The sequence below is a fragment of the Ammodytes marinus genome, assembly GCF_949987685.1.
Source record: "Ammodytes marinus genome assembly, chromosome: 8".
NCBI lineage: Eukaryota > Metazoa > Chordata > Actinopteri > Uranoscopiformes > Ammodytidae > Ammodytes > Ammodytes marinus.
In genome coordinates this window covers 28,983,908-29,128,086 of record NC_137212.1, presented here as the reverse complement: position 1 = coordinate 29,128,086, position 144,179 = coordinate 28,983,908, and the positions used below count along the sequence as shown (strand labels likewise).

The window sequence follows — 144,179 nt, the reverse complement described above, 5'->3', positions numbered from 1 at the left end:
CCACAGTGCTGTTCAGTGCAAAGAGTAAAATAATAGACACATATTCATCATGAAATATCATGTAAAAAGTCACATTAAAAGCCAAGATATCATAAAGGAATAATAAAGTACTAGTAGAAACTGCTGGGATACAACATTATCATCTAGAGATGAAGGCCAAAGAGAATATAGTGTAAGGCAGCTTCTGATTGGTTCATGTAGTTGTCAATCTAGCCTCATGAGACTAGCCATACCTCACAAGCTTATTCGTCGATCCATGTTGACGTCAAGGACTACATGAACCAATCAGGGGCTGCCTTCCACTAACGGATAGATATTGGGGAGGGCCCGGTCTGAGTGGAGGATAGATTGATGACTACATGAACCAATCAGGGGGCTGCCTTCCACTAAGGGACGGGGCTAGGACCGTCCCCATGGAGATTTGAGAAAGCCCAGAAGCTGGTCAGATCAGGCTGGTCTCAGTAGGCTACAGGAAACCTTCCAGGGACTGTGTACATTTGAACTCTTGTTTGTTGTATTGGCAGGTGGCAGACACAACGAGGAGTGGTAACAATCCCCAAGAGTGTGACACAGTCCCGTATCAAAGAGAACATTCAGGTGTGGTAAAATGTTGAGCATGTAATGACTTTGAAACAATGACTAAAAGCTACGCTGAAACGGCTTTTGTGTCACATCTCCCGTTAAAAGTCAGTTGTGTTGGCTGTCAGGTGGTTGATCTAATCTTGTCTGTTGTCAAGGTGTTTGACTTTACACTTGAAGCAGAGGAAATGAAAAGTGTGACGGGGCTGAACAAAGGCTGGCGCTACATAGTGCCCACCATCACAGTGAGTAGGCTTCATACCGTTTCTCTCATGGTTGGGATTGATGGTGTTTTATGTTCATTTTCCAGTCACCAGGGGCCTCATTTATAAAGCTTGCGGCGCACAAAAACCTTGCGTAGACGGGAAGAAATTTGCGGGAAAATGTGCGGTGGCAAACGTTGGTATTTATAAAGACATTATTTGCGGAGAAGTGTGCGTATTCCTACGCCAACCTTCGACCATGCGTAGAGCTACCGCAAGGTTTTCCTGACTCGGGGAATCAGCGACACTCAATGGCAACACCACGAAATAAAGCTCAGTCATCAGAAAAACACAGACAAATTATGCTTGGCACCCAATATATTTAGTCAATAAAATATATAAGCTTACCTATAGTTGCGAATATATGGCTACTGTAGTCTATGGCATGCAGTTGTGATGTAGGTTGAATTACTTATCAAGTAGCCTAGGTCTACATGCTTTGGTTATATTTTATAAGTTGAATCTTATAGCACTACTTTATAATAATATCCTATACGTCGGGAGGTGTTTCCGTGAGTGGCCAGCGGGAGAGCAAATTTTAAGAGGTTTGTAAAAAGTAGTTTTGTACAAAGTTAAGCCCAACAGATATTAATTAAAACTGTAATTTCGTTAGATAAAATCATGTTATGAATTTAGCAAATCATTACACACATCTCTTTCCCATAACAATTCACCCTGGAAGATATAACTGTAATCTGACGTTGTTGGAAATGTGTGGATCTCACGGGAGATAAACAATTCTCTCGAATTGACTATAGGCATTATTTCACTTGTCACACCATATTTTATATAGGCCTACATATAGGACTACAGGTATAGGCCTACGCTAATACGTGATATTTCATACAGTACAAAGTTGGGCGAAACTGCTTTACAAAGACTACAACGACTGTGCCAATCATGATATGTGATAAGCGCGCGGGTGTGTATGTGTGTGCCAGTTTCTGCAGCACATGCACGACGTCACAGGCTTTCTTCCTTCACAGTCGCTTTCTTTGCGGCCGCGTTGCCTCCCTTTTTTCCTCATGTCAGTCAAAATTCCGTGCTTATTAAGTGCGTCATCATATTCAGGAGCTATTTAGCATTCGCCATGTATGGTAGATTGTGGGATGAAACTGGGAGGTGAAGTGGGAGGACACGGGGTGGAGATCGTCTGCGCACAATTCACAGCAGGTGGGTATTTATAAAGGGAAGATTGCGTGCAACTGTGCGCCGCACAGTTTCATAAATCTGATTTTTTTTTGCGCAGCACATTTTTGGCTTTCTGCGGACGCAATGTTTTAGGATGGTTTCTACGCACACCGTTATAAATGAGGCCCCTGATGGGTGAATAGCAAACAGATTTGAAAAGCTGCCATGTTGAACAACGGTCCTTATAAGGCCCGGGCCACACATCACACGTCTACTGCTATTGTTATTGATATGTATCATAAAATGACATGATACATCTTCATATTAATGGGAATTATCAAAGGAAAACTGAGAAGTTGTGCATGTGTGGCCGACCACAGACGCAGAAGCACTCCAGAGGTAGACGCAGGATGTGTGTCCCGGGCTAAGGTGGGACATGTATTGACTGTGCTTTGGATGTTGCAGGTGGGTGGCAAACCTGTTCCCAGGGATGCAGGACATCCTCTCTACCCCTTCAATGAGCCCTACTGACCCACTCACACTCTACAACTGCAATTTTTGTGCCTTCTTCAAAAAACCCACATCACCCTTCCACATTTCTAATCAATGTGCCCTGGATCACGGCGGTGGAACTTGTCGTTAGATTAGGTCAAATCATTAGAACATCTCAAGTTATTGTTGGTGATGATGCCTGGAAAAATCTGCTATGACTGTAATGTATACATACTGTATGTGTTATTTTTTAAATAAACCTTTTGTTACTTCACTCTCAGATTTCTTTATTTAGCCCATTTGATTATACTGTATAAAGGTGCGCAGCATTGCCAAGGATTGTTTTCACCCACACAACAGACTGATAACCCTCCTCCCTTCCGCGGGGCACTACCATGGACATACTACAGGTCTAATTAGCTTCACTAGCTTAAGATAACGGTTTATAGCATGGACATTTAAAGAAGGTTTGTAGTAAGCAGTTAAAGCTGGGGTATATGATTTCTGATTGATCAAAGTTAACATGAGCTGACACTTTGACAAATCAGAGCGAGGCTCTGATTCCCTGTTCTTATTGACTGTTGGGACTGTCCATTCACTTTGGTGTAGAGCGTGTCAGGGAGGGACCATAAGAATAAAAAACTAAATACGTTTAAAATTAAGATTATTATTATGTTTTTATTTTAAATTTGATCACAAATACTATATCTGAAGTATTAATAGTTTGCGCGCACACACACGCACGTGCACACACACACACAATACACTTGGTAAAGACAAATGTAATACAAATAAAAAAGCACTTTAATTTCTCTTTAATTAATCTCTATGAAAAAATGAAGAAGGAAAAATTAAAGATTATATTTATAAATTATATTTATATATATTTGCCGGATGTTTAAGAACTGTTTATTGTCTATTTTCAGTGAGAGGAACTTGTTTCAATAAGACATACATCTCTTTATAATGACGCCTCTTTACTGCCCTCATGTGGCCACAATGAGGTACTACACCCACTGACATTTATGGAGTCAGTCAAATTGTTCTCAATTGGCGGGTAGAGATCCACTGTTTTTTCAGTTTCTGTCCGATTCTGATATCTGAATATCGTTACTGTCTGATATTGTAATTATTCAACTTTTTTCTTCTCTTTTTTGGTGGTGATATTAGTGTGTTACCTAGCTCAGTAGGTAACACCACTGACCTTAGCACTGGGAAAAACAAGGATTTGGATGATTCCTGGTCAGGGCGGAGCAAGTAAAATGAGGGTCCTTAGGAAAGACCCTTAATTCTAACTGCCTACTACCTGCTAAATGACATGTACTGTTATAAAGGCTTGAAGGCTAACCAACAGAAGAGCCCAAACTATACAACATTGCAAAAAGGTTGAACCCATTTATTTCAGGTTCTTTAAATGGTTTTAAAATACAACTGTATATCAGTAGCCTACTCCAAGTACTTTATTGTGCTTAATCGTGCTGCAATGGTCTTGAAATTTAATTTTTATTTCATAGTGAGAATAATGACATAAAAAACAAGAGTATGGAATTTGGATTGGTGGTGTCAGTCCGATATCCAATGAGTGGATTGCAGCTATATATATTGGACACTATACCAATTTAATTGGATGGGATCCTGTGGTGGTAGGTCACTATTGAAATGATGGCAGTGAGGCAGGGGGAACGGCTCACTCTGCCTAGAGGTGGGTAGAAGTTTGGAGACTGTCCAGGAAAGAGACAATGTGTGAGGCCACATGTACTATCTGGTCAACTGTGAGTGTCCTATTGGATTTACAGAAGCCACTATCAGCTGTTTTGTTCGGCTAGATTAAACACAATCTTTCCACCGGTTGTTAGAAAGGCTGTTACTGGGTTGCTGACAGACAAATTCCCCCTCCATCTCTTCCCTCCCTTGTCTTTCTGCTGAGTCACTCTGTGTCCAGCCCCAGGAGGCGCGTGTGACGATCATGACTAAACTCTGCTGACTCCAGAGTGTCTGGCCCCTGTCCGGAACCTCTGTGACCCCCCACCCCCCCAAGGTCCTAGAGTTGATCAGTAGATTGAACGCTGTTTTATTTTCCATGACTGTCGAGAGAGCCCGCTTATGATTTGTATCCCTCACACACACACACACACACACACACACACAGGAGACCCCCTCATAGCCAGCGCATGTTTCCCCCCCCTCTAACCAGCGGCCCCCTAAGCCCACCTCTGGAGGGGCCTTGTCGAGGGGGGCCACAGCAAGGCATGTCGGGGCTGCAGCTGGAGGAAATTAGAAGTAGTGCTGGGGTGTGTGTGTGTGTGTGTGTGTGTGTCTGTGTGTGGGGCGGGGGGGGGGGGCATATTTTTAGCTCTGGGAATGTTTTGAGTGTCTGGTTACAGCCCTGGATCTGAAGTGTGGACTGATGGGATTGGAGGTGACTGTTGGAAATGCCGTTCCGTTTCCTTTGAAACACGCTGCAAATTGTCTGACTTTAAGGCGAGACACAGCAGGCAAAGAACATACTTCTTTTAATGCACTGGTTAATATTGAGATCATAACGTGTCTTCTTTCATACTAGTGTACATATAAAAAGGTCCCAACATGTACATTGAGGTGTTTCTTTAACTAAACCTTGTCTGTTTGCATCTGTATATTTCTCCCTAATACAACCATCTTTAACAGCCGTTTTCTCAACATTCATTTTTTCTCTGAACCACAAAAATCTCAACTTCTAAAGCACTCACATCAACCAAACTTTCCATGATCATTCTGAGCACTAATTCCAAAGGTTATTATACAAAAGGATTTGTTCATATGTTGTTAGCTGTCTGATCTATGATACATTTTGTTCTTAAAAATGGCTTTTGTTCCCTCAAAGGCTCTGTCCCAATCTCTTCTCGTAATGAACTAATAATGCATACGCTTGCATCTCTTTAAAAACCAAAAGATCTAGATGTTGGGTAAACGGATGTGTATTCTTTGCGAGAATGGTCAGTCCACTGTGGACTGATGGTGTGTTTGTTGGCGTCCTCTTATTGTTTTAGGAAGAGCCCGCCAGTCTATGAAAACATCTGACGCTGTCTCTGAAGAGTTTATTTTTTTTATTAATTTTTCATAACCTAAAATAATATCAGGAGAACAATCCATATACAGGCATTGATTGGCATAGAAATGTGCAAACACCAGTAACCGTAAGCCGATGCAAGCTCCAAAACAGACACAAGAGAAAGATGTCCGCTTTGTATAGTATTACAGAAGGTGACCAAAAATAATGGTTATAAATATACCTTGCCTTTTAACTTTTTCCACCAACTGAGAAAGTGTTGTCTTCTTTGCCCCCTGACGAATACTGAAAAGAAGTTGTGTTTTTATTTTACATCCTGAAAAAAAAAAATAAAGTCGTTTGGCACTGTGTACAAGTGTCCAAAAAAATAACATGCAAAAAAAAAAAAAAAAATTGTTTATGTTTAGGCCTAGACGTGATTTTAAGGCAGTAAATACATTTATAAAACTTCATGATACAGAAAAGATTGTTTCATCAGTCAACAAGAAGAAAAAAAAGTCTGCAGATAGAATTTATGTCGAGCTGGTTGGTAAAAGGTAAAGTCTTTTTCTTTTTCATACAAAAATAAAATGGGACAATCTGTGACATTGTGTGTGACATAATATGCCAAAACTCCCTTCCACACAGCACCCTCTCTCTCTCTCTCTCTCTCTCTCTCTGGAGTGAGAACACTTGTAAAATAAACCATCATTCAAGAGAAAGAAATCACCACCACCACCACCAAAGTTTTTTTTACATCCGCGCCGCTGCCACACTCACTCACATCCCTCTGTCAAGTGTTAACTTACCACTTTAATGTCCATCCGTCGCAAACACAACCTGCTTTTTAGTCTGTCTCTTTCCCCTTCCTGTGTCTGTTAGCTTCAACCTTCAGTTCTGCTGCTGCAACCACAATCAGACAAAACCCATCCACTTGTGAGCCTTTCCTCTGTCCTAAACCTCACTTAAAAAACGAAATAAAAACTAAAACATATTTTTGGAAGGCCCGGCCTTTAACAATATCTGTAAGCTAAATCAATGACCTGACAACACTGAGACTGTATTAAAGTCCGACTACTACAATCACATGCTGTATATATATAGATATCAGCACTGTGCCGCTACACAAAGCCCCCAGGTCATAAAAAGTGTGTGATCTCCTTCGTCAGAGCTACCGTGCATTGAAAGTCTTACCTCTCCAAACTTCTACGCTAAAAGTCAGTGAAGTGCTACGTATGGGCTGCAGTATTAGCCTGTGTATTCTTTTTTCAAATGGCACCGCTTGAACATGCACAGCTAAGTAGCAAAATCCTATTTTTCGTTTCATTTCATCAAACTTTTTTCAAAATCTTTACAGACATGAGGACTACTTCATAAAGAGAGAGTCGGCCGTGCGCTTCATGAAACTTGACAGAGGCCTATCAATGAACAGTCTTTTCCTCCACTTCAATAGGTTTGTTTTCCAGGTCCAGTTGATACAAATGAAGTTCGGGTAGGAGGGAGGGAGGGAGGGAGGGAGGAGGGTACAACTTGATGAATTCTGTTACATAATGTGTTGGCATACAAAAAAAAAAGAAAAAGAAAACAACATATGAAAATCAGGGGGCTGCACCAGCTCATCCTGCCCACCACCAAACCATCAACCCTTTAGTTCTGTATGTGCAGTTCATTGATAAAGAGTGCCTCAGGTGGGACAAGGTTTGAGACTGAGAGGGGGGGGCAGCTTTCATGGGTTTATTTCACAATCCTGGTTGTCTGGTTCTCTAGAGGTCATCACTCTCCACCAGGCCTCCAGGCTGCAGGGGGCTGGAGTCGGGGAAGAAGGCGGCCTTCACGTCCAGGCCTCTCTGTGTCAGTGCGGCGTAGCGGCTGGTAGACGGGCGCACCGTCTTGGGCCGGGGAAGGTTGGGCTGCTGCCACTGAGCTGGGTTGCGGAGGTAGAGAGAAAGGGGGCGTGGTTAATATTTAAGGGTGAGACATTGTCTTTTCAAGCACATGTCAATTTTGAGATTTCTGTCTGTTTTTGCTTCCATAACATGTTTTCTTTCATACTGGTGTAAACAAAAAGGTCCAACATGTACATTCAGGTGTTTATTTGACTACATTTTGTCTGTTTGTGTCTGCAACAGCCATTCTCTCCACATGAGTTTTTTTTAAATAGTCTGAACCAAAAATCTCAACTTCTAGCAGTCACATCAACTAAACTTGGCACTCAGCACTGTTCGAGTTATTACAGAATTTGTTCATATGTTAATTGTCAGATTGTTGATACATTGTAATCTTAAAAACATGCAGAAAATGCACTTTTAGGACCTGTGCATAGTGTTTTATTGAATGTATACATTTGAAAAAAAGGCTGTATCCAAAATACGTTCTGTTTAAACTTTGAACAATAATATGTTAGTAAAAATGAAAGAGATGCAAATGTACACATAATGAGTCAGATTATTCGCCTAATTGGCATATTTCTTCAAACTTTTGCAAGACAAATAATTATTGTCTTAATGTAAGTGATCCACTGGTAAAGCTTCATGATGAGATCTGTCATTTTAAAATGGTTCACAATTCACCCGCAGCGTCTTGCCTTTATAACATATCAAGAGAAATAAAGAAAACTTTTGCTTCACACTCACTGTTGACATCGAGGCGTGCGGTGCTGGACACGATGCCGGCGTCGTTCTTGGCCGACACAGTGTACCAGCCGGCGTCTTCCTTCATGGCGGGCTGGATGATCATACACAGGTAGCCACAGTTGTCCTGGTGCATGCTGGGAAAAAGAAAAAAAAATGACAAAAAAAATTTAATGGACGTGATTACAGAGAGTGGGGTGAGTTGTGCCAGTGGGGAAGTTGTGCCACCCCTTGTTTCTAGAAAACCATAGAAGAAATTGGAAATGTGACCACAGGTAAAATAACAATAAGAAAAATAAAAGACATGCAGAGGTAAGATATTTAATGGGGAGGAAAAACCAGGGTGTACAGATGGGTTTTGAGCCTTGATTTAAAGGGAGAAATGGAAGGGGAATCGCATATGCCACGTGGCAGTTGGTTCTACAAGGGCGGAGCAGCTAGTGCAAAGTAAATTTCTGAGAGTTGTGCCAGTGGCATGGCTGTATACGCTGGTCACCAAAAGAAAGTGATTGTCTCAGAAGAGACTGACATCTCCATTCTACTTAACAACAGCACTGATGAGAGTTCAGATGGCCAGAAAGATGATGATGGTGACTTTGTCATTGTGAGCTTTGCAGGTAAAACCATTAGATCTGCATATCCTTGTTTAAGAAAATTGTCCTTCAATCTTTGTAAAATATTTACTTATTTACTTTCAATAAACCTTAAATAAGTGATTGTCTAATGGATTTGTCTTGCATTACAGTTTATGAGATATATATCAATGGCACAATTTACCCCATGGTATTCTCTCCAAAGGCACAACTTACACCACACCGGGGGCAAGTTGTGCCACAAGACAAATTTTTTTCCGAAAGCTATATTTCTCAAACAGTTTATTTCAGATCCAAAGTTATTGTTGCCGGGGATGCACAACACCCTGAAATATACATACATATATTAGTTGGAGACATTACTGTCAAGGCCTCGCTCACTTTAAAGTCACTGAGTAAAAAGTTGCACATCTCACCCCACTCTCCCCTGTGTTCAAAACTGTGGATTTATTTGCGTATCATTCCTGTATCACTCTGCCTTTTATCTTATAGAATTAGAAAAATTATAAAAGCACATATCTCTCTTCTCAATGGTGTTCATGGTACATTTCATATTTTTAATAGAAACATTATTGGACTTGCCTTAATGTGTATAGTATGTTTAATACCCCTACATGCCGGCGATAGCAGAAGGCAGGTGGCATTATGCTATGGTTGTTACACCATCAGACCACGGCAAATACTTTTGTGAACGTACCCGGCCATAAACCTTTTTCTGATACTGATTTACATATTCTGTTTTTTTTTTTGGGGGGGGGGGGGGGAAGGCCCATCATCTGGTTTTCAAAGTTCATTTAGTCAGTTATATTACCCACCTGATTCTGTCAGTGTTGTGAGTGAAGGACTCGTTCTCCCGTTTCCAGAAGATCTGTGGGAAGGGGACGCCTAGGACGCGACACTCCAGACGCACGGGATGACCCTCAGCCACACTGGTGTTCTGAAGCTTCTCCACAAACGAAGGGGCCTTGTGCATCTCTTTGGCTGTGGAGAGAGAGAGAGAGAGAGAGAGAGAAAGAGAGAGAGAGAGAGAGAGAGAGAAGAGAGAGAAAGAGGGAGAGAGAGAGAGTTCTAAGTTAATTCTTATTTATAAAGGGTTAGTTAATGCTTGGTTGGGAATTAAGGACGCTTAGATAACTAATGCTTAGTTAACTAATGCTTAGTTAAGCATTAACTGATAATGGTTAGTTAATGTTTAGTTAATGCTCATTAAGCACTAACAAAGTGGTTATTAACAGTAAGTTAATGTTTATTTAGCATTAACTAAGCATTAACCAACAGTTCATTAATGTACCCTACGGATCTTTCTGTTTACCTGCGACGATGAGTTCCAGGTTGAAGGAGTTCTGTCCGGCCCTGTTGCTGGCGATGCAGGTGTAGATGCCTGCGTCGCGGCTGGTCACCGGCTCAATGACCAATGAGTGCACTCCGTTCTCCCTCACCAGCATCTTATGGGCCGAGTCAGGGCGGATGGTCTGTCCGTTCAGCTGCCACACCAGGTCAGGAGTGGGCAGGCCGCTCACCTAGAAGAACACACGCAATGTCACAATCCACTGGATGTATGGGCAAACTTATCATGAGGCAAAGCTACCACGGGGCTCCATTAAATGCCTCTATTTCTCATGGTGAAGATGGTTTGAAAAAAAACGTCAGCCTCAGTCCCCACTACATTGGACCTCTCCTTGATTTGAATGTGAATCTGCAGAAATAATTCAGCAGGAGCCAGTGGAAAACAAACGGTTCAACATGAGGAAAACAAAACATTAAAAAAAAAAAATCAAAACTACCAAAGGTAACAACCTTACTAAAGGGCAGCAGACATTTCGTCCTTGGGTTTCTTAAAAGGCGATATACTGTATATATTATATTCATATATATTTATCTTAATGTAATAAATGGGAATGTATGAATTTGAATCCAATCTTAACTTGTTTAACCTTAATGTTTATATTACTGATTATTATTGTAAACTGTCCATGGGACAAATTGTATTTTGATGCTTTAGTAACAGTTTTTGAGACGTTCCTGCCAGTTTAGACAATTGAATTTGAAGAAGACAAGTTAAGAGCCTTAGGCCCCCAAATGACTAAATTCGCCCCTGGCTGAATGTGTGAATGCTTGTCAGTTAGTAGTACTAGTGGAGTGTGCGCTTGTTAGTGCTGGAGAAAATGAGTCCATTTGCTGCATATGTTCCACGGGGGCAGTGCGTGTGTGTGTGCTTGTTTGTGTGTGCATGTGTTTGCATGTGCTTGTGTGTGTATTTGCATGTGCATGCGTGCATGTGTGTGTGTTGGCTGTGTGAAAACAGCAGTGTTTGGTTAATCCGTCTGTGTTGTGTTTTGTCTGAAGGAGCCTGGTCGCCTGCGCACCACTTTGTCATGGGAATTAAAACGTACACTAAAAGAAACAAGAAAAAAGCCAACACCTACTGCGCCCTGCCCACTACTGTGTGCCCACTCTCAATGGACCATGTGTTTGCTATTACATGGTACAAATGAACAACAAAGCATTCACAGATAACCCACAACAAGGGGGGAAAGTAGGTTCAAGCAGCAACAGCAGTGATAAGCATTTCTGGAAGAGGCCCCAGTATACCCTTTTAGAAGCCGGGGACATTTTTTTAAGCATGGAAAGTTCTGAAAGCCACAAATAAATACATGCTATAAATATCCTTGACATTAAGACTCCCGACGGAATGGAGACTCTCAGTTTAAATTCTGTTGGGTGGGAGAAAAAAAGGCAAGTCTTTTTATAGTGGGGTAATCGTGGGTCCGTTTGATTTCATTACATGTACATGTTTCTAAATGTTTTCGGGGGCTGGAGGGGAAGGCAAAGTGGTGATGGTGAGGAAGTAAATATAGAGAGAGAGAAAATGAACCCAAAGTGGTTTATTAAGGGGAAATCATTTTAGCAAAGCCTATTTGATCCCCCCCCAAAAGAACGACACATTTGCCTTCTCCCTGTCTGCTTTGAGAGCCGCTCATTGAGCAAAGAACTGCTGAAACATCTCCTCTCTGCTGGTTTTTTTTTCATTCCCTAAAAGAAACTGGAATGTGCGGACGGGTGAAATGTGTCTTTGGCAGGGCAGACACATGGAGCCTGCCTGAAAGCAATACGCACACTGAATTAAAGGGCGCATCTGAAATGGCTTTCTCTAATACTATGATTAAGATATTCTCCTTGGTGCAGGGGCATTTCTTCCCCCCCCCTCGGATACCGTGTACCGTGAAGTGCTTCACGGCGCTGGAAGCATAACTTGTCTACAACGGAAGGCCTTGAAACTGCTGTCTTATAAAGGTCTTCTATACATTGAAGTTAATATAGCTTGACATGACATTTATACCAGACTAAAACAGCTGGGTATACTTTCTCTTTTCTTCTTTTAAGTTTGTCCTTTCCGGTACGTAACAATAATATATTTAGCTGAGCATGTTTTGTGGGAGCAGACCAAACATTAACAACTACTCAGTCCGAATCAATAAATAAGTGTATTTAATATATACATATTGAACTCTGAGATCCCATGTAGTTATAAATGTGCAAACATTTTAGAAATCGGTTCATCCTAGCCTGAGAAAAGGCAGAAGGAGTGTTTTATGGTCTCACTCTGTCTAACCCTACATTTTCTCATGCGTGACATCACACATGGTAAAATGTAAGGTTAGGATTAACAGGACAGCTGGGCCAAGGGAAGACTGAGGAAATACTGAGGGAAGAAAAACCTCATTCATTATATTATAATAGAGATTTTATATAGATAGAACGCCGGTTCCATATGGGTGAAGTATTCCTTTAATATGGAAACAATTGGACATGTGGACCTTACTTTCCCCGTGTTGGCACAGGCTTTATTTACCATAGACTCTATAGTGTTTTTTACCTTGCAGTCCATCCGGCACAGTCTGCCCTCCTGGACGATGAGGTCGCCGGGCGCCTGCAGGAAGTGTGGGCGGAAGTGACGCTCCTGGATGTTATCGTTCTCATCTCCACTGTCTCTGGACCTGGAGCGAGGCCTATGGCACAGACAAGGAAAACATACAGCTATTTGAAATAATAAATAAATGAAAAATTCTGGATTTTTTCTTATGTTTTGAAGCTTTTTTTTGTTGTTGCCACATTTTAATTCATTTATATTTAAAAAGAGGTGGCATTTTAACATAAATGTTTCTTAATTTTTGTCAAATAAGACACATTTTGTTGGTGAATATCGACTAGTTCCAGCCTGTATACATATTTATTTGCACAATAACTTTTCATTAAACCGCTGTAATTAATAAAGTGGCCGGTGAGTGTATTTCCACATTCATGCTTGTCGTTGGTGAATTATTCAGCCCCCCTCTTCATAGACATAATATGAACTTTTGCTCTTATTTCCTGCTCTTGCATTCCTTCCACTTGCTCTTTCTTAAATGTATGGGAGGCTCCCTCTCAGCCCCGTATAGGTTTCCCCTGTGACTCTGTTAACAACGACATCATCGCTTTGCCTGCACGTCAACCAGGGAGGGAGAATGTGAGACACTGATGGTTATCTGTGTGTCTCTCCAGGGAGTGTTCATCTTGATAACACATTACAGGTGTTGTTTTTAAACGCGCTGCGAGGGAGCCGCCTGTGATCTCCTGTGCGTTTTTCACCCTGATATATCTGGGCACGGATAAATGCCCACACACCGTATTTACAAGGTCATTAGAGCAATGAAAAAACAGAGTCCGGGCAAACAGGTGTTCCCTCTCATTAACATTGGCCTTTTCTTTCCCCAACGGACAGCTCAACAAAGGGGAGAACTGTGATTCAGCTCACAGCAAACATTTGTGTAAATAGCTAGATTCTCGGAAAACACTTAACGTCAGATTAACGTCTTTCTAAATCGGGGCTGAAGTGTGGGCGAGCCGAGCGAAGGAAGCCGGGCGGATGTTGCACGGGGCCCACTGCACATGTGCCAGACAGCAGAGGTGTTCACTCAATGTTTCATTTACTCAATCACTGTTTGTAAGTTTGAGGCACCTGTACTTTACCTGAGTGTTGGCTTTGTCATGCCACTTCATACTTCTACTCCACTACAATTTAGAGGTTAATACTCTACTATTTACTCCACTACATGATAACTTAAGTTACTAAAATCATTTTTGGACTCAGAACATATGAATGGTTTATAGAACATTGAAGGCTATAATGCTAACACTGAAAAAAAACTAATTGGCTGTTGACTATTTTGATGATGATCATTTTTGTAATGCAAATCTGCCAAATAATTTCATTTGATACGTTAAGTACATTTTCCTGATTGTACTTACACACTTCTACCTAAATGCAGGACTTTACTTGTACCAGAGTCTGTTTACCGTAATACTTCATCTCCCACTACCTAGTAGTAATCCCATACCAGTCAAACACTCTCGATACTATTAGAATCAGATACTTTTGTACTTTTACTCAAGTGGTATAGTAATAGATGACTTCTAACTAGTAAGGGAGTCATTTTTCTGGTAAGGTATCTCTACTCTTCCTCGTATATGGTTTTCAGGTACTCTTTACACGACTGCCAGCCAGTAGCATGGAGGGCTTTGGATGAAAAAACACACCGAGATATGCTGCGTCCCTGTCTTTAGTGAGCAAAATGCCTCACCTGCGCATGTGTCCGGGTGCAGAGCGCTGGCTACGGCCTCGCTGGTTCACAGCCTGGACCATCATCCGGCCCGTGCAGCTCACTCTGGCCTGGTTTGAGAGGGAAGAGAGAGAGAGAGAGAGGGAGAGAGAGAGAGAGAGATGGAGAGAGAGAGCCAGAGAGAGAGAGAGATGGAGAGAGAGAGAGAGAGAGAGAGAGGGGGAGAGCCAGAGAGAGAGATGGAGAGAGAGAGCCAGAGAGAGAGAGAGAGAGAGAGAGATGGAGAGAGAGAAAGGGAGCTTGTGAGGTGTTGACACTTTACCACACTGCACCGCATGCAGCCATGTCAGACTGGGAAAGAGGAAATAAAATGTGAGTGTTGGGAGCTGGGTAAAAAGGCTGTTAGAAAAAGCCCAGTCGCAAGTGAACTTTTGACACTCATAAAAAGTGCTTTGGTGATTTCCTGTCTCATTCAACGCCCTCTTCCTCTTCGAAAGGGCCGGAGACATTATCTGGATATCCATTATATTCAAAATTTTAGGGTGCTGACATCTCTCTGCACTGAATTTTCATGGCTATTTTATGTGCCCTGCGTTCCAAATCACATGCTTTTTCTTTTTACTACACTACATACTAAAATACAGAAGAGTTGTAGGGCCACAGGAGAGAAAAAAAATCAGATAAGGAAGATTTTTTTTCATTATGTCGAGAAATGTCAAGAATAGAGACAAATACTCCAAAATGCTATTGGAGTTAGTGGGGCATATATGTATTTTCAGCACACCACAAATGACGTGGGACATCCTAAATCTTTTTCTGGCATACTAAATAGTAGGGAAGTATTGGGATTGGAACGCAGGGTTTGTGTTTTTCTTCCCCCCGCCCCCCCCCCAGCACTGTGTATATGCCCTCTCACCTCGGGGTTGCCTGCCATGATGGTGTAGTTGCCGTCATCGTCCAGAGAGGCGGCGGCGGTGTGCAGAGAGCAGGTTCCATCTGCGTCGCGGCTGATCCTGTAGTGCTCGCTCCTCTTGGAGATCTGCTTGCCGTCTTTAAACCAGTACACCTGTGAGATCGAGATCAGTAAGAAGAAATCTAAGTTATGACTTCACACACATAAATAGATGAAATAAATGGATAACTGTTAAAGGTTCAGTTAGCGGGATGGTCAGTTTAGCTAACTTCCAGTCACTGACTGCAGTTAGCAGTCCCCTCCCTCGTCCCCACGTCACCACAGTGCACTGCGGTCTTCAAACAACGAGTTATCTAGCATCATCTCAAATAAGTAAGTGTGATAAAACATGATAAAAACCATCAAAACAGACATTGGGAAGGATTTTTACCTGCTACGCCATTGTAGGCACATAAACATTCACCCCTCTGTCGCTCTGCGCATGCACCGGCAGTGAGACGGGTGCCGGTTTGTAGCGTTCTCTATTGTGATTGGATACCAGTTTCGGGATCCCCGAAAAGTTTATTTGCCGATTACATGCAGAGCGGGTGACTGAGTGATCGGCTTTATGAAACGCTTACACTATGTAAGTGATCACTGTGTGAATAAAGAGCGATTTAACACTTATATTAACATAAATAAATCGCTTACTTCACCTTTAACTACTTTTGTGTGACGACCCACCCCATTTTAGGTGAATATAAATTCATAAAAATACACACATACCTAAAAATGCAACTTGTGTTTAAACTCCAGATTGATTGGATTATTTTGACTTCTAAACACTAAAATGAAACATATTGTGCTAATTAAAAGTTTAACAAGGAGGATATTTTTTTTTTCACATTTTCAATCAGTGGCTCAAACTAAACATCTGTTGTCCTGGTCAGCGTGAACACATCGTATAGCAGTTGGCGTGACTGTGTGTGCACATGTACACACACAGTGACATTCAGTCTATGCAAAAAACAAAGGGAAAGATTGGTCTTCCTGGTCCAAAGCGATCTGATTTCATGGACTTGGGCCCAAAACCCCACGTGAAAACTTTAGCACTAACACAAAAATGAATTTCTCAACACAACAGTGCTAAACATAAAATGTATCCTCATCTGTTTATATCGCTTCAATCCAGCTCTCACTCCCTCTTTCATCTCTATCTCCCTTTGCTTCTCTGTTTTTTTCATCACTTCATTCCGTAGTCTGTCATCACCACGTCATTAAGGTGGACAAAGCCAGGCAGGCAGCACAGGGGGCCTCCCCTTATCACAACACCCAGCACATGTACAGTATCTACCCCCTCCATCATCAACATCACACATCAGCAGCTCCCATGAGGCCCCCGGGCCGTCACCAAGGCTTTAGACATGGACCAAATATTTACCTAATAATGAAAAACAAAAAGGCCCACGACATCGTCATCACCAAACAATGTTTAATCACCGGGAGGGGGGAGGGGGAAGGGGGAAGGGGGGGGGACATTCTAGACATTCTCCCATTAACGGTGCAGGTTCCCACCTTCGGTTTGGGGTCTCCGTTGACCTTGCAGGAGAAGGTGACGGGCATGCCTTCAAAGACTTTGTAGTGTTTGAGTTTCTGGTCGAAGGACGGAGCCACGCCGCGGCCCGCAGAGTCCTCGTCGTGCTGCACGTCCTCGTCCGATTCCTCCACCGGAGAACGCTCCAGACGGAACTCTATCTCACTGATCAGACGCTGCTCAAAGCTGGACACTTTGTACTCCTACAGAGAGAGAGAGAGAGACAGAGAGAGACAGAGAGAGAGAGAGACAGAGAGAGAGAGAGAGACAGAGAGACAGAGAGAGAGAGAGAGAGAGAGAGAGAGAGAGAGACAGAGAGAGACAGAGAGAGAGAGAGAGAGACAGAGAGAGACAGAGAGAGACAGAGAGAGAGAGAGAGACAGAGAGAGACAGAGAGAGAGAGAGAGTAAAAGAGAGAAGATTTAGGGAAAGACGACCAAGATAGGAAGGCACTGGGTTTGTATGATCGCGTGGCAAAGGCAAAAGCACATTTAAAGGTGGAGTCAGCAGCACACTATTGTTACCTTACACAATAGTCAAATCACTTTCGTGTCACCTGAAACTGAGATAATTGTTCCCATGAGTCATTTAAAAAAAAAATCTATCTTCCATTCTCTCTCTCCTCCAGCTGTCTTAAAAGGTGGAGTCAGTGCTTCTTGAGAACGCTTGTTGTCAAAATCACTTTGTGTCCAAATCAGTGAATGTCTCCTCACGATCGAAAGGCTCTGTAAATGGGCATGTTTGTAAGCTAGGGTGGATGGGCCCCCTTTGTTTACATACCCTTTGTGTACATACCAGTGTACAGAGCCGAGGCTTTGTATTAACACCAGTTTATTTTTTACCAGGGGCATACAGTAGTACGGACATGTAGTGGATCACAAGGAGATATTCACAGATATTGGTCTCCAAAAATCGCTGCTTGCACCTTTAAGAGCAGACAGAAACCTATCGATAAAAAAATGCCCAGTCTGCTCTATTCCAAGTGTTTCAACGCACTCATTATCCTGTCTTCATCGTCACCCAAAATACCAACTTTCTCCCAATTTTCTAATTGACTGTGCCCTGATGGAGAACACTCCTCCCTTCCTACCACCACCACCTCCATCAATCTCTCATCACTGTGGCTGTGCTGCCGAGGCACATTGGGGGGGGAACATCTGCCCAGCTGCGTGGTCTGATGACACATCACACACATAATGACAGGCTTTGGAGCACAGCTGCACAACCAGCAATTTATCCTCCTGCACTCACTCACTCTGTGTCCGCTCAACAGCAATCACACAAGTGGTCCATCCTGATCATCCTGAGGTATTATCCCCCGTAATAGTAACTGTACCCAGGCAGCTGCTGGGGCATGTTGGTCCTCCTCCAAAACCCATACAAAGTAATGTTCAATATTTCTTTCTTCAAAAGAGATAACTTTAATCGCTGCTTAAAAATCTCAAATGCAGTAGTTAACGTTGCATGATGGTGACAAAAGCACAATCTGGGTAAAAGCAAACATGCTGTGGTGATCAAGCTCCAACATGCTTCAGTTTGTGAATCAATTTCAAAGGGACAACAACAGAGTGTCAAAAGGTGAAGGGATCAACCGTTTTTTTTTTCACATGCTCAATCAGTGACGCTCTATTAGTTTGCCAGACACACCTGCCTGTGAATGGAGCGCACAGTAAATATTGCTGCCTTTTGTTCCCTTATCAGCTTATTCCCAGGCCTGATCCTGCCCTGGTCAACGTGAACACATCCTAGAGCTTGGCGTGACTTTGTGTGCACGTGAAGCGTACACACACACACACACACACACACACACACACACACACAGTGGCATTCAGTGAATGGGAAAAAAAGAGAAATATAAACATAAGGTGCCAGAAAGAAACAAGGTTCCAAAAACCTTTTGAGGGAAAAATTCGCTATCTGATGATTTGTCCTCCTGTTGAGAGAAAAAAGTTGTTGTTTTTGTTCACTGTGCATCACACAGTTACTCTGTGTGTGTGTGTGTGTGTGTGTGTGTGTGCATGTTTAATCTTACCTGCCCTTTAAACAGAACATTTAAATGACATGTAAAACACACCATCATTTTGCAATGTATTCATGACAAATTGGCACTGACGGAGTCATTCTCAGAGCCATGCAGTGCTGCAGTGACACAACCAATCAGATCGCTCCCTGTACCAACGGGCTCCATACAGTGGGATGGCACAGTGCTAACTTGATTTCATGTCTTAAGTGGGGTGGAGACAACTTTGTCTACATTGTGACTTCAGCTAACAAATGAATGTGTTGGTGGAGGATAGTGTGTCAATCAGAGACAGCTTCACCTTTTGAGCAGATGCAGTATGAGCAGTGATTGGACCTTTTCACAATTACAAAATGTGACTTGAAAGCACTTTACGTGATAAAACTGAAAATGAGAAGGCTTCATCTTGACTACTGTGGGGGCTGATGTTGTCCCATTTTAAATTGTTGACAAATGGTTACCTTCATTAGAAGGAAAAGAGCTCTGATAAATCATGCACTAAATGGAAATCGCTTTGGATAAAAGCGTCAGCTAAATAAAATGTAATGTAATGTAATGTAATGTAATGTAATGTAATGTAATTAATAGATGCTGCATCCGTGAATGAACAACAGATGAGGTGTGGACGTGCTGCACTTCCACGGAACATTTGGCGTGACTCACTGTGGTACAAACAGCTACACAGGCCTTCAAACAGTGTTCCTCCCCCAGCATGTTTGCAACAACACTGGTTTGTACCAGTTTGCATAAACAGAGCTTTTTATGGAGGGGCTCTGGAGGACTTTACGGTGTTTATATACCCCTGCTTTCATAACTCGCTCTTCAACAGTGTTTACAGGAGACTGGGGTGTGTGTGTGTGTGTGTGTGTGGGTGGGGGTGCTGTGCTCTGATTTGAACAGTATATAAAGGAAAGCCAGTAACTCATGACACCAGCAATGCATCCAGTGGACAAAACAGAGACAAGCAAAAAAAAAGTGGTGCTTGTGTCGTGTACATGCAACAGTGCGACTCTCCTGTGCCCGTATGCTTTCAGGTGAGTGTGCATGAGACTGCTCTTCCACTCCAGGTGTTTGTGGATCCTATCAAAGGGCCATCGTACCTGTGTGACGGGCTCCTCCTCTGTCTCCTGTGTGTTTAAGACTGTGGCAGCATTGTCAGCACCCAGCAGTCTGCGAGCCATCTTCTCCTCATAGGTTAACCTCTGGAAGCAGGGATTATTGGGGGTCAGCCGAGGGTTAGTGTGTGAGTTGCATAAACACACACTTATACACACACACACACACACCATTTTCTAGCTACTGTATCAAAGAATTGTGTTAATGAGGGGATGAAATGATGAAGGGTGAATCATGATGAATGTATGTGAAGGGGGCATGGCACAAAATGCTTGTTTAAAGACACTTTTATGGGAGGTAAAAGTAAAACTGTTGGCCTACACAAGTTCACTGCAAAAATAAAAAAGTTAGGAAAACTCTAAATGCCAACTGTCCTCGCTAGGGTTTTGAGTTAAACAGGGAAACTGCATTTGAGCCAACTTAGTATGTTTGGTTAAGATAACTTTTCATTCATATGTAATGAAGATGTATCTGTCATTATGTATGAAAACTCTCGGTTCTACATATCAAGAATGTCAAACAATAACAGCTGTGCCAAATAATTCTCTGTCATACACAGATAACCAACAACACCAAGTCAAAAGGTGGATTCAACATTTCTGAACAAAAAAATTATAAGTTGGCACAACTTTTGGAAGCCATAGTAGAACTCAGAAACTTTAGGCTTCATTGAACGATAAATTATCTCAACAAACAATACTGAGTCAGTTCAAATGTAGACAGTTTCCCTTAAAACCTAAGAATGTATAGTCGAAGCCTGAAAACTCAAAATTCTAGTGAAGACAGTTGCCTTGAACATTTCCCAAAAGTTCCCCCAACTTTTTACATTTTTTATAGTGTTGTAAAACTTGTTGGGACGCTTGTTAATCTGTGTTACTAAAACACTCATTCTCGTATGGAAACACACAGTTTTCAGCAGTGTACAATAACACACAAACACAAACACACACACAAAAACACACCTGTTGACCATTGCTTATGCGCTCCTCTTTAAAGCGCAGTTTTCTCTCTAAGTCCTGGATGACGGCGTCCTTGGAGCCTTGGATGTCTGAGTCGGAGGTCAGGCGAGGTGTCCTGGTGACAGAGGACTTCCTGGGGAACGCTTTGCTGAAAAACACAAACATTTGTCAACTTTCCATTCGCCCCCCCCGACAAAAACACGCTTTATCTCGACACGTGGCAACTCCTCTTCCCCTCTCTCTAAGCTCCTTTGCCCTCTCTCCGGCCCCCCTCGCTTCCACCCTTATCTGGAAGTGTCCAGCTATAGCATTCCACCATGTGTCTTCTTATCTCCCACAACTGCAGCAGGAATGCCAAGGGGGCGAGAGGAGGGAGGAGGGGGAGTACAGGAGAGAGTGAGTGAGTGAGTGAGTGAGTGAGTGAGTGAGTGAGTGAGTGAGTGAGGGGCTGGTGAAAAATGACTGGCAGAGAGTTGAAGGTGGAATGTCCTTGATGGAGGGCGAAACATAACAAGATTTCTTCCCCTGGGGACGGCCCATCAGAAGAGGATTGTCTACACAAGAGATTGCTATCAGCTGAGCCAATATGCAGAGACCAACATCTTAAATCCAGTAACCCTACACTCTATGTGAACTGGACAGAATGCTCTGTGAAGTGATAGATCTTTGACAGACAACAACTTTTTTCGTGACACTGAAAAGTGTTTATTTAAATTTCGACGCACTTTTCACTCTGAGGTCTCCGTGTATATTTTTGTTCCATATGGAGGGTAGAGCTCTTGCACCTTGAAAACACTTTTGTGTCTATGTGTGTGTGTGTGTGTGTGTGTGTGTTTCTTTTTTTTTAGGGCTCTGTAAGTTAGCGTTTCCCTGTAAACATGCTATATAAAAATGTAAACATGTCATCTTCCATCTAGCAGATGTCCTGCTCACAGTTGCCAGCAGGTTTATCTAGAGAGGAGGAACTCAACTCTCCTGAGATGCACTTTGTAAAGAACATCGGAAACGTATGCACTAACTAGACATGCCCTGCCCTTTTTTGTTTGGAGTGCCTAAGTCCCCTTTTAAAATCTATTTTCAAACTAACCTGTTGACTAATTGTCTTCACCACTTTCCCTAAGGTCAAACAAGGGGCTCTGGTGTGACCTTAGTGCAAAAACTATGCCCATTTTATTAGATTTTTTAAAGATTTGTTATGGCACTTTATAGGACAGTTTTGGAGAGACAGATGAAATGGGGCAGAGAGGGGAATGACTTGGGGGGGGGGGGGGGCGCTCGTATGGTAGTGTAGTGGTTAGAGTGTCCCCCACCGATGCTCAAACTATGCCTATTTTCAACCATAGGGGCACCAAGGTAGAACATGATCGACTGACTTTTTTTTCATCTGAAGGGGCACCCTGATGCAACACTTTTGGCACATGGGTATGTGTGTGTCACCTAATTCAGTCAAAAGCAAAACTGGGGGGCTGTCAGTACCCAAATTTTTTGTCCCCCACTGTAGACTAGACAGAAAGCTCTGTGTGTTAACGTGCATGATGTGATGGGTACTCACACAGTGCCGTTGCCTCTGGGGAGGCCCAGGGCGTTGACAGTGGGACTGCCAGGTGAGGAGGGCGTGGAGGGCAGCACAGAGGACAGGAAGCTGGAGGCAGGGGACGGGGGGACGGAGGAGAACGGGGAGGACATGTCGGAGCCAGCCGGGGACATGGTGACGGGCAGGGGGGGAGGAGGGGGAGGCAGGGGGAAGTCCTGGCCCGGCCCCGTGGGAGAAGACAGGTTACTGGAGCTGAGGAAGGGAGGGGGAGGGGGTGGGAAGGAGGGAGAGCCGGGAGACTCCAAGCTGCCGGCCTTGGTGAAGGGGGGCACCGTGACCCTGCCGAAGGGCTTGTGCGAGGCGGGAGGAGACAGGGGAGAGGACACACTGGAGCCCGAGGAGCCAGAGGTCTGGGTGACGTAGCCTGGCCCGCCGCCAGGGCTCTGAGCCACTGCCGCAGCAGCGATGAACTGCTTGGGCCGCGCGTAGTTGAAGGTGCTGGCCTGCATGGTGCTGACGCTGCCCAGCTCCAACTCCTGGAAGGAGGGGGGAGGAGGGAGAGGAGGAGACGGGGGACAAGGTGGAGGAGGGGCTTCCTGGCTGTACTGCTGCTGCTGCTGCTGCTGCTGCTGCTGCTCCAACAGAATCTGCTCCTGCAGCTGCTTCAGCTGGGATGCGTTCCTAAGGAGAAGAAGAAGCATGGTGGTCAGTGACAGTTAGCACTAACTAATATCATCTAGTGTTTTTTGTAACAGAAGTTCATTCTCAATAGCAGCGCCAGTGGCCTTAAAGTGAGCTGCATCACACAGCCCATGATGCATACTCTCACACATCAAACAGTGATACACTATGGTGTGATTGACCATATAATGATGAATGAGGTAAGTTGTGTTGCACCATTTAGTTTATTTTAGTTAGATAGATAAGATAACTACTCTTAACTACTGTGGCGTGAGCTTCTTCTTCACCTGTTTATATGTGGAACACGTTCCAGAAATGTAACATACTTTGGAATTTAGCAGAATTTTTTAAAATAAGTGTTCTAAATGTTTAAGGCATTGGAGAATGTCTCGGAAAGTCACATTGTTCAAGTCAAATTGCTACCTATTCATCTCAATGCAATATATTACACAGTGGACGGTTAAGGAATTCTCATATTTATGGGGGGGAGGGATCTCTGTAACAAAGCAATAGACCCCGTAAATATGTAACAAAATCATGCAGCTGTTTTCAGTTCAGGCATTACACCATCACCAGCTCTCTATCCAACTGTAGTCAGAACACAACTGGCCGATATGTTAAAGATGCCAGATGTGAGTATGATCAATGGAGAGTTAAAATGCTAATCACTGTGTTGGGAAGGCAGCGGGCCCAGTGAGGCAGAAACACAGCAGACTGTGAACATGATGATGACTAGAGACATAAAACATTCTGAGGAGGACACCAGCACGTGCTCACCAGTCCCACACAATCCAACAGGAGTTAAAGTTGCTGCTCTGAACCTGATAGCTTGTCAGGCTTGCATAAGGTCCAGGCAAAGCTGTGTTATGCAGAAAAATTGTGTGTGTGTGTGTGTGTGTGTGTGTGTGTGTGTGTGTGTGTGTGTGTGTGTGTGTGTGTGTGTGTGTGTGCATGTGTGTGTAGGAGTGTGTGCGTGCGTTTGTGTGTGTATGTGTTAGCGTGTGTTCTTCTGGGAAGGAAACCACTACACCAGCAGTATGGGCTGATAGGTTATCAGCCTCTTCACTTTACATAGTTAAAAGCCCCAGCTTGTTGACAATACATCAAGTTTGGTAAAGGAATCTGAAGGAGATAAGTGTGGTAAGCCAGAAAAACAGTTTAACCCAATGGACTGCTCAGAGAGAGGAGCTTTTTCTATCTGAACCGTACGGTAGGTGTGGCTGCGAATGGCATGGCGAAGCAAGACAAACAACATGCATGACGTTGAGGTGTCATTTGGCCAGGGATGGGTCGGCCATGCTGATGTATTGTGTTATTTCACAGAGGTGTGGTTGTCCAGTCTCTCTCCCCAGCTCTCTTGATTCACCGTATTGTCACGTCATCGTGGGAGCAGGGAGGTTTCTGTAAAGTCATCCTCTCCCAATCTAAAGCGTGTATTCTTTTCTCTTAGCGCCACTGAAACGACCTCTATACACGCACCAGCAGCAGGGCTTTACAAGAGGACACACTTTGAAAACCACAAGACAGAAGTGAACTCTTAGATGCTCCCCTTGAGGAATCGGGAGGAGGACATTGGGTCTTTGGGAAAAGGGCTGAAGTTATAAACCTTCAGGGTATACAGCTATGTGTGTGTGTGTGTGTGTGTGTGTGTGTGTGTGTGTGTGTATGTGTGTGTGTGTGTGTGCGTGTGTGTGTGTGTGTTCGACTGATGGGTTCCTCACAGGCAGCCTGTTTAGAATATACTGTACATCCCAGTGGCGCGCGTGTTGTCAGCGGTCCACCAGGACCAAGTTCACGTGTCCAAATCTTTTCCAGATGTCCAACAATCAGCGGAGTCTTTTGGGCCATTTTTCATCTGGGAGAATGCAGAGACCCCCCTCCCCCCTTTAGCCTCCCCCCTCTTAGATTTTGAAAACAACACCGGGGAATATTTCACCAAACTGACAGTTGTAGCACAGTGTAACAAACCCAACCACCACGGTCCAACAGCAACATGACTGATTGCTCTGTCCTGGCCGGTTATTTTGGTCATATGCTCCCCTCCCCATCCAGAGGAGACTTCACATGCCCAAATAAATAGTCATTAATTCAAAAACAAAAAAAAAGTCCAATGCAATCATTCCGGCTCTCCGCAAAACACAGGCTTCAGTGGCTGTAAGAGCACACCAGCCATTCAATATGTCCTCTCCTCTCTCTCTCTCTCCCTCTCTCTCTCTCTGTCTCTCTCTCCTGCTCTCTCTTTTCTGTCTCTCTCTCTCTCTCCCTCTCTCTCTCTCTGTCTCTCTCTCTCTCTCTCTCTCCTGCTCTCTCTGTCTCTGTCTCTCTCTCTCTGTCTCTCTCTCTCCCTCTCCCTCTCTCTCTCCATCTCTCTCCCTCTCTCTCCCTCTCTCTCTCTCTGTGCACACTTCTTTTTCTTTCACCTTGTCCAGCGGTCTCGTGTTCAGAACCAAAAGAGTGCTTTCACAGGAATAGTTTGGCAGCAGCTCCGCGGGGCTCACAGCAGTTTCTTTCCTTTTTTGGCGGTGTTCTCTGACAGGGAGAGAAGCTCCCCTGCCCGTCTGCTCCGGCAGAGAGGAAACACACTTCATTTCCTCACGGCCCTTCGTCCCTCCCAAACCCGACACACACACACACACACACACGCACACACGCACACACACACACACACACACACACGCACACACACACACACACACACACACACACACACACACACACACACACACACACACACACACAGCTGTACTGCCTCCGCGCCAAGAAGACCTACACGGTATATAGTTTACCTATTTACGTTTTTGACAGATTAGATTAGTTGAGTATGGTTAGGAAAAAAGCGGCTCTGTTGAACAGTTTTAGACGTGGATGAATTTATGGAAATGAGCAGGAGTGAAGGCAGAGTGGTGGATGTTCTCCAGATGTAAACTGACATCACTGCCTTAAAAGGTGCTATTTACTTTCTACATAAAGCCACAAGCACACTTTTCTTTGCTGGTTACAAAGCAGAACCGCTGTGCAGCCCACGTACTCTCTCTCTCTCTCTCTGTCTCTGCATGGTCCATAAAACCCTCTTGTCAGGGTTGTGTGCACGATAGATACACAATCAAGTCACTCATCCACATTAAACCCAGTGGCATCTTGACACAGTTGGAGAGAATTATGATATCATCAGATCAGATTAGATTAGCTTCTTGTTGTTTGACCTTTGGGAATGCTTCGTATTAAACCGTGCGTGCAAAAGGTCAGCTTGTATCATTTGCAGCTGCGTGAATGGTTGTATTGGATTTACATCAAGCAAAAGGACAAGGACTCATCCAGTAACTGTGACCCCGCACCCCCCGCCTCCTCCCCCCTGCAACCACTAGCTCTGACCGCTTTGACCACACCACCAAGCCACTGTCCCAGCTGTACTAAGCTGTAAAAAAAAAAACCTGACCTGAGTAAAACCTTGACTAAACCAATTCAAGGCATCTTCAAATGGCTTGAGAAACTGAACAGACCTCCATCCCTCTCTCTCTCTCTCTCTCTCTCTCTCTTCTTTATTCTTTGTCTCCGTGGCTGAATTAGAAGGGAGGTGTTCCTCTGTCGCCATGCCAACGGCCCTGTGTTTTGCTGTTCTGGTCGGAGCCAACTGGCCTACAGCGCGCTCTGGCCGGGCTCTCTCTCCCTCCTGTCTATCATTCTGTAACACAGCATTACTCTTGTGTCTCTCTGCGGCGGCAATACATCTTTTTCATTTTCTTTTTCTTTTTTCTGACCTGACTTTTAGTGGTATAAATAGACAGAGCAGTTATAGCTCCTCTTGTTTTCCTTGGGCCGGAGCTTGTCTGTAAATACTTTCATAGAGAGAAGTCTGCTTTTGAAGTAGCTCGTCTCTCCAGTTTATTTTTACATAGAAAAGCTCAATGCTTAAAGCTATAGTGCATGAATTTTTTTTCATATAAATGAATGTCTGCTAAATTAGGACCATCGCCAAACGTGTTGACACAAAGTTGATTCAGGCCTATCAGCTCCACAAAACTCTCTCTGTATTTCTCAGTATGGCAGCATTTACAAACTGGTGTCGCCCCCCCCCCCCCCCCCTTGACACTGGCACAGGAGCTCATAAAAATCCCAAGAAGTGTCCAAGAAAAACCTGGAAGTACAGCATATGACAGAAGTTACGCACTACAGCTTTAAGCTCTCCATTTGGTTTTTTTTAGATAGAAAAGCTCTTAAAAGCAACTCACTAATGGAGTGTTTTACAGCCCAGTGATGTATCAGTCGGCTGAACAAGAGGACTTGCCAGACACAGTGGGTCTCTAACCACAGCATCTTGCTTTAATAGGCTAAATGAAGACCTCAACATTTTTTAAACGGCCATGTTTAACCACTAGATGCCACTTTTTGTTTGTGCTTCCTGAACAACAAAGACTTGGGGGTGCGTGAGAAAAAAACCCATCCACTCTATCCACTAATACCTATCGGAGCAGGCTGGGAGCCATCCGCAGGTTAATGCGCCGCCCGTTTGATCAGCTCCGCAGCTGCATTTAAAAAAGACGGAGCGGCTTTTTAATAGACTGGGCCACAGCTGATGACAGGAAGCGTGCAAAGAGGCAGAGCAGGAAGTAGTTGAGTGTACGAGGGCCAGTAACGAGGGCTTTCCTTCTGTAAACAACAACAATACGAGGGAGGGGGAGAGGGGGGGGGGATCAAGGACGCGCCTGTTCGCTTTCAAGTCACCTAGGTCTTCGTAAACAACAGCAAAAAAATGAAGATGAGAAGTTTGTAAACGAGGTATCTTCTACTAGGCTGTGCAGTGCAACAAGTGGAACAAGGCAAAGTCTTTGGGTGGGTGTTCTGTCTTCTCTCATACTACTGTATATCGGCCCATTGTGTGTTTGCATTACACCTCGGTATATATTTGCTTCTACAAACACCCCGTGGCTTAGCAACAGCACAAACTCGCTGTTTGTAAATGATTAATATCCGATTAGTAAAAAAAAAGAAAAAAAAAAAAAATGGAGCTCTGGTCTACAATGCAAACACAGCCGGAGCTCAAACCACTACTAGCCGCAGATACACACTGTGCTTGAGCTTACAGTGTGGGCCAGTGGAAATGCATGCATTGATTTTTCTAGTCCCACAGAAATGAGGTGCATCCTGTCTAGTTGTACGCCTACACACAGACACACACACACACACAGACAGACAGACAGACACACAGACACACACACACCTGGTTCATGGTTTAATCGCTTGTATTCACCAGAGAGAGCATTGCACCATCACTCGTAATGTGTCTGATGCCCCCGGGCCATAACAGGCCAATCCATCTGACATAGTGACTGTCTCAATGGCTTCCACACCCGGACAGACTATGAGTAAGACTATGGCTGTCTGTGTTTGAACTGCTGGGAACTTAAAGGTGATGGCCTATTGATTGATTGAGAAAATGTGTTTTTCTGACGTGAAATGTGTCACTTAAATGACTACATTGCAATGTGAGGTCTCACGTGGGAATCATCCAAGTTGTACAATGTAGGAGTTCAAAGTATGAAAAAATCCTCTTGCACTTTTGTTTTTCACTCACTCTCTCTCTCTCTCTCTCTCACACACACACACACACACACACACACACACACACACACACACACACACACACACACACACACACACACACACACACACACACATACATCTTACTCCTCCCTCCTCCAACTTTCCCTATCTGCCTCCCTCTCTTCTCTCACAAGAGAAAGCAAAAGAGACACTCAGAAGTTTCCAGGAATATTTCAACATACTCTCAAAGTCTGAAAGAAAAAACAAACCATAATACTGCTGCTGGAGCCGGGCACACCCAATATTCAATAATATCACACATGCGGAAAAAAAAGTTCTGTTCATTCATCCTCCTATTCCCTGTCAGCTGACATGATCTCTCTCTCTCTCTTTCTCTCTCTCTCTCTCTCTCTCTCTCTCTCTCTCTCTCTCTCTCTCTCAGAGCCTTTGTTCTCCTTGTGTCCTTAACTTATTTCTAACCTCTCCTGGTACACCCCTATACCTCCTTACCCCCTCCCTTTCCCCCCATTCCCTATGGCTCTAATTGCACACACACCACATAAAACAGAACCAGACTGTTTTCCTTCCCCCCCCCCCTTCTTTTAAACGTAGCACAGAGGGTTTTTCTTATTCCAGCCACACCAACAGCTCCGTTCGCCCACCGTCTCCATGCCCTACTTTCTTTCATTCTTTCTCTATTACCCCCCCCCCCCCCCACCCATTGCCCGCTATTCAGGGGGCTCGTATTTCATATCCAAGTGTATAGGTGAAGACGGCTCTCTCTCTCCTCAATCAGGCAGGCCTCCCTTTCTCTATATATACCTCCATCCACCCATCCCTCCTTTTTGCTCCGTCTGTCCAAATGAGACAGGGAAGTTTTTTTTTTCTTCTTTTTTTTTCCTTCTCTAAAGCAAAGAATGCTGAAGACATTCTTGCCTGGATTGGAGTGGAAAGGACATTGCCATCAAATGGGATTAGCAGCAGGCAGGAGAGGAGGAAGAGCCAAGGGGAGAGAGAGAGAGGGGGAGTGAGAGAGAGAGAGACAGAGAGAGAGAGAGGGGGTATGAGAGAGAGGAGGAGTGAGAGAGAGACAGAGAGAGAGAGAGAGGGGGAGTGAGAGAGAGAGACAGAGAGAGAGAGAGGGGGAGAGGGGGAGTGAGAGAGAGAGACAGAGAGAGAGAGAGAGACAGAGAGAGAGAGAGGGGGAGTGAGAGAGAGACAGAGAGTGAGAGAGAAAGACAGAGAGACGGAGAGACGGGGGCAGAACGTGAAGAGAACCTCAGTTGGAATCAGTCAGTGAAATAGTTAGACACAAGCTTTCCAACCTATAACAGCCTCTATTGTGTTAACTAATCTGTGTGACTCCAGCGAGGAGAGCTCTGCAAACAAACGGAGCTGGCCACATCGCATAAACACATTGGGTCTGAGTTAACAGTCACAATACTAGAAAGAGAAAAAAACAAGACAGACTTGGAGGGTTCGCTCATGCTGATGCCGCTATTCTCCTCTTTTTCCTTCTCTTTCTCTCCTCAACCTGAACTCACTCACTCACTCACTCACTCACTCACTCACTCACTCACTATACCCCTCCAAAAGCATCTAGCAAAATGAATGGGTATCACACACTCAGCCTCTCTGTGCTCCCAGCAACAACAACAAAAACACACACACACACACACACACACACACACACACACACACACACACACACACACACACACACACACACACACACACACACACACACACACACACAGCCGGTCTGAAAGCATATGATTTAAACATTAACATGCCAATGCGGGTGAAACCAAGAAAAAACACAAGTAGTCCTTATTCTACCTCAATCATTTGTCTTTTTCTCTCTTTTCCCTCTATTGTAGATTTGAATGGCAAAGTGTTTCGACTCCAGTGCCTTTCCAATGAGAACAATATAAAAACATAAATACATTATCCCCAAAATCTCTTCAGGCAATAACACTTTCAGAAAAAGAAAAAGTCTCAAAACAAGTTTTAAAAGTTTAAGGGAAGCATCCATACGTGTGTTGAACTGAAATGAGTTGTCAGTCCATATGAGAGATGAAGGAGAAGTTGTTACCTTCAGAGCTGTGGTCTGTGGCGTCAAGCAGCAGCTCTGTTATTCCCTGCAGGAGAGTAAAGTACGTCGCACTGTTGCTCTGCCAGGTATGAGGAGCATATATAGAGGGCTGAGCAACCAGACAGTGACAGACACACTCCCCCTCTCTCTCTCTGTCTCTCTCTCTCTCTCTTTCTGCCTCTCTCTGTCTCTCTCTCTCTTTCTCTCTCTCTGTGCACGAGTCAGTCCGTCTGTGAGCTCCTCCTCTTTACAATAAGAGCACCCAGCAGCCCGCTCTAAGACCAACCCCTTTCAGACTTAATGCTCAGCCATACTGTATACTAGTGTGACCGGCTGACTGAGGAAACTTCCCTTTGAGAGTCAAGTCAGGGAACAAAAGTAAACACAGCTTTTGGAGCTAAAGAATACATCCATAAGACGATCCCAGTGAGAGACACACACCAACTGTATATGTCAATGCTTTTACTCAGCCTTTTGAGACCAAATATATATTTAACTTAAAGGTGGAGTCAGTGATTCTGGAGAACACTTGGGTTGCGTTCCGAATCGCATACTCTTTTTTTTCTATTCTACATACTACATCCGACAAAAATATTCTAGTTAGGATGCAGTAGGCATATTATTGGGACATACTTTACTCTCTTATTTCATCATAACATTGCGCCTTGATCTTGCCTCTTGCTTTTATATCCGTCGCATCCCCGTTTGTTTTCATATGGAGGCTTCGTCGATGTGACGTCACTTCACGTGCGCACTGGATTGTGGGTCAGAATCGCCCAAATAGGATGCAGTTTTCAACACTAACAATCTTGGCCGCATGAAGTAGGACATCCGGGTACTTCTAACCATCCTAAATCTGGCCACAAGAATCGGGACATCCTAAATCTTTTTTCTACATACTATATAGTAGAAAGTATGCGATTCGGAACGCAACCTTGATGTCAAAACACTTTTTGTCAACAAGTGTGCACGCTGAAAAAAACACAGCCTAGTCTTTGTAAATGTGCATGTAAACAACAACAAGAAAGGGAGCCGACCGTAGCTAGCAACATGCCCGTTTACAGAGCCCATAGGCTGTGTGTTCACACTGGATTTTTTTTCCGGTGATTTCGACGAAAGTGGAATTGACCACAAGCATTCTCCAGCTCCACCTTGAAGTCGACAAAGACAGAAGGAGGAGACAGAATGGAATGGAAGATGGATTTATTTTAAATTACTCACAGGAACAATTATCTCAGTTTCAGGTGAAACGAAAGTAATTAGTCCACTGTTAGGTAACATTTGAAACAACGCCCTATCCCAAAATAAATCCACATATTGTGTAGGCCTACCGGTTAATGGCTGTGCAGAGACAGTATGTACCCATTCACATGTAGACAGAGCACAGTGACTTCTATCTGCGCGCCAGGTTTTATGTAACACGTACTGTTTCAGACCTTTGGAACAATACGAGTATTGGAGACAAAGTCCCTTGCAGCGCCGATTTGTGTACAAACATTCCCAACACACACACACACACACACACACACACACACACACACACACACACACACACACACACACACACACACACACACACACACACACACACACACACACACACACACACAACACAGCCACACGGATCTGCTTTTCATTCACCGAATTTAGTCCACAGTTACTCAATTAACTAATGTTCTCCTTCATATTTGCGGGATGAAACCTTTTTGGAGGAATTGTATCTAATATGTCTATTTTTGGGCGGAATGTGTCTATTCTTAGGGTGGCGGTGCCTTTTCCAGGCTGCCGGTGAGTCACAGTGTGTGATGAGGGAAGGGAGGGAGGCTCAGGCCAGTGATAGGGGCCAGTGGGGTTTGTGTTGTAAGCTGTGTATGTCATTGCTTTTGTGTATCGGGGAAAGGTCAGAGAGCAATAGGGTCTTACTCCCTCTTAAGTGCGACTCATTCCCTGTGTGTTGGTGTTGACTCACTCATAGGCATTGGAGGCGCGTCAGAGTGAAGCGCCCTGTTCTCGGTGACAGCAGCAGGGTCGCGGGTCTAGAGCGTGTGTGTCTGTCTGTATACACGTTCTCACACCCTCTAATTAACATCCACAAGTGGAAGTGGTGTGTCTTGGTCTGTCTGGGGAGTGTGTCTAAAGTGAGATCAAGTCTATACCACACATGCAGCTGCACGCACGCACGCACACACACACACACACACACACACACACACACACACACACACACACACACACACACACACACACACGCACGTATGCACAAATGCACGCACACACACACACACACACACACACACACACATTGCTCGCACAGAGGTCGAGATCTAATCAAGGGATGATAGACCTCATCCGGAAACAATGTGATTCCCTTAGTGTCTATGTGTGTGTGTGTGTGTGTGTGTGTGTAGGGGAACGTGTATGTATCCATGTGTTTCTCAGTGTTTAACATACCAGGGGGCTTCTTTGCTGGGAAACACACAGTGGGCTTTTCTATGAGGGGAGCACTGAGGCCTGTTAGTTTCCATGCTGTCAACTCTAGAGCGCATACACCCTGTTCTCTCGCTCCCCTCATCCCTCTGTTTAGCGTGTGTCTCTCCCTTTCCCCTCTTTCCTACCCAGTCCCCCTGTCTGCGCGGTGGAGGTCAGCTCTCTCTCTCTCTCTCTCTCTTCCATATTTGGAAAGTTTCTCCATTCCACACAGGTCACTCTAGCCCCATTGACCAATCCGGCGGTTTGTTGGTCTGGCGTCTCTGTCGATTCCAGTGCCTCCCATGTCCTTTTAAGGAACTGCCCAGCCATCTCTGCATGTGGAAGGTTGATGTGAAATGATCAGTTTTTCTTCCCCCTGTTCTCTTGTGTCACTGGTGGTGACTTCATTTTAGACTTTTTGATTCTGTTGCACAACTTTCTTTTTCTCCCCCTCGATGATGACAACTCAATTTTCTCATTCTGCCTTAATTTTCTTCCATTCGCTCATGACCAAAAAAAAAACCCTCTTTGGCCTGCATTCACTAAAGCAAAGCAAAAGGTATCCTCTAGGAACTGATCCCCAGTCAGTGTTTTTACTGCCGTTTTTTTTTTTTTTTTCTAATTAGACATTTGATGATGAAGAACCGCAAAGCAGGCGTTCTCAGCGTGTAGCCAGTACCATATGTGGTTCTTTAGCACGCATGTTTTCTCGCTTTTCCATAAAACCGCAAGCAACACCTCGACAAGAAAGTGATTGTTAATACTTCATTAGAGAGTTCATGACTTGCACCTCGTAAACACAAACACACTGCTGAGAGGAAGCCATGAGTCACCCTGCTGGCATGCCACAAATCCTGGCAAGTCAGATCTGCTGTGCTTATAGCCGCGCAATACAGGAAAGAGTACAATCCATAGATCCTGCTCTGAATGTAATACAACATGAAAATCATATTAGGAGTTCGAAATGAGTCAGCGTGAAGTTGTGTGTGTGTGTGGGTGTGTGTGTGTGTGTGTGTGTGTGTGTGTGTGTGTGTGTGTGTGTGTGTGTGTGTGTGTGTGTGTGTGTGTGTGTGACAGTGGGAGAGGCGGATCGCCGGCTGTTTGGCGAGGCTCAGTAGTTTGTTGCTTTCAGTTTGCATGCTGTTCCCCCTGACAACAACCTCACTGGGGTTAAAGAGGTTTTGGAGCTACTGCACAAACTCATTTAATCTCCAGCGGTGTGGCAATCGTGTCCGCGGACGGCGGGGGATTGAAAGGTATAAGGTCAATACTAGACACATTAAAGTGGATGAGGCCATTCCTCATCTTTATCACTGCAGTGTGCAACTATGCGTGGCCTGGAAAACTTTTAAAGATGCTACAGTAAGTGATTCACATGGTGTCACTCACACACTGGTGCTCCAAGCTCCTGTTTGTTTGGAACGCTGCTTTAGTTCCCAGTAAGGGCAATAAATTCAATATTACGGCATACTGACTTTTGATGATCCTATCCTGTTTCAGAATTCTCTTGTCCAAATGAATGAATACAAGCCACTTGTACCCAGAACTGGATTTTGTATCATAATAGTGATTAAAGTAACGACTCCAAAGCCTCAGTGTGTGTGTGTGTGTGTGTGTGTGTGTGTGTGTGTGTGTGTGTGTGTGACGTAGATTGACGCCCCTTTTGTTATAGCAGCACTTCAAATCTAAATTCTAAATTCTTTATAATCAAGTGCAGGCTCTACATACTCTACAGTGTTTCTTTGGTTGGGTTTAAATCCACATAAGGCACTTCCATCTCTCTCTCTCTTTTTACCGTCTGCAAACAGGTATCATTACAGCGTCTCCTTAACACAACTTTTGGCCCAAAAAAAAAAATGTAACCAGTGTAGTAAGAAAAGTGCTATACACAGAGGTCCTGTTACTGTTGGTTAGCGATATGTGCATGTTTTTCATCATCAGTTTGTAAGAAAATGAATACTGTTCTGTGGAGCTGCATACACATACACGCTTTGCTAGAGAGTTCCACTGACACATTAACAGCCCGTTTCCGTGCAAGAGAACAATTTGGTCTGTCAAAGTTGATTCCGGGCTCTTTATGAAAGAGAGATTAAGCTGTGGAATGGGTTTGAGGGATAATTACTGCTTCTGCTACTTGTGTTTGGTGTGTGACGACGCCCACCCAGAAATCATGTTCCCAACCTGTAATATAACGCTTTACCCCTTATTATCACTGCCAATACCGTGGTGATCACACACACCTTCAATGTGTTATGCGCTATAGCTTTGACAATACAGCCTGTCTCCTCCTTTTGTCTCAGTCTAGTTGTTTTGCAGGAAAGGAGTTTCTTAAGCTGGTTTACCTTTTAATGTTGCACTTTACTAAAACCTGAAGGCAATGCACAACAGCACACACGCTAAATAATGCGACAGCCTCCATGAAAACATCTAGGTATTAAACATATGAAAACAAACAATAACCACATGAAGGTGTCTCCCTCCTTATTCTCAGAAGGATTTGTCGTCACGTTTAAATGAATGCACGATAAACACAGCGTAAGATGTCACAGTACTAGGCCAACATGTGCTTTTATCAATATCGGAAAAAGCCGTCACCAGCGGCACTGCCACCTCATCCATCAACACACAACTCACAAACATGTACGTGCATGTGAATGAGCGAGCACGCACACACACACACACACACACACACACACACACACACACACACACACACACACACACACACACACACACACACACACACACACACACAGAGAAACACAGATTTAAGAGCCCCATGTGTTATCAGTCTAGCATGGTGTGGATTGACATACAGGCATGTGTGTGTGTGTGTGTGTGTGTGTGTGTGTGTGTGTGTGTGTGTGTGTGTGTGTGTGTGTGTGTGTGTGTGTGTGTGTGTGTGTGTGTGTGTGTGTGTGTGTGTGTGTGTGTGTGTGTGTGTGTGTGTGTGTGTCTGACCTCGCAATGAGCTGATGTTGAGATGAAAAATATCAGCCAGTTGAATTATGGCTTGGCCTCCTAGTATCTTAAACAGCAGACCTAAAAAAACCTTTAAGGTTTGCACAAGACACAAGTTTAATCTTCCAGACCATTTCACAGAATCCAATCCCAAGATATCTTTAAGTGGCCTTACATGGGAGGTCATGTTAGAAAAAGATTTCTTTGTTTTGTATGCTTAAAATCCTCAGAGCAGTTTATGAGAGGGCAAACCACAACACTGGCTCTGGTTAATTTTAACCCTGCTTACAGTAGTTTTGGAAAACATAACACATCAACGACACTTGTCAACTAAAGCAAATAAACAACCATTATTTGTTTCCACGTGAAGCATTGATTTTCAACATGCTGCGAGAAAAAAAGCGAAAGAAGCTAAATTCCAACAGAACATACAATGAGACATAGCGCTGCCAATTTGCAATCAATCTATTCTCCACCATCATGTGGTAAAAAAAAATCTGCTTTCACTCCAAAACCTGCAGAGGGCTGGTTGGGATCCATCTGGCCAATCAGGGCTTCTCTCTCCCTCGCTCCCATGAGAACTTCCTTTGATTCTTATCCTGACGTCTGACATCAACGCCGGGCATCGAAAACCCAAATACCCAAACCAAACAACCAAACAACCAACCTCTCTCTCTCTCTCTCTCTCTCTCTCTCTCTCCCTATCTCTCTCTCTGTCTCCCTCTGTCTCCCTCCCTCTCTCTCCCTCTCTCTCTCCATCTCTTCCTTCAGTGCAGAAAACACAGCAGCAGGTCTGTTTTTACAGCTCGGGTCTCTTGCCGTCCAGCCCGCCTGCCAAGTCACACACAACCACTTCCTCCATCTCATCAACTCGTTGTTATTCAAGCAAAAAGATCATCCCTTACACACAGGCTCCCAGCATGTTTTTCCTATGATTTAGAAAACCATTTATTCTAGATTTGTGAACATGATCGCGACTCTCCAAAAGCTATAAACACTGGTGTGACTGTCAGATTATGAAGTCATTTTTTTTTAATAATGAATCGGTGCTGTGAAGTGGATATCCACTTATCGTGAGTAAGACATACAGAGAACTTCTCAAGACTATAGAAACGTAAGTCTTAAGCTAAGTAAACTGCTTCACACAGATAATAAAACTTACCCCATACGGCCTTACTCCCCACCTCGCCTTTTATGTAAACGCAGTAAAACCATTAGGCTATTTAGTGATATTGCCGTACTCTAAAAATAGATGACATCCACTCTGTCTATTGAATTTATAGCTCTTCAATGAAGTGGTTTGTTAGAAAGTCTCGGTGCTTAATGAAAATAAAATCCTGTAAAATGTAAAAAGAGAAGAAAAAAAAGATGCCAATTAAAGTAACAAACTCAGGTTTTTTAAAAGGGCTTGCAGGCTTGACAGTGCTCTGTTTAATAGCAGCTAGTGGCTCAGAGACAATGTATCAGTGCGTACAAGATGGGCCACGCGACAAACAGGATGCGACGCACTCACTGATAAGCCCTGGGGTTTGAGGTGGAGAGGTGCAGTGTGGCAGCAACATGACCTTTGGTTAATGGCAGGGCTGCTGCTGCTGCTGCTTGCACTGTGTGATGACAGAATGTAAAGGGGAGAGGGCAGGAGAGGGATGGCTGCAGCTTTTTTAATTGACTGTGGAGATTTTTTTTAGCAGGGTATTTCCTGTTGTTATTGGGGATAAACGGCAACTTCACTGGCTTACTTATTTCGGCACAGAAGTCTGTTACAAGACGTCAGTTTATTCATCGCTTATATTGATGTAATATGAAACTTTTATTTTGAAATTTGCAATCAAAGAGAACCATAGCAAAAACGAACAGCTCCAGGGCTACTATGGCTGTGTGTATATACAGTAGCACCACAGTTCCTATGGTGAAGCCAGATGTGTTCATCCAGGCTATGACAACTCAGCACTAACAAACACGCATGGTTCATTCACAGCATATCAACTGTAAATCATTTGAAATGATCAGCTGATTAGTTCTTGTCTATCCGCTGCTCTGATTTATAACCCTACAACAGTGTAAGAATGTAAAGTCATTCACATTAAATGAATCAGAAATGGCATGCGCCTTGACATCATGTCTAATGTGGTGTCTGTGTTTGCCTCCACGACGAGCCTGATTAATGAGGCTACACTCAAATCGCATCCAGAGCATCACCCTTCAAAGACCCAATATTTACCTGTCATTTTCTGTCTCCGTCTCTCTATTCTCAGCTCTGGAAGCACAGAATTAACAAGTCATGATTTATTAGCAACAGATAGACAATACCTTAGCAACCAGCAGCGGAAAAATCAAATGCAGAACACATGCAGAGGAAACAGAGCAATGCAAGAAGAACCAAGCTTTATTACTGGAACCAGACTCAAATCAAAATGCAGCCTGTCAAATCATAGCCCACAGCAACACTGTAAACCATCTGCTTTGATGGGTTATACCACTTACATTATTTATTACTATGACAGTCAAACCTCTGCAAAAAAATCCCCTCAACACAAAACAGGTCTGTGAGGCTGCAAAGTGGTGCTTTAAAGGTAAACGCTAAAATCAGCAATGGTAGCAGGCCTATTTTAGCAGGTATAATGTATGCCATTTGCCATTTTTTACTAGCTTAACATGCTAACATTTGCTCATAAGCACAACAAGACCCAAAGAAAAGCTGAGGTTGAAAGAATTGTCATGAGTTTTGGGAGGTATTCAGTCATAAAGCAAAGTATTGGCTAAGCAGAAATCATATTAACCTGGTGAAAGCGAGGGATGAAACGGTCAGGGGATCAATGTTTTTTTTTATAATACATCCTCAGGCGACCAGGAAACCTTGCAACAGATATTAAAGTGGTCCATTTACTGCTAAATGAAACATCGGACATGGAAATCCATCCAATAGTTTTTGTGATATTTTACTCGTAACCACTAGAGTAGACGTCATGGTTTTTGGAAATCATGATGTTCTGTACAAAATGATAATGAGCATCCCTCTAATAAGATATTTCAAGCCCTGGACCAAAGTGTTGAAACACACCGACCGACCGAACAATCTCAAAACACAGGGACCCATTCAAAATCAAGCCATTCAATGCCCAACACCCTTCTAATAACAATGACATCCTACCTGATCCCTATAGAGCTTGTAGAAAAGGGGGCTCACAGGAAAGACACACAATGGGCTCTGTCCTGGGCCGGGCATGCAGTCCGAGGTCAGATAGACAAAAAAACAATAGGAGCCATCCAGCAAAAAAAAGCACACACAGATCTGTTTACAGCCACCACAGACACAGACAGTAGCTGGCAGACTCGCCCTGGCAAACACGATGCCACATACACACCAACATAAAGGCGGTGGGGAATGCTTTTGTTGTATTACATTTTTTTTTGAAAAAAAGGTCTGGGATTCCCCTGTTAACCCTTTCACAAAGTTGTATCATTATCCTTTTCCACCAGACCTCACCACCAAGTCCGTCCCCCTTCCCCTTCATTGCAAACTAGCCTGCCCCCGGGGCGCAGACACACGGGAACAGGTATATATACTCACAGCTTAGGTTTAGGCTTTGTAGGCACAGGAGGACCGTCCCTCCCTGGGGATGGAGACAGCTTGCCTGGGGACTGAGGAGAGTCTGGTGCCACCCGGGCTGGACTCTGGGCCATGACTGCTCTGAGGTCAGGCTGTGGTGGAGGTGGGGGTGGGGGTGGAGGTGGGGGTGGTGTGCTGACTTTAGGCGGGCTTGGCAGTGCTGTTTGAATCTGGGGTTGGCCATTCTGTATGAAGCCATCTCCGTTCTCCTGGTTATCCTCCATCTCTAAGGCCATGTGTATCTGAGGCAGGGTGGACACACTGGGCCATATCTCCAGCTCCCTGACATGCAGAGCTTCGGTGGCGTGCTGAGGCTGCTGCAGCATCTTGGGTGGCAGCTCTAGGAGGCTGATTTCTGTGGCTGGAGGGGGAGGAGGAGGAGGGGGGAAGGCGGCCGCATCCTCAAACCCTGTGCTATCACCAGACATGCCGTTACTGCTGGATAAGTCCTCGGATGCTGAAAGTAAATGTAAAAGTGTAAAAAAATGTTGGACTGTAATGTTTAGGTTTTTCTCTTCTGGCCACCACAACTAATGGATGGCGATTACACACATAAACAAGTGTATCACCATCACAACTGATCTGTTTTCTAAAGAAAGCAGCTGGGTCCAGTCAGGCTGACGCAATTCCTGTTTATTCAGCCTTTCCTTTAACTGTGAGTGTGTGGTGAGTCCTGTACTGTACACACACACACACACACACACACAAAGGCGTGCGCACACACGCAGGCGCGCGCGCACACACACACACACACAAAGGCGTGCGCACACACACACACACACACACACACACACACACACACACACACATACACACTGTACTCTTTGTAAGTGCATCGTCCTGCTGGACTCACAAAGAGCTGCTCATCAACTGACACATCTCACCTCCCATACAGATGACACAATAACAAACATGAAAAAAATATTTGATTTTTTTTACAATGAAAAAAAACCACAAGACCTTCAGGGTCTATCAGGGGTTAGCTTAACTAAGCCCCGATTTATTAGTCAGATTTCCTTTGTTAGATAAATAGATCACACACCAACTCATATTGAAAACGTGTTCTTGTCTTTGGTAAGGGTTCAACAGAGATATATTGAAAAGCTAATCATCCAAGAGAGGTTACCAACTAGTGGCTATTGGTAACGAATGGAGCCTGGTGTACAGTGACGGAGGGCTGGATAGGTAAGCGGGCCATGGCATGCTGGCTGGCTGCTTATAACAGATATGCCTGGTAGCAACATGCTAACCATCTCTTTCTATCTATGTTAACGCACCTGCAGTGACGGTGAGTTTGGCTGTGCTGTTCACAGAGCCATACGGGTTGGAAGCGGTGCAGCTGAACAGACCTCCATCCTCTGGAAAGGCCTCTGCTATCACCAGGGTGCAGATCTCCTCTAAACATAAGGAAGAAAGGACAGAGAACAGCCATCAATACACTTTGAATGATCAAATCATTAAAGGTGGAGTCAGCAACTTCTTGCCTATGGCACTATAAACTGGTATGTTATCCAAGGGTATGTAAACAAAGGGGGCCCACCGTATCTAGCAACATGCCAATTTACAGAGCCTAGGCTGTGTTTCAACACTGGATTTTTCTTTCAGCGCACACACAGTAGTGGATCGTGAGGAGATATTCACAGATCTTGACAACAACAAAACATCATGACAACAAGCATGCTTCAGAATCACTGACTGCACCTTTAACCCCAAAATACTATTTAGAATTACATAATAAAAATACTTGATTGGCGAGCCCTAAACTGCACAGGTGCGGAGTGTATAGTGACAACATGTTGACACTTGATTTGTTTGTAATGAGATGTAATAGAGATGACATGGACAGGAAGACAAGTTATGTAGGCCTACAGACTGATGACAGACATGAGCCGGTGAGTCACTATTGGTAGTCAGACACACTGAGAGAGAGCAGCGGGGGACCAGACTTACAAGCACGCATGTAGAACAAACGGACAGACACACACATTAACACTGAAGACACTGAGTCACTCACAGCCCCAACATAACACCTGAAAGGACCTCTGGGTTATGCAGTTAGCAGACTAGACAGGGCTGGCATTATACAACGTGTGTGTCACTGATTCTACATTTTCTCAGACTTTCCCAGGGACTCCCTCTGACTGAAGTAGGCCCCAGATGTGATATTGAGTGTCTTTAGATGAGACACAGACTGATTAACTTTATGATTTGCTGTAGTCATAAACCAGTGAAAGTCTGATAACTGATAATGGAAGCAATCAAACTTCATTTGAGTCTTTCCAGACACGGTTAATTATCCGTTACTAATTTTTTCAAACCACTGACTGCGGTTATAGGGAACATGAAAGCAGTATCATAAGTCATCATTAAATAGAGCCGCATGGAGGAATAAAAGGGGGACGTACCTGGCTCGGCTGCAGATCGAGGCTCTGATTCAAGTTCATGTTATTGGCAGAAAGAGAGGACAAACACATAATATATTGGTTATTATTAGCTCATAATCTGCACATTTTTAAATGTGGACTCTATGACCACTTTAAAAGTACTGTACGTCTCACTTTTTTGGAGGATACGGAAATCGGGGGAGTCCAGAATATCCTCTCCCTGTCGGCGCCACCTGACCTGCAGAGGAGGTCCTCCACGCACCCTGCACTCTAGAACCACAACCTGGCCCTCAGAGGCCTGGGCATCCTGCAACAGCTAGGGGACAACCGAGAGAGAGCCATGGTGAGGAAAGGCAAAGTCACCCTGCGTTCCAATTCACATACTCTTTCTTTTTACTACACTACATACTAAAGTACAGAATAGTTTTAGGTCCACAGGAGAGAAAAAAAAATCTGATAAGGAAGATTTTTTTTCTCATTATGTCGAGAAATGTCAAGAATAAAGACGAATACTCCAAAAAGCTATTGGAGTTAGTGGGGCATTTATGTATTTTAAGCATACTACAATTGATGTGCATGTATTGGGACATCCTAATACTTTTTCTGGCATACTAAATAGTATGGAAGTATGGGGATTGCAAAGCAGGGATAATTATCAATGCGGAAATGAGAATAAAGACACTGGTAATGTAAAAATAGATCAATCTGCTTCTCAGTTAAAGCATGGGCTGGAGATGGAGACAGAGGGAACTAAGAGGCTGCAGTGGAAAACAAATGCCTATGGTCGCTATGTTTTTACAACAGAACAGGAGGTTGCTGGTTAACTTCTACTTTAGGGCACACACATCACTAGTTCCTGCCAGAGCTATAAGTCCCCACAAACTAGGAATGAGTTGAGACTCTTATGGTAGAATTATTTGAAAAGTATTAAAAGTATAGTACTGAAGGGACCTACGTGACACACCTTTTTGTGTTCAGTTTGGCATTTGCCCCTTAACGGTGTGGTTGTATGAGTTGAACACCATGGAAACCTGTGTGGAGTGCGCCATGTTGTTTTTTTGTTTGGTTTTATCATTTGTTTTTGTGTTCCTTCTTTCAGTTATTTTTATGTGGGTGTTTCTCTGAAAAATCTATCATTAAAGTATTTAAAAAAAAGCATTAAAAGCATTCCACTTATTTTCAGGGTAATCACAGAATCCCTTTTTTTGTCTCCGAATGGCTAAAACAAGTTTTTGTAAAGATACAGTATTTTGTTAGTATGAAAAGATGCGTTCCTCCAAGAACATGATATCCACTGACATAAAGTTGGATCTACAATATCTGGCAAAGTGGTTTTGGTCATCGCGCAATCCAAAAAATCATAAATCAGACTGTTCACTTTGTCCGTTTGTTTCAACTTGAGCGTCCTATTTGGTCCAAATAGCTGTCACCAAACGCAGACAGTTTTCAAAGACCTCAAGTTTAATTTACTCAAAACATTTGACAGGTTGTCAAACACAATTCCTCTTTCAACATCTATTTTTATCATCAGCGACAGCTGCCTTTTAGACGTCTAGGGGATCACTCCTAAGTATGATTTTCTAAATGCTTACCCCTCTGATTCTTTGAAAGTCGGTGTACTGTTATTTATTTAGTAGATATTTAGTTTCAAGCCAGCGGTTAGCTTTGAGTAAAATTAGATAAATATTGGCCATTCTGCAAAGTTAACTGCCTAGTTATAAGCATTTACTCTCTTACCTACTACCGTATCATCGTACGTCATCATTCCTTGGAATAGAAATTCAATTTCATTGTGGGAAATTGGGCTTATATAACATTGGGGAGGACATGACACACAAGATATGGATGCTCTCAACCTCAAAATAACATGACCCCCGCCCCCCTAAAAAATGCCAACCATCATATGACAGCTTATAGTGTTGCAGAACAAAAAAACAAAAAAAAACTCCATCATCATGGAGACTGATTGAGAAGCCACTGTCAACCCTGTGGTTGTCTCTTGGGCCAACAGGGTCAGAGTTAGCCAGAGCCGTATCCATCAACAACATGCACTCAGTGTCAGGGTAAATGAATGTGCCGGGGAGCCTCTTTCTCTTTCTGTGACTGCGTGGTGGGACGTGTATTTTGGGAAGACCCCTGATTGATTTGACTGATTTGACTGAGAGTTGAACATCCTATGACTGAGACGGTTAAAGCCTTTGAAAAGGAAGGGTGGGTGGAGGTGAAGAAAAACATGTGTTTTTGTAATGGAGTGGAAAATGATTTAAGGCCTGACTGTTCTGAATGAGAGCGAAAGAGACCTGACCCCTTGTAGGTTTGGACGGGGCCGTTTGAAGCCGTGACTCGGCCTGACTCTGCCTCCCCGTCACAAGACCCACAGCCCGGGGGAGAGAGGGGGAGTCTGGGGGGCTGTTGGGCAAGTGTTGAAGAGTCTTTAGGGGGGTGGGGGGCGGGGGGTGAGCACTCATCAAAGCCTGTGTTTTATCTGACCCCCACTACTGAAAGCCACAGCACTGCAAACTGTTATTAAGGGGTGGCTAGGGGACTAGAGTACATGTTCTACGTGTTTACTGTATGCATGTATTGGTTGCATGCATGATGTACGGTATGTACAGTACGTATGAATCCGGGGCTTTCTTTTCGCGGTTTGGACTAGGTACCAAGTAACGCAAACCTTATTGCTACAGCTTACTTATTACATTTGACTATTTGACATTTGACGTATGCTACACATGTGGGGACTGTTTCTGGGGAAAGTCCCTGCTGTTTCATGCCAATACCTCTGTGCAGAATTTTAAAAAAAGATCCATAGAGCCATGAGGTTCCAAGTGTGTGTTAAAGAACTTGACTGGCCCACACATGCCCATCAAAGAGCGTTAGGATGAACTGTGGTGTATGCACAGATTTACCTTGGTGAAGACAGGAGGACCTGAGGCCTCAGCAGCATACTGTGATGACACTGGGCTCTGCATCTAGAAGCAAAAAAATACAAATGAACTTTCTCAACAGGCAGACATGCTTCATGTCATTGAAGGGAATGGTCCACATTTAAATTATTTGTGTGAGCCGCATGGGCATGTGGTAGGGAAAGCGCTTACCCGCTGTGGGGGCTGAGACAGAGACTGGACCAAGGTGGAGCGGTGAGGAAGGACATCCTGGGTTTTGGGTGAGGATGAGCGTATAGTCAGGGACATTGAAGTCGTCTTCTTCTGAACTCTAATGGGAACAGAGCAACAATCAGTAAACACAGGGGGAAAATAGGAAGTGTTTGTCCAATGTGGATGCTTTTAGTTTAAGTATGATACTTGAAATCAAAGAAAGAATGGTCTCCCCCAGCATATGAGATGATATCAGTGATCTTGGCCTCAGCGTGTAAACAGAAAAGGGAATCAGGAAGTCGTCCAGATGGACGCAGATTTAAACAACAGATAATAATCAAAAACATTTAGAGGACTAGGAAGCACTCAAAGAAGTGCACAACCCTCCAAATGCATTCTATCAATGATTCAAATGGTTTAGAAATCCTATAAGCATTTTGATCCTCTACACATCTACATGAAAATAAACATATGGGTCCAAACTTTTTGATTAAATTCACAAGATAACAATAGTTTTTATTTGAAGCAGGAGAACATGATTCAAGGGGAAAGAAGAGAGTGAAAACAGGACACATTTAACATTAAGGATGTAAGTACAGGGGACAATCCAGACAGGGTCATTTTTCACCATATTAACCCTCTGCACCTCTCATTATTTAGAGTGTGGCCTACCTACTAGGCCAGGTTTATGGCTCTTCAAGAGCCTTTTACGGGCGTATAATTAAAGACAGCAGAGTTGATTAGCTGCTGCAGGCTTCAGTTGACCTGCTCAAAGGGGTTCAAGGTTCAGTGGGTCACAGGAGATCATGCTGAAACACACATACTGAGGCATGGTTCCTGCTCTGGACTTTGACACCGATCCTTCTCCTTCTGAGTCTGAAGACGAAGCTCCTGCAGTGGGACAGAAGCAAAAAGCAGGGATGGTTATGCAGCATATGATACAGGACACCTCTTCAACAGTAAGAAGTACTCATAATACAGGCAGATCTTCTTAGAACAGTTGCTCTGTTGTATTTAAATAGAAAATAATGACTCTATTACTTTATCCTGTACAATAAATGATATTTCCTCTTTTAAGGCAATAGAATGTGATCTACTAACAGTAGTGCTTGGTTGTGCTTGGAAAATAGCTGCCATGTTTTTTTTTTGTTTGTTGTTGCCTTAAATCAATATTACCTTTGTGCAGTAAAAAGACTACAGCAGAGCCAATAGCCATAAACAGAACCTATGTAACACTATAACTACATGGATATCCAATCTGACCTTCGATGTACACCTCAGCGGAGGTGTTGTCAGCTCCGAGGCTGTTGGAGGCCACGCAGGTGTAGCGTCCCGTGTCGTCCTCGAAGGCTTCAGTGATCACCAGCGTGTGCAGGTCACCATCCCTCCAGATCTGGATGTCAGGAGAGGTGTGCAGCTCACGACCTTCACAGAACCACCTGTGGAGAATCAGGTCAATCACAACTTTGGTTACAAAAACAGAACAGAACAGAACCAACTGTTTTTCTATAGCATGACCGAGCAAAGGCTTATAGGAATCCATCGAAAAAGTCAAACTACAGTTGGATTGATTTTTTTTTACAAAGAAGTCATTCAGTGATTGAGACGCACCAAAATCATCCCCACCAATCATAGTTTACTTTTGCTTGTTTAAGCTACATTTATTTATGGAATCAACAGTGTAAAATTGAGATGAATTCATTGTACACAGGGCTTAAGAGAACATTTTTTGACTTCCCAAAAAATATTCAAGTAAAGGCGAAACCGTAAATGATGGATTACATGCAGAGAGAAAATGGGAAATGTCTGTCAACCTTTTCAATAAAAACTTATCAGACAAGCAAGGGGGCCATTATTCTTCCTGAAAAATAGATGAACTTAAATATACCTTTGCCAAATATGATGGAGGCCTTACAACTCCACTTACATCAACAGCTACTCATTCACACACTCACACACACACACACACACACACACACACACACACACACACACACACACACACACACACACACACACACACACACACACACACACACACACACACACACACCCCCTCTGGGCATGTCTGAGTTTCCACATTTGCTTAAAAAAACGTCAGCCACCCTGAGGTGCTGACGAGGCGGCAGTGTTACGGGAAGCAGACACACCTTTTCCCTTCCTTCCAATCAGAGGTGTGTGTGTGTCTAGGCAGCAGGCGCCTGCATGGGCCCTGTACCACCTCTCAAAGGGTCTGCTAAAACACACTTCTAAGTTCCACTGATCTGGGACCCAGCCAGGAGGGATGAGAGAGAGAGAGAGTCTGCAGCACACAACCAGCTTCATCTGTCTCATCTCTTATGATTAAAGCACAGCACAGCTCCCAGCAACCATGTTATACCACATCAAATACAGGATCAAACAACAGGGGTCACGTCACCCGCTGTCTCCTTTACAAAAACACACACTGGCCTCAAGTGTCATGATTGGTTGGAGCCTGTTGTTTTTATCATTGCTAATGTCCTATGTTGTTTTTGAAGTGCATTATGACACATGACATACAAGATCAACCCACACTCCACTCACTACACACTGTACAGTCTATCAGCATTCCATTAAAAGAGGGCACACGTATGTCTTATGCATTTTCTCGCATTTATAGGGTGGAGTCAGTGATTCTGAAGAAAGCTTGTTGTCAAAATCACTTTGTCAAATTCAGTGAATATCTCCTCACGATTCGCTACCTGTCCGCATTGTGTGTGCGCGCTGGAGAAAAAGTATTCCAGTGTTAATACACAACCTAGGCTTTGTAAACAGGGATGTTGCTATAGCTAGAATAGCTGACTCCAAATTTAAAAGAGAGGGCACGCACGTCTTGTTCACCTCCCAACCTTTGCATTAACAGGGGGGGGGGAGGGACACGCGAACAGGAATTTCCCAAAATGCCCAGAAGAACAGCTGCTCCGTCAGGCCCAGATCCCCCCCCAGACCTGAAGACATTCCAGCCTATCTTGGAGAGCTGTCTAAAAAAAAATCCCCGACATCCTGCTGCATGGCCATTTACTTGATTTTGCACACTCTGGTGTGTCAGTCAAAACAGCAACTCTAACTCCTCTTGTTCCAGAGCAAGCAATCCATCAGCCAAACATACCCAGACAACACTTCATACCCCGGGGTTTGACACCTTACAGACCGGAGACTTGGAGAGAGTGAATGGAGAGCACATCAGTGTGAGTCAGGCCGGTGTCAGACAGGAAGAATGATACGCGCTGTCATTGTTGAGACTGATCGCAATGAATGAGCAATTCATCTGTATCAGTGACAGGTGGAGAGCAATGTCACCCTGAATATGCTCTCTCTCTCTCTCTCTCTATCTTTCTCTCTCTCTCTATCTTTCTCTCTCTCTCTCTCTATCTCTCTCTATCTCTCTGAACAATGGACTCCTCGAGGTAGCTCCTCTGTCTTATCACTTGATGAAGTCAAACAAGGGGAAAGTTGGCCGGCTGTATACGCCAGACGCCACTGTGTTAAATGATGAGGAAACGGAACGTGACACGTTGACTAATGAAGAGTTGTTCATGGCACGAGCAGCGGAGACCTTATCCACTGGCACGTCGTCGGGCCCCTCCAAGGCAAAACGGAAGGGCCTTCAAGAGCCATCCGCCACGCTCCCCACAACACATGATCCAGACAGCAGAAGGAAAGGCTGCATCCTGTGTAAAACATGGCTTGGGCCAAATGATTTGCTACATAAAACTGACAGCAGCTGTTGATTGGGAGTTTAGATTTTTTTTTTTATTAAACGTTGATTGTTTAAGCAGGCCAAGACTGTATGTTCGTTTTTTGGGAAATTCATTGTTCCGGATTATGGGCGAGGCGGAGAAGGGTGGGGGGGATGACAACTCGTCTGGGTGGCTGCCATGTCCTGTCAGGGATTTTTCTTGAGTGGAAACTGGGATTTCTCGTCGGTTAAACCTCATTACTATTTTATTCTTTTATTTGAAACTCACTCACTGGTATTCATCATCAACATGTTTCACTGTGTGTTTCTTGCAGCCATATGCTCTCAGTTTGATGTGGGGCCGCGCCATACAAATCCCCCCGGATAGAGGGAATATCATCTGGACGTTTTCTTGAGCACCGTGAAAATCAAACACATTGCAGACAAGAAGGGCTTATTGTAACACATGACATCATTGAATTAATGACTATTGTTTTTGAGATGGAGGATGGAGAAGCTGGTGGCGGTATAGTGTAATTGTCTGTGTTTTGTGTGCGTGAGTGCGTGAGTTCATGTTTCTATGACGAAGGCGAGGCCAACAAACAGCAGGGGGATATGTTTTGGACCTGAATCTGTCAAGATCCCAAGAGAGAAAATAAAAGTTCTAATTCAGGCATTCAACAGTGGTCTCATGTCTTGTTGTTGTTGTTGTTGTTGTTGTATTTTTCCATTCTGCTTATGGCCTCAAAGATCTAGCCAGGATTTAATACACAGAGCATCTTCTCGGCAGGAGTAAAAGCCCGATTTGATGAAGCGCAGAGCACAGAAGGTTCGCCAGCCCGTGATCCATCCGAGGGTGGTTTGAGCGTTGTATAGGAGCGCGAGCCATTCCTAACAAGCACTACAATAAAAGCCCATATTAATCAACTTTAATGATGGACCATTATGCATAATTACTGAGTAAACTCATTTAGGGACAGACGGTACTGTTTATATAATCTCCTCTCTCTATTTCTGTGGAATGTGCTGAACGTGGTGCTGGGGCCTAAATAGAACGGGGCCCGTTCTCTAAGGGGGGAGAGACAGGACTTTATTGAGTCACATATAAGCTACAGCCCGACAGGCAAAGAAGGAACTCAACCATCAATAGTCTCATTTGTAGGGGGGGAAGCAGGGTGTGTGTTTAGAACAGCATTCACTCAGTGCTGTAGGTACAAATTTCTTGGCAGAACGTACAGCTTTATTATACCACCCATTTCCTCCCGACACACAATACCATATAACACCAAACTATTCAGAACACGCATGCAAAATAGCTCAAGGAAAAGGAGGCTGCTGCTGCTGAGTAACGCCTCACCTAATAAAAGGCACCCAGCCAAAAAACGTTCCGCCATCACAATCAAGCAGGCAGCAGCCGTCACCCAACCTTTTCCCAAAGTATAGATAGCATGTGAGAACGCAATTATCATGAAGACATCTCAGTGAAGGACAATTGATGCCAGATGATGCCTCGGATATAAACAGAAGGATGGTCTCTGTTTCATGGTTGCTCCCCACACACACACACAAACACACACACACACACACACACTAACCTATTCACATACCGAGGAAGAGAGCATGGCCAAACCACACAGCCATGTTGCCCTGGACTCAGTCGTTTGGCTGAGGGGGCCACGCTCTCTCCCCGTCTGACCCTGTTGTTATTTGCTGCTGTTGATGGAAAAATGTTATGAAGCAAAGGCTCAGTTTTCAACCACAGAACCCCAAAACCATTTGAAGGCCAGAGAGTGGAGCAAAGAGAAAAACCAAAAGGAGGAGGAGGAGGAGGAGGAGGGCTCAATCGCAAAAAAAATTGACCTTGACAGGATGTTGGAGTGACAGGGTCCTACTCACGCCCACACAAGTCCATCAGCGATTAATATGGGGTATAAGGAGTGAGTGGTGTTGATATGAAACATGTTGAGCCTTTGTTTTTACTATTAGGTTTGCCCATTGTTTCACTTGATAGGCCATGGACCACAGATGTCAAGCAAAGTGCAACTGGACGTGAGGGAGCGGCATCAAGGCTGTCTTTATCCCTAATTACAAACTTCAAAAGAGGTCAGCTGAAACTGCCCGAGCACTATGTTGGTTTTATTATCCAATACAGAGAAAATCTCCTTATTCATTCAAAAAACACAAGCATGGAAAGCATATTGGGTTTCCTCTTTCCCACGCATTGCTGACTGAAAGCAACAATGAATGCATGCTCTTCAAGGCACAGTAAAGCTGCAACACGTTGATTCCTCCACCACATCCCTTCCTTATTATAGTCATTTTTACATAATGCCACTGAATGCATCGTTTACCTGTCATCGGAGCATGTTAAGGTACCAATATTGGTACCATTGCAAGAAAATATTCTTATCATCATCCTATGCAGTGTTGGTCTTGCGGTCCATTTGTGTTGTTTTTGTTGTTTAGTAGAATGCATTAGTAACTACTGTTGGATGGAGAATTGGTACAGGCATTCATGTCTACCTTAGGATGGATTGTTATAGGTTTGAGGATAACCCCAGAAGTTTAATATAGCACCATAGATATGTCAAAATTACAAGTTGTCCAATACTTGGGTTTATGGCCAAATGCCTTTTGGCTCATTGTTTTAGTTTTATTGTCCAGAACTGTCACTGCTCTGACAAGCATATTTCCCAGATGCAGCAGGCAGCTGTTTGAAGCTAAATTGCTCTATTAAACCCAACACTTACAAGCACACAAAGTTAGCAACTTACTAGACGGTGAACATACATTTAGCAACATAATGACCAAGTTATGTTTATATTGAGTGAGTTAATCAAGAGAAAAATTTGAGCTAAAAATAGCAGGGCACACATCCATTAGGTTACTGAATGTTTAACTAGTCCACTCTTTTGACCACATTGCTCATATTAACTTTATAAGATAATGATATGTCCAATGGCTGTGATGATATAGCTTGTTGTGTATTTTTACTTCAAGTGACCCAAAAAAGAAGATTAGTGCTGCTTAAAGGAATACTTCACCCATACGGAACCAGCGTTCTATCATTATAAAATAACTATTATAATATAATGAATGAGGTTTTTCTTCCCTCAGTCTTCCCTTAGTCTTCCCTTGGCCCAGCTGTCCTGTTAATCCTAACCCTTACTGTGATGTCATAAGAAGGAAACTGTAGGGTTAGACAGTGAGACCATAAAACACTATTGCTGCCTTTTCTCAGGCTAAGATGATCCGATTTTTTTTTTTTTTTTTGCACATTTATACTAAATAGGATCTCCGAGTTCAATACACCTTCATATTCCAACCGGTGAAGTAGGCCTTTAAGTCAGTCCAGTTCTAATGTATTATGGTTTACAAGACTGTAGCTAAAAGTTGAAGTAAAATACAGTTTTTATATCCTCCGAAAAGGTGTTTTGAACTTTACTACACCAACTGTTGTTCCCGGATGAGCTCATACCCATGACAAAGGCATAGAGAAAAACTATATAAAAAAATAGCATTCTTTCCACTGATGATCTCGTGTGCTGTTACATGTAATTTATGATCATCAGAGGAAGAATTAAGACTGAAATATTTCAAAGTTCCTCGTAGCACCTTTAATCACTGCAACTCCAGATGTACAATGTCCACGATTTGTTTGAGTGTTGTCATCTTGAGAAAAGGAAATATTAACATTCCGTGAGCTTCGGGTTAAGTGTTTCGCTAAGTGCTTGTAAATGCATTCAACCCTCAAAATGCCTTGAATAAAGATGATACATGAAGGCATCCACAGCTTAATAAAGCAGCAGAAGTCTTACTGATGACAGAGCTCGGGGATCACGGGATCAGGGGTCAGGAGATCACTGGAATATTCCGGACAGCAGACAGCTGCAAGATGACAGTCCAACGCTCTGACCGGAAGGTACAACCAAGACTTTTCTCAGAGGAATTTAGAAGCAAGCGGGGATGGGGCTGAGGGCTTAGGGCTTAGGAGTTAGAGTCTCCCTCATATTGTCTACATTGTCCACTGATGCATTTCAGAACAGCTCATTCCAGGCCTCAGTGTCAGTTCGCCAAGAAGGGAAATGATCCAGACTAAATCATTATGGGTGTTAATAATAAGTAATGTTAAAATTCATACTTCAGTTAGAGGGAAGGACTTTGCAACTATACAAAATACTAAATACTGTTTCTTGCAGAAACTGGACCTATAGCTGTCAAAATCACTTCGTCAAAATCAGTGAATATCTCCTCGCGATACGCTACCCATCTCTACAGTGTGTGCGCTGAAAGGAAATCCAGTGTTAATACACATCCTAGGCTCAGTAAACGTGCATCTTGTTAGCTATGGGCCCCTTTTGTTATCATACCCTTTGTTTACATCCCAGTTTACAGAGTCAAGGCTGTGTATTAACACTGGACTTTTTCATTTCAGCGCACACACAGTACGGACAGGTAGTGTATCGTGGAAAATAAGTGATTTTGACAACAATCCAGAATTGCTGACTACACCTTTAATTGTTTAACTGAAAAAAGTGTGTGTGTGTGTGTGTGTGTGTGTGTGTGTGTGTGTGTGTGTGTGTGTGTGTGTGTGTGTGTGTGTGTGTGTGTGTGTGTGTGTGTGTGTGTGATTGTCAAGTGTGCGTGTGTGTGCTAAGAGAGGGACAGGGTCAACTGAAATAGTGACAGACATACACAGCAGCTGAGCTACAAATGCAAACACCTCAGTACTCTTGGGGATGCCCCTGCATGTATACACACACACACACACACACACACACACACACACACACACACACACACACACACACACACACACACACACACACTTTCAGTCAGTTTTGTCGGATTCAATTATGTGAAAGGAAAACAAACTTCTTGTCATTCACGGAGAACAAAGTAACCCATTAGTCGGTTCATTCATTCATTTAACACACATTCTATCAGCTGTTGTGTCACAGACAAACATCACATTTTTTCAGTGAACTTAGATATATAAAAAATAAGTTAATAATGTTCTCTAGAAAGCCTTACAGCCTGAGCCAGGTTCAATGAGATGTCACCCACATCATGACTGTACTCGTATGCAGAGTATAGGTCCTGCGCCTGCTAATTCTCCTTCATATTATGCATGTCTGGCTATAGATTTTGAAAAGTTATTTAACCAGGTATGCTCTACTTACTCAAGTCATTCAATCCTCTGTAACTCACCTGAGCTGATCCCCAGTCAGTTAAACCAAAGGCACAGATGATTTCCTTTAATCTGACGCCGCACACACACAGAGTCCTATCCTCCTGACAGCAGGACACACACTGAGAGCCACTGACACTCACACCGGGGCCTGCCACTCTGAGTCACACACAATCAGACATGCACACAATGCTTGGACTGAGCACAGGGAGGGAGGGAGAGAGGGAGGAAGAGAGGGAGGGAGGGAGGGAGGGAGGGAGCCAGCCCTGCACTGTCAAATTCCACACAAGACATGGGGGCCAAAAAAACAACAACATTTAAGACTTAATTAAAGGACAAAAAAAGTGTTTCAATGCTGCCCACACAGAATGCCCCGATTACAACTGTTGTTTTTTCCTCTGGAAAAGGAGGATAAACGCTACCCCATGCTATAGTCAAAAGCCACTTCACAACCTCCATAGCTGGAACCAGGTAAACATCAACGGCGTGTGATACATTTTGTGGATTTTAACAAGCAGGTTCAAGGTCGCGGAATTTCCAGCTCTCTCTCTCTCTCTCTTTGTGTTCCTCTGTCTCCCAAACAAATAACAAAACTTGCTTTTTAATCTCCTTATACAAGCTCCAGGCTACAGGCTGCTGACGCTCTAAAGCGCCCCACAGCAGACACCCCCTGGGCTCCGGCCAAAACCAGCCAGTCGTCATGGAAACCTCTGGGGGACTTATCTGTAACTGCAGGACAGGGGGGCGGGGGGGGGGGGGGGGGTTCACCAAAATAAAACATGACAGGGCTACAGTACGTACTACAGTGTGACACAAAAAGAGAGGGGCACTAAATATATGGGCCCCCTTATTTAATAAATCCTGTGTGCCAAGGAACTACTGTAAGTGGGGCCACTTAAAAAGCCCAGTTAGGCCTGAACCAAAATAGCTTGGGATACGTCAGGATCTAAATAGACCACTTTGGGTAAAGCAGCACCTGGCAAGCACAAGACAAATGGCTGTGGCCACCACCGTGACTGGTCATGCTTTGTACACACACACACACACACACACACACACACACACACACACACACACACACACACACACAAACACACACACGTATAATAATCACTAACAATCCAAACGCTGGATTCACCTAGGTCAGCAAATCTAACTGTGGTATTTGTGGTTTTGTTCAGAGCCAGAGGGGCTGATGTCTGATGCACAAGCAGAATGAAAGGGGCGTGGCGCGCTCCGCTCTGCAGGGAGCTCCATTCAGGCTTTTTACATAGCCGGCCGGGGATATTTTGGTCGCTGTCAACAGAGAGCCCGAGAGCCTACCACCGGGGACGTACTGTATAGCAGATGGGATTATTTGTGGTGCTTGTTACTAGGTCTACTTCTCTGCGTGTTTGTGTGTGTGTGTGTGTGAGATTGTACAATATAAATAAAAAAATCTGAAGAATACACCTTACAATGTCCTATAATTATGGGGTTGTTTCTTTCAAATTCTTCTACTTTGTAAAAAAAAAAAAAAAAAAAAAGGATAAAAGCACTGCTCCCATTTGTAACAATAACAACATGAAAAGCGCCGTACTTCCCCCTAAGTGACTATAAAACGTGACTTAATAAAAGAGGGTATTTTACAGTGACTGGATGTTCCCATTAATTACTGAATGACTGACAGTGGCCTTCTGAGAACCACTGCATTGTCTGGCTGATCTTTATCTTGGAGAGAGAAGAGAGAATAAACACAAATAGAAGAAAGAAGGAAAAGAGAATGATGAACTGATGTGATTTCCAAAACATTTTGAGTCAACAAGAATAAAGAGATCCCTCCCTCTAAGCAACATGCTGGGTTTATTACAATACAAACACACACACAGGTGCACATAGACAGTGTTCACACACACACACACACACACACACACACACACACACACACACACACACACACACACACACACACACACACACACACACACACACACACACACACACACACACACACACACACACACACACACACACACACACACACACACACACACACACACACACACACACACACACACACACACACACACACACACACAAATATGTCTACTTAGGTCACTTTTGGGGTCTTCAATCATATTAATTTCCCGGAGACTTACCCTAAGCCTAACCAGTACCTGCATTAACTTATCTCTTACCTTAACCTTGAAGTGACAAGGAACTTTCAGTTTTTGTTGATTCTAGCGACCCCTTTGGACAAAAGCGGTAGTGTTTTTACAACACCAGCACCTGCTTAACTCAAGATCTTTGCTAGCGCGTACATGTGGCGCGTATATTTGTTTAGGAAGCAAGTGAAAGAGAGACCGCCGGATGCATCGCAATGAAGTAATGTATTTACTATACAGGATTTAGTGGGATTATTAATGGTTATATGACGATGGTGAAGCAAATCAATCTGGCGTCCCCAATCAACAGGTTTTTAAGTGAGTCCCCGAAAGTGACGAAACACACACACACACACACACACACACACACACACACACACACACACACACGCAAGTGCAAAACATTTTCTCATTCAAACCACAAACAACCAAACATTCCTACATTTTGAATCAGACACCCACTTCCACATAATATTTCACTGTATAAAGAGGTCTTTCAAGGGTCACTTGAAGTCACCTAAAAAAACGGGGGCATGTTGTCAGGGCAACTCCTGTTTTTGCTCCAAGGAGACCAAATGACAGCACTAAACAACAGATAGACTATGTCCTCTCATGATGTCACAGTATATCCGCCCCAACTGTCAAATAAATCCAGCATGAAAACCAACAAAGAGCAACATCCTGAAGGGCCCACAATTAAACACATCAGGCATATGAAATAAATGGGCCCACACATTTAAACAGAAACAGGAAGCCTCCGCTGTGAGGACTGGGGGTAGGGTTTGGGACACAGGTGCGGACCAAAGGGTGTCTTAAAGTTATCCCCGGAGGGATAACCACTAAATCGCTAACGCGAAGAAGGGGAGGGGGAGAAAACAAAAAGCACAAGGCTAGAAAGGGCCAAACAGGCTACCTTTTAATATAGAAAAACTAAAGCACAAACTAAACCACCGCTGCCAAGCAGCTGAACGGAAACACACAAGTAAAACAGAAGACTAGAAAAACTTAACACAGAGAGCACTCAGAGACAACCTCTCACTACCTCTTAAGGTGAGATAATGAGCAGCACAGAGCACTGGGATCTCAGGGCATATATCATCTCCTCACACCTGGGTCCAATCAGCCAATCAGTGCCACACACCAGATTGCAGTGAGGGAATCAGTCACCATTCTCACGGAGAACCTTCCGTTTCCTCACAGGACCACCCCTCTAAGGAACGGCACCTGACGTTCCAACAGGACCCCCCACCCACCCCGGGTGGAGGCCTCCCTGGAGGGGCTAGTGGATCGGAACAGACTGGCTGGAGGCGGGAAACATGAAACACGGGGTGAATCCTCATGGACCGAGGAAGCAAGAGGCGAACATTGACGGGGTTTATCCTTCGAATGATCCTGAAGGGACCAACGAAACGTGGCGGCAATTGGCGAGACTCTACCCGCAGTGGGAGATCCCTTGTGGAGAGCCACACCCTCTGACCCACCCGATAGTTTGGGGCTGGGCGGCAATGTTGTTGTGACGTCTTGTTTCGGGTGCAAATTTTGCAAGCTGCCACAAACTCGCTCACATCTCTACCCATCCGGGGCCACCAGAATCTCCGTTTGAGAAAACCAATAGTGCGACGAACACCGGGGTGATTTGTGAGGTGTGTGGAGTGGCCCCACTCAAGCACTTGTGATCGCACTCGTGCCGGAACATACCGACAGCCTTGGGGCCCCCCTCCTGGGTCCGGCTCCTGCTGTTGAGCCCCCTGAACCACTGTGTCAATCTCCCCAGTCAGTGGGGCACAGATGTGGGTAAGGGGCACAATGGGCTCTGGAGAACTGTCACTATCTGAACACTGGAATCGTAGAGATAAGGCATTTAGCCTCTGATTTTTTGAACGTGGACGGCCCTTATGTTTACTAATGACTTCACTAAGTTCAGCGCACTCTGCAGGAACCCCATTTGCAAGAAGAGACACAGAGGGCGAAGAATCAGAGGGAGTCAAGGTCTCAATAACCCCGAGAGTCAGGCGGTCGCTGGGGGAAGCACAGGGAAGGCCTACTGAACTGTGAGATTTTGAGACAGAGGCACTTGTGGCAGGAGGGGGCTCACATCCAACAGGTTGGAGTTGAACCGAGTCTGATTCCATCATGTGAGATGCACAGTTTGGACCCCAGCTCATCACCCTCCCAGTCCTCCAATTGATGTGAGGGTTGTGTTCCTTGAGCCATGGGTTTCCCAGAATGAGGGGTAACTGAGGTGTATCAATAAGAAAAAACTTAATCTCTTCCGTGTGATTGCCAATGCGAATGAAAATCGGGCAGGTGACCCTCTCAACCCTACCCCTACCCAATGGTTGCCCATCCACTGCATTAATTGCGAGTGGACAAGGAAGATCATAAATGGGTAAATTGAGCTTTCGGGCCAGGGTTGAGTCCATAAAACTACCTGCTGCTCCTGAATCAACAAATGCAGAGAAGGTGCGCCAGTGTCCATCCCATAATAACTCAAAGGGCAAAGGGGTGCAACTACTGACCACGGGAGGGGAATTATTACGACTCTGCAAGACCTCCCCAAGGTCTGACACGCCTACCCTGATTCCCTGCTTATTGTATTTCTGCGTTGAGGGGCACTGGCGAATGAAGTGACCCACACTCCCACAGTATAGACACACGCCACTGCTCATACGCCTCCGTCTTTCCACGGAAGTAAGCCGTGCGTGTCCTATTTGCATGGGTTCCTGATCATCATTGTTAAGGGACCCCTCAGGCAGGGTAGGTCTTTCACAAGGGATACTAAACTCCTCGGACATCTGGTGGGTGTACGCTTGTTTTCTCTCTCTGTTGCGCTCACGAATTCTGTTGTCAATTCTAATAGCCAATGAGATTAAATCCTCAAGTGAATCTGGAACCTCACGGGAAGCGAGCTCATCCTGAACTCTCTCAGACAAGGCATGACTAAAAGTGGTCACTAGAGCCTCCCTGTTCCAACCTGATTGCGTAGCTAAAGTCCGGAATTTAATTGAAAATTCTGCAACGCTTGCAGAGCCCTGACGTAACCTAAGGAGGCGTTTGGCTGCTTCGTGGCCACTAACGTCGTGGTCGAACACGCGCCTCATCTCCGCCATGAAGAGGGGCGCGTCAGCGCAGACTGGAGTCTGCCTATCCCACAAGGCTGTAGCCCATGAAAGGGCCTTTTCCGAAAGAAGGGATATTATATATGCGACCCGGGCTCGGTCGGTGCTAAACATAGAGGGTCGTAACTCAAAAACTAAACAGCATTGGGTTATAAATCCCTTACACCTCCCTGGATGCCCGTCATAGCGGGCTGGGGTTGCCAGCTTGGTCTCCTGGCCTACAAAAGGGTCATGGGGTGGAACTGGAGGTGCTTGTGCTTGGGTAGGGGTTGGCCCAGGTGGCTGTAAACGGGCCAGTATCTCCCGAAGCATGCAGTCCTGCGAGGCCTGTTGCTCTACAATGGCACGTAGGGTTTGGTCGTGTGAGCCCAACATGGCTCCTTGAGCAGAAATTGCCTGCCTATGGACCTCTAAACTGTCAGCACTAGTGGGGTCCGCTGTGCCCTGCATTGGGCTGCTCATTCTGTGAGGACTGGGGGTAGGGTTTGGGACACAGGTGCGGACCAAAGGGTGTCTTAAAGTTATCCCCGGAGGGATAACCACTAAATCGCTAACGCGAAGAAGGGGAGGGGGAGAAAACAAAAAGCACAAGGCTAGAAAGGGCCAAACAGGCTACCTTTTAATATAGAAAAACTAAAGCACAAACTAAACCACCGCTGCCAAGCAGCTGAACGGAAACACACAAGTAAAACAGAAGACTAGAAAAACTTAACACAGAGAGCACTCAGAGACAACCTCTCACTACCTCTTAAGGTGAGATAATGAGCAGCACAGAGCACTGGGATCTCAGGGCATATATCATCTCCTCACACCTGGGTCCAATCAGCCAATCAGTGCCACACACCAGATTGCAGTGAGGGAATCAGTCACCATTCTCACGGAGAACCTTCCGTTTCCTCACATCCGCTAAAAAGAAATTGCACGGCTGACTCACGATATCAGATGCCTTATTGATCCTCTATGGCTTATAGTCCAACAGTGAGGAGGAGTCATGGACCTGATTAAACCAAAACCATTCCCAAAAACGGAAAGCTGCCGTAGTTTTTTTTTTTACATATGTTCTCACGCGTATACACCGAAAGACAATGTTACATCAATTTGCTAATTTCTAACTTCTTCCGTGTGCACACAGTCATCCATCTTCCTCCTGCCACTGAGTAATTACAGCCGGAGACAAAGCGCGGAACTAACTCATTTTAGATAAAGTATATGGTTCATGACTTTCTGGGAACAACAATTAGACGGAGTTGATGGAAGAGCTGAGCCACACGGAGCAGATCACAGTCATCATCACACATATGGTTACGCTCTCTGTGTCAAGTACTGTACAGCTCTGCCTTTCAAAGAGTAGCAACCTTATATATATATATATATATATATATTGTATGTACAGCTCCGGAAACAATTAAGAGACCAGTCTGGATTTTTCTCAAATCTTCATCTCTACATTACTAATTGAAAATGCTCTTAATGACAAAAAAAATGTATTGTAATTTGGTAGAAATGTTGTCAGTAGTTTATAGTATGAAGCCAAAATTGTCATTCTACTCAAACATATGCCTATAAATAGTCAAACAAGAGACACTGAACATTTGGAGTGGTCTCTTAATTTTTTTTCCGGAGCTGTATATACTGTACAGTATATAGTTGACATCCTATTTAGGCCAACTGCCATTCTTAAAATGTAGGGTTTTCATTCACTAAATATTGGCCATTTGCAGGCCCAGACATGTAAGCATTACCCAAAAAAATCTGTATCATGGTCCCCCCTTGACAATACACGCCACCCAGGAACCCGCCACAAACATGCAAACACACAGGCACAAAAATCTCTGCTTCCATGACAGCCAGACCACCTCTTGTGCTGCTGTGTGGGTGTAATGCACGTCAACATTTGGGATCCCTGAATACTTTAAATACCAGTTTACGTCAGGCTGAGATATTTTCCTTAAAGGGTGGATATAGTAAACAACACACTCATAAGATATACAGCACAAGCTGGATGCACATTGGTCAGTATACTGAACACAACACCCTATAATTCTGCTGTGTTGAAGGCTGAATGACCAGAAATGACTGTGAAACAACTGTCCAGCTAGATACTACTAGAGGAGATAAGTAGCAGCAGGACCATAGATAGTATATAAAAGCAGGACCAGAGCCAGCAGGCTGGGGGACCGCTGTAGTCATCGGGGATTGAACCCTGTAACCTCTCCTCCACGGTCCAGACTTTATAGACTTAAATCTGAGCTCTGATCAGACCCCACTTGAACCAGACATGGCGGATCTTCCTCTCATCCTCATCCCCCCTTTGCCAAGCCAATGAAACCAAATCCTCCAGACCCCCCACTCCAACTGTCTCTCCCCATGACATCAGAAGCCATGGGGGGCAGACATATTTTATTCAAATGATATACAAAAAGACAAACATTGAGAGGGCCAGGCAAACAAAGATATCTTGAGTTTCTGTGTGAGACAGTTTAACATTCTCACAGCTGTTATCCTGTCACATGTACATGGGAAGGAAGACTCGGGCTTGTTTTTTACGAGTCCCATCTGAACCCTTGTCTGCTCGTAAAACAAGTAACCCCGCGCAGACACGGCCGAGTGCGCAATATACGTCTACGCACATGTTTTACAGTCTGAAAGCAGCATGAGAGAGTGAGTCTGCTTCTATTTCTATTACAGACGAAAACACTCACAAAGACACACAAACAGCGCACAACCACATTCCACCACTTCAATATTGTCAAAAGATGTATAATTGAATTGGGCTCCACATCAAACACAGCGCTTTGGCAAAGCAGCACGGGAATCCAACGTCCAGGGAAAAATAACAGCCCAAAATATCTCATCAAAAGGCAGATTACTGTAAGCTGAATCTAATGGCCATGCCTTATCAAGCATGATGAATAGCAGAGAGGCATTTAACAGGTGAAAGGAGGAATGTAACCCGGTGCTTACTGTTTCACGGCCCCAGCTGTGGAACAGACCCTGAGGCCCGGGTGACTCAAAACTAGCCAAACCCCGCTAGTGTCTCCGAGGAAAAAACTGGAGACCTTGCTACTTTCACCAGCACCATAGGCAGATCTAGGATGCCTTAGAGCCTCTGTAAAACCAAAATCCACAGACATCCTTTTAACAATGTCATCTGGTGGAGCTAGTTGCATGATAGTAACGCATCTGAAAAGAGTTAGGCAAATTCATCAATTCAAAAGATACTGTCATTTATGTTTGATTCACTTTACAGAAGTCCGGTTTAGATGAGGCGGGCTCTGGGTCTTATGACACAGTATGTTCTTATAAAAAAAACATGACAGTGGCCATGGACACCGGTTGATATGGCCAAGCCCACACAGGCCTGTCAAATGTTCTAGCCAGTAAAAAAAAAATATATATATATTTTATTTTACATACATTACATTTATTTTCAATCAAATTTTTTGTAAAAGATTATTGAGACGCCCAACTTTGATATCATTTATTGATTTTTTTTCTCTCTTTCTAATTTTAGGCCAGGTTTCCAGAGTCTATAAATATATGCCAAACCTGGCCAAAGTTTTCGTGGGCCCTCCATTGAAATATAGGCAAGCCTTTGGTCCCATAGTATCGTTGTTGTTCCCTGAGTAATTTGAGCAGATGTGATGTGACTGAAAGTATTCCTGAGTGTTCATGTGTCACTAACCATGCAAAGGATTGCAGTTGAGTTGGTTAATGGTGGAAGAAGGGCAGGGGTGTGTGCACATGTTTACCACTGACATCAAAGAAGGCTGTGTGAGGCTGCTGACACTCGGTACGGAGGAGGAGGAGGAGGAGGAGGAGAGGCTTCTATGGAGAGTGGAGATTTATGGAGCGTCCTCTCTCTGCCCATCCTTCCTCATGCTGTACTTAGTCTTAGATTACCAGTCTCCTGCCGCGCATGACTGCCGCCTTTGTCCGCAACAGACATGCTTCGTATTAAATCTGGTATTCCACTTCTTCAACTGACACTCACCCACTTATGTAACTCTCTACAAATCGTATTTCCCCTCACAACTCCCTTTTTTATTCTCTCACTCGTCATATTATACAGTTTAGTAGTAATTTATAGACCCTTAAACGATGAGACTTCACACAGAATGAAGACATTCTCTCTTTGAATGTTTTTTTTGTCTTTCTCGGGGCCCTAAACACAAAAACAAAAGAGACAAATCCTTTTTCATGGGGCCTCACAAGACTGACACACACTAAATGCTTAATGTGATTTCAACATGGTGCTGTCATTGAGCCCAGAATCATGTTGGCTATATGAGTATGATCCATGCACAAGGCTAACATTATTAAAGGATTATTCTCTTGACCAACAGCTGTCATTACAATACGTTCACACTAAAGTATATACAGTGTGTGTTATGCTTCATGTCTGTCAAATACTGTACACTTGGAAATTCATTTTTCCCCTGTGTTGCCTTGTTTTACTGACATGCCTTGGTCTGTAAATTGCAGTCAGTAATTACTGACTGCAATTTACAGACCAAGGAGAATGTTTGTTGTCAAAATCAGTACGTACAGTATACCTTGTCCCGATTTTCTACCTGTCCGCACCGTCTGTGTATTAAATATAGTGTTAATACACACTCTGTAAACTGGCACGTTGCTTGTTGGTCACCTTTGTTTAACATATGTCAATATGCCAGTTAACAGATCTTAGGCTGTGTATTAACACTATTTTTTTTCCGGCGCGCACACACAGCATGGACAGGTAGCGGGATGGTGAGGAGATTTTCACAGATTTTTCAAAAAGTGATTTTGACAACAAGCGTTCTCCAGAATCGCTGACTTCACCTTTAATCGACTCCTAAAGATTATTGAAAGAACAACTACATCACAATGTAAGCTATATGTTCCTGGTGTAAAGTAAGCCGATGTAGGCCTATAAGTTTAAAAAATAGTTAAATGTAATAAAAATGAGTGTGAATGTGGGTACTGTATGTGATAAGGAGTCAAGGTCATGATCCCTGCGGGGCTGGAAGAGGAGCAGGAAAAGTCTCACCTCGTTGGGTGAAACTTCACACTCTGTCTCCAGGCCGGTGGACGGGGGGTTGGGGGAGGGGGGCACCGCAGAGGGCTTTAGACAGAGCAGCTCCATTCCCTCACCACTGCCAGTAACGCACCACTGAGGAAAAGCACTGACGTGTGTCCGTGTGAGTGTTTAACCGCTGATATCTTGAAGTGTTCACGTTTTATTATCTGGACCGACAGTTACTACGCCGGCCACGCAAAAGGTGTATAGTCTTTGTCAGCGGTGTTATAAGTTGCTTTGTCCATGTATGGTAACCTCGCAGAGTTATTTGGGCCGTCTGTAAGTGAACAGGTTCAAATGTACTCACGCCTTAAACACATCTTTGTGCCCGTAGGCTACAAAACACATAGTCCGCATAGTTATCAGCATGGTGAGAACTAAATACTACGTCAAAGCCACTACCTCACATCGACTCGCAAAAGCATCCACGGTAAAAAAAAAAGTTCCACCCTCTTAAATGTTTTCACGTGTCAGGAATGTTAAGCTTCTGTCAAATGGTCCCCATATAGTTTTCATTTCAGGCATGAGTTCCCCCCCACACACACACAGTCACTCACACCAGGGCTGGCTCATTATTTAGAGCTTAAATATAAAATGACCTCATGCTTGTAAATAAAAAATATTTTAAAAAGCAGGTATAAAAATACCAGTGCTCTTTCCTTTCCCCCTCCCTCCCCGCTGTGATCAAATGAGCCCATGAGGGAGAATTAAAACTTATGGCCTTCCTGAAACACAGGGCCAAACAGTCAGCGTTGCATTCAGACTACGTCATGAGTCAGCAGTGGGTCACCTGCTATGACCTCATAGTTCAAAGTCTGTTTCACACATTGTAGGAGGAAGGGCTACTGTAATTGTTAGCTGCTACACTTCTTCTGCAACAACAACAGCCTATACGGGTTAGCCAAAGTGGCATCTTGCCCTCATCTCTGTACAAAACGTGTAGGGAATCAATGTCCGTCCAAAATGTCTTCAAGAAAGAATGAAAAGCAGTGAAACCAAAACCAAAAATGTGTTGCCTGAACAAGTGCTTAAACCCATATGGAAATAATAACTATTTTTTTTCATGTATAGTTGTAAGTCCTCAACATTAATAATATGTGTTATTCTCACCATCGTGTGTTTGTAACGCTTAAAAGGTGCTACGAGGAACTTTTTCCTCTGATGATCATACACGACATGTTACAGAAAATGAGACTATCAGTGCAAAGAATCCTATTTCTCTATATTTTTTCTTTATGCCTTTGTCATGGGTCCCTCACCCTGGAACTATAGCTGGCATAGTAAAAAAACACCACCGATTTTGTCCAAAGGGGGCGCAAGAATTAACAAAGGCTGAAAGTTCCACAGAGCACCTTTAACAAAGGTTGAATTTAAATGCATTACTTCCCTTTTATATTATCTCTCAGGAAACACTAGGACTTTAATAACAAAAAAGGTTGAAGATAGTGTAGGTGTTTAAGTAGTAAGCTGCATGTACAGGTAAGCAAAAGGCCATATACACTACTTCACATACTAAAACCAGACCAACCCATTTTGTGCCGATGCCGATGCATGCAACACTTTTTTTCATTTTTTTTTCATTTTCAATTCAAACATTTTATGCTTTTCTTCACACAATAACCCATTAACTTGGAAGTTGATGTAGCAAAAGGCTTTAGGCAGCATCAATAAAGGCATTTCATTGCTATCCAACGAGAAAGGTTGATAACAAGAATCCCAAAGCAAAGATTTCAAAGTCCAGGGTGCATTTGCTATTGCCAGACTCCAGTGTCCATAGACCAAATCTCAAAAAAGATACAGAACTAAAATAGAATACAAACTATGCAGTATTCATTGAAAGCAAGTCAATGACAGGGGACAGTCTATTAGAGAGAAAAAAAGGCTTGAAAAAGAAAGATTGTTCTTTGCATTTTATTCCGAGATTTACACGTGGGAATGAAATGGGACAATGTAGGAAGTACTTAAAAAAATAATAATACTTGGATTACATGTTTGTGTGTATGTGTCGTCTTGTGTCTGGGTGCCTGCTGGCTTTCTACGATCCTGCCGGCCAATTTTAGCTCAAACATGGGTATCATGTTTGAATTTAAAAGAAGGATCAAACTCTATATTTGACAACCAATTCCAATCGTCAATTCCCCGGAATGCCGTCTGGTCCTGATGTTGGAGACCTCGCCTTGTATAGATTTCATAGACAAACTCATCGGCCGGCCTCTCGTCTTCCAAAAAGTCTCCCGTGTGGTTTTGTGAACTCGATTGAAACCAAGGAGCCCAGGCTGCTCTCTTTCTAACGTACTGTAGCTGCCAGTCTCTCTTCATTCAACTCCAAGTCAATTTTATAAAAGAAAATGCCTGTGTCTGAGTTTGCACAACAGGCAGTTAGGGTAATAACATGGAAGAGCATCAGACAAAATGCCTAAAATAGCACAGTGAGCATGCCACAATTGGAGATGGATTTTTTCCCCCTGTCTGCTCGGCTATGCGTTGAAGTAGTGAGAAATCAGTCAGTGAGTACCCGCAGCGTGCTTGGTGTTCCGTACAACCAGACCTCACACCATCAATTTTGTTTAGAAATGCTCTCTTTAACAACACAACACACACAGACACACACACACACATACACACACACACACACACACACACACATACGTACACACACACACATTTCCCTTTTCTCTCTTGCCAACAACTAATCTTAATCCAAAACTAGCCCCTTGAAGAAGTAAAGAAAGGCCAAAATTACCTCAGACAGAAAAAATGCACAAAGTGGTTCCCACAAGGATTTAAAACATACGCATCCCAATACCAGAGATGCATCATTATAAGCAGAGCATTGCATAAAGCATTGTGTGCGTGTGTGTGTGTGTGTGTGTGAGTTTGCGTGTGTGTGTGTTTGCGTGTGTGCGTGCGTACGTGCGTGCGTGTGTGTGTGTGTGTGTGTGTGAGTGTGTGCGTAAGGAGCATGAGGACATAATACCCAGCGCTCCGCACCATAAGACTCTCCGGCCGAGACAAATTGCGGTTGACCACGGAAGGCCGCGCCCAGCACCCAGCCACCAGGAATGTCTCTTTTACTGGCCGTGCAAAATGCTGGCATCAGCTTAGCACTAACTCATTAGTCCGGAGGGGGAAACAGGGATGTGAGGAGGTGTGTCACCTGTGCTTGGACTGGCAACTGCATCAAAGGGGCTCCCCATTGGGTTAAGATAGAGGAAAGAGCAAGGTGCTGGCATGCACACAAACAGAGATGAGAAATAAAATAAACACAAGCCATTGAGTTTCCGTAGATAAACATTCATGCATAGCTGACAAACTGCTTCATTTTGCTGCATGCTGGTATTTCAGCAACAGTTCTGCAGGCAAGAAATATGAGACATATGGGGTGTGAGAGGAGATGTGTGAGTTTAATGTCTTTTTCACAAGGATGGTTTATTGGTCTATTTACGGATGCAGAATGCAGCTTTTGGGGTTTTTCTCTTCTTTTCTCTTTTGGTTTCAGTCAACATTAGATCCCAGTACAGATACAGATGAAAGACGCTTTTAGCAACTGTATGTCTTTTACTATGTCACTTCTATGTGTGCTGGGTTCCACACACCACCAGCTGCTGCCCTCAGGTAGACGCAACGGTGTCCACCAAAACAACTCCTTTCAAATACAGGTTCTACCCAACTGCAACTGGACTGTCAACACCAACAACCAGCAATATAACCCATGATGCATCCTGTCAGTTTCGTTGTGTGATGATGTGAGTCGTATATTGTTTGTGTATTTTGTCTGTTGTTCAGTGTGGAACCAGCTTTTTAAATAATGTACTAGAAAATGAATTTCACCAGCTTGGCTTTGTGGTCATTAAGGAATCTGAGATCTTAAATCTCTTATGCTGACAGAAGAAGCTTCTTCCAGACGAGCTCAAGTTTTTGTTGTGAATAATATATAGTTTGCTGCCATCTAGTGTCCGCAACCAATGGCCAACACAGGAAGTACGGTAACTGCACTGTTCTTACTAATATCGCATTAACCAAAAAGTGAGTGTATCTTATGGATGGAGAATGCCGGCTTTGGCCAAACACACAATCCCTCGCACACAAACTGCTGCACAAATCTGCATTTTGGGTCAATCCGTAACAACATTTGAATTCACTCTCAGTAGCATAACAACTTTAGAGACTTGTTTGCCCCATACACCAGCTATGCAGCTATAGAGGGGGTAAGGGCCAGGCACTAATCCACCATTTTTCCTCTACAACTTCCAATTTTCACAAAATTTCTTCTATTTTCTCCATTAACATAACATGACCAGTGCCAGCGTATCTATCCTTCTCCATGGACCAGACTGGGCTATCCTGTTTCCCCGTGGTTAAACATGCTACTCTCTACCTTCATATTTCCCAAGAAGGTGTGGGGAGATGGAGAGCCTGAGTGACTTAAAGCGCCTTCTCATCGCATTGCCTGCATTCCTGTGCCTGGCTCCTGTTGGCCTGAAGACTATTTATACAGTGGCAGAGGAGGCCCCTTATAGCCTACTGGGGCCGCTGACCTTATGTCTTCTTGATTACATAAACACCTAAAAACACCTCTCCTGTTCAAAACATGATCATGAAAGCAAATGTCATTAACTCTATCGGAGCCCTCGGAGGGTCCACCAATACAAACTCAGACAAATCAAGTACTGGACGTTAGGTTAAGTTTAAGGTAAGGATCGCTAGGTCTCTAAAGAAACCAAACCTGTCAGGTATGGTGAAATGTGTATGAATTGGCATAAACATACATAAAGGGTTTAATAATCATTAAGAAATGATTAGCAATTGACAGTTTGGTCTAAGATCCCTGACATCCAGCCAGGAAAGCTAAACCATCAGGAGGATCAGACACACACACTGCAGAAAGACCATGGTCCACAGCACTAAAATCATCGCATTCAAAAGATTGCAATATTAATTAGTCCAAGTATGTCTCTGAGTAAACAACTGGGTTGTGAGGTTGACATATCTGGAAACAAGAGAGGAGTGTATTCTTAGTTTGCTGTTGAACTAGTGCAAATAACCAGGGGCAAGGGGTCCGGCCTTCTCAACCACTTCCTCCAGGCATAAATGAGAGAGGGTCACTGCTTTTACTGGCACGTGTACCAATGGACAAATGTGCTAACACAGAGTGGAAGTCCCCCTAAAGCCCAAACCAGGTGCCCTGCTTGTCAACACATGGGTAACTCTCACCTCTTGGCCGCCTCCCATCTCGCTCACCTTATCTCTAACGGCCAGGCCTGAAACCTGGTCTGGTCAACATCACTGACACTGTGATATAAAGTCCTCTTCGTATACTGTAGGTCACATCAGCTCTATAGAGCTATCTCTGTATTTCTCAGTATTACAGCGTTTACAAACTGGTGTGTGCCCCCCCCCCCCCCCCCCCCGACTCTGGCGCAGTAGCTCAGGAAAATCCCAAGAAGCGCCCAAGAAATGTTTCAGTTGTTAAAAAAAAAACGGACGTTCAGCAGAAGGTATAAAATCCATGCACCATCACAAAGGTATACAGTACCTCATGTAATGCAGAGGCGCTGACAGTGTTGTTGTAATTACTCAGAATTCTTCATGGGGGCAACAGAAGTTACGCAATATGGCTCGAATGGATGTTAGCATGAGATTGGTTCATCAACCAGGAAGTAACATTACCTGATGAGCGGCTGGGGGTTTCCTATGACTCTGCATTCCAGACGAATAGGGCTTCCTTCTGCCACCTCCTGACTCTTCAGCTTCTGGAGGAAGACAGGAGGAGACAGCGACCCATGTGTGGCTGGAGCTCCAGAGTGTTGGAACCTTGGAGAAGCTGCTGGCCCCATTGTGCTTGCGGGCTGAGGCTCCGGGCCCGCGGTCGGCTGGACACACCGTGTCTCCTGTTGCTGGCTGGGAGGCAGAGAGGGAGCGGAGGCTGAGCCCTGAGGGGCCGGCCGCTGACTCCTCGGAGTGAGGTAGCCACTGTCGGGGGAAGAGGAGTCCTCCTCCACCTGCTGCTCCAAGTGAGAAGAACCTTTGAAGATGGACGAGAGCTCCTCGATGAATGTGGCAGCGCGGCTACAGAACTCTGTGGCCGACCCTGCCCGATCACTAAGCTCCAGGCCCTCGTGAACAAGCCGGGGTTTATCCTGCTTATAGACCGGCTGGATGGGTTTGTGGCGGACAACCTTCTCAGCAGAAGATGGAGCCTCGCTAAACACCTGTATGGGTTTGCTGATGGGGGCACTCGGGCTGTAAGACACTTCAACTGCTGCGTTGTTGCCTGGAGATGGGTGCTGAAGGTTTTGGCTTGCGGCGAGGTTTTGAGTAGTCTGGGGGTGCACAGGAAGGGAGGGGACATGTTGGAGAGCCTGCTCCTGGGACGGTGTAGGATTAGAGGGGCCTGGATCCTCCGATTCAAATGTGTCACCAAAGGCCTCCAGGGCCAGGTCCAGGCTACGATTGATCTCATCTGCACTCAAGAAGGCAGTGAGATCTGCAAAGTCCCCATCCCCAGAGTTCAGCTCTGTCACTGAGTCCAGGTAGAGTTCTCCATCAGAGGAGGCCTCAGAAAACACCCCCCCATCACCCTCCAAAGTCCTGCCTCCTGCCGGGTCCTTCAGCAGCAGAGCGTTGGGGAGTGGCTGATTCCAACTCCCGTCCTGCATCCTGAAAAATGCACGTAAAGTGTAAATAATCAGCAATCCACACACATTCACACTGCAGACAGTACAGTGTGTACAGTACGCCACACAACTACTAAAGAGGGAAACGGCAAACGGTTATAAGTGGAGTCAAGCTTAAAATATAGACTTTGCCATAGCTGGCAGGGTGACTCAGGCCAGTGTTGTCTGGACACAGTTGGTGGGGGTATTAGCAAAGGCTTTCTCTGAGGTCATAAAGTGACAGGACGGATATCTTTTACTTAGTGACCGGTCATCACTCTGTTGTTCTTTGTTGTGCTCATCTCGCATGTGTTTTATGCCACAGCAACTGCCATGGCCTCTGACCATCCATCAACAAATCCAAAAGGTTGATGAGGTGGAGAGACTGATATTTCTATTTAATACTGAGCACAGGTAAAGCAGGGCTACAGTTGAATCAATCAAGGGATGTTAGGCACCGTTGTTTTTCTGGCTTATTATTTGAGAATGTTAAATCATCCATCTGATGCATCCTTACATGTGTGTTTGCAAATTATTCTCCCACTTTTTGGCTCTAGTTAGTAGAATAAGGTCTCATGCTCATGTTGACCAGATACACTTCCTATGGTCTGATCTCTTGAGACTTTGACTCTAGACGTTAATTAGCCGTAGTGCTGTTGGTGGAGATACAGCGTGACACTCAGCGACTCATGGCGTCCTGAAGACCAGCTGTTGTTATTTTTAATCCCCTGGGCTATGTTTCACAGCAGCAGCACAACCTCACCCACACCGAGCTCAGGAGAGAGTTGCTGAAACTCACTCGCTGCCTTCAAACACACACACACACACACACACACACACACACACACACACACACACACACACACACAGGTACAAGTGGACTGGCTCAAACATACACCGACAGTCACCGGTTTACAAGCATCAAAAGGACAAGACTGTGTCTGTCTGTCAAATATTCTATTTTCTGAAGAGGAGAATAACAACAGCCCGGTGCTCATAAAATATGAATGTGGAAAGCTTCAAACAGTGAGACTCACCAAATGCTCACAACTACCAACTGTTTCCACTATATCCTATATTCTTTCCAAAGACGTCATAAGCATATTATATTTGTGGTTTTTTTCCCCCACAGGATTTTTTTCAATACAAAAAGTAAATTGTTTAAAATGATAAGGAATCCAAATGTCCCTGTAAGATTACGACTGAGTGGATACTGAATATGCCATGTTGGAGTTTGACAGACACTGTGCTGTACATAACCACTACATTTAAAACAGCTGTACTGCTTCACTAAAGGATTTAGGTCATACTCTTGATACCAAACCAACCCATACATTGCTGTTGGGAGTGTCACCAAAAAAACTGAGCAAAGCTTACCTTGATATGGGCTTTTTGTCCAAAAAGCTGTCTCCTGGTTTCGTGCGTCCAGGTTTGTCTCGTTTATTCAGTCAAAATGAGCCAGAGGAGAAGCCTTATTGGTCAGACAGTCGGGCTGGATCTCTCAGGTTCAGGCTCCAATTGCTCACTGCCTCTGCAGTGGCCTGCTGTCCCATCTGTCCCGGTCTCTAACTTCTCACTGTGTGGGGCTATATTTGGCTGCCGGCTCAGGTTTCACAGCCAGAATACTGGCAAGAAGGGAGAGTGTTATGGTAGCCCCGCGAAACAGAAGGTAGTGGTGACATTTTTACAGAAACAGCATTGTTATTGGAATACAGAGAAAGTAAAAAGTGCAACACATTTGTCACTGCAGACCTGCAATATGCACTGCTAATAACAACCAGGTTGGGGTTCATGCACCATTCAGAAGCTCTCAATGTGCTTCGGCCACTGTTAAATCTACAGCTGGATACATCACTTACTGGCTGGGTTTGTGTTTTGTCTAGTGAAGATATCTGATACGAAACAGTAAAGTGACAGCAGTATCCAATTGATTGACCTGATGACCCCAGACCACCCACCATCTTTATTGAGCACAGGCTAGTGTTGAGAGGGTTCAGCACTGGGCATGGTCAAGTTCAGTGCCGCTTACACAGAGCGTGTTCAGATTCAAAATTCAAATTTGATACTCTCGGAACCAGCAAATGACAGACGGATGTGTCTTATTTGATATACTGGAGAATGACAAAACTAGAAGGATATCAGGCAGTGGAGGAGCCTGCAGCCTCACTTGGTCTATTTCTAGGCCACTATCACGTTTTGTGCTCTCAGAGCTATTCTGGTTCTCCATCAATCTACTGATAATAGTTAAGTGCTCGTGATAAGTTTGGAAGGAATGTCCGCTACTACTGAACACACAGACACATCGGCTAAACAGTACATTTTTCAAATCCTATTCGTACGTCACTGTACCAATTAGTACTAAGTGATGCTAAGGTGCCATTTAAAAATAACTGCGTTATTTAGTGGTGACTTCTGTATCCTGGAGCAGTGTAACTGTACAGTGATCTATGTAAGAATAGCAGTGGAACATTTCCAACAATCCTCTACTGTATATTTGCATGAAGGTAATTTATATGCATGCAACTTGAATGCAAAATCTCAAGATCATACAGTAGCCTATAACAACAATAGCGCATCATTATTGTTCAAGAAATTGTTTTGCTCCCACTTTAAATGTGATATTAGTTGCTAGCTTGATGAATGTATGCGCTGCACTTTCTCTTTGTGACCACTGGCAGGCAGTACATTCACATGGGTAAATAATGATTCTAAGATGAAAAAAAATAACATTTTGAATATTAAAAAGAAGTTAAACATCATAGCCACACACACGATGCTCTTATGTCAACCAGAACATACTTAATATTGAAATGAAGAAAATTAGTAAATGAATCCTGTAGCCTACAACAAGTTGTACAATCCACCACACCCCTGTGTCAACCATTGTTAAGATAGCTGGAAGCTGGAATAGAGTATTAGGTAATTGTTTTTAAATGTTTTTGGTTTTCATTTGTTATGTATTAAAACATTTTATTAAAATGTAATGTTTTTGTTTATATAAGACCTGTGAAGAACAAATGCATGTTCTAGTGTCGGCAATAAACTCAGTGGAATGTTTTTGCTGGCACGTGAACTTTTTTGTATTAGGCTATGTTATGTCAAAAATGTCAAAACTTATTTTTCTAAGAGTAAAACCAAACTATATTTCTCTCTAGGGTAGCTTTGCTGGAGTTCAACTCATTCCAGAGTGAAGTAGTGTACACTTTTGTAAAGCATATGTATTTAAGGAGCTTCCCCAACACTGGTTACCTTACTTGGTCAACCCCTGCCAATTCTACACTGTAGACAATCAGAATAAAACTCGAAATGTACAGAAATTAATACTAATAATAAAATAATTCTGTATAAATGAGTTACCAACGTTTGTCCAGCAGAGCTCACAGATGAACTGGTCCACAGCAATTTACGTATTGCGTTTTCCCTTTGAGCAAGTTTGTCTCCTAGCGCTACCCGTTGCTCCGCGGTGATTGGTCGTAGGAAACACTATGGCGCCGTCGGTGTAATTGGAAAAACATCATGAAGCAAACCCAAATGTAGTGTTTCTCAGCGCAGAGCAGAGTGGGTTTGACCCTTTTATATTTGACAGCGGTATGTTGCGGTTATTCTTCACCGCCTGTTAAAGTCCAGCGCGGGGGGAATCCTCTACTTTAGCGGCTTCGTCGGCTTGCTAACCAACCTGCTAACACCCCAACACTGAACGGTGAGCGTCCAGCTAAAGATTATCAGTGTCCAGTTATTGTTCATAATTGTAGTATAGTTAATGAAGTCTTGCGCAATGGACAATTTTTCAAATTCACGTGTCATTCAGTTGCATTTCCCAGTTGAAAGCTGACGTCTTTAAATGTCTCGTTGAGTATAAGTACTGTACAACGCTGTGCACAACTCCACAACAGTCAATGTATGATTCTACAAGACAAATAAAAACTGCAATAATAATTATGATACTTAATTCATCAAAGTAGTTGCTGTTGTTGATATCGTCAATAGTAAGTCTACTGCAATGAAGGGGGCACTAGCGTGATTTTTGATCAAATTAGAGCATCTTTTTCATCATGGCATGGCATCCATCCGTCATACTTCCAGTGTTCCTCTCTTCCAGCCTCCATCATGCCTGCCTTCAGACAAGCGGGAGAGAAGCAGCTCCCTAACCCTATACTGTGCATGGCATGGTCTCCTAAAAGGGACCTTATTGCTCTGGCCAACACAACTGGAGAGGTAGGTTTAAGAAAAAAAAAATTATTTTGTTTTTGTTTTTAACCCATAAACATATTTTTGTAATGACTGGTTGACGTTTGCCCTCAGCTGCTGCTTCATCGGCTGGCCAGTTTCCAGCGCGTTTGGAGCTTACCGCCCTCCGAGTACACCGGGAAGGACATCACCGCACTGGCTTGGAGACCCGACGGCAAAAGTAATGTAACGAGTAGAGTGTCCGTGTGCTGCATCTCTCTGCTTCATGGTGGCTCCACTAAACTCTTATACTTTTTTTTCCCCCTTTCTCTCTTTTAACCCCTTCAGTACTGGCCTTCAGCCTCAGAGACACCAAGCAGGTGGTGTTGTGTGGTGTGGAGAAGGCGGAGATCCTGCATGTGTTTCCCATGCAGAACCCCGTCACCTGCATGCACTGGATGGAGGTGGTGGAGGAGAGCAGGTAGGCAGGAGAGGCGCAGGCCAGGGGGATCAAACTACTTGGCCAACAAAGCATGTCTGATTTTTCTAGAACAATGTGAATGTTTTTTTTCTTAATTTTTTTCAGCGTTCTCAGCTCATTCTACGACTCAGAGGACGAGTCCAAACTTTTTCTTCCCAAACTACCAACACTCCCCAAGAGGTAACTACTCCAGCATTAGTTGCACATTATGATTGAATGTATGAATGGTTTAATTGATAGTAACATTTATCCAAACCTTTTTGTTTCCCCCCCCCCCCCCCCACCCTCAGCTATAGCACAACTTCAAAGATCTTCAGGTGGGACTTGTAATGTAATGCCTCATTACATCACTGCAATCACTCTTGTGTTACAAGCCATGCATGTTATTAATGTGTTTGTGTTACAGCGAGGACAAGTCTGACGAGATCATGAATCTAATGGGAGAAGTCAGGTAAATGAAGCACTACAGAGATTTCTTTGTTAGGTGTTGAAGTCTTTTTTTAATGCACTGTTCTGTTAAAGTTTGACTATAAAAGGATTAATTCCCCCCCCATTTTGTTTCCATGCAGGCTGAACGTGCTTGTTCTTGGAGGAGATGCTGGCTTTGTGGAGCTGTATGCGTACGGGATGTACAAGATTGCCACTCTGACGGGGGTAAGGCGGTTTGGCTCATTCCTAGTGACTTGTACAATACATCTTCCAAATGAACTCATTAATCAAGGTTATAATTGAATTGTTAGTCACTGATCAAATATTAGTCATGGGACCGGGACAAGAACAGTATCGGGTCCAATAGGGCTACAATCCACTCATCGGATATCGGACTGACGCTAAAGTCCATCCAGATTCTATTGTCCTTTTTTTAAAGGACTATAGAATTTTTTTTTTTATATTTTAACTATGAAAGAAAATCCAATTTTAAGACCGTTGTTATGTGTACATGTTAATTCTAACATTTAAACCTTTTAGCCATTTTCTAATGGCTAAAAGGTTACTACAATTTGCTCTTTTAAATTAGAATGGCTTTATAACCGCCAATTAAAAAACAATTTTTTTTAAAGTAAAATAATTATGATATCGGCATCGGTAGTATCGATATCTGCCGATAGCCAAAACATATGTCTTTCAGAATCAGGTCGGAGCTGAAAGATTGTGAATCGGTGCAACTCTATAAAATATAGAAATATTGGACCACCTCAACATCAGAAATGTGTGAAAGAGAAAAAACCAAAGCTCCATCTTAAATTGTCTTTCACTGTAGAAACATCTTACGATTTTAAATGCAATTCCTTTGGAGTAGAATCATCACCTCTCTCTGACACAATTTCAAATACATTAACCAAGCACAAAGCAGTGTTAAACAAATTGCATGTTTTTAAAATAACAATTCTGAATAGTTTAAGCCGGTGGCACGCAAGTTCTGAAAGTTACAAGATCATGAATGATAGAATCCAATACAACAACATTTCTAAGTGATAGAGCCTGTTTGGTTGAATGTGACTGTGCAGGTATCTGGAACCTGCCGCAGCCTGAGTCTGTCCAGTGACCTCAAGTCTCTGTCTGTCATCTCAGAGGTCAAGGCTAATAACGACCCAGAGATATGCTACATCCAGGTGAGAGGGACTATTTTGTTGAACTCACTTTTTCTTCATGCCTTCACCCCTGCTTTCACTTGTCTTTTTTAAATGTTGCTAATGGGTAACACTTTACAATTATCGGTTCATTAATGAACTGTTAGTTACTGCTTAGTACACATGCTAAACATTAACTCTTAATTAACTTACCGTTAATAAATGCGTAAGTAATGCTTAATAAGCATTAACTAACTGTAATGTTTAATGAATGCATGACGAAGCATTACTTAAAGCTGGGGTATATGATTTTGGAGAAAATAACAGTTGGGATAGAGATTTGAATCCAAATACCTCAACCGCTCCACTTGTTCTCTTTGGTCCCTCCCTGACACGTTCTACCTGCTGTAGCTCCTCCCTCCGAACTACAGTTATGCTCGTTTATGTCTTTTCAACTAGTGTCTTTCCCGGTCTTTCCTCGTATCCTTGCTGTCTTAGCGGTGTAAACAGTTGTTGTTAAACGGGAAATAGGACATTTAGTTGATTGTAGACATTGCTGTTTGTTGGCTGCCGTAGTGCCAAACTGTCAGACTGCTAGGGTCGTGAACACTCACGCAACTGACACAACAACATTGTTGCTAAGGTGAACGGACAGTCCCAACAGCCAATAAGAACGGAGAATCGGAGCCTCGCTCTGATTGGTCAAAGTGTACATGAGCGGTGGCAATTTTTTGGGGCGGCACACAGAGGCAGGGCAGAGCAAAGTGATGAGTAGATATTCTCAGACAACTTCACCTACATATAGCTGAATGGCTAATATGACATTTTTGCCAAATATTACAGTGAAAAAGTTCCCCACCCCAGCTTTAACCAAGCATAGTTGATGCCTAACTAACCATGAATAGCATTAGCCATTCACAGTTAATTAATGTACCCTTATTGTAAAGTGTCACCTGCTAATGTGAACGGCCTGTCTCTGTCTGCCAGCTGGACACGGGCTTGCTGTCGGACTGTCTGCCCGAGGTGACCAGGATGGCGCGCAAGTTCACCCACATCTCCACCCTGCTGCAGTACCTGAGTCTCTCCCTCACCTGCATGTGTGAGGCCTGGGAGGACATCCTCATGCAGATGGATCTTCGACTCACTAAGTTTGTTCAGGTCAGCCGTCAGTCAGTGGTTGTGTTGTGTAAAAATGGAGTTTTTTTAGGCTTTTTTATAATGTTTGGTGTCTTAGTATTCATTTGATTTCTTTTCACTAAGTCTCCATGTGTTTTATGCTTTTGCCTGTGTGAAGCACTGTGTGTGTGTGTGTGTGTGTGTGTGTGTGTGTGTGTGGGTGTGTGTGACTTGGTGCTCTTGAAAGGTTCTCTAAATAAAGTAACTTACTCACTTACTTACAAATGTCTTATTTCCCTTTCTCTGTAGGAAAAGAACACCACCACACAAGTTCAAGATGAGTTTCTGGAGCTTTTGCTGTGGGGACAATCCAGGTGAGAGAAGAGGCAATATTCTGTTGATGGAATTTGCTTGTAATTGTTTTTGCAGTGTTGCAGAGTTTCCTGTAGATGGTGGCAAAATACCTTGGTCTGGTCTGTTCTAATGTATCCCTCCATTCCTTCTCTGCCTTCATGTAGCCCTGAACTGCAGGCTCTCCTCATGAACCAGCTGACTGTGAAGGTTAGTGCAAGTGGTACGGCTGGGTATCGTTCAAAATGGTTTTATATCAATACAGTTACATTGAATTTCGATACTGCTTCCAGAATGATACTTTTTATGATATCGATGTTATGAAAAATCCATTAAACAAGATGACATTACACACACACACAAAAAAAAATCTTTATCTTTTTTTTTAAGATAATATCAATAAATTCAACTTTAATAAACTGAAATTGAACTAACTGCCTTCGGGTGACCACAAATACCCTATCTCCTGAGCCACGGCAGCTCCAACAAAAAATATGCAATCAAAAATTGCACAATACAATACACCAGTGCAAATAGTTTTCAGTGCAAAATGAAAACATGCAAGTCAGTCAGTCACTGATGCATACTGCGTTACCCATGTTGTAACCCTGGTTGTAACCCAATATGTTTTTCCTGGATGCCTCGACACTTCGAGCATGCTGCATCCTCATTGGCTCACTGACGTTAATGAGATTAACCCCTTAGGAACAAGACTTTTTATGATCCTCTTCTTGGTATGGAGGCATCAAACTTAAATACCCAACCCTAGCAGGAGCTGATGGAAAAGCGCCTCTTGATGTTTTCGAATTTGTGTTTATCTGCTATTCAGATGAGAAGAACTCATCTTGTTGGCATAATATATTGTCCTCACAGGGCCTGAAGAAGCTGGGTCATTCCATTGAGTCGTCCTACTCCAGTATCCAGAAGCTAGTGATCAGCCACCTGCAGAGGTACTGTCACATGTTCCCTTCTCCTCAGTGCGTTTTGCTGCCTGAGATTTCTCTCTCTCTTAATTCTCCCCCTCTCTCTCTCTCTCTCTCTCTCTGTCCCTGGGCTGCAGTGGCTCCGAGGCTCTGTTGTATCACTTGAGTGAGGTCAAAGGCATGTCGCTGTGGAAGCAGAAGTTCGAGCCCCTCGGTCTGGACTCAGAAGCTATAGAAGGTACAGTGTCCCTGAACCTGCGTGTGCTTAGTAAGAAAAGCAGCGTTTTAACCATCAACAGCAACATGTACGTTTGGTTGTTTCAGGTGCCATCACAGCTGTGGGTTCATTCTCTCTGAAGGCCAATGAACTTCTGCAGTGAGTGCAATTATTTTTGCAAATGAAATGACTTCTTGTGGCATTAGCAGTAGCAATGCTCATGTTATCTTCTGAGTCATTTGTATGCACTGCTGTCACGTGTGACTGATCTGTTTTCATATTGTCATGTAGGGTGATCGACAAGAGTATGAAAAACTTTAAAGCCTTCTTTCGCTGGTTGTATGTAGGTAAGAATAAGCGCTACTTTGTACATCATGTACAGTATCTCACAAAAGTGAGTACACCCCTAACATTTCTTCAAATATTTCATTATATCTTTCCATGGGACAACACTGAATAAATGACACTTTGATACAATGTCAAGTAGTCAGTGTACAGCTTGTATAACAGTGTAAATTTACTGTCCCCTCAAAATAACTCGACACACAGCCATTAATGTCTAAACTGTTGGCAACAAAAGTGAGTACACCCCTAAGAAAAAATTTCCAAATTGGGCCCAAAGTGTCAATATTTTGTTTTGCCATCATTATTTTCTATCACTGCCTTAACCCTCTTGGGCATGTAGTTCACTAGAGCTTCACAGGTTGCAACTGGAACCCTCTTCTACCCATTCATGACGACATCAAGGAGCTGGTGGATATTAGAGTCCTTGCGCTCCTCCATCTCCCGTTTGAGGATGCCCCAAAGATGCTCAATAGGGTTTAAGACTGGAGACATGCTTGGCCAGTCCATAACCTTTACCCTCAGCTTCTTTAGCAAGCCAGTGGTCGTTCGGAGGTGTGTTTGGGGTCGTTATCATGTTGCAGTACTGCCCTGCGGCCCAGTTTATGAAGGGAGGGGATCATGCTCTGCTTCAGTATGTCACAGTACATGTTAGAATTCAATGAACTGTAGATCCCCAGTGCTGGCAGCACTCATGCAGCCCCAGACCATGACACTCCAACCACCATGCTTGACTCTAGGCAAGACACACTTGTCTTTGTACTCCTCACCTGGTAGCCGCTCCACACTCTTAACACCATCTGACCCAAATAAATGTATTTTGGTCTCATCAGACCACAGGACATGGTTGCAGTAATCCATGTCCGTAGTCTGTTTGTCTTCAGCAAACTTTTTGTGGGGTTTCTTGTGCATCATCTTTAGAATAGGCTTCCTTCTGGGATGACAGCCATGCAGACCAGTATGATGCAGAGTGCGGCGTATGGTCTGAGCACTGACAGGTTGACCCCCCACCCCTTCAAGCCCTTCAGCAATGCTGGCAGCACTCATACGTCTATTTTCCAAAGCCAACTTCTGTGTACGACGCTGACCACGTGCACTCAACCTTCGTAAACTGGGCCGCAGGGTGGTAGTGCAACATGATAACGACCCCAAACACACCTCCAAGACGACCAGTGGCTTGCTAAAAAAGCTGAGGGTAAAGGTTATGGCCTGGCCAAGCATGTCTCCAGACCTAAACCCTATTGAGCATCTTTGGGGCATCCTCAAACAGAAGGTGGAGGAGCGCAAGGTCTTTAATATCCACCAGCTCTGTGATGCTGTCATAAATGGGTGGAAGAGGGTTCCAGTTGCAACCTGTGAAGCTCTAGTGAACTACATGCCCAAGAGGGTTAAGGCAGTGCTGGAAAATAATGGTGCCCACACAAAATATTTACACTTTGGGCCCGATTTGTAAATTTTTTCTAAGGGGTGTACTCACTTTTGTTGCCAGCAGTTTAGACATTAATGGCTGTGTGTCGAGTTATTTTGAGGGGACAGTAAATTTACACTGTTATACAAGCTGTACACTGACTACTTTACATTGTATCAAAGTGTCATTTCTTCAGTGTTGTCCCATGGAAAGATATAAAGAAAAATGTGAAGAAATGTGAGGGGTGTACTCACTTTTGTGAGATACTGTACATTAAATGTGCAGGAGTTTGACTCCTTGATTCTGATCTAGAGACATTGATCGTTCTATGCATTCCTGCAATGCAGCAGTTTGTAAGGATGATGATTTAATTTGTTTTTACTTTACTCACACTGTGATTTGTTTACCCCCCTCAGCTATGCTAAGAATGTGTGAGGAGCATGTGCCACCCGAACTAAACAAGGTGTGTTCTTCTCAAAGGTGCTGAGAGAAACAGGGACAGAGAGAGAGAGAAAGAGTTTTTATTTTGCAAGTGTTTCTGAAAGGTGTTCTATCATTTTAACATTTTGGTTAATCCCTTAGATGACTCAGAAGGATATCGCCTTTGTAGCCGACTTCCTGTCTGAGCATTTCAGTGAGGTGAGATGAGTGATGTCGGCTGACTAGATTTATTCAACTTACCGGTACATGGCTTTCTTTTACAAACCAATTTCAACTGCTGTCTGCTTTCACAGAATGAAGAACTGTTTGATCGTAAAGGAAAGTACTTCAATGTAGAGCGAGTGGGACAGGTGAGCTAGTGGTTTTGTGTTGCACAGCCTCCAGCGGTTCTAAGCTTAGTGACTGTACTGTATCACAACACACTCCTCTATTTGGCCCTGTGCAGTACCTAAAGGATGAGGATGAGGACCTGGTGTCTCCACCCAACACAAAGGGAAACCAGTGGCTGAAGTTTCTACAGGAGAGCATGCACCTGAAGGGTAAACCATGATCTTGACTCTAGCAGTGCAATCATTTTTGATTAGTCATCATCACTATATCTAACTTAAAGACCTACTAGCCTGAGAAAAGGCAGAAAGAGTGTTTTATGGTCTCACTGTCTCACGCTACATTTTTTCCCATGTTCTGACATCACGCTTGGTAAAATGAAGGGTTAGGTTTAACAGGACAGCTGGGCCAAGGGAAGACTGAGGGAAGAAAAACATCAATTCATTATACTATATTAGTGATTTTATAATGCTAGAACGCCGGTTTCGTATGGGTGATGTATTCCTTTTAAGGTTATATATAATTTATGTTTTTTACTTATTATGTTTCATAGTGAGATTGTTGAGAAAACTACTGGGTGTCACTTTGACATACAATACTTCTGCTATGGCTAATGGATCAAACGCTTTACTTGTGTCCCCAGAGAGCCCTTTGCTGTTTCCCTCGTATCCCCAAAAGTCTTTGCACTTCGTCAAGAGGATGATGGAGAACATCATCGAGCAGTGTCTACAGAAACCTGCAGTGAGTTTTGAATGCTGTGTCCATCTTGCTTCTTTTCATCAGCACAAATTCAAGTTTATCTTACCAAACGTCAGGAACCTTTTACACACAAAGCCCTAGAGTTAAAACGCTCACACAGACCCATGTAGCTTCAGGAGAATACAATGAGTAGTGTCCCATTCTGTGTGCAGATTTGACAACATACCGTAGCCACAACATAGCATTTTTGACTAAGGGACAATTAACATTGTGTGTTGGTCATACTCTTTTGTGTGATTTTTTTTAATTTCTTTTTTATTTAAGAACATGAGCTTTTAGATGTGGTTTAAGAAATTGTTGACTTATTCTTTAGTGTTACATGTTGTTTTATTTATGGTTTTGCGTGCAGGAAGTAATTGGGAAGTCTGTGAAACTGGCCGTCTTTTTGCCGCTGTACACCGTGCCAGAGAGGTATGATGATCTATCTCTGTTAATGGCCTGTTATATTTGGGGGGAAAAAAAACGTATTGAATGTTAAAAGTTGTATTTATTTCTTCATGTCCCACTGTCTTTACAGCTCTGAAAACACTCCACGGCTTTTTGAACTCCCATCTCTGTACGTAGAAACACACACACACACACACACACACACACACACACACACACACACACACACACACACACACACACACACACACACACACACACACACACACACACACACACACACACACACACAAATGGTCTGTGCAGTCAGATACTTTTATCAATTATGTTTCTTGGTTTTTCCTCACAGGTGGAATGACAAGAAAGCCAAAATGCACTATGTCTTGTTCTGCATGCCAGAGATTTCCCCCTGCAAGCTCTACCTGTTACGCAAACCAACAGACCCAAACAGGTACCTTATTAGTGTGATGAGGGTGTATGTGTGAATTTTCTTTTTCATTTGATTTAAAATCTTGTTTTTAACCATTTTTTCTTTGCATCACACAGACAAATCCCCAACAGCATCATGTCCATCAACCTCAGCCACCACCTGGACAATCCGGAAGAGGATAATGCTGCAGCCCAGTCAGTGCCCCATGCCATTTCCTACCAATGAATTTATTACATTTTAGAGATATACATACCGGTACATGTGAAATCCTGAGCTAGTGAAGGTACTTCTAACGTGTCCAACTTCATGGTTAATTTTTTTTCAGGCATAATTATGTATACAGCTGCCTGGATGCTCGTTTCTATGACGATGAAATGCTGACCGTAGTCTTGCAAGGATCAGAAGAGGAGAACAAGAGGCGTGTCCTGGCTCAGCTTCCTCTGGGCTCGGCCCTGAGCTGTGAGACGGAATTCCACTGGGAGACCAACCTAAGGTGTGTGTGTGTGTGTGTGTGTGTGTGTGTGTGTGTGTGTGTGTGTGTGTGTGTGTGTGTGTGTGTGTGTGTGTGTGTGTGTGTGTGTGTGTGTGTGTGTGTGTGTGTGTGTGTGTGTGTGTGTGTGTGTGTGTGTGTGTGTGTGTGTGTGTGCCTTCATTGATATCAAGATGTCCTAAATCAATCTTTCAATAGTCTCAAAAATTTTAAGACATGGAGTTTAGGATTTTTTTTTTTAAACAATGTCTGATGTCGCAATTTAAAAAGTCATTGGTAGCATCTCCTTTTTATATACGTATATAATTTAATAATGCCTAGATCAGCATGAGGTGCCATGACATTTCAGTTGCGTACTTTGAAGGACCTGAAATAAAATACCAGCATAAAAAATATATAAAGAAAAAAAAATCTACTTTTTTCACTGGACCAAAGAAGTAATTTTCCTAAAACCAAAGTAAAGAATTTTATTTTCTTCACAGTCCTTTTCATTGTAAATTTGGTCGTGAATTATATTCAAAGTGGCACTTTAAAATGTCTTAAATCTAACTGACCTTAAGCTGAAGTGACACACAGTGCGATTACATGGCACAACTCAACTCAACTCAACTTTATTTATAAAGCCCTTTAAAACAACCACAGCCGAAACAAAGTGCTGTACATAATGCAGATAAAACAATTTAAAAACAAAACAACAATTTAAAATTCAGAAAAAACAATTTAAACAAATAAAACTAATAAGCACAATGAATAAAATACACCATAGGACACTAAAACAAAATTAAGGTCTCATGCTGGGTTGAAAGCCAAGGAGTAAAAATGGGTTTTAAGACGTGTTTTAAAAATGGGCAGTGAGGGGGCCTGTCTAATATGGAGGGGGAGCTCGTTCCACAATTTAGGAGCGGCAACTGAGAAAGCTCTGTCCCCTCTGAGCTTTCGTTTAGACCTCGGTACCTCCAGAAGCAGCACAACTAGATTGGATTATCACATATATCGAACAAGACACTCGAACGGACCGTGTCACTTGTCTGAGTATACATGGCCTTTCAGAAATCGGATAAATGTCCGATGCATGGCTGTCTCCACTATGCTAGGTGGCGCTGTAGCCCTTTCAACCATGCTTTCAACAAGTGGTTTTAGAGCCACGTCCGGTTCTCTTCCGTCAATAACCCATGGTGTAGCCTATCACGCGCAGGCACACAAGCACAGAACGAGAAGTCCGATATGCGATATCCGATCCATGTATACATGCAGAGAGAAAGCCGACAATGAACGAATTATCTAGGTGTTCTTATCCGACTTCTCTTGTCCGTTATTGTGCCGATTTGTGTCCGAAGTAGATCGGATAAAGGTGTTTACATGCAGTTTAAAAGTCCTGTTGAGGTCTTATTCGTTTAGTTATCCGATTATAAGTCTGCATGTAAACGCACTGACTGTTTACAACCAGGACAATATAGCATAATGTTAAACTTACTGCATGCTGCATATGTCCTATGTGTGTATTGTCAGGTTGGACCAGCAGAGCAGCACCATCCCATGCCGAAGCCTGGTGTTGGGGAACCAGTGGCGTGAAATGGAGAGCATGAAGGCTCAGTTTGTAGCCGTCAATGCAAACCGCAAAGTGGCCTGTGTGGTAAGTTATAATGAAGACTTCACTCATTATATGTAGTGGGTGGGGGGGTGATAGTTTTGGTATATTATGTGTGATTAAGCTGGAATATTTCTGAATGTGTTCCAGGGATCAAGGTTGCATGTCAATGAATGAATTTAGTGGCTTCTACTAATATTAACTTTTTTTTTTCTTTCCTGGCAGCTAAGTGCCAACCTGAGGCACATTCGTGTTTTTGAGATGGATGTTGAAGATGAAGAGGCAGAGTCGCAGAACACCAGTGCTGACCAGGATGGACTGGAGATGACTATGAGCAGCCAGGGCCAGGGAGAGGAGCTCCTGGAGGCTGAGGGACAAGCTGCAGCAGAGGGGAAGGGAGATGTGCTTCAAAAACCTGAGGAGCCGCTGGAGTCAGAGGAAGCCATGGGACTTTCTTAAGACTGACACATTGAAACAAACAAGAACATTGGCTCTACAACAACACAAAAACATATTTTTTTTACCACTTTAACTCTGTGTAATGTTTGTATAAGAAAATAAACAGGTTTTACCTTATTCGTGTTTGAATTTTAATTTTTTTTGATGTAGGTCAACAAATAAATAGCCAATTGAAAAATAAACAAGTCAAATTAATAAATAATATAATTATTACTGTTTATTGATTACAGTTGATTACAGTTTAAACACGAGTAAATACGACGTTTCTGTAACAAAATATGTGTTGGTTTGTAATTATATGCACGTGCAAATAGGTGTTGGTTACGCGCTCGCTCCCGACACTTTACGCGATGACGTATGTGTGCCGCCGCCTGTTGGTCTTTCACAGTTGGTGACGAGTATTGTGAAGATGGCCTCGACCCTGCCCGTGAGCACGGTTAACCGGAGAAGATGACGTTTTTAAACCTTTTTGGTACGGTGAACACCAAAGTGTCTTCTTTGAACACGTAGATAACTGTGAAGTAAACACAAACAGAGAGGCGGTGGGAAGAGAATCGGCTAAAAACACACCACGGAACACCGTAAATTTTCTCGGGGCTTGAGGAGCCACTATGGAGGATATCAACTCAAATATCAACGCGGACTTGGAGGTGCGGAAGCTCCAGGACTTGGTGAAGAAGCTCGAGCAGCAAAATGAACAGCTTCGGAGTCGCTCTACCATGTTGTCAGGGAACCACAGACCTCTCAGCGACGGCTACGACTCGGCGTCCCTGTCAGCGGGGATGGCAGCCGGTCTGGCTGGCTACCCTGGGGTGGGGTTCGTCGGAACGGGAGGCTACGGTGGGCTACTGGAGAACAGCCGCTGTTTGAGCCCCAGACTCTCTTACGACGGCATCAGCTTTAGGGGGCCGTATGAATACGAGGGGGCAACGGCCACCGCCTCGGTGTCGAGTATGAACTCACGTTATTCAGACCCCACCGGGCGTTACACAGATGATGGTTTGGAAACATCGATCCTGGACGAAGTGGAAATCTTAGATTTAGAAGACATGGATTGTCTTCATGAAGACGAGGACAGCTGGTGAGTGACTCGGGCTTGTCTTGGGGCTGGTATATCTTGTCTTTAGTTCTGGGTGACCGCTTAAATTGCCTGCCTGGGCACAGCTGCTCTGTATGGACAAAACGTCTGGCATAAACAATCCTAAGTAGCCTGCCTGAAATGTGAAGTCCTCCGGCTATTGGAGGCGTCTCGTTGTGGTCACTGTCTGGAGGATGTAGTTTTGGCATGTCATGTGTGGGTGATGCTGATTCCAAGCCTCTTCCCGGCCTGTTTGATCACAATGAGACGTGCTTTTGTCATACAGTGACATCAGTAATCAATCTAACCTCTATCTAGCCTATTATCTCACGAGACCCATCAGTATGCCTGTCAATGTCCTAAAATCCCCCATTCATCTGTTAAACCGTTTTGGTGATGTGATTTGGCTGATTGGCTTGGCTTTTTTCACAGGATATCAGTGTGTGTTCAGTAGTCGTTCAAAGTTGTTGTTTTCCTAGCCCAACAGCAGCCATGTGGGAGAGAGGTAGCCATGGTTATATTCCTCCTCCATCCTCCTCCGAATTCCCTTTAGCACACCAGTTGGCACACAGCCACAAGTAGCAAGTCTGCTGCAGCAAGTGAGAAAAGGGCCAGAGAGATTTGAAATAGGACATAGGACCACCGTGACTCCATATCACGTAGGAATAAACACTGCCTAGCGTGCCCTACAGTGTTTAAAGGGATTACAAACTATGACTATCACCCATACTATACATACAGGGGTCATTTGGAGGTTCTTGTGGAGGAGGAGTATGATGATCACTTTAGGCACCATGCTGCTGTGCTTGTCATCAATGAAGCCTGATTCCTGACAGTGACGGCCCACACATTCATCCATACTACTCCTGTTCTTCTTAATCCCCTCTCCCGATACATTGTGTGTGGATTATTTCCTCCAGCGCTGCCGAAGCATTTTGGGGTTAGCTGGCTTTGCATAGAGACACACTTTAGAAAGAGTAATCCCTGAAAAAAACTCCCAGAGTGTGATTGGATTGGTGCCGCTGTCTAAAGCTCCCAACTCAAGGAAATCCCTAGAATAGGCAGAGTGACAGAGACTATTTTTCTTCTCCTTCTTCTTACCCAGCTGATGTCAGACTTGTTGACATGCTAGCTGGATTTATATGTGCTCTGTATAGGATAGAAGTGGACTAGTTTATTTGTGAGGCATCATCCACTGACTACACATGAGCTTAATGATGGGCAGTCCTCAAATGATGGCCCCTTGTTATCCCTGTCTTGTTAGGAAGGATTTGTTTGATGGGCTATGTCATTGAGGATGACTCTCTTAATAACCAACATTAGGGCGTTGCGCTGCTGCTGCAATTTAATGACAGTCGATCTAAAACTCTTAACAAAAGTGCATCATATACAGTCAGCTCATGGCAAGTTTAGTTAGGTTTATTAAGATCCCCATTAGCTTCTGTCTTAAACAGTACTCTTCCCAGGGGTCTCTATTATGACATTACATATGTAATGTGTGTAAAACAATACAATTTTAAACTTGTTATGGAACACATTTTATCACTTTTTGAAATCCGAAAAAAACCTGGTAATGCGTTGAGTCTTTCCCTCAGTTGCTTGCAGCGGTAAGGCAGTGCCAGCCTTCCTGAGCCTTTTGACAGGAGTCCACTTTGAGACATTGCCCACTCATGCTCAGCAGAGCCAGTGTCATTACGCTGTGTGTGTCTGTGTGTGTGTGTGTGTGTGTGTGTGTGTGTGTGTGTTTGTGCCCACTGGATCAGATTGATATCTGGGATTTACCCTGCAGTGCCTTAGCCCCATGCCAGCTCCTGTCATAGACTCCTGTAATCCCTGAATTAGCCTCCGACTGGATTTAAAGTGCTGCGTTCTCCTGCAGTGCTGCTCTCTACCTATCCATACACACTTGTCTAACTCCTGCTTCTGCATTTTGGACATGGCACCTAGGTAGCATTGTGATGACAGAGGCTATTCAGATATTTACTATGTGCTGCTGTGCTAAATGTGAACGACAGTCATTGTGTTGTTGATTAGCATTCAAAATGGGGCCGTGACAGATTTCAGGCTTGCGTTTGTATGCACCATGCCTGGCCCTTGCCTTATATTAATGTTTTTGCCTTCGTTATGAAAGGCTTCTACTGTGGCTGCAACAGAGTGGACAGCTGCTGACTCAGATTTTCTCTTCTGAGTGGGAACACTTTTCTTCTTCTCTTCTCTTCTCTTTATCACATGTTTTGTTGCTTTCATCACTGACAAACGGGGATAGTTGTCATTTCAGTTAGTTTATAGCCTTATGATACCTTTTTTAATGTGTCCCCATTAGTATCAAAGGGGTTGTGAACAGTTTCAATCAATAAGAGGAAGCGCTGAACCCTGTGACTTTATCAAAGGCCCAGTCAGTGATAGAGGTTCATTCTGAAAGTTTGCCGCAGCAGCAGTGAGCCTGAGAGTTGCATTGTCATCATTGCTAGCCGGGGGGATCCAGAGAGCACACTGAAGTAATGCATAGGGGAACACATGCAACATGTGGACTGTAAGGGTCAAGTTTACATTGACAACAAGTCATAAAGATAATCTGCTGTATGTTTTTAACTGGTGGTGTTTTTTTTACCCAGCCGCTTCTAGAATAATTAATTAAACTCTAGATTTCCAATATTAAGGTATGAAATAGATGTGAATTAAACCCAATAGTAATTGTCAGTGTCAACAGACGGACATAATCAAATCCCTGGCCTGTTTCTCTACTATATTTGTCATTATATCTGTCATGATATATCTGTCCAATATACCATGTTAAGTGTGTGTGTGTGTGCGCTGTCCATGTTTTCTTTTCTCCAGGCTTTATGAGTCCAAAGTGAACAGTCCCATGCAGAAAGCCCAGAGTCCCATCGTGTGGTGCCGCCAAGCTCTGGATAACCCCAGTCCTGAGATGGAATCAGCCAAGCGCTCCCTCATCCACAGACTGGACCTCACCCTGTCAGGTAAAGCACGCCAGTCAACAGGAAACTACATGTTAGACTTAGCAGCACCAGTAGTGACAGTACAGTAGTAGTAATAGTAGCTTTTGGGCGGCTGTGGCAAAGTGGGTAGGGTGGTCGACCCTCAACTGCAGGGTCCTTTGGTTCAACCCCCTGTCTCTTCGCCACATGTCAAAGTGTCCCAGAGCAAGACACTGAGTGAACCCTAAATTGCTCCCGATAGTTGACGTGGTAACGTGGGAATGGGAACAGGTCTCCCTTGAAAAAGAGTCTCTGGTCTCAATGGGATTTACCTGTACTGTATAGGTTACAAAGGGGAAAAAAAGTAGTAGAAACAGTAATACAAATCAGTTATCCACATTTTCTATGATATTTGAAGTCAGCTACAAAGTCTCACCATAGGGATAAGGAGGGACAAAGCAGTTCCTTAGTTCTGACTAGCACACAGCATAGTGCACATGTCAAAACACATGGGATTCTCTACAGATATGCCGAGATGTTTGTCACTGAATGCTAGAATTTTTACTACAATAGTAACATCATTCAAAGGGACAATTGATATATGTTGTTCATAAGGCTAATATGACTTGGGTAATGCAGCAAGTTATAGTTTAAGATGCAGAAATAATCCTTCTGATTATTATTCCTATGACTAAGGACTTTAATTTATGGCAGTGGGCCCGTGTTATTATCTAACTATACTTCCCTTTTTTATTGATTTTTTTTTAAGTACAAACAAGACAAAATAAATGACTCCCATGTTGTTCTCATTTATTTCTTTAACTACTTTACCATGACTACACACCATTACAGCACAGAGCACGGATGGGCTTATCATTCATCACACAGCTCACCTTCCCGTGTGTAGTTAAGCTTCCCTTATTTTAAAGGGAAGACGAACCACATACATGTACATGTGTGGTCAATCATTGGATGGCAGAGGCTGTAGTTTTAGGCCCTGGCAGACATGGATACAGTAAGGAAATCAATATCCTATCGACATTGGGGGATTAATTAGCAGTTTAAGTTACAAGTGACTGAAAAAGCCCATAAGGGGTTGTGAGAATACATTGTTTGTGTGTCAGGGAGCTTAGTTTTCTCCTTTGGATATATGTGATTGAAAGTCTCTGACCATTATTTCGCCACACACTCAAACTCAAATAGTCTTGAGAGAGTACTACAAAGCTTATTCAGTTTTCCTCACAATGTGTGTGTGTGTGATAAAATAATGCTCAACGGATGTGCAAAATATCTCTGGTTTTGTGCCATATGATTGCACACCTTGGAGCTCCGGGACGGCACCGTATTTACTTCTTAATTTTTTCCATCCGTCAAACATTTCTCCTCCTTTCTAGTGAGCACTATTAAACACCATTATGAAGGAGCATATACAGCCAGCAGAATAGATGCAAACTAGTTATATACACTGGATGGGCCTCAACTCTCCAACACTCCCATCTGGACCCCCTTTAGCATGTAGTTGATTGACAGGGTCCATCAAGAGAGGAGCCGTGTTCAAGTTTATCACATAAGAGTTATTCGATTTGAATTATACCACTTATAGTTTGAATTTTTTGTAAGAAGTATCGTATTAAACAAAGCCATTACTACAGTGATTTCATCTACAATATACCCCCCACTCGCGCTGCCTTGTGTTTTTGTCCTTGATGCTCACTCGGCCCATGTGTGTAATCTGAGCTCCTGACTGTCACTAATTATAGTTAGTCCTTTTACTGAGGAGGAGGACCGGCCTCAAATCCTCCACAGCTAAACTGAGAGAGGGGGTCACTTCCATTTTGACAGTGGTATGCTCATGTGACCGATCATGTTGAGCAATAGGCCACTGACTGACGCTCGTTGACTTGTATAGATGTGATCTTCTGGACAGCACCTGCAGGACACACACATGGCTACTTCCACCTCATCCATGTATTCTGAGAACAGGGCAAAAGGCACTGATTGTGTGTGTGTGTGTGTGTGTGTGTGTGTGTGTGTGTGTGTGTGTGTGTGTGTGTGTGTGTGTGTGTGTGTGTGTGTGTGTGTGTGTGTGTGTGTGTGTGTGTGTGTGTGTGTGTGTGTGTGTGTGTGTGTGTGTGTGTGTGTGTGTGTGTGTGTGTGTGTGTGTGTGTGTGTGTGTGTGTGTGTGTGTGTGTGTGTGTGTGTGTGTGTGTGTGTGTGTGTGTGTGTGTGTGTGTGTGTGTGCTGTTTTGGGCTTACCTCTAAACTTAATGATGAATCTCATTGAATTTGCAAGAATAATTTATTTCTCGTTTACCTTTTTATAACGACTACTACAGGCTGCTTATGAGTTTATAGATTAGATTATTTCCGAGGCAAATAACAATAAGAAGAAGAATACAAAGGTGGGCCTTTGTGTGTGCTAAGGTAGCCTAAGATAACCATTAGGGAACAAAGCAGTGCATGCTATCAGTCTAGCCCGCTGACTAATACTACAGCTATCTAGCCACTTAGTGATAGTGCTGGTGATATCATTACTGTGTGTGTGTGTGTGTGTGTGTGTGTGTGTGTGTGTGTGTGTGTGTGTGTGTGTGTGTGTGTGTGTGTGTGTGTGTGTGTGTGTGTGTGTGTGTGTGTGTGTGTGTGTGTGTGTGTGTGTGTGTGTGTGTGTGTGTGTGTGTGTGTGTGTGTGTGTGTGTGTGTGTGTGTGTGTGTGTGTGTGTGTGTGTGTGTGTGGAGATAACGTCATGAAAATATCCTTCCTGTCACTGATACCACTCAGCCCACTCCTTCAACTTCAATGTGTGCTAATGTTGTCAGCACTTCCACAAAGGCTTTTTATATTTTTTTTTGTAAAGTCTTGTGATTTCCAGGACATGTGGTTTATTACATTTTTACTGAAATAAGCCTTCAGCAGAGCATAAGGAACAGAACATGTGTCTGTGTGTGTGTGAAAGAGAGACTCATCACAGTAGACACTCCCCCATGGCTCCTGGCTACTCTTCTTTGCACTCTGTCTCTTAACACAGGGAGCGTAAAACCTTGTTGCCATGGTGTTGTTTAGTGTGTGTCCAACAAATCGCAAGGAATTTTTTAACTTGACTTGTGTCAGACTTACAGTGACGACTTCCTTATATCTTAAAACGTTTGTGTCAGCCCTCAACAAAGCATGTATATATTTTTTAAAACATGAATGTTATTTCATGTGTGTCAGTAATGACCAAACTTTTTTTTCTGTGCACACACCCTGTTCCGATCCTATCCCCAGATGACATGCCTTGTTATGTAACCTAACAACAGGGAGGAGATGGCTGTGTGTGAGTCAGCTTCTACCAGTCAGACTGACTGCACTACTTTCTTCCATGTCACACACTCCTGATATACACTGATATAAACAGTCCAAACACGTGTTGCCGGAACAATTCAACTCTTTCCATTGTGCTTGCTTGGACAGCTGCCCTGCTTGCACTGCTGATCCCGTGCACATTCAGGACCCCCAACCACAGTCACATAGCTGGCCTGCCCTACTCCTGCTCATAAAAGCTTTGACTTTTTCTAAAACCTCATACATTTCTTCACTCCACTTCTCGCATGTCTCCAGCGGTTTGATCCATTTTCTCCTTTGTGGTATTTATTTCTCTTGTTTTTACAAAAGCATCTCTGTGTGCTCTTTCTCTTGTGATGCGCTTGAAGCCCTGTTCTAAGCTATCCGTACTGTTATTTATTTATTTTTTAACCAAGCAGACCTCAGTTTCAAATGATGTCCTCCTCACCCTGTTAAGCCCTGCAGGCCCTGCTTTTATATCAGGCATTTGCATGCTGGCTTCATTTAGGATTAATATCCTGTGGCCTGTGGAAACTGCCCTGAAGGTTTCTACAGCTGCAAAGCCAAGACGGAGAAAAATCCTCTAGTAGTAGGGGAGAACGGGGTTGGTAGGCACATTTTTACTACTAAAAAGTATTTTTAGCTTGACATTTTATTTCGTTATTGGGTTCCTTTCCTGGCTGCAGCCTTTGGATAACATGTGACAACCAACCCCTCAAAAAATGTGACGACCAACCCCAACTGAAATTTCTCACTATTATCAAGGCTTACAACCATCCAACAACTAGTTAGCTAGCTAGTAACAACAATCTAAACTATAGTTTCCCTTCACACTTTTTAAGGGTAACAAGTGTTTTGTTATAAACCCATTGCGTAAAAGCCTTTAAGAAAAATACTAAGGAGCTAAATATTTTCAATTTGACACACACAGTCCTCTCACCTCAGATTCAGCAGTCTAACTCCAAGGCCTCTGATCCCAATTCTTGATATTTCCATACCAAAATTTCACACACAGTGCCTTCTGGTGTCGAGATATAACGAATGTGACAACCAACCCATGTGACGTATAACCCCGTTCTCCCCTACATACATTTTCATATCCCAGTAAATGGAGATGGCCTCATTAAAAGAGAGTAGAGACAGCCGCTCCTCTCTCCTCCTCTTGACTTCTTCATCCTGTTTTAGGACGCGTGTATTTGAGGACACTCTATTTCGGTTAGCTCCCTGTGCTGCAGATCCCTTCAGATTGACCCAAGTCTCTTTGCAGTGATAATGGGCCACTAGTGTTGCTGTGATAGTGTTTTGTGTTAACTGCCTCCAAATTGTTTTACACAGAAGCCCTTAGGTAGGGTGCATGTGTGGGCTGTGCCCCCCAGTGTCACCACTTAGTGTGTAGCTTAGGAACCAGCCACCCCATGGCATGACAACAGAAATATGTGCCTTTATCATGGCTTTCATAGTACATGAACACAAGGTTATTTGTGTTTGTTTGTTTGTTTGTTAGCACTCACAGAAACGTCATTGTGTTAGGCAGTGTTGTACATGCATATTTTTGATATTCACAAGAGATAGAGACAGATACAGTATGTAGCTGTAGTATTTATGTATTCAATTTAATCATGTTATTGGAGGTCAGGTTTACCACTTAATTAAACTCAAGTCAAAAAACAAAAAAAGTTCTCATGATATTTAGAGCAGGTCTGGACCTTCAGGAATGGTAACGCATAATTGATCCCTTTGCGTGTGAAGGTTCTTCGTGGATTTTTTTCTCCAGCTGGTTTCAGCGTTGGACAGTCTCTTCTCTGCTTCCTTCCAGGATGAAGGTCTTTTTCCCTTGAGTTCTGTCTCTACACACATCCCTTCTCCATCCATTCCTCTGTCCTCCCAGCATTCAAAGCATGCATTGTTTTAAAGTGCACTGTGTTACAGTCCTACACCATGCCTGCTGTGTTGTTGACATTCCTCATTGGCTGATGGCGGCAGAGTGGACGTGATGGTATTTCCTAAATAATGCAGGAAGACAGGGTGCAGAGAGGGATAGAGAGAGTGGAGGGAGGAGGAGGAGGTAGCTGATCCCTTCTCCTTTCCTCCACTCAGCTGTGTAAACACATCCACTCACAGAGAGAGAGAGAGGGAGGGAGAGAAACAGAGGGATGCCTACTCCAGTGGACATTAACCATCCCTACCAGTGAACTATCCCGTTGACCAGCAGCCGGTCCACAGTCTGATCTCATGACCGACACAAGGGCACTTGTAGGCATTGCAGACTGGAGCCTTTGACTTCTGCTCCGCTGTCACAGAGATTTGCATTGTTCTCTTTCTCTCTCTCTCTCTCTCCCTCTCCCTATCTCTCTCTCTCCTTCTCTCTCCCTCTCTCTCTCTGCGTTATGGATTGAATGGCGTGTATTGTTAAGTGTTTCTCTCTCCGGGGCTGATAATGTAGGGAACTCTATCAGGCCCACACTCCTAGCATATGCTTTCAAGAGGCTGGAACAGACTGCCAGCACACTGTGTGGTGCGTTCATAAAGGGTCCCGGGTTGGGAGCAAGAGACAGACACTGCTGCCGTTGTAGTCAAACACAGGGGTTGGGAATCAAGATTCGACAGGGCATTTCACAGTTTATGAGATGTAGAATGTTAACAAACGGGCCACCAAACAGTAAATGTTGCGTTTTCAGTAGTTGATGTGACTAAGATTTTTTTTTAAGAACTAATCTGTTGGTCAAAGAGTCCCATTAAGGGAAGTATATTAGTTACATATTCATATTTTGCTGACGATTTGAACTCCCTATGCCGGCTAGGGGCAAAATGACACCAATCAGTGCTAAAGTAGAGGAATATGCAATGACTCACTATGAACACACCCGCTATGAATAGAAGTAGTGTCACAGAATAAATGGACACATTTTATAAAATGTAATGCAAAATGTTCCGTTCTCACTGCTAACATTTCTGACAATTCCTTCATTACTGCCGGATCAAAATGTCAAGTAAGATTTCAAATGATAAGGCTGTTTGGACAGGTACTTTAAAGTAAATAATAACTAGTCTTAGTCGTTTGTACAAAGGTGTGGTTGTTTATCGTGAGACAACAAACATTCCTTTCCTTTGTCTGCTCTGGTGCAGAGTGGTAACAAAGAGTGATAAAGCGTAGGCAGTGCTCGCCACAAAACTGTAGAATAACCTGACCTGAGTGAGAACAAGACGTTTGCTCTCTCAATGCTCAAATGTGTCGTGCTTTTTGAATTCTGATTTGATATTTGAGTTATCTCTTTGTGACTTTACAGGCAGCAAGCGCAGGAGTCTCTATGGGAGCCCATACACCCAGCAGGGCTATGGAAGTCCGTACAGCACAAACGCAGCCAACAGCCCCTACAGCAGTGGCTTCAACTCCCCCTCCTCCACCCCCAGCAGAGTGCCCACTGTCAGACAGCAACTAATGCCCGGGAATGCAGGTATGTTTTTTTAATTTTTTTTATCCTTTATTTAACCAGGTTAGTCTCATTGAGATTAAAATCTCTTTTTCAAGAGAGACCTGGCCAAGATGGACAGCAGAACACTGTTACACATAAAACACAATACAAAATACATGTTCGATATTAAGTGCAGTTGTAAAACATAAAAATAAGATTCTTAACTAAAAACATTCACAATTTCCGAAAAAAATCACTTAAAACTGTAGGACACAGACAAACAAGACTAACATGCTGCCATCTTGGATCCAGGTGTGTGTGTGTGTGTGTGTGTGTGTGTGTGTGTGTGTGTATGCGTGCGTGCGTCCTGTAGTTTCACCAACCATTACAGAACATCTGTTATTGTTGTTGAATGTGTGTGTTTACATATGATTCCTCTTCCAGTACAACAGCGTAACACATCAGCGGAGAGGAATCCTCCGGCGGTGAGCCCCCAGTCGTCTGTGGACAGCGAGCTGAGCACGTCGGAAATGGACGAGGACTCTGTGGGCTCCTCATCCACCTACAAACTCAACGACGTCACCGATGTCCAGATACTGGCACGCATGCAGGAAGAGAGTATGTCCCTGTGTACCATTAGCTAGGTTTCCATAGAAAATGTGAAGCGCAATCTTTTGAAAGAAAAAGAAATGCGAATTTGGTGCGTTTCCATCAAGTGGTTGTAGCGGATTAACTCCACTAGTTGGGAGTCTGAAGATGGCGGTAAAGGCAACGGGTCGTAACATGGCTGTAAGAAGAATAAGTAAATTTTACAAATGGGGAAACGAAACAAACACGGAGAGAGACGTCTGCAGGAATTGGTTTTAATTGGATTTTCAGTGAAGTTAGTATTCACCATGTTTACTGCTGTCTGGAGACCAAGACATTATGATGCACGCAGCATAAGGCCAATACGGGCTGAGCAGAAACAGCTGATCAGTCACGTGTCCTAATTTTCACTACGTCAGAACTTATTTGACAAATGTGTTCCATCTCCCGTTTTGTGCATTAACTGCTTTCCGCCTAAAAGTAGAAAAACCCACTCAAAGCAAGCGTTAAAAACTTGTTTGGGAATTTTGCCGTCTCCATCCTCCTTTTCTGATGCAATATTTCACATTGCGCATTAAAAGAAGCTATTGTCATCTCTCTACAGTCTTCAGTGACCAAACAAGATTTTTGTTCCCCTCGGTGTGCATAAACCATGAGTGTATCTGTGTGTGTTTGTCAGGTCTGAGACAGGACTACGCGGCCACGGCCTCCAGACGGAGCTCTGGTTCCTCCTGTCACTCCCTGCGGCGCGGCACCTTCAGCGACCAGGAGCTGGACGCCCAGAGCCTGGAGGACGACGAGGAGGCGGTGCACCCGGCCTTCCACCTGCCCTCCAGCAGTCGCTTCAGCCCCTCCCCCCGACACTCCCCCCGCGCCTCCCCCAGGAACTCCCCACGCTCCCGCTCCCCGGCCCGCTCCATAGACTACAGCCACGGCCGCGGCTCCCCTCAGCCCAGCATCAGCCGCCTGCAGCAGCCCAGGCACTCGCTGCAGGGCCACGGGCACGACCTGCAGACCAACGTGGTCAAGAACGAAGGTAAACACAGGAAGATAGGACCCCCTGACTGGTTAGATAAAAGTCAAGGTTCCAAAATGAGTTAGAGGTTTAGTAGTTGTAGTGACGTAAAGGTAATAACTGTGACTGTGTTTCAGAATAAAGCTCATTTATATTACAGGTATTTTTTTTTATTAAAAGCACAAATGTCACCATGTGAAGTCACTTGAGGGGATTTTATGAAATCCTATGTGGTGCAGGGTGGGGGAATGATCAAAGAAGAGAAACCCAGTCTTAATCCAGTGCTAACTCTGTGTCGTTGTTGTTGCTGTTGTAGAAAAGCTGCGTCGTAGTCTTCCCAACATCTCCCGCTCGTCAGCGGCCCCGGCCCAGGGCCCAGAGCCTGTCAAGAACAGCCGCAGCTGTGAGTCCAACCTGCAAGTGCCAAACGGGGGCTCTCCTCGACACCAGAGCCAGTCCAGTGAGTATTGGGACAGACACGTACACACAAATATGTCCTATTTATATTTGAATCCATTGTTACTGGTAAAACCTCCAACGTTATAAATGAAACTTAAAAGGTGGTATCAGCGATTCTGGAGAATGCTTGTTGTCAGCAAGCAGTATCTCCTCATGATCCGCTTACCTGCATGTACTGTGTGGAGCACAGTTTACAGAGCCTAGGCTGTGTATTAACACCAGTGTTACAATTTTTCAACACACGCACACACAGTACAGACAGGTTGCAGATCATGAGGAGATATTCACTGACTTTGACAACATTGGTTCTCCAGAATCACTGACCACGGATTAAGCACTGATATCATTGTGTTGTCCCTTTGATATTATATTTGTATCCTAAACACTGAGAGAAACGACAGGCTTTGTAATAATCTGTTGTTATTCATTGTGTGTGCGTTGGATTTCTCTGTTAATCCCTCTGGCTGCACCCACCACCAGTACAGGGACTGTTCTGCTTTGTTGTGCCATGGCTTCGGTGTTCAGGGGGGGGTGGGTCCTCTTTTCTCTTTCATCAATGTTTCACTTGTAACATCTTTTTATTCACACGCATCCTTTCCTCCTTACTTCCTCGGCATAACTCTCCCTTCAAAGTAAAAGCTCTCATCCTGCAGAATTGGAGCATGGCGCCAGCAGCAACACATTGAGAATCCACAGCGCGCCTCCCGGTATCGGAGACAATAACGTAGTTTTTACAATTCTGTGTTCCGAGCCAAAGGGGTTTTTATTCTTTAAGAGTTTAGCGTCTCAAACCTTTGGAGTTTAAGAGTATCTCTTTGATGTGATCCCTTACTAGGAGATAAAGGTAGTGGTGTTGTCCTTAATCCAGGACTGGTAATCCCTCTCTGATAGTAGAGGCAGTAGGGCACAGAGTTCAGCTGGTTAAACATGTACTACTGACCACCTGTTATCTTATACGTCTTAACCAGCCCACTGAGCGGCAGGGCCTTTAGCTGATTCTTTGCTTTATTTTAAGGTTATTGTATAATTAAAGCTGTAGTGCGTAACTTTTTTTCATGTCAATGAATGTTAGTTACGTTCAAGCCGTCGCCCAAACGAGTTGACACAAAGTTGATTTAGCCTCAGTGGATCAGCTCCACAAAACTATCTGAATGTGTCAGTATAGGGCAACAGAAGTCTCGCACTATAGCTTTAATCTTCTGAAGATGAAATCCTGATAGTTGGTATGTGTTTCTCTCTCTCTGAGCTTTGGCTGCACTGGGCATGTGAGACACCTTATTTTCATCCTCTCTTCACTTCACTGTAAAGCATGTAACCTGAAGCAGCCTTCATTTCTCTGTCTGTGCTGAGACTGGTAGACTTGGCTGTTAAAACCTGACCATGACACCAGCTCTTTGGCCTGACTGCCTGTGCTGCTCCTCCACCCTGGAACGAAGCTGCCTGTAGACCTTTGGCTGTGGGGCCCCCTAGTGGCCTGCACTAAACACTGCACTTCAGGCTTCATTGCCTGCCAACAGCCATTTCCCCCCTCCTTTTCTATTCTCCAGTAACACAGTGAATCTCAAGGCAGGATTGAAGTCTGAAATGTCCCCTGTATTCTTTCAGCAGCGCCTCAGCTCCCGAGATACTCGGCCCCTTCTCGCTCCTCCCCGAAACCCAAACAACACCTCCAGAGCCCCACTGCCCTGCGAGGTAACGGCCAGCTGTGAGACTGAGCTCTCACATGTAGACTTATGACACAGTTTAAGACGTACTCAAGTCAGCTAGCCTGTGTACTGAAGGTGGAGGCTGCAGAAGCACGTAGAGTGTAAAAGAGTTTATATTGAGCTGAAAGGGTGCGTTCACTTAATTCACCAGTTGTCATTTTAAGCAGTGAGACTGTGAGGTAACTCTGGGTGCAGTTTTTGTAGCTTTCTGTTTCTTTTTTTTTGCTGGGGAAAATGTATGGAAACAGGTTTGAGCAGGTTGGTTGTGGGCAGAGATTTGCTTCCGTTTATAACAAGGTAAACCACCAGCGCACTGAGAGGATATATTGTTGACAATTCAAACAGTAGAGCCGAGTCACCAGCTGTGTCCGCTGCAGCATCTGATAGAATTGGTTCAGAGACGTTCAAAGCAGCGATTCTGTCCTGTTGCTGGTCCATGGTTGACGACGAGAATCAAGTGTCATTCATCTAATCATCTGTGACGGCCATCTTGGACCCCTTCACGCTTTTCCCTGCTTCATAAGCAAATAGCATTACGTACATTCATATGGTCTTCATTATGAATCGCTGTGCATTAAGAGCAAAGTCAGCTCTCCTGACTTCCATTTTTTTTCCCACGTTATTCATAATATTTTTTATTAAGTAAAAAAAGGCCAGCTTCACATTTCCGTTATGCTCTCACAGAAATGAAAGTAAAGTTGACATCCTTCAACCACGTCAACTGCTTTTCGGCCCTAGTCATGTGGTCAGTCATGTCACTCACTGATTGGACGGGCTTATTTGGCTGACAACACAAGGATCTGGCAAGTGGCAACCAACAACATTTTTCTCATACCATATGTATAAAGTGTGACAGTCCTAGCAGATGGGATCTGACTGACCACGGTAAACATTATTACACTATAACTGTATGGGCAATATACATGAAATATTTAGTATGAAATCCTTTTCTTCTTGAAAAACGAAACCATCACCAAGAGCAATTAACGTACAATTGTGTATTATTAATATTGCTGTCAAAAAAAATGCCAGTGTAAAATGCTCATATTGTATGAACTCAGTGCCAGTTTATTAGTGTAAATGTAGCTAAAAGGAATGGCATCTCATACAACAGTGCAGTAAATCCTATCTTTATAAAAAAAAAAATCTGGATGTAGTTTGGAAAGCTGTTGAATTGGATTGCATTGTATTATTTTGTCTGCCTATTTAGGACCGTGGAGATATGCTTCAATGAAACACCTCTGTGTCTAATGCATACAGGTCAACAGCAGCACAAACTACCATCTTTCCAAATGCTCATACAGTTAAAATCATCACTTTTTAAACCTGAACATAATCACCTCCATGAAGGCAGGATTCACTGCAGACTTGTTGTATTCTACTGCATTAGTTGTAGCATGGTGGACCTTTATAAACTGGTGTGAACATGTCTATATAAGAGTATGGGTTTTGAGATGGTCTCCGACAGATTTCCAGGTAGTAGCGTGCAGTTGCTTGCTGTCACGTCCTTCATTGCATTGTATTGAGCTCAATAGTTCCCCTGTCACTAAATGAGACAAAATCACCAAAGGCTACACATCACATTTGTAACTGCAGAACTTACCCTTAACATGCCATTGACTCCATCGCTGTCCACTGCTACCATTTCGTTAGCCTCATAGCATAATGGCCTAAATCCTATTTACTCTACTCTACTTTTACTATACATCTACTCTAGTCTACATATACTCTACTCTACTCTAATCTACTTTTCGTTAGCCTAATAGCATAATTGCCTAAGTCATATTTTAAGGGTTATAGAGTAGGGTAAAGTATATGTAGAATAAAGTAGATGTAGAGTAAGAGTGGAGTAGAGTAAATATGATTTAGGCAATTATGCTATTAGGCTAACGATTTGCTCTGTACATAACCTCCAAGGTCACTTTGCCACATATATATTTGCTTGATGGAAAGCGAGCGGGCAGTAAAGAAACTCCCTGCGTCCTCCAGCTGTGATTTAAGGCCTTTGTCTCTGTTGTCTCGTCTTTGTCTAGTCCCCCTCTCCTGTTGCTTTGGAGAAGAAGGTGATTTCAGTGAGTATGATTCACTGAGGGCTTTCCACCTGTGTATTTAAATATTGTGATTGTGGTTCCACGCCGTGGTCGTGTCGATGTCGTGCTTCTGGATTTTTCACTAGAGTAATGCCGTATGTGTGTGTATGTCACCTCCATCCGTCAACACGTTAAGAGTCATAGTAGGCCAGCTGAGTGACCTCGCCTTTTCTCTTCTTTTTTTTTAAAAGTTTATTTTGTAGTTTTTCTAATCTTGCATCATAATAGATTCATGTGTGATGGATGTGATTAAAGAAAAGAGCTACGTATGTTTCCCATGTTTGATAGATTGTTTGTGAGTCGGCATCGTATTACAGGTTCATCTCCGAAATTTTTTGACATCATGGAAAAATTTCACTTTTTTTTTAACACAAAATGAAATATTTCAGGCCTTTTTGTTTTGTTTTCATTTTGAAGATTACGTAATACAGCTCATGGAAATCTAAAGTCCAGTATCTCAAAATATTGCAATATTAATTTTTTTCTTTCTATTAGTCTTTTGCAATATTCTAATATGTTGAGATACTGGATATTTTGTGAAGTGTAAGCCGTAATCATCAAAATTAAATCTAAACAAAAAAGCGTTAAGATTTTCTTTAGATGGACCTGTATACTGTATATCTATCGTAGAGCATTGTGCACTCCATAATGACTTCATTGTTTAAGTATACTGACTGACCTATTACACCTATTAAAGCATGTCTTCTGGTAAAGCCTGCCTCACATAACCCAGCTATACCTGAATGTTATCCTTGCTTTGCCTGTCTTCAGTCCCCTCTCCCAGTAAGCTGCGGACTCCCTCCACGCCGTCCCCCCTGGCCCTGAGGCAGCCGGTGAAGGCCACGTCTAACCCCAACTCTGCCACGTCCACCCCCACCCGCTCCCTGGCTGCCCCACGCAGCGGCCTGCCTCGCCCCAGTGCTTCTGCAGGAGGGGGGATCCCTCTGCCGCGCAGCAAACTGGCCCAACCAGTACGCAGGTATGCAACAAGGGATATGTCCTCACTCAATATTTAGAAGAGGTTAAATGTGTCCCCCTCAAAAGAATATGAAAGACAACCCCCCTTCTCCTTGGAGCTTAACATCTTAACCTTGACCAGCGCCAACCAAGGTCTAGTTCTCTTAATAGATGTGTTGTTCAGATGTACATGATTACAACAACAAGAAAATAAACAAAAGTGAGCCATACAAGAAAAGCAAATATTTGAAAAGGTCAGAATACCTGAGGGCCTCACTGTATTATATTCTATTATTTGTGACACCGCATACCTGAATGTTATCTTGTTTTCCTTTTTACAAAAGACATTTCCACCATATATGAATGCAAAAAAAGGGATAAATGGGTTGCATAGAAACATTCTCCCCCAGTTCTAATGTTGAAACTAGTGCTACGCCCTTGATCCCCGTAGACACAATGAGTTCATCTTCCACTTGTGTAGATGGTGTAGATACTGTTGGAGACCAAACCAACCTGACTTTGCTTTTTGTCCCCCTCATCTCCTCCTCAGATCTCTGCCTGCTCCTCGGAACTACGGCGCCGGTGACGGTAACTGGAGAGAAGGTTGTTACTGACCTGGGGCCAGCAGGGGGGGGCTCTCCAATCCAAACTATCAACACCACCATGGAGGGCAGACATTACAACATGGCACTTTATCTACCTAGATACCTTTTTACAGTGAAGAGAGAGACTATGTCCCAAAAAATAATATAGAATTCAGAATAAAAAAAAAAGGAAAAGACAGTGTCCACATGGCGTCACAGAGGATCCCATGGTGTTTCTCTGTAGTGCAGACAGCCCAGAAGATGCCAAAGAAAAAGCCAGGCTGACTCCAGCCCTGGCCAGCAGAGGGACACATATCACCTGCTTTGGTGTGACATCACTTCATTACCCAGCTTTCCTCCCACTCTTCTCCCATGTTCTTCCTTCCACCCCCTCCCCTCCCCCCCTCAGGTTGAAATGTTTCCACACATTTCTTTTGTTCAGACGTAGGTGAGTGATCTCTATGACGATGATGACGCCGTGCAAGTGAAAATGTCCCATAATATTTAGAAAAAATTGTCGATGTCTCGCGACAGTCTAAAAGCACCTCTTGTGTTTCCTCTTGTTAAAAATCTCAGCCAGAATGTATGCACACAAGTTTGTTTTGGAAAATTATTTATTCAAATTATTTAAAAGAAAATGTTATGTCCAAACAATCCATATCAGTATTTTGTTTTAAAAATAAAGTTTTAAGATTTCAGTTGTTTAAAAAAAAAATTAACATTTTGAAACCTCAATTGCAAGCTAACTCTTCCAAAGCCTTTTTCATTTTGTTTTTTCAAAGGGTCATATCAGGACGTTGGTTCAGTGACACCTCGGCCAAAGCCTCAGTTCTGATTGTACTCCAGTTTGCCAAGGTTATACTTTTTACATTGAAGCGCTAAGATTTGTATTAACAGGTTAAGTTTTAGGTTTGAGTTATATCTGATATCTGAGACAAAGGCTGCGTTCCAATCCCCATACTTCCCTACTATTTAGTATGCAAAAAAAAAGATTTAGGATTTCCCAATACATGCATGTCAATTGTAGTATGCTGAAAATACATACATTTTGGAGTATTCGTTTTTATTTTTGACATTTTTCGACATAATGAAAAAAAATCTTCCTTATCTGATTTTTATTTTCTCTCCTGTTGCCCTAAAACTCTTCTGTACTTTAGTATGTAGTGTAGTAAAAAGAAAGAGTATGTGAATTGGAACGCAGGGAAACTCATCTATTGGAAAAAAATTAAACCTGAGCTCAGAAATGTAATTTATCTCTGTTCATCCATTCAGCCAATGAGACCACAAAAACAAGAATGCGGTTTATTCAATTCCCACAAGAGATTTCTGTTAGTGTATATCATTCATGCCATGAACAAAAAGGAGAAAAAAATAAGTCTTGACTAAGATGACATGTTAAATAAGTTTTGCTAGCTATTACCTCTTGAGCGATGGAAATGAATCAAAGGTTGTGCCAGTGTTAGGGAAGCTGTTGGTTTATTGGTGTGGTGGCTGTTATGAAAACTAGTGCCTATAATTTCAAGTTTGACTTGAGTTTGAACATCATGTATGTCTGTTCGTTTCATTTGTGCCAATATCTGTTTTGTTGCCAATATTATTTTGCAATTTTCTGTATTTCTGCTTGATTGGTTTGCTTGCCTGTTTTTTTTTTGTAATTGAATCAATACATTTTTAATTGCTTTAAAAAGAGTTTAAAATATGCCTTCATATTTATAAGTAATTACTCATTCTGTAAATGAAAATATTTATTAAAAGAGAGGTGCCTCTGTCAATGCTCAGATTCAGTGGGAAGCTGTCAGCGAATGTTGCAAAAAAAAAGACATACCACACCTTTTGTGTGAAAGGTTTTTGTTATTGAACTTTTTTTTATATCCACGAACATGACATTTGGTTTCCCTGTGTAAATTCACATTTCAAAATAAAAGCTGAAAATGTCTTTCTCTCTTTTTGCCCTTTTTTTTGTTGATCTTTTGGAACAAGAAAGCTTTGGTTTACTTTTGAGACAACACAATCCAGTACCAGCTATACGATAATAAACAATGAACCATGTCAGGGCAATATCCTGATTAGACCGGACTGTTCCATCGCCCCCTACACATTGGATGGTACATTGACGTTGACCATTTTGTGTTACAAGGCCACAGCCACAACTTTTAGGGTCAACTAGTATTCATTAAGGCCTGTGGATAAGTCTAAACTTCAGCGAGATGCAGTGGCGAACTTAGCCATTTGGGGGCCCTTGCATCTAGGCCTACCGGTCCAATGTACGCATAATGAGATGATACTCCATACAAACTATACATGAGTCATTCTATAATTAGGGGTACATTTCATATCAACCAAAAAGTGAAGAAATCAGTGTGCCATTTTGATAAATAATCTAGTTGTTTCCATAATATACCCCTTTATTGTGTTTAATACGCCTTCACATTAAAAGCCTGTTACTAGCCAAACGCAAGTTCACTTTTATTTTTAAGCAGATACGAACAGGAAGTTAAAGCACTTCACAGCCCTGCAGCCTTCTTTATATGTCCATCCCTGCGTTCCAATACCCGTTCAACATGCCCTCGTTCACTTGCCCTCGGGGAATCCCCGCCGCCATCTTAAAGCTCTCATATTATACACTTTTCTGTCAATATTATATGGTCTTAGAGGTGCCTAATACGTTTTTCTTTAGTTGTTTGCTGAAAAAACCGTTCAGATCATTTATTGTAGTATGCCTGTATACCCTGATTTTCAGCTAATCTCACGATGGCCTATTTTTGAAACCGAGCTGCAGCTCCCCTCGTAAATATACCATCTATGAGCTCCCCCTGCCCATGTCTGGAAGCGAAGCCATTGGCGTCTGCCCATAGCTTGCCGTGCCGGTGTTGCACCGAAAGCTGTGACCTGTCAGAATGTGTGACCCTAGAGGGCGCTGTTCTTATTTCTTAACTGATTTCAATAGACTGTAGGCATATAACAACCCAGTCTCACAGTGAAATGTTTTAATAATTATGTTGGTCCACAGCTGAAAACAGTTTCACAAAAACAGCCCTGCAATTGAGATTATTAAGTTATTTGCTTCCAATTTAAAATGATTGCGCAGTGGAAAAAGTATAGCCTACACATTTCACTGTGATGGGTGGGTTATTCACCTAAAAAAAAACAATCTGACCATTTCAGTGCCAATTTTGAGAAACTTCTACGATTTGCGCAATGGACCAACGTTTTCACATAGCTTATATTTCACTATGAGACTGGGTTAATCAATAAGAACAGCGCCCTCTAGGGTCACACATTCTGACAGGTCACAGCTTTCGGTGCAACACCTGCTCCACCAGGCTGTCCGGAAGCTCAACTCTCTCCCTTCCCTCCCCTCCCCTCTGCCTCCAAGGACTCTGGACTTTGAAGCTCGTTCCCCTCTATCCCCAAGAATTCTGGATTTTGAACATGTGCAATTCACACATTTAAATTTAATTTCTTTTTAAAATACATTTAAATTATTTACTTTTCTATACTGTTTGGTTTTGCCTTACTTTTTGCACCATTTAGGATGTATTTATTGTATATATGACTTACTTTTTTATATCCTTTTGTACTTATTGCACCGTGGGTTGGAGAGAAACGTATATTCGATTCCTGTGTGTGTCTGGCACATATTGCAAATATTCACAATAAAGCTGACTCAACTTGAATTGATAACATGCACTTTTCATATGTAATTACTTTGATATATTTATTTTCACATCTCTACATGTTAAATGACATTAGTTATCATAGTATCTATCAGTTGAGAGCTTTGCTCTACAGAAAAAAGTCAATAATAATAAATTCAAAAACTGAATAAAAACAGTAAACTATAGAAGAAAATCAGCCAACGCAGCAGTTGCCATTTGAAGATTATTATTATATGAGTATATTTCACCCCTGTCTGTTATTTTTACTGTAAAACTACAGTCAACACAGATAGAAAACACAAGATTATATTAAGTGTATGGCTCAAAAGTTGAATATTGATAAAAGATCAAAGTATGCATGTAGAAGTAGCAGAGAGGATAAGTCCTGAATAAAATGTATTGGACAGACAATGGAAACGCCCCCCACCCCTGCTTCCCAAAAACGTGGACTGAAAGGAAAATAAAATGACTGCAATGTTTGTGTTTCCTTTACTGACATCTTTTTTTTTTTTTTTTTTTGCATTTTTATGCTTTATTGATAGTGTAGAGACAGAGTTGAAATGGGGCAGAGAGGGGAGTGACATGCACAAAGAAGTTCTATAGATTAAAGCTAAATACATCTTCACCTTACCACTTGATATTGTGGAAAGACTGGAAGGCAGTGGTGGATTATGCATGCCATCTTTAATAACTAGCTTCTTGTTCTTTTAGCCCATTGTAGCTTCTGGAAATTCTCCAAAAAGGAGGGGTTAGCAAGGGAGCGGTGCAATCTAGAACTTTCACCATTAGATGACACGCCCATCCACTGCACTTGAAAGTGCTGCTGTTGGTTCAAAAACTTCACCTAAAATTGTTTATACTTTATCTATCCTAAATACTACAGTAATATTAAGACACTAAAGTATCTTAGGAAAGCATCAGTGGAAGCCTGAGAGGCAGAGAAGTCGTTAAGACAACACTTGGTCCTGTCTTTAACACAAGGACACCCACGACTCCATCGACAGGAAGCCAAACCCAGGGTAGAGCGGTTCAGTGAAAGCACCGGAGAAGGTGTACAGGTGGATGCGAGTGTCAGGTAACACTGTGTAGAAGGACAGCGTGCCTGCGGGCCAGTCCAGATACACCCCGACTCTGTGAGAGGCAGGGGAGGGAGTAGTGAGGAGAGCTGTTCTGATATTATTGTGCCAGGCATAGTAGCATGTATCAGTCAGCTCCAGGCTCCACGACTTCTCGTTCCACCCGAGACGACTGCCGTCCAGGGCCCCTCTCCGTCTGACTGTGTGGTACGTCACTCCAACATCCACTCCTCTCTCCCGTTGCACCTCCCAGTAATAGCGACGGTTCAGACCGGCTGTACACAGCAGCTGGTAGCACCAGTCGAATCTGTCCGGGTGTTCGGGGTACGGCTGCTTCTCTATCGACAGCGTCACTCTGCGTTTGTCCTCGGAGAGGACCACGTTTTTGTGAGCCGTGTTTGGGTCCAACTTGAGCTCACAGACGTCTGTCAGAATGGAGAAAGATGGTAGATGTAGATCTGCAGGCTTTTTCACATGAATGGACTTGATTAAATTTCATTTTTTACACACTTACACTTCTCAAGACCAGGTGTCAACCACTGAACACATCCACGATCCACACTGGGAGAATAGCAAAGTAAGAGCAGCATAGAAAAAATTAAGGATCTTTTATTCATTATTATTGTTTTACATCATTTATTGTCCACAGCTGTGTAGACTGTAGAAAAAGTGCAACGCCAGAGTGTGTATAAATTACATGTAAAAAGCACGATGAACAAAATTACCGCACGCCTTTTAATATTCTGCCCAAGCTCATGAATCCTTTGAATCCCAGCTTTTTTCCAACTTTAAATCTAGTTTACCCCGTTAATGCAAACCCTGCTATCTCATCGTGAGATATGATTTAAGCACCGGAGAAGGCGTACAGTTTTAAAACGAGAAATACAGTCAAAGTATGACTGAACTAGATTGGACAGATGCTCAAATCTAGTTCAGAAAACTAACGTTTAAAACTTTTCTTTATTACTTGTTTCTAATCGCTAATTAACTGTGCACCATCCAGGCTGCAATCTGATTTCCGAGAGAAGACGTTTCTTAATCTGTTGTCATTTTCACAGTGACTGGTTCAGGTGTTTCACAGCTATGATACCAGTTATGTGACTGAGCGTGTTTATAGCCCCCACATTCTCTGATATACTGTTTATTCGACTTGGCAAGGCCCTTTTTCACTTTTCATTGCTGCACATACATGAACTAAAATAACAGTCTGAGCATCCAAGACCTATCGCTTTGAATTTCTCATTGCACTTGGATGATTTAAACATGGCCTCTTATCTTCCTTTTTGTCCCTTTTACCTCAGAGTATCCAGTCTCCATTGTGGATCCTTTACTCCAGTTGAAAGCAGCTTGACTCCTGAGTCTCCTGGATGGTTGTAGCTCAGGTCCAGCTCTCTCAGATGGGATGGGTTGTACTTTAAAGCCGAGGCCAGAGAGGAGCAGCCTCCCTCAGCGATTAGACAACCTGACAACCTTATAAATGGATATTAGTGAGGTGTTTTAATTTTTCAATGGCTTTTAAAAATAGTTGTGATATTGCAAATACACAGATACTACAAAGTAGCTAATCACCTGAGAGCTTCCAGTCTACAATGGTGACTCCTCAGTCCAGCAGAGACCAGCTTCACTCCTGAATCCTGCAGGTCATTGTTATTCAGATCCAGTTCTCTCAAACTGGACGACTCAGTACTAAGAACTGATGAGAGCTCCTGACAGCAATCATCTGTGAGCCTAGTTTGACTCAACCTGAAGAAAAGAAATATTTAAATTAAAATGTTCAGCCAGTAAAGATGGTTCGATCTGCAAAAACTTATCTTCGTAATACTTTACATTTTTTTTACTTTTTTCTTTCTTTCCACTTTTAAGTCCCGTCTCAAAACACATCTTTTTAAACTGACATATTGCATCTAACCCATTTCACCCCACTTATGTAAATTGTTCAATGTATCTTGTTCTTGTGTTTTTTTATGATTGTTGATTTTGTTTTTTGTTTTTAAACTTCCCTGTAAGGTGACCTTGGGTGCAATGAAAGGCACCCTCAAATAAAATGAATGAATTATTATTATTATTATTATTAAATACATTCATCCTTCAAGATCTATTTTATTTTTAAATTCTCGTCATATTTTTAAGAACAAAATGTATCATAAATCAGACAAGTAACATATGAACAAATCTTCCTGCAATAACCTTCAGAATAGTGCTAAGAATGATTATAGAAAAGAAAGTTTAGATTTTTGGTTCAGCCAGTATAAAAAAAACTCATGTTGAGATAATGGCCATTAAATATAGTTGTGTAGGAGAAATATACAGATGCAGACAGACAAGGTTTAGCCAAATAAACACTTAAATGTACATGTTGGACCTTTTATTCATTCTAGTATGAATGAAGACATGTTACAGAAACAAAAATTGACCAGTGCTTGAAAAAACAGTTTTTGCCTGCAGTGTACCTCCTTAAGAGCAGTCAAAGAAATAAAGTGTGTTTAACTTCAGGTTTTGATGCAGAAACCTTATATAACCTCACATAGACTCGACTGGAGATAATACATTTATTTATATTACATGAATGTATTGTTAAAACATGATCTAACCTGAGGGTTTCCAGTGGACAGTGTAGACTCCTTAGTGCAACAAAAAGCAGCTTCACTCCTGAATCCTGCAGCTCGTTGTTACTCAGGTCCAGCTCTCTCAGGCGACAAGATTCAGAGCTCAGAACTGCAGCCAGACCTTCACAGCTTCTCTCTGACAACTTACAGCCACTCAGCCTGAAGGATGTCAATAAGTTAACTTGCACGCAAAATGAAAACATCTAATTGAAAAGAAATGTGACTTGAAACTGCTGTATCACACTTAAATCATAAGATACAGACCTGAGAGTTTCAAGGGTACAGTGTGGAAGTCTCAATACAATAGACAGTAGCTTCACTCCTGAATCCAGCAGATCATTGTTACTAAGGTCCAGTTCCAGAACGGAGGAAAGTGAGCTGAGAACTGATGACACGTCCTGGCAGCATTCCTCTGTGAGGTTGGTTTGATTTAAACTGTAGAAAAGAAGCAGACAAAACTCAACATACTGAGTGTAGCTGCTAAGAAAAAGGCTTAAACCAGACATCCCATCACTATCTATGAAATCTTTGTAATGGAAATAATCCCTTTCTCCATGAGGCTTCAGTAAAGTAAATGTGGGGAAACTTGGGAAAAGTGGAAAGGGTCTTCATGTGTTTAAATTAGCTTTTGTACTGTATATCTCCTGCTGTATTTTCTTTTTATTAAAATGGAAACATCCATCGTTGTTTTCTTAGTGTTGTTTGCTTAAAAGATGAATCACTGTATAGATCGCACAAATGATGATTGATAACTTAATATAAATACAATGTGAATCTAAATAAAGATTTAAAAAAATAAAAGGTAAAGGAACATTTATTGTTATGCTACAGTATATTTCAAAAAGGTATGCACCCAGCCAAAAAATAGTCTGGTATGTGAGACATGACATGTAAATTATTGAGGTGCTTCTCGTGGATTTTGTTACCTTTAGACCCATGCTATCTGTTGTTCCCAGTCTTTATGCTAAAATAAGCTTCATATCTAACACTTGGAAAAAACAAAAACAAAAAAAACTTTTGAACTATTCCTTTGATTCTTTCAGGTGAATGAAGTAGAAACCAGAGGTACAGTATACACTTCAATATAAGTAAATAAATAAACTGACAATACATATGGACCCAAACCAACCTTAGGCACAACACACAACATATCGCAATACTGCCAACACCTTTGCTACATTCATCTAACCTGAGAATTTGAAGGTGACAGTGTGGACTTGCAAGTCCAGCTGAAAGTAGTTTCACTCCTGAATCCTGCAGGTCGTTGTTACTCAGGTCCAGTTCTCTCAGTTGACAAGATTCAGAGCTGAGAACTGAGGAAAACTCTTGGCAGCATTTCTCTGTCAGCTTGGTTCGACTCAAGCTAGTAAAAGTTAGAAAAAGAAAATCTTAGTTTTCACTGTCAACTAAAACATCTGATAATTTAATGACAATTTTTAATTTGATCAATACACAACAATGACATAAAACGTGCAAAATTTTAGTTTTAATTTAGGACGTGATATAACCTGAGTTTTTTCAGTCCACAGTGCTGACCCTCCTGTATATCAGAGAACAGCATTACTCCTGAATCCTGCAGGTCATTGTTACTCAGATCCAGCTCCCTCAGAGAACAGGAATGATGGCTCAGAACTGAAGCCAGAGTAACAGGGCTTTTGTCTGATAGATTACAGCCAGCCAACCTGAAGAAGAATTTTCCATTAGACACAATCTTTGAGATTAAATGTACGTTGACTATACATACAGTATATACACTCACTGGTCACTTTATTAGGTACACTTTGCTAGTACCGGATTGGACCTCCTTTGGCCTTCCGAACTGCCTTAATTCTTCGTGGTATACTTTCAACAAAGTGTTGGAAACATTTCTCAGAGGATTTTGTCCATATTGACATGATAGCATCACGCAGTTGCTGCAGATCTAACGAGTACGTGTGGTTATTTGATTTACTGTTGCCTTTCTATCATCTAGATGCCCATTCTCCTCTGAACTCTCACATCAACAAGGCATTTTCATCCACACAACTAACACTCACTGGATAATCTGTATTTTCTTTTTTGGACCATTAACTGTAATCCCTAGAGATGGTTGTGCGTGAAAATCCCAATAAATCAGCAGTTTCTGAAATACTCAGACCAGCCTGTCTGACACCATCAACCATGCGACGTTCAAAGTCACTTAAACCCCCTCTGTTGCTCGGTTTGAACTTCAATAAGTTGTCCCGTCCAGGTCTACATGCCTAAATGCATTGAGTTGCTGCCATGTGTTTGGCTTATTTGTGATATGTGTTAAGAAGAAATTGAAACAGTGTACCTAATAAAGTGGCCGGTGAGTGTACATTTATATACAGTATGCATATAGAACAAAAGTTTGGAACCCTTAAGTCATGCTTACTGTATGTATGATCATCATACAAGTAAAGAGGAAGTATTTCTTATATATGTATGAAAGGACACAAACTGATCCAACAGGAAAATTCATAAAAGAAACAGAATGAAATGAAACAACTTGGAATACTTTGATTTGACTCTGCAAAACAGAGTGACTCATTGACCTATTCTGTTATTTTTGTAGAGGTGATCATTGCTCGGCAAGACTTCCCTAATAAGCTTGTAACACCACTGTTAATCCTTGGTAAACTGGCGTTCTACTTGAAAAAACACCATAATAGAAAGTTAAGTTATTGCTAATTCAAACTGACTTTATGACCTTTATTTTGAAGCAGACACACAAAAGGTAGCATAGCATCAGTCACTAGCAGCATGTCTGCAGTGTGGGAGTTCTACCCACTGAAAGGAGATAAAAAGCCCGGAACTGTGGGCTCACACCAAAGCTTCATGTCAGAGGCAAGCCACCAGTCATTCATTTCCAATATAAGCTCGCCAAATGGCAGCCACCTGAGCACCACAGGTGTATTTGAAGCTTAGGTGTCCACAGTCTGTAATAAACCGTGGAGGAACTACTCCTAAAACATTCTTCGGAATAACATACTGTATTTCATCTGGCATTGTACAAATACTGACACTTAATACTTATCATTAGTTTTATATATGTTACATGTTTTATATTTTGGTTTTCAACGAAAGAAGAAAACGTTCTAAGTGTGTGTGTATGCTGTGTCATGATCCTGCCTGGGCCTCCTTGCCTCTGTTTTGCTTTTTGCCCTTTGCCCGTGTGCTTGTCTGATGTAATTGCAGGGTGGGAGTCAGGTGCGTTGGAGTCAGGTGAAGCACTCACAGCTGCCAGTAATCACTAATCAACCGCTCTTCATATACCCGGCCCGACCTTCCAGACACTGCCAGATTGTAGTCTCAGTTCCTCACAGTCAGTCGCTCTTCTTAGCTTTCCTACCTGTTTGCAGCTCCGTTTGCATTTTTGCCTGATCCTAAATTCCTGATCTCTCTGCCACAGCTCTCCCGGCCTGACTCCAACCACCGGCTCTAACCTGCACCAGCTAGCACTTCCTCCCGGACTCCTCTGCCCGCCTGCTCTGCTCTCGCTCAACCCCCTGGACATTCTCCATTGTTCTCCCCCTGGACCTCCCAGGACAGTTGGATTCCCCCTTGTCACCCCCCTCACCCCCTCGGATCACGGCCCGAACCCCCAGCTGATTCTTGTTAAATAAACCTTCTTAAACTGGTACTGTCTCCGCGCCTGTGTCCTCCCTATCCAGCCGTAACATGCTGTGAATTAAAGTTCTAAGGGGGGTCGGTATCGGAAGGTTTTACTCTTTACAAAATCCGCAAACGGTATAGTCAAAGAAAATTGCAATCGTTGCAGCCCTATTTATTTGAATTAATTTACTTTTTCCTCATCCTGTGAATTATACAAATATATATAAATATAAAAAATCCTTACATGAGGGTGACCAGTCGACAGTGTGGACTTTCCAATGCAGTGGAAAGCAGCTTCACTCCCGAGTCCTGCAGGTTGTTGTGACTCAGGTCCAGGTCCCTCACACTCGAGGACTTGGTGCCAAGTACTGATGACAAGTCCTGGCAGCTTTTCTCAGTCAGTTTGTTGTGTTTCAACCTGGTGACATCAATTGAAAGCCACTAAGTTACATTTTAGATTTGTCTTCCCAAAGCAACAGCCTGCGAGACTGAAGGAAATGGTTAGCCGTCTTATTTGTGTACAATTATGTTTCTGAAAGGTTTATATATATATATATAACCTCAGGGTTTCTAGTTGACAGAATTGACTCTCCAGTGCAGCACAAAGTAGCTTCACTCCTGAATCCTGCAGGTCATTGTTGCTTAGGTCCAGCACTCTCAGACTAGAGGACTGGGAGATGAGAACTGATCCCAGACCTTCACAGCTTCTCTCTGACAGGTTACAGCCACTCAGTCTGAAAGAATAACATGCAACAAAAATGTTGTTTCGAAACAATCCTTTCTCACCCTAAAAAAAGGAAAATGGCACTCCCAATCATTACACCAAAGCAGTGCTGCATTAAATGTTTTTGCTTGCATGCTTTTCTGTCTAATTTTAACCAAAGCTACATGCAACCTTGGCTAAATATAAACCAATTTAAATATGTAAAATAATTAACACAATACACACAAAAAACAATGTATGCATCTATACTCATTGTGAAGAAATCTTTCTGGAAATTATAAAGGGTATTTCTCATATTTTTCTGAGATTTTACAAGTGAAAAATTAAATCTAAAAATAAATTTGCTGGGCAATGAGCAAATTATTTAGTATACCTAATGAAACAAATTTGGTTGCATTAGTTGTTTGTAGGTGGAACCAGTATTTAGCAGTTAATGGCTTGGCAGATAATGAACTTTCCAAATTCAGACAAAATAATCCAGGTTTAAATTTTCATGGCCTTCATATTGTTAAAACATCTGCAAACCAATTTTTTTGGATTAATGTGAGACATGGCAGACAAACACATTATTTTAGTAAGCCCTTCTTTAATACTAGTATAAATAGTTTTCTCCTATACAACCATCTTTAATGGCCATTGACTCAACATTAGTTTTCTTTCAGTATTCCGAACCAAACATCTCAATCTGTAAAAACTTTGGACACAAATATGTTTTGAAAATCAAAGATTTTAACTCTGGCTCTATCCAACATCTAGATATTTGTATATGCGTATTGGCAAATTTGCATATTTATTCAAACATTTCTGGAATAATTTTATGGACAATGTCACGATGATATCTGTAAAATAAACATTTTACCCTATTCACCTGCAGTGTCTCGATTTAAGACTGAATGCATTGATCGTTTCAAACTTTAAATCCGAACAAATAAAAATACAGCCTCATAAAACTGTATAATCCATTCTGTTTTCTTTAAACTTACAGAGACGTATTGGAAGCTTTGACCACTGGCAGCAGCCTCAGAAGAGCCTCCTCAGAAGCCGAGTATTTCCTCAGGTCAAACACGTCCAGAACTTTTTCCGATGACAGCAGAATAAAGGCCAGAGCCGACCACTGAGCTGGAGACAGTTTGTCCACGGAGAGACGTCCTGAATTCAGGAACTGTTGGATCTCCTCCTCTAGAGAGCGATCATTCACCTCATTCAGACAGTGGAACAGATTGATGCTTCTCTCTGGAGACAGGTTCTTTCGGATCACGCGCTTGACATACTGGACTACTTCCACATTGGTGTTTGAGACATTTCCTGTGTTTGTCATCAGGCCTCGTAGGAGAGCCTGATTTGAGGGCAGCGAAAGGCCCATGAGGAAGCGCAGGAACAAGTCGAGGTGTCCGTTTGGACTTTGGAGAGCCATGTCTATTGCACTTTGGAAAAGGTATGCCAGCTTAGATTTGTCCCGTAAGAGATTTGACAACCAGGTTTTTGACTGACACAGCAGATTGACACATGTGTTTGTGAACGTCAGAAAGACGTAAAGAGCAGCCAGAAACTCCTGAATGCTCAGATGAACAAAGCAGAACACCTTCTCGTCATGCAGTCCTGTCTCTTCTTTGAAGATCTGTGTGAATAATCCAGAGTACACCGACGCCGCTGTTATATCGATGCCACACTCGATCAGGTCTGATTCATAGAAGATTAGATTTCTTTTCTGTAGTTGCTCGAACGCCAGTTTGCCCAGAGACAGAAGCATTGCTCTGCTCCCTGGGTTCCAACGTGGCTCCGTCTCATCTCCAACGTGATACTTGAGGTTCCACAGTTTGGCTTGGACCAACAGGAAGTGGATGTACAGCTCGGTCAAGGTCTTGGGCAGCTCTCCTCCCTCTCTGGTCTTCGACACATCCTCCAGGACTGTGGCAGTGATCCGGCAAAAGACTGGGATGTGGCACATAATGTGGAGATTCCTTGATGTCTTGATGTGGGAGATGATTCTATAAGCTTGCTCTTCATCTCTATCAAATCTCTTCCTGAAGTACTCCTCCTTCTGTTCGTCATTGAACCCTCTTACCTCTGTCACCATGCCAACACAGTAAGGAGGGATCTGATTGGCTGCTGCAGGTCTTGTGGTTATCCAGAGGCGAGCAGAGGGAAGCAGTTTCCCGCTGATGAGGTTTGTCAGCAGCACATCCACTGAGGTGGACTTTTTAACATCAGTGAGGATCTCATTGTTGTGGAAGTCCAGAGGAAGTCGACACTCATCCAGACCATCAAAGATGAACACAACCTGGAACTCTTCAAAGCTGCAGATTCCTGCTGCTTTGGTTTCAGGGAAGAAGTGATGAACAAGTTCCACAAAGCTGCACTTTTTCTCTTTCAACACATTCAGCTCTCTAAAAGTGAATGGAAATGTGAACTGTATGTCCTGGTTTTCTTTGTCTTCGGCCCAGTCCAGAGTGAACTTCTGTGTTAAGACTGTCTTACCAATGCCAGCCACTCCCTTTGTCATCGCCGTCCTGATTGGCTGCTGATCTCTTTTAGTTGGGCCTTTAAAGATGTCTTTGCAGTTAATTGTTTCCTCGGCTCCGGCTGGTTTCCTGGATGCGGCTTCAATCTGTCTGACCTCATGTTCACCTGTGACCTCGCCTCCGCCTCCCTCTGTGATGTACAGCTCCGTGTAGATCTTGTTCAAAAACGTAGGACTTCCTGTTTCAGTGACTCCCTCAAATACACACTGAAACTTCTGCTTCAAACTGGATTTGAGTTTTTGTCGGCACACTGCCGGAGATTCTGTACAAAAGAAAAAAGAAACGATAGTAAAAAGATGCAGTACAAACAGCAACTGAAATTGACTGTTTTTCATTCTGCTTTAAGGTTCATCACAGGAGATGCTTGTGACACACATCATTGTGATTTGTATAGAAATGTTGTTAATGAAAGACGTGACGCACATTGGCATGTTTTTATTTGTAAAGCCTTGACCGGGAATTATTTGACTACCATGATGCAAATTTCAGATGGGCCTCATCAGACCCGCTCCACTGACATGCTCATGTTATATGTTCCTTACGTCAGGTCTGAGCTTGGTAAACAGCTTTTAGCTTTAGTGTCCCTGACTCCTGGAACAATTTACAGCTTAAAATTAAAATAAATACATTAATATCTTTTCACAAGTTTAGACATATTATTTGTAATCTGCCCCACATAAACTGTAACTGTTTTGGCTAAGCAATGTTCTTCTTCTCCATTTTCGGAATGTTTTAATAGTTTTTTCTCTCCTTGTAAACGGTTGTGTTTTTGTATTTGTATTGTATATTGTGTATTTGTAAAACTCGACGTCATTGTAAAAGAGGGTCACCCCTCAATTGATCTTTTGAGGTTAAATAAAGGAAAATGAATAACACCCTCCTCTAGCTTGGTTTTTCCTAGCATGCCGGAAATGTGTGTGTAGAGATAGAGATAATTGATGCTTGTATTTTGCATTTGTTCAGCACTCTTATGACTCATGAACATATCAGATTTTGAATATGCACTCAATATGTTTGGAACCCAATGTATGTTACAATGAACAGCTGTTAATGCACTGCGGTCTTCGAGCAGCAAGTTATCTAGCATAATCTCAGATCCAGAAGTGTGATAAAACATGATAAAAACCATCAAAACAGACTTTGGGAAGGATTTTTACCTGCTCCGCCATTGTAGGCGCATAAAACATTCAACCATATGTCGCTCTGGCGTGCACCGGCAGTGAGACCATGAGTGAGATGGGTGCGGACGGGTGTCGGTTTGTAGCGTTCTCTCTTGTGATTGGATAAAATTTTGGGATACTACATAAAGTTTAATTACTTATTACAAGTAGAGCAGCTGACTAAGAGATTGGCTTTATGAAACGCGCACATCGTGTAAGTGATTACTGTATGAATAAAGAGAAATGTAACACTTATATTAAAGGCATCATAGGAGATTATCTGCAATATGCACTTTTTAATATGTTGTGAAAAGTGCTTTTTACACCCCAACAGCAATAAATGACTTATGGGCAATGAAAAAGAAACGAAAAACCCCCAAATTCTGTACCTTCTATAAACCTGTTAAAATGCTGACCAATCGGAGACGATGGACCCGTATCTAAAGAACCAATCACAATCCTGCGCGTTCTCTCCCCTCTGTGTGCGAGCCTGAGCGCGTTCACGGAGGGCAGAGAAAGCGTTCGTGCCATATCGTAGTAGGCTACCTGGCAGTGGACTAGACTCGTGACTTGAGCCTTTTGACTTGACAAGTCTTGCTACTTTCCCCAAAACCCAAAGATTAAAAAGTAGGCTATATTTTTAAGTAGGCTACTGCTCTGTATCTTTCATCATGTAGCCTAGTGTAGCGGAGGAAACTGGTGGATGTCGCCTACCGGTACCGCGCTGATCTGCTTATCACTGGTTTCACTTCAGAGGTGTCGGCCAGAACACCACTTAAGGCCAAAAACGTCAGACTATAAGCATGAGAAGAGGAGTATGGTTTTTCCGCTCTTTATTTTCCTTCTTTCACAGGCACAGCAGCATAGATCGCAGGAAAAGAGACACAGGCTTACATTCCGCTCGTGAGGAGACGTTAGAACAGCTGTTGCGACCTGCGAATCGCGGCCGTCAATAACATCCATAAACTGTAACTTATAACAGCGATCGGGACTGCATGTACTTACTCACACACGGGTGATTCACATAAACACGTTTCAACTGTGTCGACTACTGCGGCAACATGCGCGCTCACACACCTGACCGAGAGAGAAGAGAAAAGGAAACTTACTAGACAGACCCTCCGGCCGACTGACGTCACGGCCACTAACTGACAGCTATACTGTCATCCACACTGAACAAAACTCATCTCAACACTCTATAAGAAATAACAACACTGTAACCTATAAACTTTGGGGCCTTTTCTGCATGTAGCCTATGTGTGAGTGTTTGTGTGTGTGAGTTAAATGTTAACAATCACTGGTAAACAGTGCAATTGGGAAGTGCAGCCAGCAGCGCTCGTGCACGGCTGTGTGTCGAGGGGTGGGGGAGGGAGTCCCGAGGGGAGAGGGAGGAGTTAAACGGAACTCCGAGGACAAGCTAATTTCAAATCATGCTAGCTCTCTCAGATCGTACAGTATAGCTTTAATATAAATAAACCGCTTACTTCACCTTTAAATAATGTTATACATTATATGTAGTCATTGAGCACTTTAAGACCAACAACTCAGCTTCAAATATGAAAAAAGTTAAGAGCTGAATATGCAACAGTTTCCCTTTTTTTAAATTGGTTTACTTTTACCACATTATATTATCAATATAGAATATACTGTAAAAAGGGCTTCCTTGATAGGTCTATACTACTTCTAGCAGTTTAACAGTAAACCATTTTCCTTTTCCTTGACTTGTTCCTTAATTTAAACATGTTTAAGCTATAAAAAATCCTCTTACTCCTCTGGAGACAGTCAGCCAGCTCGTACTGCTTTAACTTTCTTAGGATGCACAGCACGATTGTCATTAACGCCTCTCTGCTTCTCTTCATATCCTCGTCTTCATTGCCTTCATCGCTCAACACCTCTTCTTCCAACGGCTCGGAACTGAGAACCCCCCACATCCTCTTCAGCTCCCTCTTCACCAAGCTGATAATGTTCTTCTCAACTAGCTGGAAAATGATGTATACACTTAAGCTTTCAATATAAACTTGCCCAAAAATGCTCCATAGACAAGAGCTGTAGTACACACCATTAATATGGAGTCCGTATCTGGTTGATCTTCAAGGCCAGACGGACCGATGTGAGCCCCTGACACCTCTCCTTGTAGTCTGTGGGAGAAAAATCAGCTCAGCATCAATTATTTCCACACTAGTTCACTTTCGTATGACTGTAAAAATGAAATAAATCCCATACCCTATGTTTTCCCAACTTTGAGGCTCTTGACCTCTTCCAAAAAACTATATAATGTTCATTGAATCGTCCTTTTCTAGCAAAAAGTCCATAAATGAACTGGTGCCACTTAATCAGATGTTTCATATTTTAGAAAACTATAAGAGACTGAAACTATTAATTGATTATGAAATTATATGTTGATTAATTATCTTGTTGACCATCTCGTTACAGCTTTTTCTAGATCAAACCAATAAATCAAAGTTTAAGCTGTATCAATATTTGAAATGATAGATTATAAAGAAAGAGAAGTTAAAAGTGTTTCAAAGCTTTAGTTTTTACGAATAATAGTCTTCGTAAACAACACGTAAACTCACTCTGTGTCAGGAGAGTCAGAGTGTGGTTTAAATGTTAAAGGTGGCTCCTTTGACTGGTTGCTCTTCATGGACACAAGGCTGGGACCTGGGGATGCTGGTCTCTCCTCTGGGATCCTAATTTAGACAAAACATACGATAGTTTCCCTCTTAAGTCAAAAAGAAAGAAAAGAGGAGGACTTAGTGGGCTTTCACACCTATAAGTCCACACCAAGGTCCGAACTAAGGACTATTTTTAATCCCCTGTAAAGATTTGATTTGCTAAGGTTTGGTTTCAAGTTTCAGTTTTGCCAGCGCACTAAAGAACTTTCCGTGACATAGGCCTATCTACGTCTGTGTTTACCACCTACATCGTCTGCGTCTCCCTATACTGGACAATGATTGGTTTGTAGATAGGCGTGCGTCTGACATCAGCGTTTCTATTCGGTGGAATAGCCTCACCAGTTTGAATGAATCTTTTATATACTATCTATGGAATGAATCAATAAAGAAAAATGCAAACTGATTAATTTCCTGCAGTGCTGTATAGTTCAGGCAGCCACCCAGACAACTAACGCACACCTCCAGCTTTGACTACAGTTGTATATAAAAAATTACAATAATAAATTGCCCGTCTCCCGTCAGCAACCGCTGCCTCCGCTCCTACAGTTGACCCGTCAGCGGCTCATTTCTCATCTTTGTGACTGGCGATCGCTGGTCAGGACTTCCTGTAATTGGTTCGGAAGTCCAAACCATCCAAAAACTGCCCTAACACTGGACAAATACCTAACCATGGCTCAGAATAATCCGGATCGAAACTACCTTTTTAGGTCGGACCGGGGTCCGCATGTTTAGTCCAGGCCGAGGTCCACGGGAGGTTTCCCATCTGTTATTTAAGTTAGGGTCAAACGGAAAAGTCCAAAAGTCCGGACCAAATAAGGTAGGTCTGATTCTGAAAGCCCATATCATTAAAATCACTTCCATTATTGCCTTTGAAAAACCTAGAAACACCACACATGTGGATGACAGTAGGGTCAACAGTAAGCAGAGCCGGCCCGAGGCATAAGCAAACTAAGCAGTTGCTTGAGGCCACCGACCGCTAGGGGGCCCCCCTCTCCCTTTTTTTGTTGAGTTTGTGTGTTTGATATTGACATCATTTTATGCAAATGTAAGTCATCATACAAAAAAGGAATACAATGTTTTGGTCTAGATAATTAATAGCCTAATAATTGAATCAGGGAGGTAATCCGAAATTAACTGATCACGTCACGTTTACATCCATGCACAGTGAGTATTGAGTTTAATTAAAAACATTTGAAAATTGGGCTGCCCTCAGTTGCCTATGCACTGTGTAGTCTATAGCCTATTTCAACCTTGTCTGAGAAAAAAAGATAGCTGGACAACAGAGTTCTTCTGCTTCGTTCCTCTCACTGCATTTAAATGCATTCATTATATTACAGAGAAATAGGTCCTGTAAAAGATAAAGAGCTCCAAGCCCATCCCAGAGGACCCTCCATAATATTTTATTTTAAATTAATATTTTTATGGAAAATCCATGTGCCTTTCTTCAATAGCTTCTAATTCATCCGACCCAGTGTCTCAAAATTATTTGTTCACACAAAAGGTCTCAGATTTAGCCTCTTAATCTTTCTCTCAAAGTGCACAAGATTCATGCATTTCACTTTAAAAACATAAAAAAAAATCTCCTGGGGGGGGGGGGAACCCCCGGACCACCCTAGGAGGGTCGGGAACTCGGCTTTCATATATTTTCTCCCAGCTGAACATTGGATGCACTAGCAGAGAACACTGTGTGTTTGGATAACATTTAACAACAGGCAATAAATTTGGGCAGCGCTACGATTGAAGAGGGGCCCCCGAATCATATTCCGCTTAGGGCCCCATGAAGGCTTGGGCCGGCTCTGACAGGGGGAAAGGGATTAAGCAAAAACTATTCACAACGCTTCACATTTTCCACATCTCGTTATGTTACAGCCTGGAATAATGCTGGATTAAATTGATTTATTTTCCTCAAAATTTTATACATAATACTCCATAATGACAACTTAAAAAAAGTTTGTTTGACATTTTTGCTAAATGTATTAAAAATTCAAAAAATAAGAAATCACTTGTACATACTGTACACAGCCTTTGCGATCAAGCTCGTAATTGAGCTCAGGTCCATTCTGTTTCCACTGATCATCCTTGAGATGTTTCTACAGCTTAATTGGAGTCCACCTGTGGTAAATTCAGTTGTTTGGACATGATTTGGAAATGTAATAATTTGGCTGTTTTAACTCTAAACAGGATGTTAGTCAGACTCTGGGTTTTCCCTTTCGCTCAGTACTTTTCCACTGTGCACATACAACTGCTGACTTTGACTTTTTGACCCTCATACTGTGAAACTTGCTACAGGAACAGAAAATGCCACAAGATATTTTTAGATTAAGTCTGTTGCTATCAGATACACGCTTCAACACAATTCACACGTTTAAATACCACATGAAGAAGTTACACGTGAACAACTGGTTGGCTTGTTGATGTCAATAGATTAACTGGCCAATTAGACACCCAACATTTGGGGCTCAATCTGACGAGATCCTGCGAGAGCTCTGTCATTGAGTCCAGTACTGCCTATACTACATGTGACCGAAATCATTTATTCTTCTGAGACCTGTAAACTACTCCGTTCCGTTCTTGGGCTTCCAACTGAAATGATCGGGTTTTTCAGCACTTCACCTGTCAGGCCTGTATGGAAGAGCGGCATAGACGGAAGTTTGCCAAAAAGGCACCTGAAAGACTCTCACTCCAGAGCGATCTTGACCTCAGATTGGGGCAACAGTTCATCTTTCAACAGGACAACGACCCTTAGCACAGCCAAGATATCAAAGGAGTGGCTTCAGGAGAACTCTGTGAATGTCCTAGAGTGGCCCAGCCAGAGCCCAGACTTGAATCCCATTGAACATCTTTGGAGGGATCTGAAAATGGCTGTGCCCCGACGATCCCCATCCAACCTCGAGCTCGAGAGGTTCTGTAAAGGCCAGGACACACCGGCCCGATAATCGCCGTCGTAGAGTTTCGAGGGGACGGAGACACGAATCTGTTTGGTGTGTGCCGTGAAATCGGTCGTAGTTGATGTCGTCGGGCTTCTTCTTTCTTTTTCGGGCGGCGGACAGTCTTTCAGTTTGAACAATTTGATTTGTGGAGGGCTAGCGAATCAGTGAAGCCTCCATATGAAAACAAACGGGGATGCGACGGATATAAAAGCAAGAGGCAAGATCAAGGCGCAATGTTATGATGAAATAAGAGAGTAAAGTATGTCCCAATAGTATGCCTACTGCATCCTAACTAGATTCTTTTTATTGTCGGATGTAGTATGTAGAATAGAAAAAAGAAAGAGTATGCGATTCGGAACGCAACCTATGTTTATGGTCTAGAGAGCCGTCCCATCATTTCCGGTTTCCGTATTTTTTCGGGCCACAATACAGATTAGCGCCGCCTGCTGTTATGGAGACATTACGTCCCGCGCAAGCGCAGAGCGTACGGAAAGGCAACAGTCGGTTTGGTGTGTTCTTTGCACTTTTTCGGCCGTGACGGGAAGACTGGAGCTCCCTGAATCGGCAGTCACCATTTTCGGGTAGTCGGACTGGTGTGTCCTGCCCTTAAAGAGGAATTGGCGTAACTTGCCAAAGACAGGAGTACCAAGCTTGTGGCTTCATATTCCCAAAGATTTGAGGCTGTAATTGCTGCCAAATGTGCCACAACAAGGTATTGAGCAAAGGCTGTGAATACTTTTGTACAAGTGATTTCGTCATTCTTTCAAACAATTTTTTTTAAGTTGTCATTATGGTGTATTATGTGTTAGCCTGGAAATCCAGACCTGCCGCTAGCCGCTGGCAAATTAAATTTGCTGCGCCTGTTGGTCTGGACACTCTCCATTGAAGCTCATTAAATATGTCAAGAAATCCTGAGCTACCCGTCATTTAAAAATGTGCTTAAATCAAAAGGAAAGTTTCCCTTCAAAATAAAATAAAAATCATGTAAAGCATAATGTCAATTGACCCTGTTTGAGAGGACTGTTTTCTAAAGTGGATAGGAGGCTCCCTCGATTCGTTGCTCACACAGATGAAACAAACACACAACAAAAATGGTGTCCCTCCAAAAGAAAAAAATGCTTAGTACTAAGGAAAATGTCAACTTACTGTGTTTCAGGGGAGTGTTTTTGAAAGCTGATAGGAGGAGCCCTTGATTGGTTGCTCTTCATGGACACACAGCTTGGTAAAGGAGAGTCTGGTCTATCCTCTAGGATCCTAATGGAGACAAAATAGCTGACTAAATAAAGACAGTTTGCCTCCAAAATTAAATAATAATTTTATTACGCATCATTTTGACTGACCTAGTTTCAGTGGATTGTTTTTTAAAGTATATAGGCTGCTCCCTCGATTCGTTGCTGTGCATGGACACACAGCTGGGCACAGGAGATGGCGGTCTCTCGGAGCTTAAACACAAAATAATTGTTTTTAGAGGGGAAAGTGATACGTTTACTAAACTCTGATAATCATGATTAACAGTTTAGATCCTTGTATCACCTCTGAGCTTGGGTTGAGTCTTGACATTCCCGAAGTTTAGAGATTTTGGAAGGAGTTCTCCGCTCATTTATCCCCTCGGGTAGATCCATAGCGGTGCTCACACCTTTACAGAACCAGAACCAAAGACGCAGGGTCCGTCAAACTGAAAATGAAACTGTAGATGCTATGATAAAGTCGACCACACATGCTTCATTGTATCGGCTGTCTTTATTTTGGCTACGGACATGTTGAAAACTATGATAAGAGCTTTGACAACAGTCAGAGCTAACTATTCTGGCTTGTGCTTCTATTTAACATTGATAGTTGAAAGTTGAAATAGTAGGATATATTTTACTCAAGTCAAAATGTATAATGTGTGTTTTGTCATAGTAAATTATAGTGAATATTATGGTTCAAAATAAGGTTTGTGGCCTCTAAACACCATGCCATGTGGCTGCAAGGGCCCTTGAAAGCTTTCCCTTATAGGCGGCCCAGCGTCCATGTATACTCTTCATCTGTAGAAGAGACAGTGAGGGATGATACTTTGTTTCTCAGAATATTTTTAAGTAACAGCATGGAGCTACACAGCACCTAAAATGAATTCAAGCTCAAACATGCAAAACAAACTGAGATGAGTGAAACATATTTGAATATCCCTTACCTGAGCTTATAATTCTTTTAAGTAGCCTAGGTATGTGTCTGTGTGCGGGCGTTTCCTGGCATTGCCTCTCTTTCCCCTTATCTTCCACACGGCCGGTATTTCGCTTCCAAGATATTTGCCTTACTTGAAACACACTGTTTTAACTCAGGACGGTATATGTCAAATGTAAAATAAATAAATATTACCCCTTACTGACTCCATAAGTTACACTCATCTCATGGCCAGTGCTTGTTTTATCCCACAGTTATGGTTTCTTCAACACAAACAAAGGAATTGGCTGCAGAAATGACACAGCCAGGTGGTTTAACTGTTTTTTGAAAATGGGCATGACCAGTATTTGTCATGGTAGAATTAAATAGCCTATACAGGGAAACGAATATGGAATCTAATACAACCCTCTATTTCAGTGCAATACCGTGTGTTTTTGAACAATTTTTTTATATTTTGCCGAAGATTATTCAGGAAACTTTTTTTTTTCAATAGAAATTGCAGAGATGCATACACTTTTAATGTAGAGATTACCCTAAATACAAAATGTCTTTTCACATTAAATTAAACCATAAAAAATACAAAACTGATGCATGCTTAACACACACTTAGCCTATATCTGTTTTAATTGGTCGTTCTGATTTACAAGAAATAAACACGAAGTAAACAAAATAACGCCAAATAAGCTTTCTTTACAGAATGTGACACATTTAATCATTTAATGCTAAAAGAGTATGAAAAAGCCCCGCATAAAATTCATGAAATGTAACTTGCATATTTACCTTTTTTCCTCGGTGTAAATGCGTCACATCACAACTCGAAGTGAAACTAAACCAACTTTAACGAGGGAACCAAGAACAAAAAGACAAACGAATGACATAGGCTAGAAGAGGAGAGAATGAAACTACGAAATAGTATTTCACCTTCGGGCTGCAGGTTTTTATCAGAGTTCTACAAAGTCCATCGATCGAGAGCCAGCTCATCAAGGTGTTTCAACTTGTATTAGGGTAAATAAAGCTCTGGCTGCGATATGTATTTAGGTATATCAAGGATCCTCCCCTCTCCCTGGTGCACAAAGCGCCATGCTAATCATAGCAGATCATCACATAGCCTATTTAAGAAACATGAAAAAGTTGGTTTTCGAGGCAGGATTTGTAAACTGTGTTTTTTTTTAGAGACAGTGCCTAAAGGCCAAACTCAGGGCCGAAACTATACTGTATATGAAGGAATAATCTTACCTAATATAAAGATAGCAATTATGAGTCATAATCTAAAACTCGTTTCATTCACTCTCATGTGATACCAGTCGCCTGTACAAACAAGGCGTTAGCTGGTATTGAGGTGATGTCAGCAGACCTAATTTATTTTAACTTGGACTACTTAAAAATCTATTATCATACAATAGTATGTATTTCCTCTTCATTTGTCTATAACCTGCTGCAAAAACGGCCAACTCTGCTTTGAAAGTAATATTTTAGTTTATAGGAAAGTACTCAAAATGTTTCAAAGGCAGCATTGTAACAGTAAAAGTGATGCTTACAAACAAAACAATTTGAATCAAAATATACATAAGAGGAGAAAAAATACTCAAAATGAAGAGAGGTCAATTTCAAATGAATGCATTATATCGCTGGATTATAATTAGTGATGCATGTAAAAGGTAGAGATTACTTTACAGTATACTGCTGGCCCAGATCAATAAGTGTAATCTTAACATTACTAGTACATCAAGATACAAACTAAAATATTAATTTGTGCACATAAGGTTACAGTTGGTTCATTGAGGTTGTTTGCTTTGAATAATTTTAAAAGTAGATTTCGCTGGTAATGATTCAATTAGATTTTTGACATTTTCCTGAACACACCACTAATCATTTCTGCTTTAAAGGTTGTGTCGCCTGTTCTACATGTTTGCCCTATAAATTAAACCTAAGATAACTACATATATTTAGCAATAATGAGAAACTTATGGAAGAGTTTATTAGACTTTAATATCTGTGAAAGCAAAACAGTTTTGTAAAAGCACAGAAGACAATTGACAAGTGTGTATCATGATTCACACGTATTTCACTATCCACAAACCTGTAATTTTTGACATGCAAATATGTAGAACTTACTCTGAAAATACAAAGTCATATTTACGCATTTACGGATCTGTTTCTGCTTGTGAAAAGGGGTTTGCATATTTGTGGATTGCCTCCTGTGAGTTTGTGAGCCACATTACATTTTTACATAATTTTGTCCAACTTCTACCACCGAGATCTGTAGAACAAGCCTTACAAATGTGAAGTGCAATAATTTGTATGTGTGTAATTGTGTTTTGTAAAGTTATATCCACACAAAGAAAAAGTGATTTGCAAATATGTAGAATTTAGGCTGTAAATGTGTATTTTAATTTTGCATAATTGTTTTAATTTTTTTTTAATGCAAATAGTTTCACCACAAAAAAAGACATGTCAACTCTTATTTACACATTTACAGAACCATTTCTACATGTGAAACTGGCTCTGCGCATTTGTGGATCGCTTCCTGTGCGCTCACGGAATATTGTCCCATTCGTGCCGCAGAGATCTGCAAAAATGAGACCTGTAAAATGAGGTCTGTATTTTTTAATTCTGTATCTTTAGGTGCAGTTAGACAGGTCCACCAGCAGATGGCGAACTCGCGGCGCAGCCTTTATATACTATTTATGGGCGAACCACATGGCCCCCTTGACCAATCAAAGGAGCTTGTTTAGGGGCGGCCACCTCATTGGTTCATTTGGAGGCCTGTCACACGAACAGAGGAGGGGAAAAAAGATGTCCACAGCTCAAGCTCATTCTCGAGTTCGTCGGACATTGTTCCTCGTGAATGAGCAGGAAAGCAGCTGGCTGCAGACTAGCGGAGCTGAGTATCGGTGATAAGAGAGGTATGTTGTTATACTGACCCACCATTATACTATCATACAGTAGTTTGTGCGCTGGTCACCTGCGAGGGTAATCAACATTTCTTGCTAGGCTTTTTAGCGAGCTAGCTGATATGTTACACTAAGCATGATTATTTGAGTTTGTCGCCGTCATTTTTAGCACACAGACATGCCGCGACCCGCGACAGGCAAAGCTTCTCCCTTTCATATAATATTTCAATTGTAATACAACAATATGCCAACTAATTATAGATGGTCATTTAAATGCAGGCTATACATGTGTGGGGCAGTTACCTCTAAAAAAACGTTTTACTCTTAGTAATGTGTGTGTTGGTCACCTGTGTATCTAGTAACTGGTGTTACAGGGTTAAAGTGATAGTATTGTGAGCTTGGTGTAGTTAAAGAATTGCAGTAGCATTGCCAAAGTATTGTGATCAGATGAGTTTCATAATTATGCACTTCAGGGGAAAAAAAACATGATTAGCGTCACCTTGTTTATTTTTATAGTTTGCAAAGTAACACAAGCTGTCAAAGAAAGGTACTACAAGCCTCCCATGACTGTTATGGTGCTTTCAGCTGGACATGCTTTTACATACAATAATGCTAAGAAGAATACCAGGAGCCAGTACTGTAATGAGATTTTAATTAAAACATGCATACTCATATGACACATGGTTGTGTAACCTATAATGTTATGGACATTATTGTAACAGAATGTATCTTTCCCCATTTAGGAAATGCTGCTGAATCGTTTTCTGGACTGGCTGCACTACAGACCATCAAGCTCTGGACCTGGACCATCTCCAGTTCATACTGTCACGGGACCAAACCAACCTCAGATCCCTCAAGCGCATGCAAAGCACTGGCTATGTTAAGGGTCATCTTTTTCATATCCCTGTTAAAAAGACCTTATAGAAATCACAAGCAAGGACTAATGACAGTGCACTAACCTAATGCTGATTAATTGGTTATCCATGAACATTTTGACTTTGTCTATTTTATGTAAGTTGGAAAATTACAGAACTAAACATGTGAATGTATTTGTGAACTCATAACTTTGTTTTACTACTCCTCAGTTGTAGTTTTCTAGAGTTATCCAACCCCACTGTCATCATGCAGTTTTATAAACGATTACTACATTCTCTGTAACTCCTATGATGACCGGGCAAGCGTAGGTTTCATGTTTGCATGTGGATGAAATGGGATGTTGCCTTTGAACCACCTCCACTCACGTCAGCCATGGGAATCTCCCATCCAATTCAGAATTTGACAAGCTATTCTCAGCTGCTCTTGGGACAGTGGAAGTGAAGACGACTAAAGAACAACACTAACAATTATCAAAGCACTGGAAACAGATCATTTAGTTACTGCATGCTAAAGTAGATAGATGTTCTGCTAGTTTGAAAATATGGTAGAACAAAAGTTACTTGCTCTGACATGGCATTGTTAATGGGTGAAACTATTATATTGCACACTTGTATTTTATTTGTTCTAGGTGCTAATTCTTTTTTGCTGCTGGGCCCGTTTCACAGTGTTACATTGCTTTGTGGTGTACTCCTGCCTGCTTGTTTATTTGATGTATTTCTTTACTTTTTATCCATTTCTATGGACCTATTTGTGAACCAAAAATAAAGATTGATTGATTGATATCACTTGAATGGTCACATACAGTTTGTTGCTAGGTTTTCACTTAGTCAATTGGACAGACCACATATCAGTACAATCTGTGTGCTCAAATAATAATTGTGTTTTTTATATCCTATACATCCCTAGAATGTTTTGATGTGATAGACCTTTTATATTGGTAGCTTTTCAGTGGTTATCCCCGCTTACAGCAAAAGTATGGGCTACAGTAATTAAAAGTGAGACACTGAAGGGGAATAGGATTATATGTTCATCTAAAAGATATCAAGAAACTTTTTCAGTTGATTACTTACATTAAATAAGCATTTTATGTTATATTACAATGTTCTTAGAAATGTAATATGACAACTTCATCTATGAATGATGAATTTATTTATATATTGTGTAATTTAAAATCTTCATGTCCAAGTCCATCCCAGATATTCTCCATAATGGTCTGAAGTGCACCAAAATGTGCAAGATGCAAACATGTGACAACCAACTCAGTGAGAAAGAGTCTGCTGCACAAATGAACCACAGAATTGGATGAAGATGCTGATTTGTGTGCAAGCATAAGGAGTACATTACATACCAGGTTGACACATTTTGAATGCTGCTGTGCATGTTCATTTATGCAAGTAAAACATATTTTGACTGAAATATGAGCCAGTTTTGTAAATATTACATAGTATAATTCTGTTGTACATGTTTTACTTGTTATACTATAAGTCAGTTGCCCTGACACAAGCAAGATATCAGATTGAATGAAGGAAAGAGGATCTCCACGGTAAACATTTTCCCGGTTATCTCAACAGTAGCTTTTTTACTTCTATACCAAAAATATCAACTTCTAAAACACTTCAATAAACTAAACTTTCCATAATCATTTTATTTTTGAGGTTATTACAGCATGTGTTCACATGTTGTTCATTGCCTGATTTATGAGATATTTGAAAAGGTATTTTTAAGACGGTATTTATTTAATTTAATTGAAGGCTTTATCCATACTGGCTTCATCCAAAATAAATATTTTGGTTTGATTTTGTTTTTTCAAATGTACGCATAAGTCATATTGCCCAACTGCAAATATTTCTGAGAACATTGTAATATAACATAAAATGCTTATTTAATGTAAGTAATCAACTGAAAAAGTTTCTTGATATCTTTTAGATGAACATATAATCCTATTCCCCTTCAGTGTCTCACTTTTTATTACTGTAGCCCATACTTTTGCTGTAAGCGGGGATAACCACTGAAAAGCTACCAATATAAAAGGTCTATCACATCAATACATTCTAGGGATGTATAGGATATAAAAAACACAATTATTATTTGAGCACACAGATTGTACTGATATGTGGTCTGACCCATTGACAAAGTGAAAACCTAGCAACAAACTGTATGTGACCATTCAAGTGATATCAATCAATCAATCTTTATTTTTGGTTCACAAATAGGTCCATAGAAATGGATAAAAAGTAAAGAAATACATCAAATAAACAAGCAGGCAGGAGTACACCACAAAGCAATGTAACACTGTGAAACGGGCCCAGCAGCAAAAAAGAATTAGCACCTAGAACAAATAAAATACAAGTGTGCAATATAATAGTTTCACCCATTAACAATGCCATGTCAGAGCAAGTAACTTTTGTTCTACCATATTTTCAAACTAGCAGAACATCTATCTACTTTAGCATGCAGTAACTAAATGATCTGTTTCCAGTGCTTTGATAATTGTTAGTGTTGTTCTTTAGTCGTCTTCACTTCCACTGTCCCAAGAGCAGCTGAGAATAGCTTGTCAAATTCTGAATTGGATGGGAGATTCCCATGGCTGACGTGAGTGGAGGTGGTTCAAAGGCAACATCCCATTTCATCCACATGCAAACATGAAACCTACGCTTGCCCGGTCATCATAGGAGTTACAGAGAATGTAGTAATCGTTTATAAAACTGCATGATGACAGTGGGGTTGGATAACTCTAGAAAACTACAACTGAGGAGTAGTAAAACAAAGTTATGAGTTCACAAATACATTCACATGTTTAGTTCTGTAATTTTCCAACTTACATAAAATAGACAAAGTCAAAATGTTCATGGATAACCAATTAATCAGCATTAGGTTAGTGCACTGTCATTAGTCCTTGCTTGTGATTTCTATAAGGTCTTTTTAACAGGGATATGAAAAAGATGACCCTTAACATAGCCAGTGCTTTGCATGCGCTTGAGGGATCTGAGGTTGGTTTGGTCCCGTGACAGTATGAACTGGAGATGGTCCAGGTCCAGAGCTTGATGGTCTGTAGTGCAGCCAGTCCAGAAAACGATTCAGCAGCATTTCCTAAATGGGGAAAGATACATTCTGTTACAATAATGTCCATAACATTATAGGTTACACAACCATGTGTCATATGAGTATGCATGTTTTAATTAAAATCTCATTACAGTACTGGCTCCTGGTATTCTTCTTAGCATTATTGTATGTAAAAGCATGTCCAGCTGAAAGCACCATAACAGTCAGGGGAGGCTTGTAGTACCTTTCTTTGACAGCTTGTGTTACTTTGCAAACTATAAAAATAAACAAGGTGACGCTAATCATGTTTTTTTTCCCCTGAAGTGCATAATTATGAAACTCATCTGATCACAATACTTTGGCAATGTTACTGCAATTCTTTAACTACACCAAGCTCACAATACTATCACTTTAACCCTGTAACACCAGTTACTAGATACACAGGTGACCAACACACACATTACTAAGAGTAAAACGTTTTTTTAGAGGTAACTGCCCCACACATGTATAGCCTGCATTTAAATGACCATCTATAATTAGTTGGCATATTGTTGTATTACAATTGAAATATTAAAACTGCGAGCAGTGATGACCGGGCCCTCGCACCTCCGTGCTGCTCGCCGTCCCGGCCGTCCTCGGCGCTCCGGGCGACCGCGTGAGAGAACGCGCCACGGTCTCCTCTTCTTCGGAGTGCGCGGCACAGTAATACCTGTCACCGGAAGCGTGGAAGTTGCCGCTACGCACTCGATGCGGATGTGAGGAAGTCCTCGGGCCTGGGCTCTTACCAGGCGGGTGAAGTTTGGAGCGCGTGGGACAGTGCATAGCGAAATTACAGCGACTTCCTGCTTCATGACGACGACGCCGAGAAACTACTAAGGCCATGGAGCCGATTGAACCGGCTTCCCGTGTTATCGTTGTCTCTAGACCTCCCTGAGCTGCTTTGAGGTTGATTTGATCAAGTGTGTAGGACTTGAAGGTAAATAACTATCATGCAATATTTACTTTGCCCAGCAGTTGGCGCTCTCACTTTTTCTTAATATTATTGTGTGGGCTTACTCAGACCTTGGGTCTCATTAAGTATATCAAATGTTGAGAAGATCAGACTGAGTATAGTGGAGTTACAGCTACTTCCTGTTTACTGGCGAAGACGCCAAGCTACGGCGAAGGCGTTTTGACAGGTGGCACTCTCACTTTGTATGAATATTAGCGTGCAGGCATCCTCAGGCCTTGGGTCTCATTAACCATAAGAAATGTGAGATGATCAGACAAAGTATAGTGAAGTTACAGCGACTTCCTGTTTAGTGAAAAAGACGCCAAGCTATGGCGAAGGCCTTTCAGCCAATGAAACCAGCTTCCATTTTTATCATGGTGGATGTCTGTAGACCTCCCTGAGCTGCTTTGAGGTTGATTTGATAAAAGTTTGACAGACATATAGCTAAATAACCAACATGCAATATTTACTTTGCCCAGCGGGTGGCGCTCTCACTTTATATGAATATTAGCGTGTGGGCATCCTCAGGCCTTGGGTCTCATTAACTATATACAATTTTGAGATGATCAGACGGAGAATAGTGAAGTTACAGCGACTTCCTGTTTAGTGGCGAAGACGCCAAGCTACGGCGAAGGCGTTTCAGCCAATGGAACCAGCTTCCAGTGCTATCATGGTGGCTGTCTCTAGACCTCCCTGAGCTGCTTTGAGTTTGATTTGATCCAAGTTTGTAGGATGTGTAGGTAAATGCAGCAACATGCAGTATTTATATTGTCCAGCAGGTGGCAATCTCTTCCTACTTAATGTAATACTGTCATCTAGTGTGCAGCCCTTTCTTTATAGGTCCATGTAGAGAAAAGTTGAAAAAATGGCGAATATTTCAATTTAAAAGTCTTCCTGTTGATTTTGGGGCGGGGCTTCAAGAGGATTTTTTGTTTGTCCTGGGATTATACATTTCTGTATGAAATATTGTGCATCTAGGTGTAACACAGCATGAGTTATGATCAATGAAAGGGTTTTCATGAGGTCTGTTTTTGATGTTTTTTGGCGAATACTTCAAGATAAAAGTCTTCCTGTTGATTTTGGGGCGGGGCATCAAGAGGCTTTTTTGTTTGTACTGGGATTGTACATTGCTGTATAAAATTGTGTGGTTGTAAGTACAACATAGCCTGAGTTATGATCAATCAAAGGGTTCATGACGTGCGTTTGTGATGTTTGTTGGCGAATCAGGCGCCAGTGCTGCAAGACGGTTATTCCGGAAAAATCGAGCTTTCGGGTATATCATCTTCCATGTCGGAGGACGTACCATATCATGTTTTTTTTGCACAAAAAGTTGTTATGAGTCCACTTTGCTCTGCAATCCTGCAGAGTAATGTGGAGTTCTGACTTTTGCCGCCATGTTGGCGAATATCGGCTCCCAGCTCGTCATAGTTATTCGGAATCAAACAAAAAAATTATTGGTATATCTTCCATGTCTTATGAGTGTCCCTAGAGTTTTCGTTTTGCTAAATATGTTCCTGCTAGGAGATAAAAAATTTTGAACTTTTTGAGGATTTTCGAGTCAGAAATTCACATATTTCACTTTAAAAAAATTCCTGTTGATTTTGGGGCGGGGCTTCAAGAGGCTTTTTTGTGGAGCCTGCAAAGATACATTTGGGTTATTAATTTGGTGCAGCTAGGTATAACACAGCCTGAGTTATGATGAATTAAAGTTTCATGAGGTGCGTATTTACGCGAAATTTGACCCCCAATAGATCACTGGTACTATGGAATTGTAGAAATCTTTTCGCAATCTACCATCGGGCAAGCGTTTTGAGTATTTGAGAAGTGGTTCGACGTTCCTGGTGTAAAAACTCTGGGACCAGTTCGTCAAAATGCGAAATTATGGTTTTGGCGATTTTAGGCACTAAATCCAACATGGCCGACTTCCTGTTGATTTTGGCTAATGACATAAAATTTCATTTACGTGCGCCTTGGGCCATTACATGTTGTCCTAAAATTTCAGGCTTCTAGCCCAATTTTTGAGCATGCATTTCCTGAAAAACACTTTTTGGCCATAGGGGGCGCCGTTTTTGAGATCAAATCCTGAACCACTGATACATTGCAATTGTTTGCAGGTCTGATGGGTACGCAAAGTTTTTCAAGTTATGCATGACGGGAAGGGGGTGAAAAGTGCCAAAAACTCCGGAATAATAATAAGAATAAAAAGAATAAAAATCCTAGCGGTTTCAATAGGGCTTCGCACCGGTCGGTGCTCGGGCCCTAATTATATGAAAGGGAGAAGCTTTGCCTGTCGCGGGTCGCGGCATGTCTGTGTGCTAAAAATGACGGCGACAAACTCAAATAATCATGCTTAGTGTAACATATCAGCTAGCTCGCTAAATAGCCTAGCAAGAAATGCTGATTACCCTCGCAGGTGACCAGCGCACAAACTACTGTATGATAGTATAATGGTGGGTCAGCATAACAACATACCTCTCTTATCACCGATACTCAGCTCCGCTAGTCTGCAGCCAGCTGCTTTCCTGCTCATTCACGAGGAACAATGTCCGACGAACTCGAGAATGAGCTTGAGCTGTGGACATCTTTTTTCCCCTCCTCTGTTCGTGTGACAGGCCTCCAAATGAACCAATGAGGTGGCCGCCCCTAAACAAGCTCCTTTGATTGGTCAAGGGGGCCATGTGGTTCGCCCATAAATAGTATATAAAGGCTGCGCCGCGAGTTCGCCATCGGCTGGTGGACCTGTCTAACTGCACCTAAAGATACAGAATTAAAAAATACAGACCTCATTTTACAGGTCTCATTTTTGCAGATCTCTGCGGCACGAATGGGACAATATTCCGTGAGCGCACAGGAAGCGATCCACAAATGCGCAGAGCCAGTTTCACATGTAGAAATGGTTCTGTAAATGTGTAAATAAGAGTTGACATGTCTTTTTTTGTGGTGAAACTATTTGCATTAAAAAAAAATAAAACAATTATGCAAAATTAAAATACACATTTACAGACTAAATTCTACATATTTGCAAATCACTTTTTCTTTGTGTGGATATAACTTTACAAAACACAATTACACACATACAAATTATTGCACTTCACATTTGTAAGGCTTGTTCTACAGATCTCGGTGGTAGAAGTTGGACAAAATTATGTAAAAATGTAATGTGGCTCACAAACTCACAGGAGGCAATCCACAAATATGCAAACCCCTTTTCACAAGCAGAAACAGATCCGTAAATGCGTAAATATGACTTTGTATTTTCAGAGTAAGTTCTACATATTTGCATGTCAAAAATTACAGGTTTGTGGATAGTGAAATACGTGTGAATCATGATACACACTTGTCAATTGTCTTCTGTGCTTTTACAAAACTGTTTTGCTTTCACAGATATTAAAGTCTAATAAACTCTTCCATAGAAACTCTTTGTTTTTTTCCATCTCTCTGTGGATAAGCTGCCCATGGGTTTTGCGCAGATAGGTCATGTTTTGTCGAAAAGGAACCTGTTCTTTACTTTACAGACACTTTTGTATGCAAAGAACTGTGTTCTAGACAGTAAAATATCTGAAAACTGCTTCCATCACCGCAAATTTAGAGTTTTTCTTATGCACATTTCTTAAGTAATGCCCCTTTTCATTAGGGAGACATGTTTGTTTCTAAACCCAGCAAATAGAACACAATAAAAGGCTTTTTACCTGAACTTGTCCTTGGTTCGAAGCCTGTACTACTGTACATGTACAGGCAGGCAATTGCATACAAAACACAAGGTGGTACAACATTGAACAAATGAGCTGTAGCTGTGCAACAAGATGACTGATGACATCAGCAGTCATGTGAGTCTTCAGAGTGAGGCTGGAAACAAACACAAGGCCTGAACATGTCTGCTTTCCCACGTTTCCTCTTCTTTGTCCTAATGCTAGATTGCTAGTTACATAATAATAATCTTAATTTTAGACATCTTTTGTTTTTATTATATTTTTTATTCTTATTTTTCGATGATCGTCCCTACAGTCAGAATATTCAAGGCATTTTGTGCACAATGTACAAATAGCACAAATTTCAGTAAATGCACATTTAGAAGCTCTCTCTCTCTCTCACACACTCACACACACACACACACACACACACACACACACACACACACACACACACACACACACACACGGTAAGTGGTGTTACCTACTGAGCTAGGTAACACATAATATCACCACCAAAAAAAGAGAAGAAAAAGGTTGAATATATATTATTATATATAATATTTACAATATCAGATAGTAACGGTATTCGCCGGTATCCCAAAAAGCCAGATATCAGAATCGGACGGGGACTGAAAAAACTGTAGATCGGTGGCGCATCTCTGACCCCCCCCCCCCTACATGGCCAGCTGCAGTCCTCCGTCCACCACCAGCACCTGTCCTGTGACGTAGGGAGACTCCAACAGGAAGAGGACGGCCCGGGCCACCTCCTCCGGCTCACCAAACCTGCCCAGTGGAATGGAACGCACCCCGGCCATCTCCTCCTCTTTCAGCCCCGCCGTCATGTCTGTACGGATGAACCCTGGAAGAAAGAGAGGGGGATGTGAGAAAGAGAGAAAGGAGAGGTTGAAGACGTGAAAAAAAGAAAGATAAGAGTTGTAGCCTTCTGTACCAGGAGCCAGCAGGTTGACTCTGATGTTGCGTGAGCCCACTTCTTTAGCCAGAGAGCGTGTGAAGCCCTCGAGACCGGCTTTACTGGCACTGTACACACACTGGCCTGCGTTCCCTTTCAGGCCCACCACAGAGCCTACACACAATACAAACACATCCAGAAAGAAGAGTCAATATGGCAGAATGTTTTCTTTCTTTATTTTCTTCATTATTGCCTTCACAGGCAGTAAGAAAAGTTAAGCAATGACGCCACCTAGTGACCAAACTGAAAACATACCACAAATCATGGTTGACCAGTGTATTCCCAGCTCTTAGTGTTACCTATATTAACAATGGCAGCTCCCTGGGTGTGCAGCATGCTGCGCAGTGCCGCCCTGCATGTCAGCATGGGGCCCAGCAGGTTGGTGTGAAGCAGAGACAACATGTCCTCTGGCTTGGTCCTCAGTAACAGAGCATCCCTGAACACACACACACACACACACACACACACACACACACACACACACACACACACACACACACACACGGTATGGGTCAGCCATAAAGTTCACTGCTCTATGACAAGACTATCCATTAATATAAATGGCCATACATGGCACTGGTAAATAGATCAGCAGAGTGCCTGGTCACCTGTTGACGCCAGCTGCATTCACCAGATAGGAGATGTTTCCACAGGTCTTCTGGATGCTCTCAAAGGTCTTCTGCACCTCCTGCTCTTTGGAGACATCACAGCTGAGAGCCACGTGGTCAGCTAGGCAGCAGAAGGTTATGTTAAAGGATACACAGGGCTACAATCTGATGAGCTGCAGGTAGTACAAGTCTACATTTGCTTTATTTACTGTATAGCTCAGAAGCACAAGATTGGGTACTGTGTGTTTGCACGTGTGTGTGTGTGTGTAATGTAGCATTTATTCGACTCAGTCTGGCTTCTGAAGGAAACCACTGGTGGCATGATCAAGAGCCTAGAGAGAGAGTGGGAGAGTGAGTGAGTGTCTAGCCACATGTACCTCCGTGTAGCGATGCCACAGTGGCCCTGGCAGCGTCTCTGTCCCTGGAGACCACAGCCAGCCTGCAGCCCCTCTGAGCCAGCAGGCGGGCAGCAGCCTGCCCGATGCCCCTGGAGCCTCCACACACCACAGCCAGCCTGGACATGACCCACTGCAGGACACACAACAAGCCATGATCCTATAAAGTCTAGTGGCATTCTGTGACATGAACCAAAGAGTCTCATTCATAAAAAGATATTCATGAAAAATCAATATAGGCTACCAAGACAATTTTGTTCTGGTCCAAAGGATGTGGAGAGGGGATCAACACATGCAAACATCAGACTGTGGTCATTGCTGTAAGATAACGTTCATAAAAAAATATAATAATTGCCTACAATTAAAGTAAATCAAAGATTCACGTTCTTTTTCAAACCTGACTTTTTAATAAACGTTTGAGCAAATAATTCAGTGGCCTTAAATGCAGCAACATATGCAACTGTTTTTGAAGTTACTATTTCAGGCAGATCCATTTACACATTACATAGCAAGATTATCGGACCACATTTTATGACTAGATTATGCAGACATGCAGGGGAACCCGAGGGGTTCACTTACTATGTCTTGGCTCCACTGGTATAACACTCCAAAGAGATGGAAAAAATGCACTGAAGACGTTTGAATGCTACCATGAGGTAGGCTATATATAGACTTGCTGTCTGGTTAAGTGACTTACCTATTTTCGACTCTTATCTACAATCAGACACGACGTGTAGCTGTGTTTAATCTGTTTATTGACTCAGGACAGCCTGAATATCAGGAGAGTGGTCGCTCATGGGCGGCGCCATGTTTCTTCTCCGTGTTGTTGCGTTGCTCAGTGTTGGTCGATAGATGGCGCTGTGGACACAGAACATTGCGGGACTGGTGTGGACCGTCTACTCCACTGTTTTTTAATCAATTTTAAATATGACACACAGGCTTCATTGGACACCATTCTATAGGGGCAAGCTTTGTCTGATACACTCTCCTAAATGCATAGGCTTCATCAGAAATGTGGCACTTGTCTTTTGGCAGAGTGGAAAGATGATATGGTTTTTACCTTGATTTGATATTGTATTTCTCACAGTCTCATCTTTGGGGCAGTTCAAGTGGTAAGACAAATCAAAAAGACTAGCAAGAACAAAACAGTGATTTTTTAACTTACCGTCATTCTTTTCAACACTCTTTCCAAAATGTCAAACATAGCCTAGATCATATTCCAGCAGTCAGTCACACCCACACCATGGGTCTCATTCAGTCAGTAGCCTATATTCATTACTAAAGCCAGATTGCATTTCAGTGATTGTCTCTCCACTTGAATATACAGTACAATCATATGAAAAAGTTTGGGAACCCCTCTCAGCCGGCATTATAATTGACTCTGCTTTCACAAAAAAAATATAAAAGTGGTATGTCTTTAATTTACCAGGAACAGCTAAGTACTGGGATGTTTTCCAAACAAAGATTTTTTGAAAAGCAGTATTTGGTTGTATGAAATAAAATAAAATGTGAAAAACTGTCTGTGCATGGGTACCCTTGTGGTTTTGTTGATTTTAATGCCTGTAACAGCATGTAAAACTGATGACTTTAAACACAAAATTGGTTGGATTATGTTGTTAAGCCTTGAACCTCATATAATTGTCTGTTTAATCATGAGAAAATGTATTTTAGGTGCCTAAATGCAAGTTGCACTTCTCTTTGACTCTCTGCTGAAGTGAGACAGAATGGGATCATCAAAACAGCTCCCAAAAGATCTGAAAAACAAAGATTATTCATTGTCATGGTTTAGGGGAAGGCTACAAGAAGCTTTCCCAAAGGTTTCAATTGTCAATTTCGACTGTAGGGAACGTTGTCAGGAAATGGAAGGACACAGGCATAGTGGCAGTTAAACCCAGGCATTGCAGACCAAGAAAAAAACAGGAGCGGCATAGGTGGAGAATTGTGAGAATGGTTGACAATGAATAATCTTTGTTTTTAAGATCTTTTGGGAGCTGTTTTGATGATCCCATTCTGTCTCACTTCAGCAGAGAGTCAAAGAGAAGTGCAACTTGCATTTAGGCACCTAAAATACATTTTCTCATGATTAAACAGACAATTCTATGAGGTTCAAGGCTTAACAACATAATCCAACCAACTTTGTGTTTAAAATCATCAGTTTCACATGCTGTTACAGGCATTAAAATCAACAAAACCACATGGGTACCCATGCACAGCCAGTTTTTCACATTTTATTTTATTTCATACAACCAAATACTGCTTTTCAAAAAATCTTTGTTTGGAAAACATCCCAGTACTTAGCTGTTCCTGGTAAATTAAAGACATACCACTTTTATCTTTTTTTTGTGAAAGCAGAGTCAATTATAATGCCGGCTGAGAGGGGTTCCCAAACTTTTTCATATGATTGTATGTTTGAATACCCTCACAGGACTTTTAAAGATGTCTACAGCTTAAAGACCTACTTCACCGGTTGGAATATGAAGGTGTATTGAACTCGGAGATCCTATGTAGTATAAATGTGCAACAAAAATTTAAATCGGATCTTCCTAGCCTGAGAAAAAGCAGAAAGAGTGTTTTATGGTCTCACTGTCTAACCCTACATTTTCCTTCTTGTGACATCACAGTAAGGGTCAGGATTAACAGGACAGCTGGGCCAAGGGAAGACTGAGGGAAGACTGAGGAAAGAAAAACCTCATTCATTATATTATAATAGTGATTTTATAATGATAGAACGCCGGTTCCGTATGGGTGAAGTATTCCTTTAAGTGGACAGAGCAAAATAATAAACCACAACACAAAATATAGCCTATGAGAATAAACATACAGTTTCTAGG

At 42.7% G+C, this 144,179-nt stretch overlaps 6 protein-coding genes across 21 annotated transcripts in view; 3 read left to right on the top strand and 3 right to left on the bottom strand.

The window, feature by feature from the left end:
• akr1a1b (aldo-keto reductase family 1, member A1b (aldehyde reductase)) overlaps positions 1–2,739 on the top strand; it is an 11,759-nt gene extending 9,020 nt beyond the window's left edge. Inside the window, exons 7-9 of the mRNA XM_080033422.1 lie at positions 525–597; positions 738–824; positions 2,439–2,739. Of these exons, the coding sequence (XP_079889548.1) occupies positions 525–597; positions 738–824; positions 2,439–2,504 (226 nt within the window). The 3' untranslated portion in view covers positions 2,505–2,739. The remainder of the gene's footprint in view (positions 1–524; positions 598–737; positions 825–2,438) is intronic.
• A 2,867-nt stretch (positions 2,740–5,606) lies between these two features.
• Positions 5,607–71,145, bottom strand: palld (palladin, cytoskeletal associated protein; the record flags this gene model as incomplete). 5 transcript variants are annotated; one of them, XM_080033363.1, is made up of 22 exons in its annotated part: positions 5,607–7,417; positions 8,127–8,260; positions 9,532–9,697; positions 10,029–10,236; positions 12,594–12,726; positions 14,338–14,426; positions 15,233–15,382; positions 16,784–17,005; positions 18,697–18,735; positions 19,923–20,024; positions 20,901–21,045; positions 22,450–23,112; positions 38,400–38,435; positions 39,750–40,245; positions 41,066–41,185; positions 42,194–42,217; positions 42,347–42,488; positions 45,082–45,144; positions 45,271–45,388; positions 46,095–46,161; positions 46,534–46,709; positions 70,157–71,145. In XM_080033363.1, the coding sequence occupies 22 exons, from the start codon at positions 71,143–71,145 to the stop codon at positions 7,257–7,259; spliced, it is 4,443 nt and encodes a 1,480-aa protein (XP_079889489.1). In that variant the 3' UTR covers positions 5,607–7,256. The 5 variants fall into 5 exon arrangements, with proteins under 5 accessions (XP_079889489.1, XP_079889488.1, XP_079889487.1 ...); XM_080033362.1 differs by lacking the exon at positions 18,697–18,735; XM_080033361.1 differs by lacking the exon at positions 38,400–38,435.
• Positions 71,146–74,626: 3,481 nt separating this feature from the next.
• anapc4 (anaphase promoting complex subunit 4) lies at positions 74,627–86,710 on the top strand. The gene is made up of 28 exons (XM_080032475.1): positions 74,627–74,842; positions 75,242–75,357; positions 75,445–75,550; positions 75,658–75,790; positions 75,896–75,970; positions 76,081–76,107; positions 76,197–76,241; positions 76,360–76,444; positions 77,299–77,403; positions 78,349–78,519; positions 78,787–78,851; positions 78,996–79,038; positions 79,702–79,778; positions 79,889–79,989; positions 80,076–80,127; positions 80,260–80,315; positions 82,135–82,181; positions 82,301–82,357; positions 82,453–82,509; positions 82,605–82,698; positions 83,130–83,227; positions 83,595–83,656; positions 83,763–83,801; positions 83,982–84,083; positions 84,179–84,256; positions 84,388–84,555; positions 86,062–86,185; positions 86,366–86,710. Exons 2-28 carry the CDS (start codon positions 75,250–75,252, stop codon positions 86,597–86,599), a joined length of 2,409 nt encoding a protein of 802 aa, XP_079888601.1. The 5' UTR covers positions 74,627–74,842; positions 75,242–75,249; the 3' UTR covers positions 86,600–86,710.
• A 290-nt stretch (positions 86,711–87,000) lies between these two features.
• Positions 87,001–106,677, top strand: slain2 (SLAIN motif family, member 2). 3 transcript variants are annotated; one of them, XM_080033147.1, is made up of 10 exons: positions 87,001–87,680; positions 90,516–90,658; positions 97,226–97,393; positions 97,796–97,969; positions 98,619–98,975; positions 99,271–99,414; positions 101,019–101,105; positions 103,153–103,191; positions 103,981–104,188; positions 104,717–106,677. In XM_080033147.1, the coding sequence occupies exons 1-10, from the start codon at positions 87,211–87,213 to the stop codon at positions 104,778–104,780; spliced, it is 1,854 nt and encodes a 617-aa protein (XP_079889273.1). In that variant the 5' UTR covers positions 87,001–87,210; the 3' UTR covers positions 104,781–106,677. The 3 variants fall into 3 exon arrangements, with proteins under 3 accessions (XP_079889273.1, XP_079889274.1, XP_079889275.1); XM_080033148.1 differs by lacking the exon at positions 103,153–103,191; XM_080033149.1 differs by lacking the exons at positions 101,019–101,105; positions 103,153–103,191.
• Positions 106,678–108,579: 1,902 nt separating this feature from the next.
• Positions 108,580–139,462, bottom strand: LOC307253860 (NACHT, LRR and PYD domains-containing protein 3-like). 10 transcript variants are annotated; one of them, XM_080032064.1, is made up of 20 exons: positions 128,802–128,872; positions 128,661–128,715; positions 127,891–128,009; positions 127,251–127,353; positions 127,058–127,159; positions 126,864–126,971; positions 122,689–122,802; positions 122,172–122,250; positions 121,881–122,091; positions 117,414–119,214; positions 116,267–116,440; positions 115,951–116,124; positions 113,600–113,773; positions 113,281–113,454; positions 112,356–112,526; positions 112,077–112,250; positions 111,055–111,228; positions 110,782–110,955; positions 110,000–110,046; positions 108,580–109,910 (listed from the first exon to the last, which is right to left on the bottom strand). In XM_080032064.1, the coding sequence occupies exons 4-20, from the start codon at positions 127,337–127,339 to the stop codon at positions 109,381–109,383; spliced, it is 4,470 nt and encodes a 1,489-aa protein (XP_079888190.1). In that variant the 5' UTR covers positions 127,340–127,353; positions 127,891–128,009; positions 128,661–128,715; positions 128,802–128,872; the 3' UTR covers positions 108,580–109,380. The 10 variants fall into 10 exon arrangements, with proteins under 10 accessions (XP_079888190.1, XP_079888189.1, XP_079888186.1 ...); XM_080032063.1 differs by lacking the exon at positions 128,661–128,715 and having other exon boundaries at positions 127,251–127,744; positions 127,891–128,013; positions 128,802–128,875; XM_080032060.1 differs by having other exon boundaries at positions 127,251–127,744; positions 127,891–128,013; positions 128,661–128,867.
• Positions 139,463–139,812: 350 nt separating this feature from the next.
• Positions 139,813–142,161, bottom strand: cbr4 (carbonyl reductase 4). The gene is made up of 6 exons (XM_080031996.1): positions 142,046–142,161; positions 141,331–141,481; positions 140,954–141,074; positions 140,645–140,781; positions 140,325–140,459; positions 139,813–140,234 (listed from the first exon to the last, which is right to left on the bottom strand). Exons 2-6 carry the CDS (start codon positions 141,473–141,475, stop codon positions 140,050–140,052), a joined length of 723 nt encoding a protein of 240 aa, XP_079888122.1. The 5' UTR covers positions 141,476–141,481; positions 142,046–142,161; the 3' UTR covers positions 139,813–140,049.
• Positions 142,162–144,179: the final 2,018 nt, after the last annotated feature.

Bases quoted from the DNA above. Each gene is read 5' to 3' on its own strand.
- anapc4 (XM_080032475.1), top strand. From the start codon at position 75,250: ATGCCTGCCTTCAGACAAGCGGGAGAGAAGCAGCTCCCTAACCCTATA. The intron at 84,084-84,178 runs GTACCTTATTAG...TGCATCACACAG, and splicing joins AAACCAACAGACCCAAACAG to ACAAATCCCCAACAGCATCA. The intron at 84,257-84,387 runs GTCAGTGCCCCA...ATTTTTTTTCAG, and splicing joins GAGGATAATGCTGCAGCCCA to GCATAATTATGTATACAGCT.
- slain2 (XM_080033147.1), top strand. From the start codon at position 87,211: ATGGAGGATATCAACTCAAATATCAACGCGGACTTGGAGGTGCGGAAG. The intron at 99,415-101,018 runs GTGAGTATTGGG...GTATTCTTTCAG, and splicing joins TCGACACCAGAGCCAGTCCA to CAGCGCCTCAGCTCCCGAGA. The intron at 103,192-103,980 runs GTGAGTATGATT...GCCTGTCTTCAG, and splicing joins TGGAGAAGAAGGTGATTTCA to TCCCCTCTCCCAGTAAGCTG.
- LOC307253860 (XM_080032058.1), bottom strand. From the start codon at position 139,412: ATGTACAGTAGTACAGGCTTCGAACCAAGGACAAGTTCAG. The intron at 126,972-127,057 runs GTCAGTCAAAAT...TGTCTCCATTAG, and splicing joins AAACAATCCACTGAAACTAG to GATCCTAGAGGATAGACCAG. The intron at 116,441-117,413 runs GTAAGTTTAAAG...TTATTCTTTCAG, and splicing joins AAAGCTTCCAATACGTCTCT to ACTGAGTGGCTGTAACCTGT.
- cbr4 (XM_080031996.1), bottom strand. From the start codon at position 141,475: ATGTCCAGGCTGGCTGTGGTGTGTGGAGGCTCCAGGGGCATCGGGCAG. The intron at 141,075-141,330 runs GTACATGTGGCT...TCTGCTGCCTAG, and splicing joins TGTGGCATCGCTACACGGAG to CTGACCACGTGGCTCTCAGC. The intron at 140,782-140,953 runs GTGACCAGGCAC...GTGTGTGTTCAG, and splicing joins AATGCAGCTGGCGTCAACAG to GGATGCTCTGTTACTGAGGA.